Source organism: Salvelinus fontinalis, chromosome 9 (genome assembly GCF_029448725.1).
Source record: "Salvelinus fontinalis isolate EN_2023a chromosome 9, ASM2944872v1, whole genome shotgun sequence".
NCBI classification, from domain to species: domain Eukaryota; kingdom Metazoa; phylum Chordata; class Actinopteri; order Salmoniformes; family Salmonidae; genus Salvelinus; species Salvelinus fontinalis.
Window position 1 is genome coordinate 2,292,538 of NC_074673.1, and position 142,707 is coordinate 2,435,244.

Sequence of the window (142,707 nt, forward strand, 5' to 3'; positions counted from 1 at the left end):
CTGAACACGGGCCAGGCCTAATCGCCCAACATTAGTACCCGACCTCACTAATGCTCTCGTGGCTGAATGGAAGCAAGTCCCCGCTGCAATGTTCCAACATCTAGTGGAAAGCCTTCCCAGAAGAGTGGAGGCTGTTATAGCAGCAATGTTCCAACATCTAGTGGAAAGCCTTCCCAGAAGAGTGGAGGCTGTTATAGCAGCAATGTTCCAACATCTAGTGGAAAGCCTTCCCAGAAGAGTGGAGGCTGTTATAGCAGCAATGTTCCAACATCTAGTGGAAAGCCTTCCCAGAAGAGTGGAGGCTGTTATAGCAGAAATGTTCCATCATCTAGTGGAAAGCCTTCCCGGGGGAGTGGAGGCTGTTATAGCAGCAATGTTCCAACATCTAGTGGAAAGCCTTCCCAGAAGAGTGGAGGCTGTTATAGCAGCAATGTTCCAACATCTAGTGGAAAGCCTTCCCAGAAGAGTGGAGGCTGTTATAGCAGCAATGTTCCATCATCTAGTGGAAAGCCTTCCCGGGGGAGTGGTGGCTGTTATAGCAGCAATGTTCCAACATCTAGTGGAAAGCCTTCCCAGAAGAGTGGAGGCTGTTATAGCAGCAATGTTCCATCATCTAGTGGAAAGCCTTCCCAGAAGAGTGGTGGCTGTTATAGCAGCAATGTTCCAACATCTAGTGGAAAGCCTTCCCAGAAGAGTGGAGGCTGTTATAGCAGCAATGTTCCAACATCTAGTGGAAAGCCTTCCCAGAAGAGTGGAGGATGTTATAGCTGCAATGTTCCAACATCTAGTGGAAAGCCTTCCCAGAAGAGTGGAGGCTGTTACAGCAGCAATGTTCCAACATCTAGTGGAAAGCCTTCCCAGAAGAGTGGAGGCTGTTATAGCAGCAAAGGGGGGACCAACTCCATATTAATGACTTCCCAGAAGAGTGGAGGCTGTTATAGCAGCAAAGGGGGAGGGACCAACTCCATATTAATGCCTTCCCAGAAGAGTGGAGGCTGTTATAGCAGCAAAGGGGGGACCAACTCCATATTAATGCCTTCCCAGAAGAGTGGAGGCTGTTATAGCAGCAAAGGGGGGACCAACTCCATATTAATGACTTCCCAGAAGAGTGGAGGCTGTTATAGCAGCAAAGGGGGGACCAACTCCATATTAATGCCCATCATTGGAGGCTGTTATAGCAGCAAAGGGGGGACCAACTCCATATTAATGTCTTCCCTGAAGAGTGGAGGCTGTTATAGCAGCAAAGGGGGGGGGACCAACTCCATATTAATGCCTTCCCAGAAGAGTGGTGGCTGTTATAGCAGCAAAGGGGGACCAACTCCATACTAATGACTTCCCAGAAGAGTGGAGGCTGTTATAGCAGCAAAGGGGGGGGACCAACTCCATATTAATGACTTCCCGGGGGAGTGGAGGCTGTTATAGCAGCAAAGGAGGGACCAACTCCATATTAATGACTTCCCGGGGGAGTGGAGGCTGTTATAGCAGCAAAGGGGGGACCAACTCCATATTAATGACTTCCCGGGGGAGTGGAGGCTGTTATAGCAGCAAAGGGGGGTCCAACTCCATATTAATGTCTTCCCTGAAGAGTGGAGGCTGTTATAGCAGCAAAGGGGGGACCAACTCCATATTAATGCCTTCCCAGAAGAGTGGTGGCTGTTATAGCAGCAAAGGGGGGGGGTCCAACTCCATATTAATGCCTTCCCAGAAGAGTGGAGGCTGTTATAGCAGCAAAGGGGGGACCAACTCCATATTAATGTCTTCCCTGAAGAGTGGAGGCTGTTATAGCAGCAAAGGGGGGGACCAACTCCATATTAATGACTTCCCAGAAGAGTGGAGGCTGTTATAGCAGCAAAGGGGGGACCAACTCCATACTAATGACTTCCTGGGGGAGTGGAGGCTGCTATAGCAGCAAAGGGGGGACCAACTCCATATTAATGCCTTCCCAGAAGAGTGGAGGCTGTTATAGCAGCAAAGGGGGGACCAACTCCATACTAATGACTTCCCGGGGGAGTGGTGGCTGTTATAGCAGCAAAGGGGGACCAACTCCATATTAATGACTTCCCAGAAGAGTGGAGGCTGTTATAGCAGCAAAGGGGGGGACCAACTCCATATTAATGCCTTCCCAGAAGAGTGGAGGCTGTTATAGCAGCAAAGGGGGACCAACTCCATATTAATGACTTCCCAGAAGAGTGGAGGCTGTTATAGCAGCAAAGGGGGGACCAACTCCATATTAATGCCTTCCCAGAAGAGTGGAGGCTGTTATAGCAGCAAAGGGGGACCAACTCCATATTAATGACTTCCCAGAAGAGTGGAGGCTGTTATAGCAGCAAAGGGGGAACCAACTCCATATTAATGACTTCCCAGAAGAGTGGAGGCTGTTATAGCAGCAAAGGGGGAACCAACTCCATATTAATGACCTCCCAGAAGAGTGGAGGCTGTTATAGCAGCAAAGGGGGGGACCAACTCCATATTAATGCCTTCCCAGAAGAGTGGAGGCTGTTATAGCGGCAAAGGGGGGGGCCAACTCCATATTAATGCCTTCCCAGAAGAGTGGAGGCTGTTATAGCAGCAAAGGGGGAACCAACTCCATATTAATGACTTCCCAGAAGAGTGGAGGCTGTTATAGCAGCAAAGGGGGAACCAACTCCATATTAATGACTTCCCAGAAGAGTGGAGGCTGTTATAGCAGCAAAGGGGGAACCAACTCCATATTAATGACTTCCCAGAAGAGTGGAGGCTGTTATAGCAGCAAAGGGGGGGACCAACTCCATATTAATGACTTCCCTGAAGAGTGGTGGCTGTTATAGCAGCAAAGGGGGAACCAACTCCATATTAATGACTTCCCAGAAGAGTGGAGGCTGTTATAGCAGCAAAGGGGGGGACCAACTCCATATTAATGACTTCCCAGAAGAGTGGAGGCTGTTATAGCAGCAAAGGGGGGACAACTCCATATTAATGACTTCCCAGAAGAGTGGAGGCTGTTATAGCAGCAAAGGGGGGTCCAACTCCATATTAATGACTTCCCAGAAGAGTGAAGGCTGTTATAGCAGCAAAGGGGGACCAACTCCATATTAATGCCTTCCCAGAAGAGTGGAGGCTGTTATAGCAGCAAAGGGGGGGGGACCAACTCCATATTAATGCCTTCCCAGAAGAGTGGAGGCTGTTATAGCAGCAAAGGGGGGACAACTCCATATTAATGACTTCCCAGAAGAGTGGAGGCTGTTATAGCAGCAAAGGGGAGGACCAACTCCATATTAATGCCCATGATTTTGAAATAAGATGATGTGTAGCTACTGTAATTGGTCAAAGCTGTGAGTTGGAAACCCTTGGTAGAGCATGGGTGGAGTAGGCATGGTGGTGCTCATGTGAATTTCCTTTTTCGGCTTCAGACCAATGCCTGTTCTAAGTTTTTGTTTTTTAACTTCCATGTTTTTTTTTACACCGGAAGGTGATTATGCAGCTGTTATGCTGTATTAAATAAAAGTACAGAATAATGACACATGGCAATAGAAGTATTTATTTAATATTAACAGCTGATTTTCCAGAGCGAAGAAACAGAAACCCATTAAAAGATAATATGGATTGGAAAACCTTTTCCTGATCTCTTTTAATGCGTTTGAGCCAATCAGTTGTGTTGACAAGGTAGGGGTGGTTTACAGATGATGGTCTTTTACCAAATAGGGCCAAGTCCGAATTATGGCAAGAACAGCTCAAATAAGCAAAGAGAAACAACAGTCCATCATTACTTTAAGACATGAATTTCAGTCAATCTGGAAAATGTCAAGAACTTTTGAAAGTTTCTTCAAGTGCGGTCGCAAAAACCATCAAGAGCTATGATGAAACTGGTTCTCATGAGGACCGCCACAGGAAAGGAAGACCCAGAGTTACCTCTGCTGCAGAGGATAAATTTATTAGTTACCAGCCTCAGAAACTGCAGCCCAAATAAATGCTTCAGAGTTCAAGTAACAGACACATCTCAACATCAACTGTTCAGAGGAGACTGTGTGAATCAGGCCTTCATGGTCAAATTGTTGCAAAGAAACCACTACTAAAGGACACCAATAAGAAGAGACTTGGTTGGGCCAAGAAACACGAACAATGGACATTAGACCGGTGGAAATCTGTCCTTTGGTCTGATGAGGCCAAATTTGAGATTTTTGGTTCCAACCGCCGTGTCTTTGTGAGACGCAGAGTAGTTGAACGGATGATCTCCACATGTGTGGTTCCAACCGTGAAGCATGGAGGAGGAGGTGTGATGGTGTGGTTCCCACCGTGAAGCATGGAGGAGGAGGTGTGATGGTGTGGTTCCCACCGTGAAGCATGGAGGAAGAGGTGTGAAGGTGTGTTGCTGATGACACTGTCTGTCATTTATTTAGAATTCAAGACACACTTAACCAGCATGGTTACAACAGCATTCTGCAGCGATACGCCGTCCCATCTGTTTTAGGCTTAGTGGAACTATCATTTGTTCTTTAACAGGCAGGAATGCAAACTGGATAGGGCCCAAAAAGGTAACACTTTTTTGTTGTTTTACTGAAACATGCAATAAATCCCTGCTAGGGGGATATGCAGGTTTGAACTAATTAAACAACACAGAATATGATCTACATGATCAGTCTGTGTGTAAAATAAAAAGTGGTTAATGTGAACCTAACCTTACCTAAAAATGTAAAGAAAGCAATCCAAAGTTTTTTGTTGCCTTTCCTGCAAATGAGAAAAAACAATACACTAATATTGCAGTTACCATGACAGCTTTTATAACAACACACATTATTACATAGTACACGTTCTGCCTGTGGACGTTTGTTCTACAATGTGCCAGCAGAGAGGAAGAGGGAGAATGTGTGGTGTTCCTTTCACCTCTATAGTGGCATCCATCTTAAGTCAGGCCTAGTTTAAGCCAGTGTAACGGCTGTCCTCCTCTTCTTCATCAGAAGAGGAGCAGGGATTGAACCAAGGCGCAGTGGAGTTTGAATACATAATGAATTTAATGACAAGACGAAAAAACACGAACTTGACTATACACTAACAAAACAAATAAACGGTGTAGAACAGATCTGAACGACGGACTCACATAACACACGAGAACGCACGAACAGGGAAAAAGCCTACACATAAATGACACTTAACAAACAAACCGAAACCAGTCCCGTGTGGCGCAACGACATACACAAACACAGGAGACAATCACCCACAACGAACACTGTGACAACGCCTACCTAAATATGACTCTTAATTAGAGGAACGCCAAACACCTGCCTCTAATTAAGAGCCTTACCAGGCAACCCAAAACCAACACAGAAACAGAAAACATAGAATGCCCACCCAACCTCACGTCCTGACCAACTAACACACATAACAACTAACATAAATAGGTCAGGAACGTGACAGCCAGGCCCAGTTTAATTAAGTCAGGCCCAGTTTAATTAAGCCAGGCCCAGTTTAATTAAGCCAGGCCCAGTTTAATTAAGCCAGGCCCAGTTTAAGCCAGGCCCAGTTTAATTAAGCCAGACCCAGTTTAAGCCAGGCCCAGTTTAATTAAGCCAGGCCCAGTTTAAGCCAGGCCCAGTTTAATTAAGCCAGGCCCAGTTTAAGCCAGGCCCAGTTTAATTAAGCCAGGCCCAGTTTAAACCAGGCCCAACTCCAGCTACACTTGATCCCTGAATCCACTTGTTTAACAAGCAACACCTCATTTTCACCTAATTCAATTCAATTCAATTCAATTGACTTTATTGACATGGCAAGTTCGTTATTACTTACATTGTCAAAGTATACATATCGAAAAATCAAAATCAAATATATATGTACATATATACAAAATATATATATATTTATATATAAATAAATGGTGGGACCAACAGCAATAATAATTCTCTCATTCTGAAAATGAACCATATATACTGTAGAGGGAAACAGATAGTGGTTAGTTTGTTAGCTAGTTAACATTTCACACAGGTCCAGTAAGCAACTAACTTGAACGGCAAGGAGTCATATACTAGTTAATACTATAGCGAATTGGTTGGGTTACTAATGTTAGCTCATCTGATGTTGTAATGTTAGTTAGCTAATGTTAGCTGTCTGACTTTATTAGCCAGCTATTTTTCACACCATAAACTCAATTATTTGATCAGACGAGTAGGCTAATGTTGCTCAACATTTCTCTGGCTAGCTAACGGAGAATCCGATCCAAAGATCTAAAGTAGTACAGCACCCCATTCCCTATATGGTGCCCTAGCTCTGGTCTAAAGTAGTGCACTACATAAGGGATAGGGTTCCATTTGGGAAGAAGAGCCTGTAGGCTAGAGCACGTTAGCCTTATGGTCAGTCTCATAGACGGCTTGATGGCCACAGACACAGTGCTGCAAGACAGACACAGAGCTACAAGACAGACACAGAGCTACAAGACAGACACAGAGCTACAAGACAGACACAGAGCTGCAAGACAGACACAGAGCTGCAAGACAGACACAGACAGACACAAGACAGACACAGAGCTGCAAGACAGACACAGAGCTACAAGACAGACACAGAGCTACAAGACAGACACAGAGCTACAAGACAGACACAGAGCTACAAGACAGACACAGAGCTACAAGACAGACACAGAGCTACAAGACAGACACAGAGCTGCAAGACAGACACAGACAGACACAAGACAGACACAGAGCTGCAAGACAGACACAGAGCTACAAGACAGACACAGAGCTACAAGACAGACACAGAGCTACAAGACAGACACAGAGCTACAAGACAGACACAGAGCTACAAGACAGACACAGAGCTACAAGACAGACACAGGGCTGCAAGACAGACACAGGGCTACAAGACAGACACAGAGCTACAAGACAGACACAGAGCTGCAAGACAGACACAGGGCTGCAAGACAGACACAGGGCTACAAGACAGACACAGAGCTACAAGACAGACACAGAGCTGCAAGACAGACACAGAGCTGCAAGACAGACACAGACAGACACAGAGCTACAAGACAGACACAGAGCTGCAAGACAGACACAGAGCTGCAAGACAGACACAGAGCTACAAGACAGACACAGAGCTACAAGACAGACACAGAGCTACAAGACAGACACAGAGCTACAAGACAGACACAGACAGACACAGAGCTACAAGACAGACACGGAGCTACAAGACAGACACGGAGCTACAAGACAGACACGGTGCTACAAGACAGACACAGAGCTACAAGACAGACGCAGGGCTACAAGACAGACACAGGGCTGCAAGACAGACACAGTGCTGCAAGACAGACACAGTGCTGCAAGACAGACACAGAGCTACAAGACAGACACAGAGCTACAAGACAGACACAGTGCTGCAAGACAGACACAGAGCTACAAGACAGACACAGAGCTGCAAGACAGACACAGAGCTACAAGACAGACACAGAGCTACAAGACAGACACAGAGCTGCAAGACAGACACAGAGCTGCAAGACAGACACAGTGCTGCAAGACAGACACAGAGCTACAAGACAGACACAGAGCTACAAGACAGACACAGAGCTACAAGACAGACACAGAGCTGCAAGACAGACACAGAGCTGCAAGACAGACACAGAGCTACAAGACAGACACAGAGCTACAAGACAGACAGCCTTAACAAAATGGCACTTCTTAGTGGAGAGAAATCCATTCAAATCCAAACATCACCAGTTTGCCACATGGGAACAAAACAAGCCAAACACCTTACATTCAATTCAAGTCACAACTACACTGAACAAAAATATCCATTATTGCATGTTGAGTTTTATAAGATTTTACTGAGTTACAGTTCATATAAGGATATCAGTCAATTTAAATAAATTCATTAGGCCCCAATCTATTGTAACGATTGTCGTCGGGAGAAGGAGAGGAGGACCAAGGTGCAGCGTGGTAAGTGTTCATTATTTTAATAAAACAACAGAAACGAACAGTCCTGTAAGGTGACGAAAAACACTAAACAGAAAATATTCACCCACAACTCAGTGGGAAAACAGGCTACCTAAATATGGTTCTCAATCAGAGACAACGATAGACAGCTGCCTCTGATTGAGAACCACACACGGCCAAACACAAAGAAATAGACAACATAGACATACAAACATAGAATGCCCACCCACATCACACCCTGACCAAACAAAAAATAGAAACATACAAAGCAATCTATGGTCAGGGCGTGACACTATAGATTTCACATGACTGAGAATACAGATATGCATCTGTTGGTCACAAATACCTTGAAAAAAAAGAAGATAGTGGCGTGGATCAGAAAACCAGTCAGTATCTGGTGTGACCACCACTTAGCCTCATGCAGCGTGACACATCTCCTTCGCATAGAGTTGATCAGGCTGTTGATTGTGGCCTGTGGAATGTTGTCCCACTCCTCTTCAACGGCTGTGCTAAGTTGATGGATATTGGTGGGAACTGGAACACACTATCTTACATGTCGATCCAGAGCATTCCAAACATGTCTGGTGAGTAATGCAGGCCATGGCAGAATTGGCACATTTTCAGCTTGCAGGAACTGTGTACAGATCTCTGCGATATGGGGCTGTGCATTATCATGCTGAAACATGAGTTGATGCTGGTGGATAAATGGCACGACAATGGGCTTCAGGATCTCGTCACGGTACCTCTGTGCATTCAAATTGCCATCGATAAAACGCAATTGTGTTTGTTGCCCTTAGCTTATGCCTGCCCCATACCATAACCCCACCACCACCATAGGGCACTCTGTTCACAACGTTGACATCAGCAAACCACTCGCCCACACAACGCCATACACGTGGTCTGTGGTTGTGAGGCCGGATGGACGTACTGCCAAATTCTCTAAAATGATGTTGGAGGCAACTTATGGTAATGAAATTAATATTAAATGATCTGACAACAGCTCTGGTGGACATTCCTACAGTCAGAATGCCAATTGCTGCTCCCTCAAAACTTGAGACATCTGTGGCATTGTGTTGTGTGACAAAACTGCACATTTTAGAGTGACCATTTATTGTCCCCCAGCACAAGGTGCACCTGTGTAATGATCATGCTGTTTAATCAGCTTCTTGCTATGCCACACCTGTCAGGTGGATGGATTATCTTGTCAAGGAGAAATGATCAACTAATTAGTGCACAACACTTGAGAGAAGGAAGCTTTTTATGTGTATGGATCTTTTATTCTAACTCATGAGACCAATCAAGGGCAGGTTTCACATCTTCATATGCTACACTAGTATTCATTCACTTCTGACTTATTTCAACAAATAAGAAGCATTTTGGGTTGAGGTCCTATCAACTCCAACTGTTTGGGAAAAAAAATCATCAATTTGAAAGATGTCCGCCAAAACATCACTTTGGTGTCTTCTGACTGTTGACTGATCTAGATGTTCTGGCTCTATGTGCAGCAGCTGATCTAGATGTTCTGGCTCTATGTGCAGCAGCTGATCTAGATGTTCTGGCTCTATGTGCAGCAGCTGATCTAGATGTTATGGCTCTATGTGCAGCAGCTGATCTAGATGTTCTTGCTCTATGTGCAGCAGCTGATCTAGATGTTATGGCTCTATGTGCAGCAGCTGATCTAGATGTTCTGGCTCTATGTGCAGCAGCTGATCTAGATGTTATGGCTCTATGTGCAGCAGCTGATCTAGATGTTCTTGCTCTATGTGCAGCAGCTGATCTAGATGTTATGGCTCGATGTGCAGCAGCTGATCTAGATGTTATGGCTCGATGTGCAGCAGCTGATCTAGATGTTATGGCTCGATGTGCAGCAGCTGATCTAGATGTTCTGGCTCTATGTGCAGCAGCTGATCTAGATGTTATGGCTCTATGTGCAGCAGCTGATCTAGATGTTCTGGCTCTATGTGCAGCAGCTGATCTAGATGTTCTGGCTCTATGTGCAGCAGCTGATCTAGATGTTCTGGCTCTATGTGCAGCAGCTGATCTAGATGTTCTGGCTCTATGTGCAGCAGCTGATCTAGATGTTCTGGCTCTATGTGCAGCAGCTGATCTAGATGTTCTGGCTCTATGTGCAGCAGCTGATCTAGATGTTATGGTTCTATGTGCAGCAGCTGATCTAGATGTTCTGGCTCTATGTGCAGCAGCTGATCTAGATGTTCTGGCTCTATGTGCAGCAGCTGATCTAGATGTTATGGCTCGATGTGCAGCAGCTGATCTAGATGTTATGGCTCGATGTGCAGCAGCTGATCTAGATGTTCTGGCTCTATGTGCATCAGCTGATCTAGATGTTCTGGCTCTATGTGCATCAGCTGATCTAGATGTTCTGGCTCTATGTGCAGCAGCTGATCTAGATGTTATGGCTCGATGTGCAGCAGCTGATCTAGATGTTCTGGCTCTATGTGCAGCAGCTGATCTAGATGTTCTGGCTCTATGTGCAGCAGCTGATCTAGATGTTCTGGCTCTATGTGCAGCAGCTGATCTAGATGTTATGGCTCTATGTGCAGCAGCTGATCTAGATGTTCTGGCTCTATGTGCAGCAGCTGATCTAGATGTTATGGCTCTATGTGCAGCAGCTGATCTAGATGTTCTGGCTCTATGTGCAGCAGCTGATCTAGATGTTCTGGCTCTATGTGCAGCAGCTGATCTAGATGTTATGGCTCTATGTGCAGCAGCTGATCTAGATGTTCTTGCTCTATGTGCAGCAGCTGATCTAGATGTTATGGTTCTATGTGCAGCAGCTGATCTAGATGTTCTGGCTCTATGTGCAGCAGCTGATCTAGATGTTCTGGCTCTATGTGCAGCAGCTGATCTAGATGTTATGGCTCGATGTGCAGCAGCTGATCTAGATGTTATGGCTCGATGTGCAGCAGCTGATCTAGATGTTCTGGCTCTATGTGCAGCAGCTGATCTAGATGTTATGGCTCTATGTGCAGCAGCTGATCTAGATGTTCTGGCTCTATGTGCAGCAGCTGATCTAGGTGTTCTGGCTCTATGTGCAGCAGCTGATCTAGATGTTCTGGCTCTATGTTCAGCAGCATGTCTATCAAATCAATATTTGGTGTGACCACCATTTGTCTTCAAAATAGGATCAATTCTTCTAGGAACACTTGCACAATTTTTGAAGGAGCTCGGCAGATAGGTTGGCTCAAACATCTTGGCTAACTAACCACAGTTTCTCTGTGGATTTAGGCAGCCTTAGGTGCTTCTCTCTCTTCGTGTAATCCAAGACAGACTCGATGATGTTGAGATCAGGGCTCTGTGGGGGTCATACCACCACTTCCAGGACTCCTTGTTCTTCTTTATGCTGAAGATAGTTCTTAATGACTTTCACTGTATGGGGTCGTTGTCATGCTGCAGAATACATTTGGGGCCAATCAGATGCCTCCCTGATGGTATTGCATGATGAATAAGTATCTGCATGTTCTTCTCACCATTGAGGAGACCATTCATTCTGACTAAATAACCAACTCCATTTGCAGAAATGCAGCCCTAAACTTGCAAGGAACCTCCGCCATGTTTCACTGTTGCCTGCAGACAGTCATTCGTGTACCGGCGAACACACGGCCTTCTGCTACAGCCAAATATTTCACATTTTGACCCATCAGTCCAGAGCACCTGCTGCCATTTTTCTGCACCCCAGTTCCTGTGTTTTCGTGCATAGTTGAATCGCTTGACCTCGTTTCCACGTCGGAGGCATGGTTTTTTGGCTGCAAGTCTTCCATGAAGGCCACTTCTGACCAGACTTCTCCAGACAGTAGATGTGTGTACCAGGGTCCCACTGTTTTCTGCCAATTCTGAGCAGATGGCACTGATGGACATCTTCTGATTGCAAAGGGAAGTAAGCATGATGGTGTCTTTCATCTGATGCAGTAAGTTTCCTTGGCCGACCACTGCGTCTACGGTCCTCAACGTTGCCCGTTTCTTTGTGCTTCTTCAAAAGAGCTTGAACAGCACATCTGAAAACCCTGTCTGGCTTGACATTTCTGCCTGGGAGAGACCTTGCTGATGCAGTATAACTACCTTGCGTCTTGTTGCTGTGCTCAGTCTTTCCATAGTGTATGTCTTCAGCAACCTCACCTTGTTAGCTGATTTTGGTTGTTCCTCACCCAGTGTTATTCCTCATACACAGCTGTTTCTGTTTCAGTTAATGACTGTGTTTCAACTTACATATTGAAACACAGTCATTAACACCTGTTTGGTATAATTGTTTAATCATACACCTGACTATATGCCTACAAAATCCCTGACTTTGTGCAAGTGTACCTACAAGAATTGATGCTGTTTTGAAGGCGAAGGGTGGTCACACCAAATATGGATTTGATTTTCCTTCTGTTCACTCACTTTGCATTTGATAAATATTGATAAATATAATCTATTAACATGTCTATTTTTGAAAGCATTCTTACACAAAACTTTTGCACAGTACTGTATATCTCTAGATCTGTTTGGCTCAGAGCGATTGAATTTGGCACACATGCTCAGGGAGGTGAGTCTAGCTAGCCTGTAGAGCATGCTTTGCAGGCCATCGACGACACGGGGAGGAGGGGTGGACCTGGAAATAGAAGACAAAAGGGCTGTGAGACACGGGCTTAATTCTAGACACATGGAATATAGGATGAATACGAAGGGTACGGGGCAAAAGAAGGCGGACAGCAGAGGGGCTAATGATCTTGGAGATGGGGAAAGGGCTGATAAACCGGGGGGACAGTTTGCAAGATCCCAAAGGTGGTCTTGAGGAGGGTCAACCGGGCTCTCCTCCAGGTACGACGACAGCGACAGAAAAACATCTGGGCAGAAGGTATGACGACCTCCTCTTTCTGCTCAGGTAAGAGCGGGGGCTGATACCCCAGAGAACACTCAAAGGGAGATAGGCACATGGCAGAGCAGGGAAGGGTATTGCGGGTGTATTCGACCCACACAAGCTGCTGGCTCCAGGTGGTGGGGTTGGCGAGACCAGGCAGCGCAGGGTGGTCTCGAGGTCCTGGTTGGCTCGCTCTGACTGGCCGTTGAACTGGGGTTGGAACCCGGAGGACAGGCTGGCCGACGACCCAATAAGGGTGCAGAACGCCTTCCAGAACTGGGACGAGAACTGAGGACCCCAGTCGGACACCACGTCCACGGGCAGTCCATGGATCCGGAAGACATGCTGCACCATGAGCTGGGCCGTCTTTTGGTAGAGGGTAGTTTGGGGAGAGGAATGAAGTGGGCGGCTTTGGAAAACCAATCCACCACGGTCAGGATGGCAGTGTTGCCATCAGACAGAGAAAGACCCGTGACAAAGTTCAGGGAGATGTGGGGGACAAGCAGAGGTTGGAGGAGACCAGCCGGAGCTTGCCGAGGAGTCTTGTTCTGTGCACACACCTTGCAAGCGGCAACGAATGCGTACACATCAGGAACCATAGTAGTCCACCAGAAGTGCTGTCGCACAAAGCCCGGATCCGACGGGCGCCTGGAGGAGTGGGTCAGAGCGGACGGCGTCAGGAACAAACATCCGATTATCAGGGCCCCCCCGGGGTTTGGCTGGGAGCGCTGCACCTCACGGACCTGTTTCCCGGTTCCCCAGCTGAGTGCCGTCACCAGGCACTAAGGATAAAGGATGGTCTCGGGTTCCGGGGTAGCAGTCGTGGGGCTATAGGGGTGGGATAACGCATCCGGCTTGACATTCTTGGATCCTGGCCGTATGACAGGGAGAAGTTGAACTGTGTGATCCTCAGGGCCCATCTGGCTTGCCTGGAGTTGAGGCACTTGGCGATGCGGATATACTCCAGGTTCTTGTGGTCAGTCCACATGATGAATGGATGTTCCAGCCAGTGCCTCCATTCCTCCAACCCCATCTTCACTGCGAGAAGCTCACGATTCCCCACATCGTAGTTCCTTTACGTGGCGTTGAGGCGATGGGAGAAGGCGCAGGGATGTAGCTTGAGGTCAAGGGCAGAACGCTGGGACAGGATAGCCCCCACTCCGACATCCGAAGCATCAGCCTCCACCACGAACTGACAAGATGGGTCAGGATGAACCAGGATGGGAGCTGTGGTGAAGCGATATTTGAGGTCCCGGAACGCCCGGTCAGCAGCTGGAGACCACGTGAACGGAACCTTCGGCAAGGTGAGTGCTGACAAGGGGGAAGCCAGGGTTCTGTAACCCCGGATAAAGCGGCGATAGAAGTTGACAAACCCCAGGAAACATTGCAGCTGCACCGTGGACGTAGGCTGAGGCCAATCCATCACTGATCTCACCTTCCCGGGATCCATCTGGACACTCCCAGCAGAGATGATGTAACCCAGAAAGGGGATGGTGGAGCGATGTAACTCGTACTTCTCCGCCTTCACAAACAGCTGATTCTCCAGAAGGAATTGAAAGACCTGCTGGACGTGGAGCACGTATTCTTGAGGTGAGTGAGTGAAGACAAGGAAGTCATCAATGTAGACAAAAATAAACCGGTTCAAACATGTCGCGGAGGACATCATTCACCAGAGCCTGGAACATGGCAGGGGCGTTAGTGAGGCCAAAGGGCATGACCAGATACTCGTAGTGGCCACTGGCTGTGTCGTCCCCCTCTTGTATCCACACCAGGTGGTAGGCATTCCGTAAATCCAGCTTGGAAAACACAGTGGCCCCCTGGAGCGGCTCGAAGGCCGAGGAGATGAGTGGTAGCGGGTAAAGGTTCTTAACTGTAATGTCATTGAAAACACAGTGGCCCCCTGGAGCGGCTCGAAGGCCGAGGAGATGAGTGGTAGCGGGTAAAGGTTCTTAACTGTAATGTCATTGAAAACACAGTGGCCCCCTGGAGCGGCTCGAAGGCCGAGGAGATGAGTGGTAGCGGGTAAAGGTTCTTAACTGTAATGTCATTGAAAACACAGTGGCCCCCTGGAGCGGCTCGAAGGCCGAGGAGATGAGTGGTAGCGGGTAAAGGTTCTTAACTGTAATGTCATTGAAAACACAGTGGCCCCCTGGAGCGGCTCGAAGGCCGAGGAGATGAGTGGTAGCGGGTAAAGGTTCTTAACTGTAATGTCATTGAGTCCCCGGTAGTCAATGCACAGGTGCAGCGTCTTCTCCTTTCTCTCCATGAAGAAGAACCCTACGCCGGCGGGAGAGGAAGAGGGACGGATAAACCCAGCAGCTAGGGAGTCCCCAATGTAGGTATCCATAGCCTTGGTCTCCTGTCCCGACAGAGAATACAGACGTCACAGGGCAGCGTGGTGCTAGGGAGAAGATCAATCCCGCAGTCATAGGGTTGGTGTGGTGGAAGCGACTTGGCCCGGGCCTTGCTGAACACCTCCCGGAGGTCCTGGTACTCCGCGGGAATGGCAGAAAGGTCCGGGGCACCTTCCGAGCCCCAGGAAGACGTCCCGGGGCAGGTTGTTCTGACTTCAGGCAATGGGCATGGCCCCAGCCCATGATGGCACCAGTAGACCAGTTAACGAGGGGATTGTGTCGTTGGAGCTAGGAGAATCCCAATACCACGGGAATCAGAGGGGACTTGATGAGCAGGAACTGGATAACCTCGCTGTGTTTCCCCGACACCCGTAGGTTGAGTGGTGTTGTAGGTGTCTCGGCTTATAGAGCGCCCGTCCAGCGCTCTAACGTCCATTGGAATGGAGAGGGGCTGAGTGGGGATGCTCATTTGGTCATTTGCAATATGGAGATCCTCATCAACCATATGGGTAATGCCAACGATGAGACAGCCTGTAGGGAGGAGGTCATAGACATGGCAGTGTCAGAGACCTTCAAGCTCCTCGGTGTCCAAAACCCTAAGGACCTATCATGTTCCAAACACACCAACACAGACGTGAAGAGGACACGACAATGTCTCTTCCCCCTCAGGAGGCTGAAAATATTTGGCATGGACCTGCAGTTCCTCAAGTTCTACTGCTGCACCATCGAGAGCATCTGCTTGGCATCCGACTGCAAGGCACTACTGACATTGGCTTCTCTGAATCCTGAGAAGCGTGGGAGCGGGCGGATTTCCTTGTCCTTCTCATCAACCGTGATTCTGGGCAGCTCCATGGTAAGAGATGTGCCCATTCCAGATACAAAAACAATGTCTTATCTCGGAGCTGGAGTAAATGACATTACTAAGCTGCTCCTTAATGTACTACGCCAGGTCATGGACATCGATTCTATTGTAGTCCATGTTGGTTTTAATGACATTATGAAGGGCAGCTCTAAACAGTTGAAACTGGATTTTAAAGAGCTGATTGACTCTCTGCTAGACACTAACAAAAGACCCATCATATCTGGCCCTGTGCCCTCTCTGATCATATCTGGTCCTGTGCCCTCTCTGATCATATCTGGCCCTGTGTTCTTCTCTGATCATATCTGGCCCTGTCCCCTCTCTGATCATATCTGGCCCTGTGCCCTCTCTGATCATATCTGGCCCTGTGGCCTCTCTGATCATATCTGGCCCTGTGCCCTCTCTGATCATATCTGGCCCTGTGCCCTCTCTGATCATATCTGGCCCTGGGCCCTCTCTGATCATATCTGGCCCTGGGCCCTCTCTGATCATATCTGGCCCTGTGCCCTCTCTGATCATATCTGGCCCTGTGCCCTCTCTGATCATATCTGGCCCTGTGCCCTCTCTGATCATATCTGTCCCTGTGCCCTCTCTGATCATATCTGGCCCTGTGCCCTCTCTGATCATATCTGGCCCTGTGCCCTCTCTGATCATATCTGGCCCTGTGTCCTCTCTGATCATATCTGGCCCTGTCCTCTCTCTGGTCATATCTGGCCCTGTGCCCTCTCTGATCATATCTGGCCCTGTGTCCTCTCTGAATCATGGCATTGAACACTTTAGCAGGATTATTTTCTCTTCACATCTGGCTACGTGATTATTTTAGCTCAATGTGTGTAACTTTTGAAGACAAATTCAATACCTTTTGGAATCAAAACACGTTTTATAAGGAGGATGGGATCCACCCAAATCCTGTGGGATCCTGGATCCTTTCACAGCATTATAAGGCTGCATTGAGACAATGACTTATCACTGACCCAAGCCCAGCTCAGTTAATCCCTTCCATTGTGACACAGAGTTGTCATAATGCTTCAGCAGATGTAAATTATCCCAGGGGACGTCGGTAGACACAATATAAGTCACCTAATCTATGTCCCTTTAACTGCCCTGAATGCCTCTGCTGATCCTACAGCTAGTGTACGCCGTAATCATGTGCCTCTTGACACCTGAAACCCCACCTCTTTAAGGAATACCTAGGATAGGATAAAGTAATCCTTCTGACCCCCCCCCCCCCCCCTTAAAAGATTTAGACGCACTATTGTAAAGTGGCTGTTCCACTGGATATCTTAAGGTGAATGCACCAATTTGTAAGTCGCTCTGGATAAGAGCGTCTGCTAAATGACTTAAATGTAAATGTAACCAGATGTACACTGTTAGCACTGAGACGGTGTGTCCTATGAAGAAGTCCACCGTGAGCAGCTCAGCCTGCACTAACATAACATGAGCACATCTACTGCTGCTAAGCTTCCCAGTAAAGCAAGGAAGCATCCCGGAAGAAAAATGCTCAAAATAGCCCACGTTAACATATGTAGTTTAATAAAACAAGGTTCATGAAATCAATAGTAACAGATGACATTCATATTCTACCTCTCTCAGAAAAGACAGAAATGCCAATGGTGGAGGTGTTGCTGTTTATATTCAGAGCCACATTCCTGTAAAGATTAGAGAGGATCTCATGTTATTAAACCTGTTCAAGTCTTGTGGATTGATGAGGAATTTAAACATTGTATGGTTGAGGTGGATGAGGCAAAAGGAATGGCAAATAAGTCTGGATAAACAACCGATTGGCAGACTTATTGCAAATTGAGAAATCATGTGACTAAATTTAATAAAAAGAGGAAGAAATTACACTATGAAACAAAAAAAACATGAAATAAAGAATGATAGTAAAAAGCTTTGGAGCACATACAATGAAATTCTGGGATAAAAGGCAAACTCAGCTCCATCATTCATTATTCATCATTATACATGTCAGTTACTACAGCGACTGAAATGACTGCAACACTTAACAAAGAGCTGTAGTTAGTTTCAGAATGGGTGGCAAGGAATAAGTTAGTCCTAAATATTTAAAAAAACTAAAAGCATTGTAATTGGGACAAATCATTCACTAAACCCTAATCTTGCAAATAACTAATCTAGAAATTGAGCAAGTTGAGGTGACTAAACTGCTTGGAGTTACCCTGGATTGTAAACTGTCATGGTCCAAACATATTGATACAGTAGATAAGAGGGGGAGAAGTCTGTCCATGATAAGGCATTGCTCTACCTTGACAGCAATGTCAACAGGGCAGGTCCTACGGGCCCTAGTGGCTTTATATGCAAACATAACTTTCCCTGACATCACACTTATACATTGTAACTTTCGATTTGCCTGATATAGTAGGATGGCTAACATGTCTGCGAATGCGTTGTCTTCTAGCCAAGATATGAAATGCAATCATAAGACTGTAGCGCGCACACACACATCACTTCCATGATGACTGAAAACACAATGGTGGGATGAACTAGTGACACATTTGCAGGCAAGAGTTGTCCATTTAAAATTCATTCATTCTTCCCTTGCCCTGCAAGTGTCAACTCGTCAGACGCTATCAGAAGGGAGTGTTTGGAATGCAACCTATGAACCTAGTTTGCAAAACAATCTATATATAGATAACATTGATTTTACTCCCAAGCATATATTATCATTGTCTGTTTGTATACTTCTTGTATGCATACTGGTTTTTCTGCAATACAAAATATGTAATTGGATAAGTATATATAAAAAAAAAATCTATACATCATATGCAATTCAATTGACATATGCAATACAAATGTAATACAATAAAGTGAACGTATTAAACATTTAATTTTAGCGTTGGCAAGTGGGAATGACACTCAAATTGTCGTAGTCTCGTAGTGAGGTGCTATTTTACATTTACATTTAAGTCATTTAGCAGACGCTCTTATCCAGAGCGACTTACAAATTGGTGCATTCACCTAATGACATCCAGTGGAACAACCACTTTACAATAGTGCATCTAAATCTTTTAAGGGGGGGGGGGGGGCAGAAGGATTGCTTTATCCTATCCTAGGTATTCCTTGAAGAGGTGGGGTTTCAGGTGTCTCCGGAAGGTGGTGATTGACTCCGCTATAAAACGTAGCTAGCGCCATAACTAAACATATTTTGGGGGGAATTCTGAATCGGAATACATGAGCGAACTATACAACTAGCTAGCCAGATACGGGTGTCGCTACCTGACAGGAGTGCTAGCTAGCCAGATATGGGTGTCGCTACCTGACAGGAGTGCTAGCTAGCCAGATACGGGTGTCGTTACCTGACAGGAGTGCTAGCTAGCCAGATACGGGTGTCGTTACCTGACAGGAGTGCTAGCTAGCCAGATACGGGTGTCGTTACCTGACAGGAGTGCTAGCTAGCCAGATATGGGTGTCGCTACCTGACAGGAGTGCTAGCTAGCGAGATATGGGTGTCGCTACCTGACAGGAGTGCTAGCTAGCGAGATATGGGTGTCGCTACCTGACAGGAGTGCTAGCTAGCCAGATACGGGTGTCGTTACCTGACAGGAGTGCTAGCTAGCCAGATACGGGTGTCGTTACCTGACAGGAGTGCTAGCTAGCCAGATACGGGTGTCGTTACCTGACAGGAGTGCTAGCTAGCCAGATATGGGTGTCGCTACCTGACAGGAGTGCTAGCTAGCGAGATATGGGTGTCGCTACCTGACAGGAGTGCTAGCTAGCGAGATATGGGTGTCGCTACCTGACAGGAGTGCTAGCCAGCGAGATATGGGTGTCGCTACCTGACAGGAGTGCTAGCTAGCGAGATATGGGTGTCGCTACCTGACAGGAGTGCTAGCTAGCCAGATATGGGTGTCGCTACCTGACAGGAGTGCTAGCTAGCGAGATATGGGTGTCGCTACCTGACAGGAGTGCTAGCTAGCCAGATATGGGTGTCGTTCCCTGACAGGAGTGCTAGCTAGCCAGATACGGGTGTCGTTCCCTGACAGGAGTGCTAGCTAGCCAGATACGGGTGTCGTTACCTGACAGGAGTGCTAGCTAGCCAGATACGGGTGTCGTTACCTGACAGGAGTGCTAGCTAGCCAGATATGGGTGTCGCTACCTGACAGGAGTGCTAGCTAGCGAGATATGGGTGTCGCTACCTGACAGGAGTGCTAGCTAGCGAGATATGGGTGTCGCTACCTGACAGGAGTGCTAGCTAGCGAGATATGGGTGTCGCTACCTGACAGGAGTGCTAGCTAGCCAGATATGGGTGACAGGAGTGTGGGTGACAGATATACCTGACAGGAGTGCTAGCTAGCGAGATATGGGTGTCGCTACCTGACAGGAGTGCTAGCTAGCGAGATATGGGTGTCGCTACCTGACAGGAGTGCTAGCTAGCTACGTTAGCTTGATAAGTACATTCATAGTTTTAGTATGGTTGTTTTTCAACGTCAACATTTCCACCAAGGACGTTGCCTCTCAGATCATCATTCTCCCTCTCTTGGGCAAGGAACATTTGAAGGTAGACTTGGATCTGACGATGTAAAACGTAAAGTGCTGAGGGTTTAGTTTACTTTGCGTTCGGACCGCAAGCCGGTTTTGGGATTCACCCTGATCATGTGATTTGTGTGAGTCTGACGCGTCTGCCTGTATCATGTGACTGTTCACGTGACTGTTCTCCTGTACAGTTCTTCCTCATGTCAACGACAGGACGGTACATCCGTAAGAACACACATTGGACGGTCTAGACTCACTTGATAGAATGGAAGAGAAAACTATGGCCAACTCCAGGCGTTGTTATAATCAATGGCGTTGGTTCGTGGTTTTGATCATGTCCTTCCCGGTATCCTACGTGGACGCGGTGTGGCCGATGCCTCAAATGATCCGCTCTTCCATGGTCCGATACACACTAAATCCACAGGAGTTTCTTTTTCAGTACTCTAGTGGATCTTCCGCTCAATCCGGTTGTTCTCTTCTGGACTCGGCTTTCAAGAGATACTTCCCGCTCATCTTCACGGATTATAGTGCAGGTAATAACAAAACATTTGAAATAAATGGATAAAAGTTTTAAGTTATGTGAATCAGTCCTCATCATTCATTGGTCATGGTCAGTTGTAGGGAGTATTCTGTTTGTGAAAACCATGTTTCCAACCATTGTCGAGCAAAACAAAGGGTACCTTTGGTTTGGGGCCCATTCACTGTGGCATGTGACTTTTAGCTCAATGAGCACCGCAGAGCCCCAGCAACACAGCATAACACCTGTGATTTAAAAGTAATTCATTGAAGAATATGACCTGAACTTTATTAGAGACAGACTTTATTTGGTTATATTTAACATTAACGAATTTGCAAGACTTGCAAAGTTGTTTTCACATATTTTATGAATACCATTTTAGATTTTTTGAGTTGTACAGGTGAGCTATTTCCCATAATTCATCATGTTCATTGATGTGTATGTTCATGTGTTTGTGTTTGATTCAGCAAGAACCAGACAGCAGGATGAGTGGTTTAGGTTCCCTTTCACCGTTGTGGTCCATGTGGAGAGAGCAGAATGTGAGGGATATCCCGATGCAGACTCCTCAGAAAGCTGTAAGTGATGAAACACACTCTGCCCTGAACCTTCCTCTGTGCAGCCCCTGCTGAGTAAATACACATCGTGGTGACTGACTACTGAAATATCCTTCTCCAGTAGAAGTAAAATTACTGGTATTAAAAAAAAGACTCAAGTAAAAAGTAGCTCATGTAAAAAGTATTCAGAGTAAAAGTAATTTGGTTACTTTTAAAGGGTACTTACATAAATCAAATTTTATTTGTCACATACACATGGTTAGCAGATGTTAATGCGAGTGTAGTGAAATGCTTGTGCTACTAGTTTCAACAGTGCAGTAATATCTAACAAATAATCTAACAATTCCAAAACAACTACCTAATACACACAAATCTAAAGGGGTGAATGAGAATATGTACATATAAATATATGGATGAGCGATGGCCAAGCAGCATATGCAAGGTGCAATAGATGGTATAAAATACAGTATATACATTTTATATGAGTAATGTAAAATATTGAAACATTAGTAAAGTGGCATTGTTTAATGTGACTAGTGATCCGTTTATTAAAGTGGCCAGTGATTGGGTCTAAATGTAGGCAGCAGCCTCTCTGAGTTAGTGATGGCTATTTAACAGTCTGATGGTCTTGAGATAGAAGCTGTTTTTCAGTCTCTCTGAGTTAGTGATGGCTGTTTAACAGTCTGATGGTCTTGAGATAGAAGCTGTTTTTCAGTCTCTCTGAGTTAGTGATGGCTATTTAACAGTCTGATGGTCTTGAGATAGAAGCTGTTTTTCAGTCTCTCGGTCCCTGCTTCGATGCACCTGTACTGACCTCGCCTTCTGGATGATAGCGGGGTGAACAGGCAGTGGCTCGGGTGGTTGTTGTCCTTGATGATCTTTTTGGCCTTCCTGTGACATCGGGTGGTGTAGGTGTCCTGGAGGGCAGGTAGTTTGCCCCCGGTGATGCGTTGTGCAGACCTCACTACCCTCTGGAGAGCCCTGTGGTTGAGGGCGGTGCAGTTGCCATACCAGGCTGTGATCCAGCCCAACAGGATGTTCTCGATTGTGCATCTGTACATTTTGTCATGGTTTTGGGTGACAAGCCAAATTTCTTCTGCCTCCTGAGGTTGAAGAGGCGCTGCTGCACCTTCTTCACAACGCTGTCTGTGTGGGTGGACCATTTCAGTTTGTCCGTGATGTGTACACCGAGGAACTTAAAACTTTCCACTTTCTCCTCTGCTGTCCCTTCGATGTGGATAGGGGGGTGCTCCCTCTGCTGTTTCCTGAAGTCCAGGATCATCTCCTTTGTTTTGTTGACGTTGAGTGATAGGTTGTTTTCCTGACATCACTCTCCGAGAGCCCTCACCTCCTCCCTATAGGCCGTCTCGTTGTTGTTGGTAATCAAGCCCACTACTGTTGTGTCGTCTGCAAACTTGATGATTTGAGTTGGAGGCGTGCATGGGAGCGATTGAATATGTCCGTAAACACATCAGCCAGCTGGTCTGCGCATGCTCTGAGGACCCGGCTAGGGTTGCCGTCTGGGCCAGCAGCCTTGTGAGGGTTAACACATTTAAATGTTTTACTCACGTCAGCCACGGAGAAGGAGAGGGAGGGGGGGGGGTCTGAGTCCTGGTTAGCAGGCCGCGACGGTGGCACTGTATTATCCTCAAAGCAGACTCCTATGTTACACGTAACCACGGATTTCTGTTAGTATATATATCAAAAGTCCCAAAGTTACACCTCACTTTTCTGTTTTTGTAGTTATTCCATAAAACCGATTGGAATGCTGAAATAATGACGGCCAGCCCAGAGGCGTCATGCCCACAGGTGCCAGCCCAGAGGCGTCATGCCCACAGGTGCCAGCCCAGAGGCGTCATGCCCACAGGAGCCAGCCCAGAGGCGTCATGCCCACAGGTGCCAGCCCAGAGGCGTCATGCCCACAGGAGCCAGCCCAGAGGCGTCATGCCCACAGGAGCCAGCCCAGAGGCGTCATGCCCACAGGAGCCAGCCCAGAGGCGTCATGCCCACAGGTGCCAGCCCAGAGGCGTCATGCCCACAGGTGCCAGCCCAGAGGCGTCATGCCCACAGGTGCCAGCCCAGAGGCGTCATGCCCACAGGAGCCAGCCCAGAGGCGTCATGCCCACAGGAGCCAGCCCAGAGGCGTCATGCCCACAGGAGCCAGCCCAGAGGCGTCATGCCCACAGGAGCCAGCCCAGAGGCGTCATGCCCACAGGAGCCAGCCCAGAAGCGTCATGCCCACAGGAGCCAGCCCAGAGGCGTCATGCCCACAGGAGCCAGCCCAGAGGCGTCATGCCCACAGGAGCCAGCCCAGAGGCGTCATGCCCACAGGAGCCAGCCCAGAGGCGTCATGCCCACAGGAGCCAGCCCAGAGGCGTCATGCCCACAGGAGCCAGCCCAGAGGCGTCATGCCCACAGGAGCCAGCCCAGAGGCGTCATGCCCACAGGAGCCAGCCCAGAGGCGTCATGCCCACAGGAGCCAGCCCAGAGGCGTCATGCCCACAGGAGCCAGCCCAGAGGCGTCATGCCCACAGGAGCCAGCCCAGAGGCGTCATGCCCACAGGAGCCAGCCCAGAGGCGTCATGCCCACAGGTGCCAGCCCAGAGGCGTCATGCCCACAGGAGCCAGCCCAGAGGCGTCATGCCCACAGGAGCCAGCCCAGAGGCGTCATGCCCACAGGAGCCAGCCCAGAGGCGTCATGCCCACAGGAGCCAGCCCAGAGGCGTCATGCCCACAGGAGCCAGCCCAGAGGCGTCATGCCCACAGGAGCCAGCCCAGAGGCGTCATGCCCACAGGAGCCAGCCCAGAGGCGTCATGCCCACAGGAGCCAGCCCAGAGGCGTCATGCCCACAGGAGCCAGCCCAGAGGCGTCATGCCCACAGGAGCCAGCCCAGAGGCGTCATGCCCACAGGAGCCAGCCCAGAGGCGTCATGCCCACAGGAGCCAGCCCAGAGGCGTCATGCCCACAGGAGCCAGCCCAGAGGCGTCATGCCCACAGGAGCCAGCCCAGAGGCGTCATGCCCACAGGAGCCAGCCCAGAGGCGTCATGCCCACAGGAGCCAGCCCAGAGGCGTCATGCCCACAGGAGCCAGCCCAGAGGCGTCATGCCCACAGGAGCCAGCCCAGAGGCGTCATGCCCACAGGAGCCAGCCCAGAGGCGTCATGCCCACAGGAGCCAGCCCAGAGGCGTCATGCCCACAGGAGCCAGCCCAGAGGCGTCATGCCCACAGGAGCCAGCCCAGAGGCGTCATGCCCACAGGAGCCAGCCCAGAGGCGTCATGCCCACAGGAGCCAGCCCAGAGGCGTCATGCCCACAGGAGCCAGCCCAGAGGCGTCATGCCCACAGGAGCCAGCCCAGAGGCGTCATGCCCACAGGAGCCAGCCCAGAGGCGTCATGCCCACAGGAGCCAGCCCAGAGGCGTCATGCCCACAGGAGCCAGCCCAGAGGCGTCATGCCCACAGGAGCCAGCCCAGAGGCGTCATGCCCACAGGAGCCAGCCCAGAGGCGTCATGCCCACAGGAGCCAGCCCAGAGGCGTCATGCCCACAGGAGCCAGCCCAGAGGCGTCATGCCCACAGGAGCCAGTGCCCTCTCAGATTTGTCCTGAAAAAGAAAACGTGATTTAAAATCTTTTATTGTTGTTGTTTCTCTACTACTAGTCACGTTGCAATTTTATGTAGTTGTCTTTAGCTCGCCCAGATTGGGAACCTATCTCCCATTCTCATAACTAGATACCATTTTAGCCTATCAATCCAGTTAGAGTAGCAAGGTTCCCAACCTATTAACTAGATAACAAGATGCCATTTCAGGTTATCAAATAAGTTAGAGTAGGAAGATTGGTAGATGTCACGTTCCTGACCTGTTTTCCCTTGTTTTTATATTTGTTTTAGTGTTGGTCAGGACGTGAGCTGGGTGGGCATTCTATGTTGTGTGTCTAGTTTGTCTGTTTCTGTGTCCGGCCTAGTATGGTTCTCAATCAGAGACAGCTGTCAATCTTTGTCCCTGATTGGGAATCATATATAGGTGGCTTGTTTTGTGTTGGGGATTTTGGGTGGTTGTTTCCTGTCTTTGTGTTTTGTCTGCACCAGCTAGGACTGTGACGGTTAGTTTGTTTTGTCATTTTGTATAGTGTCGTGTTTTGTGTTAATTAAATAATGGAAAATTACCACGCTGCACATTGGTCCTCAGATCCTTCTCGCCTCTCCTCGTCTGAGGAGGAGGACGACTTAGACTGCCGTTACAGTAGACTTTAGAAAAGAAAGCAATAACTAATTGTACCGAATAAGACTCACTTTCCTTTCAATATTTTACCCAGATTTTTGCAGAGAAGTACAGTACCAGTCAAAGGTTTGGACACATGTACTCATTCCAGGGTTTTTCTTTATTTTTACCACATTCTATATTGCTGAAAAATTGTGAAGAGATAAACTAGAAAATAACACATGGAATCATGTAATAACCAAAAAAGTGTTAAACAAATTTAAATATATTTGAGATTCTTCAAAGTAGCCACCCTTTGCCTTGAGGACAGCTTTGCACACTCTTGGCATTCTCTCAACCAGCTTCATGAGGTAGTCACCTGGAATGCATTTCAATTAACAGGTGTACCTTGTTAAAAGTTAATTTATGGAATTTCTTTCCTTAATGTGTTTGAGCCAATCAGTTGTGTTGTGACAAGGTAGGGGGGGGTATACAGAAGACAGCCCTATTTAATAAAAGACCAAGTCCATATTATGGCAAGAACATCTCAAATAAGCAGAGAAACAACAGTCCATCATTGACTGACCTTCATGTCTTAAAGTAATCTGGAAAATTTGTGCAGTTGCAAAAACCATCAAGCGCTATGATGAAACTGTCTCTCATGAGGACCACCACAGGAAAGGAAGACCCAGAGTTACCTCTGCTGCAGAGGATAAGTTCATTAGAGTTACCAGCATCAGAAATTGGAGCCCAAATAAATGCTTCAGAGTTCAAGTAACAGACACATCTCAACATCAACTGTTTAGAGGAGACTGTGAATCAGGCCTTCATGGTCGAAATTGCTGCAAAGAAACCACTACTAAAGGACACCAATAATAAGAAGAGACTTGCTTGGGCCAAGAAAAATGAGCAATGGACATTAGACCGGTGGAAATCTGTCCTTTTTGAGTCCAAATTTGAGATTTTTGGTTCCAACGGCCGTGTCTTTGTGAGAAGCAGGGTAGGTGAATGGATGATCTCCACATGTGTGGTTCCCACCGTGAAGCATGGAGGAGGAGGTGTGATGGTGTGGTTCCCACCGTGAAGCATGGAGGAGGAGGAGGTGTGATGGTGTGGGGGTGCATTGCTGGTGACACTGATTTATTTAGAATTCAAGGCACGCTTAACCACCACAGCATTCTGCAGCGATACGCCATCCCATCTGATTTGGGCTTAGTGGGACTATCATTTGTTTTTCAACAGGACAATGACCCTACACACCCCCAGGCTGTGTAAGGGCTATTTGACCAAGAAGGAGAGTGATGGAGTGCTGCATCAGATGACCTGGCCTCCACAATCACCCGACCTCAACCAAATTGAGATGGATCGCAGAGTGAAGGAAAAGCAGCCAACAAGTGCTCAGCATATGTGGGAACTCCTTCAAGACTGTTGGAAAAGCATTCCAGGTGAAGCTGGTTGAGAGAATGCCAAGAGTGTGCAAAGCTGTCATCAAAGCAAAGGGTGTCTACTTTGAAGAATCTCAAATATATTTAGATTTCTTAAAAAAATATAATTGGTTACTACATGATTCCATATGAGTTATTTCATTAGTTTTGATGTCTTCACTATTTTTCTACAATGTAGAAAATAGTAAAAAATAAAGAAACTGATCAATGAGTAGGTGTTCGAAGACCTGTGACTGGTAGTGTGTATTAAATTAATCTGCTGACGTTATTACTATGTGCAACGTCTAATTATGTTGCAATATGATAACAATAGCCTAATATATCCAACATTCAGTAAACTATTGTCTTAACAATTTATTGTTTTTATTTCTCATCATCCTAATGACTATGACACACCCCTCACTATTGTCATTGGTTGCATTAATTGCACTGTAATAAACCTGGTTCAAGCATGCGTTCACCCTGAAGAAGGCACAGCGATGGATGGCTTGTATACAGTGTCCAACTCTCCTTATTTATTTTCATAACCTACACTTTCACTGCACCTCTACCAACTGTTTTGGTGCGTGTGCGCCAGCTCATGCTTTTTATTAGTTAAGACCATCATAAATACTATTTCAGACATCCTCCAATTGCTACATTTGCACACAGGCCAGGTGTTCCTCATGCGTGCTCAACTAAAATATATAACATTAAACATTATCTAACAAAGTGAAAACAATTCACACAATGAAACAATGAATGTGCAGAAATTAGCTGCGGACAGAGCGTATTCTGGAGAGATACGTGCCTATACCCCCTCACACCTTCCCTTCTTCTTCAGTGTATGACGTTGAGAAATAGTGCAGATACGTTTTTTTTTGTAGTTATAGGTAACTAGATTGTTACTACAACTAAGTTACTAAGTCTTTGACCGCACTGTGTTACTGTGGTGTGTAAAAACTCATGCTTCTGAAGGATTAAAATTGATTATGGGGCTCTTCTGAAGAACCCACCATTGATTATGTTGTTATTAATTTGCTTACGTGCCATTGTACTACTCACTGTGTAGCTGAATATTGAGGCCTGTGTCTGTGTCTAGCTCTCTACCAAAACACGCAGCCCTGCGTCTGTGAGAGAAGGGGAGAAAAGGTACTGAGGGTGATAGCGAGACACAGAGAGACTGTGTCTGTTTTTCTCTGAAACAAGGGCAGATTTGCATGCCACTGAGACAGGTTCTCAGAAACCTTGTGTTATGAATAACTTGTTCTTTTGACATAGGAGGTCACACCACAGGGTGGAGGTCACACCACAGGGTGGAGGTCACACCACAGGGTGGAGTTCACACCACAGGGTGGGGTTCACACCACAGGGTGGAGGTCACACCACAGGGTGGAGGTCACACCACAGGGTGGAGGTCACACCACAGGGTGGAGGTCACACCACAGGGTGGAGGTCACACCACAGGGTGGAGGTCACACCACAGGGTGGAGGTCACACCACAGGGTGGAGGTCACACCACAGGGTGGAGGTCACACCACAGGGTGGAGGTCACACCGTAAGGTGGAGGTCACACCGTAAGGTGGAGGTCACACCGAAGGGTGGAGGTCACACCGTAAGGTGGAGGTCACGCCGTAAGGTGGAGATCACACCGTAAGGTGGAGGTCACACCACAGGGTGGAGGACACACCACAGGGTGGAGGACACACCGTAAGGTGGAGGTCACACCGTAAGGTGGAGGTCACACCAAAGGGTGGAGGTCACACCGTAAGGTGGAGGTCACACCAAAGGGTGGAGGTCACACCGTAAGGTGGAGGTCACACCGTAAGGTGGAGGTCACACCGTAAGGGGGAGGTCACACCGTAAGGTGGAGGTCACACCACAGGGTGGAGGTCACACCACAGGGTGGAGGTCACACCACAGGGTGGAGGTCACACCACAGGGTGGAGGTCACACCGTAAGGTGGAGGTCACACCGTAAGGTGGAGGTCACACCACAGGGTGGAGGTCACACCACAGGGTGGAGGTCACACCGTAAGGTGGAGGTCACACCGTAAGGTGGAGGTCACACCACAGGGTGGAGGTCACACCGTAAGGTGGAGGTCACACCACAGGGTGGAGGTCACACCGTAAGGGGGTCACACCACAGGGTGGAGATCACACCGTAAGGTGGAGGTCACACCACAGGGTGGAGGACACACCGTAAGGTGGAGGTCACACCACAGGGTGGAGGTCACACCGTAAGGTGGAGGTCACACCAAAGGGTGGAGGTCACACCGTAAGGGGGAGGTCACACCGTAAGGGGGAGGTCACACCACAGGGTGGAGGTCACACCACAGGGTGGAGGTCACACCACAGGGTGGAGGTCACACCACAGGGTGGAGGTCACACCGTAAGGTGGAGGTCACACCACAGGGTGGAGGTCACACCACAGGGTGGAGGTCACACCACAGGGTGGAGGTCACACCACAGGGTGGAGGTCACACCACAGGGTGGAGGTCACACCACAGGGTGGAGATCACACCGTAAGGTCGAGGACACACCACAGGGTGGAGGACACACCACAGGGTGGAGGTCACACCGTAAGGTGGAGGTCACACCGTAAGGTGGAGGTCACACCGTAAGGTGGAGGTCACACCGTAAGGTGGAGGTCACACCGTAAGGTGGAGGTCACACCGTAAGGTGGAGGTCACACCGTAAGGTGGAGGTCACACCGTAAGGTGGAGGTCACACCGTAAGGTGGAGGTCACACCACAGGGTGGAGGTCACACCACAGGGTGGAGGTCACACCACAGGGTGGAGGTCACACCACAGGGTGGAGGTCACACCACAGGGTGGAGGTCACACCACAGGGTGGAGGTCACACCACAGGGTGGAGGTCACACCACAGGGTGGAGGTCACACCACAGGGTGGAGGTCACACCACAGGGTGGAGGTCACACCGTAAGGTGGAGGTCACACCGTAAGATGGAGGTCACACCGTAAGATGGAGGTCACACCGTAGGGTGGAGGTCACACCACAGGCTGGAGGTCACACCACAGGCTGGAGGTCACACCGTAAGGTGGAGGTCACACCGTAAGGTGGAGGTCACACCGTAAGGTGGAGGTCACACCGTAAGGTGGAGATCACACCGTAAGGTGGAGATCACACCGTAAGGTGGAGATCACACCACAGGGTGGAGGTCACACCGTAAGGTGGAGGTCACACCGTAAGGTGGAGGTCACACCGTAAGGTGGAGGTCACACCGTAAGGTGGAGGTCACACCACAGGGTGGAGGTCACACCGTAAGGTGGAGGTCACACCGTAAGGTGGAGGTCACACCGTAAGGTGGAGATCACACCGTAAGGTGGAGTTCACACCACAGGGTGGAGGACACACCGTAAGGTGGAGGTCACACCGTAAGGTGGAGGTCACACCACAGGGTGGAGGTCACACCGTAAGGTGGAGAACACAACACAGGGTGGAGGTCACACCGTAAGGTGGAGGTCACACCGTAAGGTGGAGGTCACACCGTAAGGTGGAGGTCACACCACAGGGTGGAGGTCACACCACAGGGTGGAGGTCACACCACAGGGTGGAGGTCACACCGTAAGGTGGAGGTCACACCGTAAGGCGCAGGTCACACCACAGGGTGGAGGTCACACTGTAAGGTGGATGTCACACCACAGGGTGGAGGTCACACCACAGGGTGGAGGTCACACGGTAAGGTGGAGGTCACACCACAGGGTGGAGGTCACACCGTAAGGTGGAGATCACACCGTAAGGTGGAGGTCACACCGTAAGGTGGAGGTCACACCGTAAGGTGGAGGTCACACCACAGGGTGGAGGTCACACCACAGGGTGGAGGTCACACCGTAAGGTGGAGTTCACACCACAGGGTGGAAGTCACACCACAGGGTGGAGGTCACACCGTAAGGTGGAGATCACACCGTAAGGGGGAGGTCACACCGTAAGGGGGAGGTCACACCGTAAGGTGGAGGTCACACCGTAAGGCGCAGGTCACACCACAGGGTGGAGGTCACACTAAGGTGGATGTCACACCACAGGGTGGAGGTCACACCACAGGGTGGAGGTCACACCGTAAGGTGGAGGTCACACCACAGGGTGGAGGTCACACCGTAAGGTGGAGGTCACACCACAGGGTGGAGGTCACACCGTAAGGTGGAGGACACACCACAGGGTGGAGGTCACACCGTAAGGTGGAGGTCACACCACAGGGTGGAGGTCACACCGTAAGGTGGAGGTCACACCACAGGGTGGAGGTCACACCACAGGGTGGAGGTCACACCGTAAGGTGGAGGTCACACCACAGGGTGGAGGTCACACCACAGGGTGGAGGTCACACCACAGGGTGGAGGTCTATAGGTATCTATAGGTCTGGAGGTATATAAGATCCTGTCTTTTGTTGGGGGCAGAACTCAGGAGAGACATCAGTTGTATGTGTGATGTTTGATCTTTGACTTCTGTCTACAGCTTTATTTTGATTCAAATTGTTGTGATTTACAAGTACACATTTTGAGTGTTCCTTACTTGTTCAGTAAATAACGGGGCCCAGGAAAGTGGAACCAACACGTCCTACCCTTTAAAACAGGGGTGTCAATCTCATTCCATGGAGGGCGGAGTGTTTGTGGGTATTTGTTTAGAGCCAGACAACCAGCTGTGGGGAGTTCCTTACTAATTAGTGACCATAATTAATCAATCAAGGTCAATGGTGAGGAGAAAACCCACAGACACTCAGCCCTCTGTGGAATGAGTTTGACACGCCACCCCCTCACCCCCCCCCCCCCCTCACTCACCCACCCCTTGACTCACCCACCCACCCACCCCCTCACTCACCCACCCACCCACCCACCCCCTCACTCACCCACCCCCTCACCCCCCCCCCTCACTCACCCACCCCTTGACTCACCCACCCCTTGACTCACCCACCCACCCACCCCCTCACTCACCCACCCACCCACCCACCCACCCCCTCACTCACCCACCCCTTGACTCACCCACCCCTTGACTCACCCACCCCTTGACTCACCCACCCCTTGACTCACCCACCCCTTGACTCACTCACTCACTCACCCACCCCCTCACTCACCCACCCCTTGACTCACCCACCCCTTGACTCACCCACCCCTTGACTCACCCACCCCTTGACTCACCCACCCCTTGACTCACCCACCCCTTGACTCACCCACCCCTTGACTCACCCACCCCTTGTCTCACCCACCCCTTGTCTCACCCACCCCTTGACTCACCCACCCCCTCACCCCCCCCTCACTCACCCACCCCCTCACTCACCCACCCCCTCACTCACCCACCCCTTGACTCACCCACCCACCCCCTCACTCACCCACCCCCTCACTCACCCACCCCCTCACTCACCCACCCCCTCACTCACCCACCCCTTGACTCATCCACCCCTTGACTCACCCACCCCTTGACTCACCCACCCCTTGACTCACCCACCCCTTGACTCACCCACCCCTTGACTCACCCACCCCTTGTCTCACCCACCCCTTGACTCACCCACCCCTTGACTCACCCACCCCTTGACTCACCCACCCCTTGACTCACCCACCCCTTGTCTCACCCACCCCTTGACTCACCCACCCCTTGACTCACCCACCCCCATCACTCACCCACCCCTTGACCCCTTCACTCAAACTCCCTTTTTCACTGAAATGAATGTAGAAACTAAGTTCATTCACTCACCCCCTCACTCAAAGTCCCTCTCACTCACATTCTTTGGAAATATCCTACTTCAGTAGAAGTACTGCTTTTTTAATGACACTTTATTCCAGTAGTAGTAAAATGACTGACTTTGAAAAATACAAGTACTCTGAAAAGTTACTCAATTAGAGTAACGTATTTGTAATGAGTTACTTTACACCTCTGAATACACGTATGGCTGATCTGAATCTTCCTTGTGTTATAGACAAGCTGAGTGTGAGTTCGGGCCAGGCAGCACTGAGGGCTGAGACGGTATGGGGAGCACTCAGAGGTAGAAACACAAGTGTTTAGAAATCAGTGATCAATATGATCAATGATGTCCTTTGATGATGTAACCACATGTCCTTTGGTAAATCACAGGTTTGGAGTCATTCAGTCAGCTGGTCTCCCAAGATGCCTTTGGGGAGGTAAGTCATAACTGAACAATCAACATTGTGTGTTTTATTTAACCTTTATTTAACTAGGCAAGTCAGTTAAGAACAAATTCTTATTTTCAATGACGGTCTACCGGTGAACAGTGGGTTAACTGCCATGTTCAGGGGAAGAACGACAGATTTTTACCTTGTCAGCTCGGGGACCTGTCAATTACTGAAACAATGCTCTAACCACTAGGCTACCTGCCCCCCCCCCCCCCCCCCACTCTCTAACCACTAGGCTACCTGCTCCCCCCCCACTCTCTAACCACTAGGCTACCTGCTCCCCCCCCACTCTCTAACCACTAGGCTACCTGCCCCCCCCCCCCCCCCACTCTCTAACCACTAGGCTACCTGCCTCCCCCCACTCTCTAACCACAAAGCTACCTGCCCCCCCCCCCCACTCTCTAACCACAAAGCTACCTGCCCCCCCCCCACTCTCTAACCACTAGGCTACCTGCCCCCCCCCCCCCCCCCCTCTCTAACCACTAGGCTACCTGCCCCCCCCCCCCCCACTCTCTAACCACTAGGCTACCTGCCCCCCCCCCCCACTCTCTAACCATTAGGCTACCTGCACCCCCCCCCCTCTCTAACCATTAGGCTACCTGCCCCCCCCCACTCTCTAACCATTAGGCTACCTGCCCCCCACTCTCTAACCACTAGGCTACCCCCCCCCCCCCCCCACTCTCTAACCACAAGGCTACCTGCCCCCCCCCCCCCCTCTCTAACCACTAGGCTACCTGCCCCCCCCCCCCCCCCCCCCCCCACTCTCTATCCACTAGGCTACCTGCTCCCCTCCCACTCTCTAACCACTAGGCTACCTGCTCCCCCCCCACTCTCTAACCACTAGGCTACCTGCCCCCCCCCCCCCCCACTCTCTAACCACTAGGCTACCTAGGCTACCTGACCCCCCCCCCCCTAGGGTTATAATTAGGGTTATAATTAGGGTTATAATTAGGGTTATAATTAGGGTTATAATTAGGGTTATAATTAGGGTTATAATTAGGGTTATAATTAGGGTTATAATTAGGGTTATAATTAGGGTTGGAATTAGGGTTGGAATTAGGGTTATAATTAGGGTTATAATTAGGGTTATAATTAGGGTTATAATTAGGGTTATAATTAGGGTTATAATTAGGGTTATAATTAGGGTTATAATTAGGGTTAGGGATCTTGGTGTTAAGGTTAGGGGTTACAGGATTTTCAATTTGAATACATTTCTACTCACCAAAAGTTCCGTTTGTGTGTTTGTTTGTGTGTGTGTGCGTGCGTGCGTGCGTGCGTGTGTGTGTGTGTGTGTGTGTGTGTGTGTGTGTGTGTGTGTGTGAACTGTCAACATGCTGCCAACAACATGATTAGCGAACTTGATGTGATCATTTCAGTTCTCTATCAATCTGCCGTTGATTGATTGATTGATTTATTTCCAGTATTTTGTGAATGAGACTGAGATAGAAGACTTTCCCCGCTTCCAGTTCCGAGGGATATTATTGGATACGTCACGTCACTACCTACCTTTACACGCTATTCTGAAGACCCTGGTAAAATATATATATTTACACACACAGTACCAGTCAAAAGTTTGGACACATCTACTCATTCCAGGGTTTTTCTTATTTTTTTTTACTATTTTCTAACTCATATGTATTTCATTATTATTCCAGTATATTTCATAGTTTTGTAGTTTTATTCATAGTTTCATCGTTTTATTTCATAGTTTTGAGGTCTTCAATATAGGTCTTCAATATTATTCTACAATGTGTAAAAATAGTAAAAATAAAGAAAAACCCTTGAATGAGTGAGTGTGTCCAAACGTTTGACTGGTTCTGTACGTACATACATTTCAGTTACAACATTGAGGTCCAGTTTCTCAGCTCACATTAAGCGTACTCCTGGACTACAAAGCACTTTGATTGGTGAATCTCCATTGAGAATGTGTCCGGCCCTGAGTTACAATTTTGACTGACTCGGACATGGTATATATGTAAATAATACTCACTTCAGATCCTTATCCTTGTTTACTAGGATGCGATGTCCTACAACAAGTTCAATGTTTTCCACTGGCACATCGTGGACGACCCCTCCTTCCCCTACCAGAGTAGCACTTTCCCTGACCTCAGCAGCAAGGTAAGAGGAGAGGACCTGTATTGGAGCTAAACATTTATAATGCGTTACGATGCTGTTATTGAACATAATGGCTTATGCATGCTTATAACATGTTACACCAGCAAGGTGAGAGGACTGGAACAGGAGCTCTCTGGCCTGGAATATGGCAGAGCATTAATAATGCATTATGATGTGGTTATAATACAATATAAAGGCACATTATAAACATGCTTATAACAAGTAATAAAGCATTATAATGCATATAACTGCAGGACTTAAGTAAAGTGTTGAAGGAAAATGCCGAGTGCAATGTTAAGCTGTCAGATCTCTCTTTGATGTGTTTTATTTAACTTGGCAAGTGTGGCGGACGAATCAGAATGAGTTGGGTAACATAGATAATTAAGATGTCTTATCTGCATAATATGTTTATGTGATATACTTGTTATTAGAATGTGCCCCTTTGGACTCTGGTGTTGGCAGTTGCACTTCCTCCCTCACCTGGGGCTCAGTCACCTGGGGCTCAGTCACCTGGGGCCCAGTCACCTGGGGCTCAGTCACCTGGGGCTCAGTCACCTGGGGCTCAGTCACCTGGGGCCCAGTCACCTGGGGCCCAGTCACCTGGGGCTCAGTCACCTGGGGCTCAGTCACCTGGGGCTCAGTCACCTGGGGCTCAGTCACCTGGCGGTCAGTCACCTGGGGCTCAGTCACCTGGGGCTCAGTCACCTGGGGCTCAGTCACCTGGGGCCCAGTCACCTGGGGCTCAGTCACCTGGGGCTCAGTCACCTGGGGCTCAGTCACCTGGGGCTCAGTCACCTGGGGCTCAGTGACCTGGGGCTCTGTCACCTGGGGCTCAGTCACCTGGGGCTCAGTCACCTGGGGCTCAGTCACCTGGGGCTCAGTCACCTGGGGCTCAGTCACCTGGGGCTCAGTCACCTGGGGCTCAGTCACCTGGGGCTCAGTCACCTGGGGCTCAGTCACCTGGGGCTCAGTCACCTGGGGCTCTGTCACCTGGGGCTCAGTCACCTGGGGCTCAGTCACCTGGGGCTCAGTCACCTGGGGCTCAGTCACCTGGGGCTCAGTCACCTGGGGCTCAGTCACCTGGGGCCCTGTCACCTGGGGCCCTGTCACCTGGGGCTCAGTCACCTGGGGCTCAGTCACCTGGGGCCCAGTCACCTGGGGCCCAGTCACCTGGGGCTCAGTCACCTGGGGCTCAGTCACCTGGGGCTCAGTCACCTGGGGCTCAGTCACCTGGGGCTCAGTCACCTGGGGCCCAGTCACCTCAGTAACCTGGGGCTCAGTCACCTGGGGCTCTGTCACCTGGCGGTCAGTCACCTGGGGGTCAGTCACCTGGAGCTCAGTCACCTGGGGCTCAGTCACCTGGGGCTCAGTCACCTGGGGCTCAGTCACCTGGGGCTCAGTCACCTGGGGCTCAGTCACCTGGGGCTCAGTCACCTGGGGCTCTGTCACCTGGCGGTCAGTCACCTGGCGGTCAGTCACCTGGCGGTCAGTCACCTGGCGGTCAGTCACCTGGCGGTCAGTCACCTGGGGCTCTGTCACCTGGGGCTCTGTCACCTGGGGCTCTGTCACCTGGGGCTCAGTCACCTGGGGCTCAGTCACCTGGGGCTCTGTCACCTGGGGCTCTGTCACCTGGGGCTCTGTCACCTGGGGCTCTGTCACCTGGGGCTCAGTCACCTGGGGCTCTGTCACCTGGGGCTCTGTCACCTGGGGCTCTGTCACCTGGGGCTCAGTCACCTGGGGCTCAGTCACCTGGGGCTCAGTCACCTGGGGCTCAGTCACCTGGGGCCCAGTCACCTGGGGCCCAGTCACCTGGGGCCCAGTCACCTGGGGCCCAGTCACCTGGGGCCCAGTCACCTGGGGCCCAGTCACCTGGGGCCCAGTCACCTGGGGCTCTGTCACCTGGGGCTCAGTCACCTGGGGCCCAGTCACCTCAGTAACCTGGGGCTCAGTCACCTGGGGCTCAGTCACCTGGGGCTCTGTCACCTGGGGCTCAGTCACCTGGGGCTCAGTCACCTGGGGCCCAGTCACCTCAGTAACCTGGGGCTCAGTCACCTGGGGCTCAGTCACCTGGGGCTTTGTCACCTGGGGCTCAGTCACCTCAGTAACCTGGGGCCCAGTCACCTCAGTAACCTGGGGCTCTGTCACCTGGGGCTCTGTCACCTGGGGCTCTGTCACCTGGGGCTCTGTCACCTGGGGCTCAGTCACCTGGGGCTCAGTCACCTGGGGCCCAGTCACCTCAGTAACCTGGGGCTCAGTCACCTGGGGCTCAGTCACCTGGGGCTTTGTCACCTGGGGCTCAGTCACCTCAGTAACCTGGGGCCCAGTCACCTCAGTAACCTGGGGCTCAGTCACCTGGGGCTCTGTCACCTGGGGCTCTGTCACCTGGGGCTCAGTCACCTGGGGCTCAGTCACCTGGGGCTCAGTCACCTGGGGCCCAGTCACCTCAGTAACCTGGGGCTCAGTCACCTGGGGCTCAGTCACCTGGGGCTCAGTCACCTCAGTAACCTGGGGCCCAGTCACCTCAGTAACCTGGGGCTCAGTCACCTGGGGCTCTGTCACCTGGGGCTCTGTCACCTGGGGCTCAGTCACCTGGGGCTCAGTCACCTGGGGCCCAGTCACCTCAGTAACCTGGGGCTCAGTCACCTGGGGCTCAGTCACCTGGGGCCCAGTCACCTCAGTAACCTGGGGCTTTGTCACCTGGGGCTCAGTCACCTCAGTAACCTGGGGCCCAGTCACCTCAGTAACCTGGGGCTCAGTCACCTGGGGCTCAGTCACCTGGGGCTCTGTCACCTGGCGGTCAGTCACCTGGGGCTCTGTCACCTGGGGCTCTGTCACCTGGGGCTCAGTCACCTGGGGCTCAGTCACCTGGGGCTCAGTCACCTGGGGCTCAGTCACCTGGGGCTCAGTCACCTGGGGCTCAGTCACCTGGGGCTCAGTCACCTGGGGCTCAGTCACCTGGGGCTCTGTCACCTGGGGCTCTGTCACCTGGTGCTCTGTCACCTGGCGGTCTGTCACCTGGCGGTCAGTCACCTGGGGCTCTGTCACCTGGGGCTCAGTCACCTGGGGCTCTGTCACCTGGCGGTCAGTCACCTGGGGCTCAGTCACCTGGGGCTCAGTCACCTGGGGCTCAGTCACCTGGGGCCCAGTCACCTGGGGCCCAGTCACCTGGGGCTCAGTCACCTGGGGCTCAGTCACCTGGGGCTCAGTCACCTGGGGCTCAGTCACCTGGGGCTCAGTCACCTGGGGCCCAGTCACCTGGGGCTCAGTCACCTGGGGCTCAGTCACCTGGGGCTCAGTCACCTGGGGCTCAGTCACCTGGGGCTCAGTCACCTGGGGCTCAGTCACCTGGGGCTCTGTCACCTGGGGCTCTGTCACCTGGGGCTCTGTCACCTGGGGCTCTGTCACCTGGGGCTCAGTCACCTGGGGCTCTGTCACCTGGCGGTCAGTCACCTGGGGCTCTGTCACCTGGCGGTCAGTCACCTGGGGCTCAGTCACCTGGGGCTCTGTCACCTGGCGGTCAGTCACCTGGGGCTCTGTCACCTGGCGGTCAGTCACCTGGGGCTCAGTCACCTGGCGGTCAGTCACCTGGGGCTCAGTCACCTGGGGCTCAGTCACCTGGGGCCCAGTCACCTGGGGCCCAGTCACCTGGGGCTCAGTCACCTGGGGCTCTGTCACCTGGGGCTCAGTCACCTGGGGCTCAGTCACCTGGGGCCCAGTCACCTGGGGCCCAGTCACCTGGGGCTCAGTCACCTGGGGCCCAGTCACCTGGCGGTCAGTCACCTGGCGGTCAGTCACCTGGCGGTCAGTCACCTGGCGGTCAGTCACCTGGCGGTCAGTCACCTGGGGCTCAGTCACCTGGGGCTCAGTCACCTGGGGCTCAGTCACCTGGGGCCCAGTCACCTGGCGGTCAGTCACCTGGGGCTCAGTCACCTGGGGCTTTGACACCTGGGGCTCAGTCACCTGGGGCCCAGTCACCTCAGTAACCTGGGGCTCAGTCACCTGGGGCTCAGTCACCTGGGGCTCTGTCACCTGGCAGTCAGTCACCTGGGGCTCAGTCACCTGGGGCTCTGTCACCTGGGGGTCAGTCACCTGGGGCACAGTCACCTGGGGCTCAGTCACCTGGGGCTCAGTCACCTGGGGCTCAGTCACCTGGGGCTCAGTCACCTGGCGGTCAGTCACCTGGGGCTCAGTCACCTGGGGCTCAGTCACCTGGGGCCCAGTCACCTGGGGCTCAGTCACCTGGGGCTCAGTCACCTGGGGCTCAGTCACCTGGGGCTCAGTCACCTGGGGCTCAGTCACCTGGGGCTCAGTCACCTGGGGCCCAGTCACCTGGGGCTCAGTCACCTGGGGCCCAGTCACCTGGGGCCCAGTCACCTGGGGCCCAGTCACCTGGGGCCCAGTCACCTGGGGCTCTGTCACCTGGGGCTCTGTCACCTGGGGCTCAGTCACCTGGGGCTCAGTCACCTGGGGCTCAGTCACCTGGGGCTCTGTCACCTGGGGCTCTGTCACCTGGGGCCCAGTCACCTGGGGCTCAGTCACCTGGGGCCCAGTCACCTGGGGCCCAGTCACCTGGGGCCCAGTCACCTGGGGCTCAGTCACCTGGGGCCCAGTCACCTGGGGCCCAGTCACCTGGGGCTCAGTCACCTGGGGCTCAGTCACCTGGGGCTCAGTCACCTGGGGCTCAGTCACCTGGGGCTCAGTCACCTGGGGCCCAGTCACCTCAGTAACCTGGGGCTCAGTCACCTGGGGCTCTGTCACCTGGCGGTCAGTCACCTGGGGGTCAGTCACCTGGAGCTCAGTCACCTGGGGCTCAGTCACCTGGGGCTCAGTCACCTGGGGCTCAGTCACCTGGGGCTCAGTCACCTGGGGCTCAGTCACCTGGGGCTCAGTCACCTGGGGCTCTGTCACCTGGCGGTCAGTCACCTGGCGGTCAGTCACCTGGCGGTCAGTCACCTGGCGGTCAGTCACCTGGGGCTCTGTCACCTGGGGCTCTGTCACCTGGGGCTCTGTCACCTGGGGCTCAGTCACCTGGGGCTCAGTCACCTGGGGCTCTGTCACCTGGGGCTCTGTCACCTGGGGCTCTGTCACCTGGGGCTCTGTCACCTGGGGCTCTGTCACCTGGGGCTCTGTCACCTGGGGCTCTGTCACCTGGGGCTCAGTCACCTGGGGCTCAGTCACCTGGGGCTCTGTCACCTGGGGCTCAGTCACCTGGGGCTCAGTCACCTGGGGCTCAGTCACCTGGGGCTCAGTCACCTGGGGCTCAGTCACCTGGGGCTCAGTCACCTGGGGCCCAGTCACCTGGGGCCCAGTCACCTGGGGCTCAGTCACCTGGGGCCCAGTCACCTGGGGCCCAGTCACCTGGGGCCCAGTCACCTGGGGCCCAGTCACCTGGGGCTCTGTCACCTGGGGCTCAGTCACCTGGGGCCCAGTCACCTCAGTAACCTGGGGCTCAGTCACCTGGGGCTCAGTCACCTGGGGCTCAGTCACCTGGGGCTCAGTCACCTGGGGCCCAGTCACCTCAGTAACCTGGGGCTCAGTCACCTGGGGCTCAGTCACCTGGGGCTTTGTCACCTGGGGCTCAGTCACCTCAGTAACCTGGGGCCCAGTCACCTCAGTAACCTGGGGCTCAGTCACCTGGGGCTCTGTCACCTGGGGCTCTGTCACCTGGGGCTCAGTCACCTGGGGCTCAGTCACTTGGGGCCCAGTCACCTCAGTAACCTGGGGCTCAGTCACCTGGGGCTCAGTCACCTGGGGCTTTGTCACCTGGGGCTCAGTCACCTCAGTAACCTGGGGCCCAGTCACCTCAGTAACCTGGGGCTCAGTCACCTGGGGCTCTGTCACCTGGGGCTCAGTCACCTGGGGCTCAGTCACCTGGGGCTCAGTCACCTGGGGCTCAGTCACCTGGGGCCCAGTCACCTCAGTAACCTGGGGCTCAGTCACCTGGGGCTCAGTCACCTGGGGCTTTGTCACCTGGGGCTCAGTCACCTCAGTAACCTGGGGCCCAGTCACCTCAGTAACCTGGGGCTCAGTCACCTGGGGCTCAGTCACCTGGGGCTCAGTCACCTGGGGCTCAGTCACCTGGGGCTCAGTCACCTGGGGCCCAGTCACCTCAGTAACCTGGGGCTCAGTCACCTGGGGCTCAGTCACCTGGGGCTTTGTCACCTGGGTCTCAGTCACCTCAGTAACCTGGGGCCCAGTCACCTCAGTAACCTGGGGCTCAGTCACCTGGGGCTCAGTCACCTGGGGCTCTGTCACCTGGCGGTCAGTCACCTGGGGCTCTGTCACCTGGGGCTCTGTCACCTGGGGCTCAGTCACCTGGGGCTCAGTCACCTGGGGCTCAGTCACCTGGGGCTCTGTCACCTGGGGCTCAGTCACCTGGGGCTCAGTCACCTGGGGCCCAGTCACCTGGGGCCCAGTCACCTGGGGCCCAGTCACCTGGGGCCCAGTCACCTGGGGCTCAGTCACCTGGGGCCCAGTCACCTGGGGCCCAGTCACCTGGCGGTCAGTCACCTGGCGGTCAGTCACCTGGCGGTCAGTCACCTGGCGGTCAGTCACCTGGGGCTCAGTCACCTGGGGCTCAGTCACCTGGGGCTCAGTCACCTGGGGCCCAGTCACCTGGCGGTCAGTCACCTGGGGCTCAGTCACCTGGGGCTTTGACACCTGGGGCTCAGTCACCTGGGGCCCAGTCACCTCAGTAACCTGGGGCTCAGTCACCTGGGGCTCAGTCACCTGGGGCTCTGTCACCTGGCAGTCAGTCACCTGGGGCTCAGTCACCTGGGGCTCTGTCACCTGGGGGTCAGTCACCTGGGGCACAGTCACCTGGGGCTCAGTCACCTGGGGCTCAGTCACCTGGGGCTCAGTCACCTGGGGCTCAGTCACCTGGCGGTCAGTCACCTGGGGCTCAGTCACCTGGGGCTCAGTCACCTGGGGCCCAGTCACCTGGGGCTCAGTCACCTGGGGCTCAGTCACCTGGGGCTCAGTCACCTGGGGCTCAGTCACCTGGGGCTCAGTCACCTGGGGCTCAGTCACCTGGGGCTCAGTCACCTGGGGCCCAGTCACCTGGGGCCCAGTCACCTGGGGCTCTGTCACCTGGGGCTCTGTCACCTGGGGCTCAGTCACCTGGGGCTCAGTCACCTGGGGCTCTGTCACCTGGGGCTCTGTCACCTGGGGCTCAGTCACCTGGGGCCCAGTCACCTGGGGCTCAGTCACCTGGGGCTCAGTCACCTGGGGCCCAGTCACCTGGGGCCCAGTCACCTCGGGCTCAGTCACCTGGGGCTCAGTCACCTGGGGCTCAGTCACCTGGGGCTCAGTCACCTGGGGCCCAGTCACCTGGGGCCCAGTCACCTGGGGCCCAGTCACCTGGGGCTCTGTCACCTGGGGCTCTGTCACCTGGGGCTCAGTCACCTGGGGCTCAGTCACCTGGGGCTCAGTCACCTGGGGCTCAGTCACCTGGGGCTCAGTCACCTGGGGCTCAGTCACCTGGGGCTCAGTCACCTGGGGCTCAGTCACCTGGGGCTCTGTCACCTGGGGCTCTGTCACCTGGGGCTCTGTCACCTGGTGCTCTGTCACCTGGGGCTCAGTCACCTGGGGCTCTGTCACCTGGCGGTCAGTCACCTGGGGCTCTGTCACCTGGCGGTCAGTCACCTGGGGCTCAGTCACCTGGGGCTCTGTCACCTGGCGGTCAGTCACCTGGGGCTCTGTCACCTGGCGGTCAGTCACCTGGGGCTCAGTCACCTGGCGGTCAGTCACCTGGCGGTCAGTCACCTGGGGCTCAGTCACCTGGGGCCCAGTCACCTGGGGCCCAGTCACCTGGGGCTCTGTCACCTGGGGCTCAGTCACCTGGGGCTCAGTCACCTGGGGCCCAGTCACCTGGGGCCCAGTCACCTGGGGCCCAGTCACCTGGGGCTCAGTCACCTGGGGCCCAGTCACCTGGCGGTCAGTCACCTGGCGGTCAGTCACCTGGCGGTCAGTCACCTGGCGGTCAGTCACCTGGGGCTCAGTCACCTGGGGCTCAGTCACCTGGGGCTCAGTCACCTGGGGCCCAGTCACCTGGCGGTCAGTCACCTGGGGCTCAGTCACCTGGGGCTTTGACACCTGGGGCTCAGTCACCTGGGGCCCAGTCACCTCAGTAACCTGGGGCTCAGTCACCTGGGGCTCAGTCACCTGGGGCTCTGTCACCTGGCAGTCAGTCACCTGGGGCTCAGTCACCTGGGGCTCTGTCACCTGGGGGTCAGTCACCTGGGGCACAGTCACCTGGGGCTCAGTCACCTGGGGCTCAGTCACCTGGGGCTCAGTCACCTGGGGCTCAGTCACCTGGCGGTCAGTCACCTGGGGCTCAGTCACCTGGGGCTCAGTCACCTGGGGCCCAGTCACCTGGGGCTCAGTCACCTGGGGCTCAGTCACCTGGGGCTCAGTCACCTGGGGCTCAGTCACCTGGGGCTCAGTCACCTGGGGCCCAGTCACCTGGGGCCCAGTCACCTGGGGCCCAGTCACCTGGGGCTCTGTCACCTGGGGCTCTGTCACCTGGGGCTCAGTCACCTGGGGCTCTGTCACCTGGGGCTCTGTCACCTGGGGCTCAGTCACCTGGGGCCCAGTCACCTGGGGCTCAGTCACCTGGGGCCCAGTCACCTGGGGCCCAGTCACCTGGGGCCCAGTCACCTGGGGCTCAGTAACCTGGGGCTCAGTCACCTGGGGCCCAGTCACCTGGGGCTCAGTCACCTGGGGCTCAGTCACCTGGGGCTCAGTCACCTGGGGCTCAGTCACCTGGGGCTCAGTCACCTGGGGCTCAGTCACCTGGGGCTCAGTCACCTGGGGCCCAGTCACCTCAGTAACCTGGGGCTCAGTCACCTGGGGCTCTGTCACCTGGCGGTCAGTCACCTGGGGGTCAGTCACCTGGGGCTCAGTCACCTGGGGCTCAGTCACCTGGGGCTCTGTCACCTGGGGGTCAGTCACCTGGGGCACAGTCACCTGGGGCTCAGTCACCTGGGGCTCAGTCACCTGGGGCTCAGTCACCTGGGGCTCAGTCACCTGGCGGTCAGTCACCTGGGGCTCAGTCACCTGGGGCTCAGTCACCTGGGGCCCAGTCACCTGGGGCTCAGTCACCTGGGGCTCAGTCACCTGGGGCTCAGTCACCTGGGGCTCAGTCACCTGGGGCTCAGTCACCTGGGGCTCAGTCACCTGGGGCTCAGTCACCTGGGGCCCAGTCACCTGGGGCCCAGTCACCTGGGGCTCTGTCACCTGGGGCTCAGTCACCTGGGGCTCTGTCACCTGGGGCTCTGTCACCTGGGGCTCAGTCACCTGGGGCCCAGTCACCTGGGGCTCAGTCACCTGGGGCTCAGTCACCTGGGGCCCAGTCACCTGGGGCCCAGTCACCTGGGGCTCAGTCACCTGGGGCTCAGTCACCTGGGGCTCAGTCACCTGGGGCTCAGTCACCTGGGGCTCAGTCACCTGGGGCTCAGTCACCTGGGGCCCAGTCACCTGGGGCCCAGTCACCTGGGGCCCAGTCACCTGGGGCTCTGTCACCTGGGGCTCTGTCACCTGGGGCTCTGTCACCTGGGGCTCAGTCACCTGGGGCTCTGTCACCTGGGGCCCAGTCACCTGGGGCTCAGTCACCTGGGGCTCAGTCACCTGGGGCCCAGTCACCTGGGGCCCAGTCACCTGGGGCTCAGTCACCTGGGGCTCAGTCACCTGGGGCTCAGTCACCTGGGGCCCAGTCACCTGGGGCCCAGTCACCTGGCAGTCAGTCACCTGGCGGTCAGTCACCTGGGGCCCAGTCACCTGGGGCCCAGTCACCTGGGGCCCAGTCACCTGGCGGTCAGTCACCTGGGGCTCAGTCACCTGGGGCTTTGTCACCTGGGGCTCAGTCACCTGGGGCATAGTCACCTCAGTAACCTGGGGCTCAGTCACCTGGGGCTCAGTCACCTGGGGCTCAGTCACCTGGGGCTCTGTCACCTGGCGGTCAGTCACCTGGGGCTCAGTCACCTGGGGCTCTGTCACCTGGGGCTCTGTCACCTGGGGCTCTGTCACCTGGGGCTCTGTCACCTGGCGGTCAGTCACCTGGGGCTCTGTCACCTGGGGCTCTGTCACCTGGGGCTCTGTCACCTGGGGCTCTTTCACCTGGCGCTCAGTCACCTGGGGCTCAGTCACCTGGGGCCCAGTCACCTGGGGCCCAGACACCTGGGGCCCAGTCACCTGGGGCTCAGTCACCTGGGGCTCAGTCACCTGGGGCTCAGTCACCTTTGGTCTCAGTCACCTTTGGTCTCAGTCACCTGGGGCTCAGTCACCTGGGGCCCAGTCACCTGGGGCCCAGTCACCTGGGGCCCAGTCACCTGGGGCCCAGTCACCTGGGGCCCAGTCACCTGGGGCTCAGTCACCTGGGGCTCAGTCACCTGGGGCTCAGTCACCTGGGGCTCTGTCACCTGGGGCTCAGTCACCTCAGTAACCTGGGGCCCAGTCACCTCAGTAACCTGGGGCTCAGTCACCTGGGGCTCAGTCACCTGGGGCTCAGTCACCTGGGGCTCTGTCACCTGGCGGTCAGTCACCTGGGGCTCTGTCACCTGGGGCTCAGTCACCTGGGGCTCAGTCACCTGGGGCTCAGTCACCTGGGGCTCTGTCACCTGGGGCTCTGTCACCTGGGGCTCTCTCACCTGGCGGTCAGTCTCCTGGGGCTCTGTCACCTGGGGCTCAGTCACCTGGGGCTCTGTCACCTGGCGGTCAGTCACCTGGCGGTCAGTCACCTGGGGCTCAGTCACCTGGGGCTCAGTCACCTGGGGCCCAGTCACCTGGGGCCCAGTCACCTGGGGCCCAGTCACCTGGGGCTCAGTCACCTGGGGCTCAGTCACCTGGGGCTCAGTCACCTGGGGCTCAGTCACCTGGGGCTCAGTCACCTGGGGCTCAGTCACCTGGGGCTCAGTCACCTGGCGGTCAGTCACCTGGGGCTCAGTCACCTGGGGCTCTGTCACCTGGGGCTCAGTCACCTGGGGCTCAGTCACCTGGGGCTCAGTCACCTGGGGCTCAGTCACCTGGCGGTCAGTCACCTGGCGGTCAGTCACCTGGGGCTCAGTCACCTGGGGCTCTGTCACCTGGGGCTCTGTCACCTGGGGCTCTGTCACCTGGGGCTCAGTCACCTGGGGCTCAGTCACCTGGGGCTCAGTCACCTGGGGCTCAGTCACCTGGCGGTCAGTCACCTGGGGCTCTGTCACCTGGGGCTCTGTCACCTGGGGCTCAGTCACCTGGGGCCCAGTCACCTGGGGCTCAGTCACCTGGGGCCCAGTCACCTGGGGCTCTGTCACCTGGCGGTCAGTCACCTGGGGCTCTGTCAACTGGGGCTCTGTCACCTGGGGCTCAGTCACCTGGGGCTCTGTCACCTGGCGGTCAGTCACCTGGGGCTCAGTCACCTGGGGCTCAGTCACCTGGGGCTCAGTCACCTGGGGCTCAGTCACCTGGGGCTCAGTCACCTGGGGCCCAGTCACCTGGGGCCCAGTCACCTGGGGCCCAGTCACCTGGGGCTCAGTCACCTGGGGCTCAGTCACCTGGGGCTCAGTCACCTGGGGCTCAGTCACCTGGGGCTCAGTCACCTGGGGCTCAGTCACCTGGGGCTCAGTCACCTGGGGCTCAGTCACCTGGCGGTCAGTCACCTGGCGGTCAGTCACCTGGCGGTCAGTCACCTGGGGCTCAGTCACCTGGGGCTCAGTCACCTGGGGCTCTGTCACCTGGCGGTCAGTCACCTGGGGCTCTGTCACCTGGGGCTCAGTCACCTGGGGCTCAGTCACCTGGGGCCCAGTCACCTGGGGCTCAGTCACCTGGGGCCCAGTCACCTGGGGCTCTGTCACCTGGCGGTCAGTCACCTGGGGCTCTGTCAACTGGGGCTCTGTCACCTGGGGCTCAGTCACCTGGGGCTCTGTCACCTGGCGGTCAGTCACCTGGGGCTCAGTCACCTGGGGCTCAGTCACCTGGGGCTCAGTCACCTGGGGCTCAGTCACCTGGGGCTCAGTCACCTGGGGCCCAGTCACCTGGGGCCCAGTCACCTGGGGCCCAGTCACCTGGGGCTCTGTCACCTGGGGCTCTGTCACCTGGGGCTCAGTCACCTGGGGCTCAGTCACCTGGGGCCCAGTCACCTGGGGCCCAGTCACCTGGGGCCCAGTCACCTGGGGCTCAGTCACCTGGGGCTCAGTCACCTGGGGCTCAGTCACCTGGGGCCCAGTCACCTGGGGCTCAGTCACCTGGGGCTCAGTCACCTGGGGCCCAGTCACCTGGGGCCCAGTCACCTGGGGCTCAGTCACCTGGGGCCCAGTCACCTGGGGACCAGTCACCTGGCGGTCAGTCACCTGGGGCTCAGTCACCTGGGGCCCAGTCACCTGGCGGTCAGTCACCTGGGGCTCTGTCACCTGGGGCTCAGTCACCTGGGGCCCAGTCACCTCAGTAACCTGGGGCTCAGTCACCTGGGGCTCTGTCACCTGGCGGTCAGTCACCTGGCGGTCAGTCACCTGGGGCTCAGTCACCTGGGGCTCTGTCACCTGGGGCTCTGTCACCTGGGGCTCTGTCACCTGGCGGTCAGTCACCTGGGGCTCTGTCACCTGGGGCTCTGTCACCTGGGGCTCTTTCACCTGGCGGTCAGTCACCTGGGGCTCAGTCACCTGGGGCTCAGTCACCTGGGGCTCAGTCACCTGGGGCTCAGTCACCTGGGGCTCAGTCACCTGGGGCTCAGTCACCTGGGGCCCAGTCACTTGGGGCTCAGTCACTTGGGGCTCAGTCACCTGGGGCTCAGTCACCTGGGGCTCAGTCACCTGGCGGTCAGTCACCTGGGGCTCTGTCACCTGGGGCTCAGTCACCTGGGGCTCAGTCACCTGGGGCTCAGTCACCTGGGGCTCAGTCACCTGGCGGTCAGTCACCTGGCGGTCAGTCACCTGGCGGTCAGTCACCTGGCGGTCAGTCACCTGGGGCTCAGTCACCTGGGGGTCAGTCACCTGGGGCTCAGTCACCTGGGGCTCTGTCACCTGGGGCTCTGTCACCTGGGGCTCTGTCACCTGGCGGTCAGTCACCTGGGGCTCAGTCACCTGGGGCTCAGTCACCTGGGGCCCAGTCACCTGGGGCTCAGTCACCTGGGGCTCAGTCACCTGGGGCTCAGTCACCTGGGGCTCAGTCACCTGGGGCCCAGTCACCTGGGGCTCAGTCACTTGGGGCTCAGTCACCTGGGGCTCAGTCACCTGGGGCTCTGTCACCTGGGGCTCTGTCACCTGGGGCTCGGTCACCTGGGGCTCGGTCACCTGGGGCCCGGTCACCTGGGGCCCGGTCACCTGGGGCCCGGTCACCTGGGGCCCGGTCACCTGGGGCCCGGTCACCTGGGGCCCGGTCACCTGGGGCCCGGTCACCTGGGGCTCGGTCACCTGGGGCCCGGTCACCTGGGGCCCGGTCACCTGGGGCCCGGTCACCTGGGGCCCGGTCACCTGGGGCTCTGTCACCTGGGGCTCTGTCACCTGGGGCTCTGTCACCTGGGGCTCTGTCACCTGGGGCTCTGTCACCTGGGGCTCTGTCACCTGGGGCTCTGTCACCTGGGGCTCTGTCACCTGGGGCTCAGTCACCTGGGGCTCAGTCACCTGGGGCCCAGTCACCTGGCGGTCAGTCACCTGGCGGTCAGTCACCTGGCGGTCAGTCACCTGGCGGTCAGTCACCTGGCGGTCAGTCACCTGGGGCTCAGTCACCTGGGGCCCAGTCACCTGGGGCTCAGTCACCTGGCGGTCAGTCACCTGGGGCTCAGTCACCTGGCGGTCAGTCACCTGGGGCTCTGTCACCTGGGGCTCAGTCACCTGGGGCCCAGTCACCTCAGTAACCTGGGGCTCAGTCACCTGGGGCTCAGTCACCTGGGGCTCTGTCACCTGGCGGTCAGTCACCTGGGGCTCAGTCACCTGGGGCTCTGTCACCTGGGGCTCTGTCACCTGGCGGTCAGTCACCTGGGGCTCTGTCACCTGGGGCTCAGTCACCTGGGGCTCTGTCACCTGGGGCTCTGTCACCTGGGGCTCGGTCACCTGGGGCTCGGTCACCTGGGGCCCGGTCACCTGGGGCCCGGTCACCTGGGGCCCGGTCACCTGGGGCCCGGTCACCTGGGGCCCGGTCACCTGGGGCCCGGTCACCTGGGGCCCGGTCACCTGGGGCTCGGTCACCTGGGGCCCGGTCACCTGGGGCCCGGTCACCTGGGGCCCGGTCACCTGGGGCCCGGTCACCTGGGGCTCTGTCACCTGGGGCTCTGTCACCTGGGGCTCTGTCACCTGGGGCTCTGTCACCTGGGGCTCTGTCACCTGGGGCTCTGTCACCTGGGGCTCTGTCACCTGGGGCTCTGTCACCTGGGGCTCAGTCACCTGGGGCTCAGTCACCTGGGGCCCAGTCACCTGGGGCTCAGTCACCTGGGGCCCAGTCACCTGGCGGTCAGTCACCTGGCGGTCAGTCACCTGGCGGTCAGTCACCTGGCGGTCAGTCACCTGGCGGTCAGTCACCTGGGGCTCAGTCACCTGGGGCCCAGTCACCTGGGGCTCAGTCACCTGGCGGTCAGTCACCTGGGGCTCAGTCACCTGGCGGTCAGTCACCTGGGGCTCTGTCACCTGGGGCTCAGTCACCTGGGGCCCAGTCACCTCAGTAACCTGGGGCTCAGTCACCTGGGGCTCAGTCACCTGGGGCTCTGTCACCTGGCGGTCAGTCACCTGGGGCTCAGTCACCTGGGGCTCTGTCACCTGGGGCTCTGTCACCTGGCGGTCAGTCACCTGGGGCTCTGTCACCTGGGGCTCAGTCACCTGGGGCTCAGTCACCTGGGGCCCAGTCACCTAGGGCTCAGTCACCTGGGGCCCAGTCACCTGGGGCTCTGTCACCTGGCGGTCAGTCACCTGGGGCTCAGTCACCTGGGGCTCTGTCACCTGGGGCTCAGTCACCTGGGGCTCAGTCACCTGGGGCTCAGTCACCTGGGGCTCTGTCACCTGGGGCTCTGTCACCTGGGGCCCAGTCACCTCAGTAACCTGGGGCTCAGTCACCTGGGGCTCAGTCACCTGGGGCTCAGTCACCTGGGGCTCAGTCACCTGGGGCTCAGTCACCTGGGGCTCTGTCACCTGGCGGTCAGTCACCTGGCGGTCAGTCACCTGGGGCTCAGTCACCTGGGGCTCTGTCACCTGGGGCTCAGTCACCTGGGGCTCTGTCACCTGGCGGTCAGTCACCTGGGGCTCAGTCACCTGGGGCTCTGTCACCTGGGGCTCAGTCACCTGGGGCCCAGTCACCTGGGGCTCAGTCACCTGGGGCTCAGTCACCTGGGGCTCTGTCACCTGGGGCTCTGTCACCTGGGGCTCAGTCACCTGGGGCTCAGTCACCTGGGGCTCAGTCACCTGGGGCTCAGTCACCTGGGGCCCAGTCACCTGGGGCTCAGTCACCTGGGGCTCAGTCACCTGGGGCTCAGTCACCTGGGGCCCAGTCACCTGGGGCCCAGTCACCTGGGGCCCAGTCACCTGGGGCCCAGTCACCTGGGGCCCTGTCACCTGGGGCCCTGTCACCTGGGGCCCTGTCACCTGGGGCTCTGTCACCTGGGGCTCTGTCACCTGGGGCTCAGTCACCTGGGGCTCTGTCACCTGGGGCTCAGTCACCTGGGGCTCTGTCACCTGGGGCTCTGTCACCTGGGGCTCTGTCACCTGGGGCTCAGAGAGGGGAGAGGTCAGGCTTGTCTTTCACATGTCCCTGGTGCAGAATATCAGAAAGGGAAGAGGACAGGAGGGAACATTGTCTTCCCATGTGAATGTGTCTAGTTATTCTTAAACCATGTGAATGGATGGCGTTAATAAATGGGGAACCAATTACTTGTCTCAACAATGTCTGCACCAGTCACCCCCTCCTTCGTCCTGGGGGGAGATAAGGTCTGAGACAGGGTGTGTGTGGTAGTGTCTGGAACCATTGTATGTCATCTCTGATGTTGCACTCTGATGTTGCACAGTTTTATGGCCTAGAGGCTCACTCCCCTCAGTGAGCTTGTCCAGGAGTGGGGTCAAGAGGGGTTTTACTTGAGATGGGAGTATCTAGAGTTGACAATTGATTAATGCCATTGGATGAGTTGGTGTTTTTGTGCTAGGAGTAACAGGAACAAGATAGCAGCCTTGTCTTCGGGACCAAACTGAACGATACTTTATAGCGAATGCTCTCAGGCTACGGGATACTCCTTTCTCATTTAAAAAGTCTCACCTTGTCACCCATTCTATATATCTGTGGTTTGTTATGTCAACAAGGTGGTGGATCTTGACTATAAAAGACCTTTGTACTTTTGTCTCGCCGCTTTTCAACGAATCATCAGAGACAGTGATTCGTCGACCAGCTATTGCAAAGCTCTCACTATTAAAGATTTAGTTTAATACTTTTTACCTTGTCAGCTCGGGGATTCGATCTAGCAACCTTTCGCTTACTGGCCCAACACTCTAACCACTAGGCTACCTGCCGGCCCTGTAGTTTCCCCTTCCACTTGAGGAGACTGGATAGACACAGGTGGTTCTGATAATGAGTTGCTGAAAGATGTTCTGCAGCTGAACTGCTTGGTTAACTGGTCCCAGTTCTGTTTGGCAGGTGAACAGAAACAGATAGGCTGTATGTTTTGTTCTGCTGATGTTGTGCTTGGCTCTTTGTCCCAGAGTGCTTTACTCCTACCTTACCTGCTTGTGCCTCTCAATGTCTGTGTGTGTAAAGTTTGGAGTCAGGATGCCGGTGCAGAAGGTGAGTTTAATAAACCTGAACAAGGCAACAAAACAGGAGACGCGTACTGAACGTAAATAAAACCAATACTGCCTGATGACTGAGGCTACTGAGGGCTAAATAAAGGGAGAGTAATCAAGGTGATGATGAAGTCCAGGTGTGCGTATGTAACGGATGTGAAATGGCTATCTAGTTGCCGCTAGGCTACCTGCCGCCTTCTTACCGCTAGGCTACCTGCCGCCCTCTTACCGCTAGGCTACCTGCCGCCCTCTTACCGCTAGGCTACCTGCCGCCCTCTTACCGCTAGGCTACCTGCCGCCCTCTTACCGCTAGGCTACCTGCCGCCCTCTTACCGCTAGGCTACCTGCCGCCCTCTTACCGCTAGGCTACCTGCCGCCCTCTTACCGCTAGGCTACCTGCCGCCCTCTTACCGCTAGGCTACCTGCCGCCCTCTTACCGCTAGGCTACCTGCCGCCCTCTTACCGCTAGGCTACCTGCCGCCCTCTTACCGCTAGGCTACCTGCCGCCCTCTTACCGCTAGGCTACCTGCCGCCCTCTTACCGCTAGGCTACCTGCCGCCCTCTTACCGCTAGGCTACCTGCCGCCCTCTTACCGCTAGGCTACCTGCCGCCTTCAATATTCTATTGTTATCTGATGTTGTGCTTGGCTGATATTCTGTTTGGCTCTGTTTGTCCTAGGGGGCGTTCCATCCGTTTACCCATGTGTACACCCAGATAGACGTGAAGAGGGTTATCGCCCACGCCAGACTCAGAGGCATCAGGGTCCTGGCTGAATTTGACTCCCCGGGACACACCCAGTCATGGGGCAAAGGTAACACACACACACACAGTCATGTGGTAAAGGTAACACACACACACACACACACGGTCATGGGGCAACGGTAACACACACACCCTCAGTCATGGGCAAAGGTAACACACACACACAGTCATGGGGCAAAGGTAACACACACACACACACACACACACACACACACACACACACACACACACAGTCATGGGGCAAAGGTAACACACACAGTCATGGGGCAACGGTAACACACACACCCTCAGTTATGGGCAAAGGTAACACACACACGGTCATGGGGCAACGGTAACACACACACCCTCAGTCATGGGCAAAGGTAACACACACACCCACCCAGTCATTGGGCAAAGGTAACACACACACAGTCATGGGGCAAAGGTAACACACACACACACACACACAGTCATGGGGCAAAGGTAACACACACAGTCATGGGGCAAAGGTAACACACACAGTCATGGGGCAACGGTAACACACACACCCTCAGTCATGGGCAAAGGTAACACACACACGGTCATGGGGCAACGGTAACACACACACCCTCAGTCATGGGCAACGGTAACACACACACACGGTCATGGGGCAACGGTAACACACACACACAGTCATGGGGCAAAGGTAACACACACACAGTCATGGGGAAAAGGTAACATACACCCAGTCACGGACTCTGCTTCTGATTGCTAACTAGATTCATAACATCTTAGGTTCTATGACAGAGGTTATATATAGCCGTTATAAAGGCTTTATGACCTCACTCCTCAGGACAGCCCGGTCTCCTGACCCCCTGCTATAAGGGCACAGTACCCTCTGGGACTTTCGGACCAGTGAACCCACCCATCCCTCCCCACCCTTAACCCCCTCACCCCTCTCTCCTCAGGACAGTCCGGTCTCCTGACCCCCTGCTATAAGGGCACAGTACCCTCTGGGACGTTTGGTCCAGTGAACCCACCCATCTCTCACCACCTATAACCCCCTCACCCCTCTCTCCTCAGGACAGCCCGGTCTCCTGACCCCCTGCTATAAGGGCACAGTACCCTCTGGGACGTTTGGTCCAGTGAACCCACCCATCCCTCCCCACCTATAACCCCCTCACCCCTCTCTCCTCAGGACAGCCCGGTCTCCTGACCCCCTGCTATAAGGGCACAGTCCCCTCTGGGACTTTCGGACCAGTGAACCCAGCCATCCCTCCCCACCCTTAACCCCCTCACCCCTCTCTCCTCAGGACAGTCCGGTCTCCTGACCCCCTGCTATAAGGGCACAGTCCCCTCTGGGACTTTCGGACCAGTGAACCCAGCCATCCCTCCCCACCCTTAACCCCCTCACCCCTCTCTCCTCAGGACAGCCCGGTCTCCTGACCCCCTGCTATAAGGGCACAGTCCCCTCTGGGACGTTTGGTCCAGTGAACCCAGCCAACTCCGCCAGCTACCAGTTCATGACCCGCCTGTTTAAAGAGGTCACCTCTGTGTTTCCTGACTCTTACATCCACCTGGGAGGGGACGAGGTAGACTTTACCTGCTGGTAGGTTGATTTGATGTTAAGGCTGTACAAACTTGATTAACTGTTTGACTTTTTTTTGAATAGTGAAGAAAGTATATATATCAAAAAGTAGTGTATCTCTTGATGCTGTGAGGACATCATTGTTGCTACTGTTCAGTTTGTTTTGTTGAGACATGTGAAGAGGGCTGTCCGTTACAGTACATCTACTGACTATGCAAAACATTTGTATTGGGGTTTATTATGGATCCCCATTAGTTCCTGCCAAAGCAGCAGCTTCTCCTCCTGGGGTTTATTATGGTTCCCATTAGTTCCTGTCAAGGAAGCAGCTACTCTTCCTGGGGTTTATTATGGATCCCCATTAGTTCCTGCCAAGGCAGCAGCTACTCTTCCTGGGGTTTATTATGGATCCCCATTAGTTCCTGCCAAGGAAGCAGCTACTCTTCCTGGGGTTTATTATGGACCATCATTAGTTCCTGCCAAGGCAGCAGCTACTCTTCCTGGGGTTTATTATGGATCCCCATTAGTTCCTGCCAAGGCAGCAGCTACTCTTCCTGGGGTTTATTATGGATCCCCATTAGTTCCTGCCAAGGCAGCAGCTACTCTTCCTGGGGTTTATTATGGATCCCCATTAGTTCCTGCCAAGACAGCAGCTACTCTTCCTGGGGTTTATTATGGATCCCCATTAGTTCCTGTCAAGGCAGCAGCTACTCTTCCTGGGGTTTATTATGGATCCCCATTAGTTCCTGTCAAGGCAGCAGCTACTCTTCCTGGGGTTTATTATGGATCCCCATTAGTTCCTGCCAAGGCAGCAGCTACTCTTCCTGGGGTTTATTATGGATCCCCATTAGTTCCTGCCAAGGCAGCAGCTACTCTTCCTGGGGTTTATTATGGATCCCCATTAGTTCCTGCCAAGGCAGCAGCTACTCTTCCTGGGGTTTATTATGGATCATCATTAGTTCCTGCCAAGGCACCAGCTACTCTTCCTGGGGTTTATTATGGATCCCCATTAGTTCCTGCCAAGGCAGCAGCTACTCTTCCTGGGGTTTATTATGGATCCCCATTAGTTCCTGCCAAGGCAGCAGCTACTCTTCCTGGGGTTTATTATGGATCATCATTAGTTCCTGCCAAGGCACCAGCTACTCTTCCTGGGGTTTATTATGGATCCCCATTAGTTCCTGCCAAGGCAGCAGCTACTCTTCCTGGGGTTTATTATGGATCATCATTAGTTCCTGCCAAGGCAGCAGCTACTCTTCCTGGGGTTTATTATGGATCCCCATTAGTTCCTGCCAAGGCAGCAGCTACTCTTCCTGGGGTTTATTATGGATCTCCATTAGTTCCTGCCAAGGCAGCAGCTACTCTTCCTGGGGTTTATTATGGATCCCCATTAGTTCCTGCCAAGGCAGCAGCTACTCTTCCTGGGGTTTATTATGGATCACCATTAGTTCCTGCCAAGGCAGCAGCTACTCTTCCTGGGGTTTATTATGGATCATCATTAGTTCCTGCCAAGGCACCAGCTACTCTTCCTGGGGTTTATTATGGATCCCCATTAGTTCCTGCCAAGGCACCAGCTACTCTTCCTGGGGTTTATTATGGATCCCCATTAGTTCCTGCCAAGGCAGCAGCTACTCTTCCTGGGGTTTATTATGGATCATCATTAGTTCCTGCCAAGGCAGCAGCTACTCTTCCTGGGGTTTATTATGGATCCCCATTAGTTCCTGCCAAGGCAGCAGCTACTCTTCCTGGGGTTTATTATGGATACCCATTAGTTCCTGCCAAGACAGCAGCTACTCTTCCTGGGGTTTATTATGGACCATCATTAGTTCCTGCCAAGGCAGCAGCTACTCTTCCTGGGGTTTATTATGGATCTCCATTAGTTCCTGCCAAGGCAGCAGCTACTCTTCCTGGGGTTTATTATGGATCCCCATTAGTTCCTGTCAAGGCAGCAGCTACTCTTCCAGGGGTTTATTATGGATCCCCATTAGTTCCTGCCAAGGAAGCAGCTACTCTTCCTGGGGTTTATTATGGATCCCCATTAGTTCCTGCCAAGGCAGCAGCTACTCTTCCTGGGGTTTATTATGGATCTCCATTAGTTCCTGCCAAGGCAGCAGCTACTCTTCCTGGGTTTTATTATGGATCCCCATTAGTTCCTGTCAAGGCAGCAGCTACTCTTCCTGGGGTTTATTATGGATACCCATTAGTTCCTGCCAAGACAGCAGCTACTCTTCCTGGGGTTTATTATGGATCCCCATTAGTTCCTGCCAAGGCAGCAACTACTCTTCCTGGGGTTTATTATGGATCACCATTAGTTCCTGCCAAGGCAGCAGCTACTCTTCCTGGGGTTTATTATGGATCATCATTAGTTCCTGCCAAGGCAGCAGCTACTCTTCCTGGGGTTTATTATGGATCCCCATTAGTTCCTGCCAAGGCAGCAGCTACTCTTCCTGGGGTTTATTATGGATCATCATTAGTTCCTGCCAAGGCAGCAGCTACTCTTCCTGGGGTTTATTATGGATCCCCATTAGTTCCTGCCAAGGCAGCAGCTACTCTTCCTGGGTTTTATTATGGATCCCCATTAGTTCCTGTCAAGGCAGCAGCTACTCTTCCTGGGGTTTATTATGGATACCCATTAGTTCCTGCCAAGACAGCAGCTACTCTTCCTGGGGTTTATTATGGATCCCCATTAGTTCCTGCCAAGGCAGCAACTACTCTTCCTGGGGTTTATTATGGATCACCATTAGTTCCTGCCAAGGCAGCAGCTACTCTTCCTGGGGTTTATTATGGATCATCATTAGTTCCTGCCAAGGCAGCAGCTACTCTTCCTGGGGTTTATTATGGATCCCCATTAGTTCCTGCCAAGGCAGCAGCTACTCTTCCTGGGGTTTATTATGGATCATCATTAGTTCCTGCCAAGGCAGCAGCTACTCTTCCTGGGGTTTATTATGGATCCCCATTAGTTCCTGCCAAGGCAGCAGCTACTCTTCCTGGGGTTTATTATGGATCTCCATTAGTTCCTGCCAAGGCAGCAGCTACTCTTCCTGGGGTTTATTATGGATCCCCATTAGTTCCTGCCAAGGCAGCAGCTACTCTTCCTGGGGTTTATTATGGATCCCCATTAGTTCCTGTCAAGGCAGCAGCTACTCTTCCTGGGGTTTATTATGGATACCCATTAGTTCCTGTCAAGGCAGCAGCTACTCTTCCTGGGGTTTATTATGGATACCCATTAGTTCCTGCCAAGACAGCAGCTACTCTTCCTGGGGATTATTATGGACCATCATTAGTTCCTGCCAAGGCAGCAGCTACTCTTCCTGGGGTTTATTATGGATCTCCATTAGTTCCTGCCAAGGCAGCAGCTACTCTTCCTGGGGTTTATTATGGATCCCCATTAGTTCCTGTCAAGGCAGCAGCTACTCTTCCTGGGGTTTATTATGGATCCCCATTAGTTCCTGCCAAGGAAGCAGCTACTCTTCCTGGGGTTTATTATGGATCCCCATTAGTTCCTGCCAAGGCAGCAGCTACTCTTCCTGGGGTTTATTATGGATCTCCATTAGTTACTGCCAAGGCAGCAGCTACTCTTCCTGGGGTTTATTATGGATCCCCATTAGTTCCTGTCAAGGCAGCAGCTACTCTTCCTGGGGTTTATTATGGATACCCATTAGTTCCTGCCAAGACAGCAGCTACTCTTCCTGGGGTTTATTATGGATCCCCATTAGTTCCTGTCAAGGCAGCAGCTACTCTTCCTGGGGTTTATTATGGGTCCCCATTAGTTCCTGTCAAGGCAGCAGCTACTCTTCCTGGGGTTTATTATGGATCCCCATTAGTTCCTGTCAAGGCAGCAGCTACTCTTCCTGGGGTTTATTATGGGTCCCCATTAGTTCCTGTCAAGGCAGCAGCTACTCTTCCTGGGGTTTATTATGGATCCCCATTAGTTCTTGCCAAGGCAGCAGCTACTCTTCCTGGGGTCCAAACACATTGAGGCACTTTCTTTACACATAAAACAAAATATAAAACAGTACATCATGTAACATTATTACACCACTACATATCTACAATACTACATGTATTGTACCACCATACAACAATATTACAATGTACATGTGTGTGAGCTAGCGCTTAAGAGCCCCTGCTCTTTCCATGACAGACTGACCAGGTGAATCCAGGTGAAAGGTATGATCCCTTATTGATGTCACTTGTTCAATCCATTTGTCAGTGTAGATGAAAGGGAGGAGACAGGTTAAAGAAGGATTTTTAAGCCTTGTTACATTTGAGACATGAATTGTGTATGTGTGCCATTCAGAGGGTGAATGGGCAAGACAAAATATCCCAGTGCCTTTGAACAGGGTATGGTAGTAGGTAGTAGGTGGTAGGTAGTAGGTGGTTGGTGGTATGTGGTAGGTATTATGTAGTAGGTGGTAGGTATTAGGTGGTAGGTGGTAGGTATTAGGTGGTAGGGGGGAGGTATTAGGTGGTAGGTAGTAGGTGGTAGGTATTAGGTAGTTAGGTGGTAGGTAGTTAGGTGGTAGGTGGTAGATAGTAGGTGGTATTAGGTAGTAGGTGGTATTAGGTAGTAGGTGGTATTAGGTGGTATTAGGTGGTAGGTGGTAGGTGGTAGGTAGTAGGTGGTAGGTAGTAGGTGGTAGGTAGTAGGTGGTAGGTAGTAGGTGGTAGGTAGTAGGTGGTAGTTATTAGGTAGTTAGGTGGTAGGTAGTAGGTAGTTAGGTGGTAGGTGGTAGGTGGTAGGTAGTTAGGTAGTTAGGTGGTAGGTAGTTAGGTGGTAGGTAGTAGATAGTAGGTGGTAGGTAGTAGATGGTAGGTAGTAGGTAGTAGGTAGTAGGTGGTAGATGGTAGGTAGTAGGTAGTTAGTAGGTGGTAGTAGGTGGTAGTAGGTGGTAGGTGGTAGGTAGTAGGTGGTAGGTGGTAGGTAGTAGGTGGTAGGTAGTCGGTGGTCGGTGGTAGGTGGTAGGTGGTAGGTAGTAGGTGGTATGTAGTTAGGTGGTGGTAGGTGGTAGGTGGTATTAGGTGGTAGGTGGTATTAGGTGGTAGGTGGTAGGTAGTTGGTGGTAGGTAGTAGGTGGTAGGTAGTAGGTGGTAGGTATTAGGTAGTTAGGTGGTAGGTAGTTAGGTGGTATTAGGTGGTAGGTGGTAGGTAGTAGGTGGTAGGTGGTAGGTAGTAGGTAGTTAGGTGGTAGGTAGTAGGTGGTAGGTAGTAGGTGGTAGGTAGGTAGTTAGGTGGTAGGTAGTTAGGTGGTATTAGGTGGTAGGTGGTAGGTAGTAGGTGGTAGTTAGTAGGTAATTAGGTGGTAGGTGGTAGGTAGTAGGTGGTAGGTGGTATTAGGTGGTAGGTGTTATTATGTGGTAGGTAGTAGGTGGTAGGTAGTTAGGTAGTAGGTGGTAGGTGGTAGGTAGTTAGGTGGTAGGTAGTAGGTAGTTAGGTGGTAGGTAGTAGGTGGTAGTAGGTAGTTAGTAGGTGGTATTAGGTGGTAGGTGGTAGGTAGTAGGTGGTAGGTGGTAGGTGGTAGGTGGTAGGTGGTATTAGGTGGTAGGTGGTATTAGGTGGTAGGTGGTATTAGGTGGTAGGTATTAGGTGGTAGGTATTAGGTAGTTAGGTGGTAGGTGGTAGATAGTAGGTGGTATTAGGTGGTAGGTAGTAGGTACTAGGTGGTAGGTGGTAGGTAGTTAGGTGGTAGGTAGTTAGGTGGTAGGTAGTAGGTAGTAGGTGGTAGGTAGGTAGGTGGTAGGTAGTTAGGTGGTAGGTGGTAGGTAGTAGGTGGTAGGTAGTAGGTGGTAGGTATTAGGTAGTTAGGTGGTAGGTGGTAGATAGTAGGTGGTATTAGGTGGTAGGTAGTAGGTACTAGGTGGTAGGTGGTAGGTAGTTAGGTGGTAGGTAGTTAGGTAGTTAGGTGGTAGGTAGTTAGGTGGTAGGTAGTAGGTAGTAGGTGGTAGGTAGTTAGGTGGTAGGTAGTTAGGTGGTAGGTGGTAGGTAGTAGGTGGTAGGTAGTAGGTAGTTAGGTGGTAGGTAGTAGGTAGTTAGGTGGTAGGTATTAGGTGGTAGGTGGTAGGTAGTAGGTGGTAGGTAGTAGGTTGTTAGGTAGTAGGTGGTATTAGGTGGTAGGTGGTAGGTGGTAGGTGGTAGGTGGTAGGTAGTAGGTGGTAGGTGGTAGGTAGTTAGGTGGTAGGTGGTAGGTAGTTAGGTGGTAGGTAGTAGGTAGTAGGTGGTAGGTGGTAGGTAGTAGGTAGTTAGGTGGTAGATGGTAGGTGGTAGGTGGTAGGGAGTAGGTAGTTAGGTGGTAGGTAGTTAGGTAGTAGGTAGTTAGGTGGTAGATGGTAGGTAGTTAGGTAGTAGGTAGTAGGTGGTAGGTAGTTAGGTAGTAGGTGGTAGTTAGATAGTAGGTAGTTAGGTGGTAGGTTGTTAGGTGGTAGGTAGTTAGGTGGTAGGTAGTTAGGTGGTAGGTAGTTAGGTAGTAGGTAGATGGTAGGTGGTAGATGGTAGGTGGTAGGTAGTAGGTAGTTAGGTGGTAGGTAGTTAGGTGGTAGGTGGTAGGTAGTAGGTAGTTAGGTGGTAGGTAGTAGGTAGTTAGGTGGTAGATAGTAGGTGGTAGATAGTAGGTGGTAGGTGGTAGGTAGTTAGGTAGTAGATAGTAGGTGGTAGGTTGTTAGGTAGTAGGTAGTTAGGTAGTAGATAGTAGGTGGTAGGTAGTAGGTAGTTAGGTAGTAGGTAGTTAGGTGGTAGATAGTAGGTGGTAGGTGGTACGTGGTAGGTAGTAGGTGGTAGGTAGTAGGTGGTAGGTAGTAGGTAGTTAGGTAGTAGATAGTAGGTGGTAGGTAGTTAGGTAGTAGATAGTAGGTGGTAGGTTGTTAGGTAGTAGGTAGTTAGGTAGTAGATAGTAGGTGGTAGGTAGTAGGTAGTTAGGTAGTAGGTAGTTAGGTGGTAGATAGTAGGTGGTAGGTAGTAGGTAGTTAGGTAGTAGGTAGTTAGGTGGTAGATAGTAGGTGGTAGGTGGTACGTGGTAGGTGGTAGGTAGTAGGTGGTAGGTAGTAGGTGGTAGGTGGTAGGTAGTAGGTGGTATTAGGTGGTAGGTAGTAGGTGGTATTAGGTGGTAGGTGGTATTAGGTGGTAGGTGGTAGGTAGTAGGTGGTAGTTGGTAGGTAGTAGGTAGTTAGGTAGTAGATAGTAGGTGGTAGGTGGTACGTGGTACGTGGTACGTGGTAGGTGGTAGGTAGTAGGTGGTATTAGGTGGTAGGTGGTAGGTAGTAGGTGGTAGGTAGTAGGTGGTAGGTGGTAGGTTGGTAGGTTGGTAGGTAGTAGGTGGTAGGTAGTTAGGTAGTAGGTGGTGGGTAGTTAGGTGGTGGGTAGTTAGGTAATTAGGTGGTAGGTAGTAGGTGGTAGGTAATAGGTGGTAGGTAGTAGGTGGTAGGTAGTAGGTGGTAGGTAGTAGGTGGTAGGTGGTAGGTGGTAGGTAGTGGGTGGTAGGTAGTAGGTGGTGGGTAGTTAGGTGGTAGGTAGTTAGGTGTTAGGTGGTAGGTTGTTAGGTGGTAGGTGTTAGGTGGTAGGTGGTAGGTAGTTAGGTAGTAGGTGGTGGGTAGTTAGGTGGTAGGTAGTTAGGTGTTAGGTGGTAGGTGTTAGGTGGTAGGTAGTTAGGTGGTAAGTAGTTAGGTAGTTAGGTAGTAGGTGGTAGGTAGTAGGTGGTAGGTAGGTAGTTAGGTAGTAGGTGGTAGGTAGTATGTGGTAGGTGGTAGGTGCGCACCGGTTTGGGTGTCAAGAACTTGATTTGCTGGGTTTTTCACGCTCAACAGTCTCCCATGTGTATTAATTTTAGGAATGGTCCACCACCCAAAGGACACCCAGCCAACTTGAGAACAACTGTGGGAAGCATTGGAGTCAGCATGGGCCAGCATCCCTGTTGAACGATTTCAAAACCTTGCTGACACAATGTCCCGAGTTCTGTTCTGTTCTGAGGGCAGGAAGGGGGGGTGTTGGTATTCTATGTCCATAAAATAAAGCGGCACATTGAATACATAACCGTCAGGTGTACTTTAGCTTGAATACATAACCGTCAGATGTACTTTAGCTTGAATACATAACCGTCAGATGTACTTTAGCTTGAATACATAACCGTCAGATGTACTTTAGCTTGAATACATAACCGTCAGATGTACTTTAGCTTGAATACATAACCGTCAGATGTACTTTAGCTTGAATACATAACCGTCAGGTGTACTTTAGCTTGAATACATAACCGTCAGGTGTATTGTACTTTAGCTTGAATACATAACCGTCAGGTGTACTTTAGCTTGAATACATAACCGTCAGATGTACTTTAGCTTGAATACATAACCGTCAGATGTACTTTAGCTTGAATACATAACCGTCAGGTGTACTTTAGCTTGAATACATAACCTTCAGGTGTATTGTACTTTAGCTTGAATACATAACCGTCAGGTGTATTGTACTTTAGCTTGAATACATAACCGTCAGATGTACTTTAGCTTGAATACATAACCGTCAGGTGTATTGTACTTTAGCTTGAATACATAACCGTCAGGTGTACTTTAGCTTGAATACATAACCGTCAGGTGTACTTTAGCTTGAATACATAACCGTCAGATGTACTTTAGCTTGAATACATAACCGTCAGGTGTACTTTAGCTTGAATACATAACCGTCAGATGTACTTTAGCTTGAATACATAACCGTCAGGTGTACTTTAGCTTGAATACATAACCGTCAGATGTACTTTAGCTTGAATACATAACCGTCAGGTGTACTTTAGCTTGAATACATAACCGTCAGATGTACTTTAGCTTGAATACATAACCGTCAGGTGTATTGTACTTTAGCTTGAATACATAACCGTCAGGTGTATTGTACTTTAGCTTGAATACATAACCGTCAGGTGTATTGTACTTTAGCTTGAATACATAACCGTCAGGTGTATTGTACTTTAGCTTGAATACATAACCGTCAGGTGTATTGTACTTTAGCTTGAATACATAACCGTCAGATGTACTTTAGCTTGAATACATAACCGTCAGATGTACTTTAGCTTGCATACATAACCGTCAGATGTACTTTAGCTTGAATACATAACCGTCAGGTGTATTGTACTTTAGCTTGAATACATAACCGTCAGGTGTACTTTAGCTTGAATACATAACCGTCAGGTGTATTGTACTTTAGCTTGAATACATAACCGTCAGGTGTATTGTACTTTAGCTTGAATACATAACCGTCAGATGTACTTTAGCTTGAATACATAACCGTCAGGTGTATTGTACTTTAGCTTGAATACATAACCGTCAGGTGTATTGTACTTTAGCTTGAATACATAACCGTCAGATGTACTTTAGCTTGAATACATAACCGTCAGATGTACTTTAGCTTGAATACATAACCGTCAGGTGTACTTTAGCTTGAATACATAACCGTCAGATGTACTTTAGCTTGAATACATAACCGTCAGGTGTATTGTACTTTAGCTTGAATACATAACCATCAGGTGTATTGTACTTTAGCTTGAATACATAACCGTCAGGTGTATTGTACTTTAGCTTGAATACATAACCGTCAGGTGTATTGTACTTTAGCTTGAATACATAACCGTCAGATGTACTTTAGCTTGAATACATAACCGTCAGGTGTATTGTACTTTAGCTTGAATACATAACCGTCAGGTGTATTGTACTTTAGCTTGAATACATAACTGTCAGATGTACTTTAGCTTGAATACATAACCGTCAGGTGTACTTTAGCTTGAATACATAACCGTCAGGTGTACTTTAGCTTGAATACATAACCGTCAGATGTACTTTAGCTTGAATACATAACCGTCAGGTGTACTTTAGCTTGAATACATAACCGTCAGGTGTATTGTACTTTAGCTTGAATACATAACCGTCAGGTGTATTGTACTTTAGCTTGAATACATAACCGTCAGGTGTATTGTACTTTAGCTTGAATACATAACAGTCAGGTGTATTGTACTTTAGCTTGAATTCATAACCGTCAGGTGTATTGTACTTTAGCTTGAATACATAACCGTCAGGTGTATTGTACTTTAGCTTGAATACATAACCGTCAGGTGTATTGTACTTTAGCTTGAATACATAACCGTCAGGTGTACTTTAGCTTGAATACATAACCGTCAGGTGTATTGTACTTTAGCTTGAATACATAACCGTCAGGTGTATTGTACTTTAGCTTGAATACATAACCGTCAGGTGTACTTTAGCTTGAATACATAACCGTCAGGTGTACTTTAGCTTGAATACATAACCGTCAGGTGTACTTTAGCTTGAATACATAACCGTCAGATGTACTTTAGCTTGAATACATAACCGTCAGGTGTACTTTAGCTTGAATACATGACCGTCAGGTGTACTTTAGCTTGAATACATAACCGTCAGGTGTATTGTACTTTAGCTTGAATACATAACCGTCAGGTGTATTGTACTTTAGCTTGAATACATAACCGTCAGGTGTACTTTAGCTTGAATACATAACCGTCAGGTGTATTGTACTTTAGCTTGCACAAATTTCCAGGCGTTTTTTCATTCTGCCGTGTCTGTTGCAAAATGTTTTGTGAAAACGGAAGGCAAACGGAACAGGGAGGGGCTTACCTAAATTTGTCCAATAGGAACTCTTGTTTTAGTTCCGTTTGCAACAGAATCGTCAGATTAAATACACCCCAGTACTTGACCCGAGAATGATCAGATTGTAATATGTTGTTTCTCACAGGAAGTCCAACCCTGATGTCCGAGGCTTCATGCTGAAGATGGGGTTTGGAACTGACTACACAAAACTGGAATCCTACTACATGGAAAAGTTAGTGGACAATAAAGGACCAATATGGAGACCTGTATGGTGCAGAAATACACCTAAAAAATGGATATGATTTATTTCCAAGATAATGAAATGAAAGTAGTACGTATTGGTGGGCTGCTCTGGGACTGTGGGACCGGCTAGGTTTAAGTTGCGGATGCTACAGGGGTCTGTGTGTTTGTGTCTTCCAGTATGGTGAACATTACGAAGGGACTCAACAAGACAGCCATAGTCTGGCAGGACGTCTTTGACTACCATGAAAAAGTAAGTATAATGTAAACACCAGATCATGTGGTCCGTACCTGTATCTCCCTAATGTAAACACTAATGTAAACACCAGATCATGTGGTCCGTACCTGTATCTCCCTAATGTAAACACTAATGTAAACACCAGATCATATGGTCCGTACCTGTATCTCCCTAATGTAAACACCCAGATCATGTGGTCCGTACCTGTATCTCCCTAATGTAAACACCCAGATCATATGGTCCGTACCTGTATCTCCCTGATGTAAACACCCAGATCATATGGTCCGTACCTGTATCTCCCTAATGTAAACACCCAGATCATATGGTCCGTACCTGTATCTCCCTATTGTAAACACCAGATCATATGGTCCGTACCTGTATCTCCCTAATGTAAACACCCAGATCATATGGTCCGTACCTGTATCTCCCTAATGTAAACACTAATGTAAACACCAGATCATATGGTCCGTACCTGTATCTCCCTAATGTAAACACTAATGTAAACACCCAGATCATATGGTCCGTACCTGTATCTCCCTAATGTAAACACCCAGATCATATGGTCCGTACCTGTATCTCCCTAATGTAAACACCCAGATCATATGGTCCGTACCTGTATCTCCCTATTGTAAACACTAATGTAAACACCCAGATCATATGGTCCGTACCTGTATCTCCCTATTGTAAACACTAATGTAAACACCCAGATCATATGGTCCGTACCTGTATCTCCCTAATGTAAACACTAATGTAAACACCCAGATCATATGGTCTGTACCTGTATCTCCCTATTGTAAACACCAGATCATATGGTCCGTACCTGTATCTCCCTAATGTAAACACCCAGATCATATGGTCCGTACCTGTATCTCCCTATTGTAAACACCAGATCATATGGTCCGTACCTGTATCTCCCTAATGTAAACACCCAGATCATATGGTCCATACCTGTATCTCCCTAATGTAAACACTAATGTAAACACCCAGATCATATGGTCCGTACCTGTATCTCCCTAATGTAAACACTAATGTAAACACCCAGATCATATGGTCCGTACCTGTATCTCCCTAATGTAAACACTAATGTAAACACCCAGATCATATGGTCCGTACCTGTATCTCCCTAATGTAAACACCCAGATCATATGGTCCGTACCTGTATCTCCCTAATGTAAACACCAGATCATATGGTCCGTACCTGTATCTCCCTAATGTAAACACCCAGATCATATGGTCCGTACCTGTATCTCCCTATTGTAAACACTAATGTAAACACCCAGATCATATGGTCCTTACCTGTATCTCCCTAATGTAAACACCAGATCATATGGTCCGTACCTGTATCTCCCTAATGTAAACACCCAGATCATATGGTCCTTACCTGTATCTCCCTAATGTAAACACTAATGTAAACACCCAGATCATATGGTCCTTACCTGTATCTCCCTAATGTAAACACCAGATCATATGGTCCGTACCTGTATCTCCCTAATGTAAACACCCAGATCATATGGTCCGTACCTGTATCTCCCTAATGTAAACACTAATGTAAACACCCAGATCATATGGTCCGTACCTGTATCTCCCTAATGTAAACACTAATGTAAACACCCAGATCATATGGTCCGTACCTGTATCTCCCTAATGTAAACACTAATGTAAACACCCAGATAATATGGTCCGTACCTGTATCTCCCTAATGTAAACACTAATGTAAACACCCAGATCATATGGTCCTTACCTGTATCTCCCTAATGTAAACACCCAGATCATATGGTCCGTACCTGTATCTCCCTAATGTAAACACCCAGATCATATGGTCCGTACCTGTATCTCCCTGATGTAAACACCCAGATCATATGGTCCGTACCTGTATCTCCCTAATGTAAACACCCAGATCATATGGTCCGTACCTGTATCTCCCTAATGTAAACACTAATGTAAACACCCAGATCATATGGTCCGTACCTGTATCTCCCTAATGTAAACACTAATGTAAACACCCAGATCATATGGTCCGTACCTGTATCTCCCTAATGTAAACACCCAGATCATATGGTCAGTACCTGTATCTCCCTAATGTAAACACTAATGTAAACACCCAGATCATATGGTCCGTACCTGTATCTCCCTAATGTAAACACTAATGTAAACACCCAGATCATATGCTCCGTACCTGTATCTCCCTAATGTAAACACTAATGTAAACACCCAGATCATATGGTCCGTACCTGTATCTCCCTAATGTAAACACCCAGATCATGTGGTCCGTACCTGTATCTCACTAATGTAAACACTAATGTAAACACCAGATCATATGGTCCGTACCTGTATCTCACTAATGTAAACACTAATGTAAACACCAGATCATATGGTCCGTACCTGTATCTCCCTAATGTAAACACTAATGTAAACACCCAGATCATATGGTCCGTACCTGTATCTCCCTAATGTAAACACTAATGTAAACACTAATGTAAACACCCAGATCATGTGGTCCGTACCTGTATCGCCCTAATGTAAACACCCAGATCATGTGGTCCGTACCTGTATCTCACTAATGTAAACACTAATGTAAACACCAGATCATATGGTCCGTACCTGTATCTCCCTAATGTAAACACTAATGTAAACACCAGATCATATGGTCCGTACCTGTATCTCCCTAATGTAAACACTAATGTAAACCCCCAGATCATATGGTCCGTACCTGTATCTCCCTAATGTAAACACTAATGTAAACACCAGATCATATGGTCCGTACCTGTATCTCCCTAATGTAAACACCCAGATCATATGGTCCGTACCTGTATCTCACTAATGTAAACACTAATGTAAACACCAGATCATATGGTCTGTACCTGTATCTCACTAATGTAAACACTAATGTAAACACCAGATCATATGGTCCGTACCTGTATCTCCCTAATGTAAACACCCAGATCATATGGTCCGTACCTGTATCTCACTAATGTAAACACTAATGTAAACACCAGATCATATGGTCCGTACCTGTATCTCCCTAATGTAAACACTAATGTAAACACCAGATCATATGGTCCGTACCTGTATCGCCCTAATGTAAACACCCAGATCATATGGTCCGTACCTGTATCTCCCTAATGTAAACACTAATGTAAACCCCCAGATCATATGGTCCGTACCTGTATCTCCCTAATGTAAACACTAATGTAAACACCCAGATCATATGGTCCGTACCTGTATCTCCCTAATGTAAACACCCAGATCATATGGTCCGTACCTGTATCTCCCTAATGTAAACACTAATGTAAACACCCAGATCATATGGTCCGTACCTGTATCTCCCTAATGTAAACACTAATGTAAACACCAGGTCATATGGTCCGTACCTGTATCTCCCTAATGTAAACACTAATGTAAACACCAGATCATATGGTCCGTACCTGTATCTCCCTAATGTAAACACTAATGTAAACCCCCAGATCATATGGTCCGTACCTGTATCGCCCTAATGTAAACACCCAGATCATATGGTCCGTACCTGTATCTCCCTAATGTAAACACTAATGTAAACCCCCAGATCATATGGTCCGTACCTGTATCTCCCTAATGTAAACACTAATGTAAACACCAGATCATATGGTCCGTACCTGTATCTCCCTAATGTAAACACCCAGATCATATGGTCCGTACCTGTATCTCCCTAATGTAAACACTAATGTAAACACCCAGATCATATGGTCCGTACCTGTATCTCCCTAATGTAAACACTAATGTAAACACCCAGATCATATGGTCCGTACCTGTATCTCCCTAATGTAAACACTAATGTAAACACCCAGATCATATGGTCCGTACCTGTATCTCCCTAATGTAAACACCCAGATCATATGGTCCGTACCTGTATCTCCCTAATGTAAACACTAATGTAAACACCCAGATCATATGGTCCGTACCTGTATCTCCCTAATGTAAACACTAATGTAAACACCCAGATCATATGGTCCGTACCTGTATCTCCCTAATGTAAACACTAATGTAAACACCCAGATCATATGGTCCGTACCTGTATCTCCCTAATGTAAACACCCAGATCATATGGTCCGTACCTGTATCTCCCTATTGTAAACACTAATGTAAACACCCAGATCATATGGTCCGTACCTGTATCTCCCTAATGTAAACACCAGATCATATGGTCCGTACCTGTATCTCCCTAATGTAAACACTAATGTAAACACCCAGATCATATGGTCCGTACCTGTATCTCCCTAATGTAAACACCCAGATCATATGGTCCGTACCTGTATCTCCCTAATGTAAACACTAATGTAAACACCCAGATCATATGGTCCGTACCTGTATCTCCCTAATGTAAACACTAATGTAAACACCAGATCATATGGTCCGTACCTGTATCTCCCTAATGTAAACACTAATGTAAACACCCAGATCATATGGTCCGTACCTGTATCTCCCTAATCTAAACACCCAGATCATATGGTCCGTACCTGTATCTCCCTATTGTAAACACTAATGTAAACACCAGATCATATGGTCCGTACCTGTATCTCCCTAATGTAAACACTAATGTAAACACCAGATCATATGGTCCGTACCTGTATCTCCCTAATGTAAACACCCAGATCATATGGTCCGTACCTGTATCTCACTAATGTAAACACTAATGTAAACACCCAGATCATATGGTCCGTACCTGTATCTCCCTAATGTAAACACTAATGTAAACACCCAGATCATATGGTCCGTACCTGTATCTCCCTAATGTAAACACTAATGTAAACACCCAGATCATATGGTCCGTACCTGTATCTCCCTAATGTAAACACCCAGATCATATGGTCCGTACCTGTATCTCCCTAATGTAAACACCCAGATCATATGGTCCGTACCTGTATCTCCCTAATGTAAACACTAATGTAAACACCCAGATCATACGGTCCGTACCTGTATCTCCCTAATGTAAACACTAATGTAAACACCCAGATCATATGGTCCGTACCTGTATCTCCCTAATGTAAACACTAATGTAAACACCCAGATCATACGGTCCGTACCTGTATCTCCCTAATGTAAACACTAATGTAAACACCCAGATCATATGGTCCGTACCTGTATCTCCCTAATGTAAACACTAATGTAAACACCAGATCATATGGTCCGTACCTGTATCTCCCTAATGTAAACACTAATGTAAACACCAGATCATATGGTCCGTACCTGTATCGCCCTAATGTAAACACCCAGATCATATGGTCCGTACCTGTATCTCCCTAATGTAAACACTAATGTAAACCCCCAGATCATATGGTCCGTACCTGTATCTCCCTAATGTAAACACTAATGTAAACACCCAGATCATATGGTCCGTACCTGTATCTCCCTAATGTAAACACCCAGATCATATGGTCCGTACCTGTATCTCCCTAATGTAAACACTAATGTAAACACCCAGATCATATGGTCCGTACCTGTATCTCCCTAATGTAAACACTAATGTAAACACCCAGATCATATGGTCCGTACCTGTATCTCCCTAATGTAAACACTAATGTAAACACCCAGATCATATGGTCCGTACCTGTATCGCCCTAATGTAAACACCCAGATCATATGGTCCGTACCTGTATCTCCCTATTGTAAACACTAATGTAAACACCCAGATCATATGGTCCGTACCTGTATCTCCCTAATGTAAACACCAGATCATATGGTCCGTACCTGTATCTCCCTAATGTAAACACTAATGTAAACACCCAGATCATATGGTCCGTACCTGTATCTCCCTAATGTAAACACCAGCTGTGTTGCAGCTCTCTGTCAGTGGTGGAGGTGTGGAAGGGCGGATGCTACCTGTGTGAGGTCCGCAGGGTGACCAAGGCAGGCCTCAGGGTCGTCCTGGCTTCTCCTTGGTACCTAGACCAGCCTGGACCTACTCATGACTGGGCTAGATACTATACCGTCTGGCCCCTTGCTTTCAAGGGTTAGAACCTCTTAACTAGTGTGGAGTGGAACAGAGTGGAGTGGAATAGAGTGGAGTGGAATGGAGTGGAATAGAGTGGAGTGGAATAGAGTGGAGTGGAATGGAGTGGAATAGAGTGGAGTGGAATAGAGTGGAGTGGAATAGAGTGGAGTGGAATAGAGTGGAGTGGAATAGAGTGGAGTGGAATAGAGTGGAGTGGTGTGGATGGAGTGGAGTGGAGTGGAGTGGAGTGGAGTGGAGTGGAGTGGAGTGGAGTGGTGTGGAGTGGTGTGGAGTGGTGTGGTGTGGAGTGGTGTGGAGTGGAGTGGAGTGGAATGGAGTGGAATGGAGTGGAATGGAGTGGAGTGGTGTGGAGTGGGATAGTGTGGAGTGGGATAGTGTGGAGTGGGATAGTGTGGAGTGGGATAGTGTGGAGTGGGATAGTGTGGAGTGGGATAGTGTGGAGTGGGATAGTGTGGAGTGGGATAGTGTGGAGTGGGATAGTGTGGAGTGGGATAGTGTGGAGTGGATAGTGTGGAGTGGATAGTGTGGAGTGGGATAGTGTGGAGTGGGATAGTGTGGAGTGGGATAGTGTGGAGTGGGATAGTGTGGAGTGGGATAGTGTGGAGTGGGATAGTGTGGAGTGGGATAGTGTGGAGTGGGATAGAGTGGAGTGGAGTGGGATAGTGTGGAGTGGGATAGTGTGGAGTGGGATAGTGTGGAGTGGGATAGTGTGGAGTGGGATAGTGTGGAGTGGGATAGTGTGGAGTGGATAGTGTGGAGTGGGATAGTGTGGAGTGGGATAGTGTGGAGTGGATAGTGTGGAGTGGGATAGTGTGGAGTGGGATAGTGTGGAGTGGGATAGTGTGGAGTGGGATAGTGTGGAGTGGGATAGTGTGGAGTGGGATAGTGTGGAGTGGGATAGTGTGGAGTGGGATAGTGTGGAGTGGGATAGTGTGGAGTGGGACAGTGTGGAGTGGGATAGTGTGGAGTGGGATAGTGTGGAGTGGGATAGTGTGGAGTGGGATAGTGTGGAGTGGGATAGTGTGGAGTGGGATAGTGTGGAGTGGGATAGTGTGGAGTGGGACAGTTTGCAGTGAAGGAAAGTGAATTCTATATTTTCCTTGACAGAGTGATGCTGAATGTAATGAAATGTCTCAACTTACCCCACTCTCCCCTACTTGTGGTTGTCAACCTGATAATGGAATTTATGTGCGGGGGGGGGGGGCTGAAGAAAGATACCGAGAACAGTTAGACTGTGCTTGAACCCACCTGGCAGGAAGTGAGATAACTTAGGAGGACAGGGAGGACTTCTCAAGGTCTCAGGTCAGCTAGGCCTCAGAGACGTGGGTAGTGATACAGTATGTGCGTAGGATACCTACTGTTTGTGTGTGAAGGTATGTGCGTAGGATACCCTACTGTTTGTGTGTGAAGGTATGTGCGTAGGATACCCTACTGTTTGTGTGTGAAGGTATGTGCGTAGGATACCTACTGTTTGTGTGTGAAGGTATGCTGTTTGTGTGTGAAGGTATGTGCGTAGGATATCTACTGTTTGTGTGTGAAGGTATGTGCGTAGGATACCCTACTGTTTGTGTGTGAAGGTATGTGCGTAGGATACCCTACTGTTTGTGTGTGAAGGTATGTGCGTAGGATACCTACTGTTTGTGTGTGAAGGTATGTGCGTAGGATATCTACTGTTTGTGTGTGAAGGTATGTGCGTAGGATACCTACTGTTTGTGTGTGAAGGTATGTGCGTAGGATACCTACTGTTTGTGTGTGAAGGTATGTGCGTAGGATACCCTACTGTTTGTGTGTGAAGGTATGTGCGTAGGATACCTACTGTTTGTGTGTGAAGGTATGTGCGTAGTGGATGGGTTTGTACAACGGGGGGGGGGGGGGCTCTCATGAATAAACATTTGATTATTGTAGGCTGGGCCTCTGTTTTCATTTCAACCAGTATCTTATAAATTCTGGGTTGCAGACTGAGTAGTTAATTGAGGTTCAGTTTATGAACATAGAACATAATTCTCTTAACAGAACCATTGACCAGCACTCAGGCTGATGTAGTTATTGTTCCCACCAGGTGGGATTAAATACTTTTTATTTTGTTGTTACAAGTACTTTCTGAAAAAGAAAGATAAGGGAGACCAGTCTCAACGTCAACAGTGAAGAGGCGACTCCGGGATGCTGACCTTCTAGGCAGAGTTGCAAAGAAAAAGCCATATCTCTGACTGGCCAATAGAAATAAAAGATTAAGATGGGCAAAAGAACACTGACACTTTACAGAGGAACTGCCTCGAAGGCCAGCATCCCGGAGTCGCCTCTTCACTGTTGACGTTGAGACTGGTGTTTTGTGGGTACTATTTAATGAAGCTGCCAGTTGAGGACTTGTAAGGCGACTGTTTCTCAAACTTGACACTCTAATGTACTTGTCCTCTTTCTCAGTTGTGCCCCGGGGCCTCCCACTCCTCTTTCTATTCTGGTTAGAGCCAGTTTGTGCTGTTCTGTGAAGGGAGTAGTACACAGCGTTGAACGAGATCTTCAGTTTCTTGGCAATTTCTCACATGGAATAGCCGTCATTTCTCAGAACAAGAGAATTAGACTCTATTAGACTGATGAGTTTCAGAAGAAAGTCTTTGTTTCTCGCCATTTTGAACCTGTAATCAAACCCCCAAATGCTGATGCTCCAGATACTCTACTAGTCTAAAGAAGGCCAGTTTTATTGCTTCTTTAACCAGAACAACAGTTTTCAGCTGTACTAAAATATTTGCTAAAGGGTTTTCTAATGTTCAATTAGCCTTTTAAAATGATAAACTTAGATTAGCTAACACGACGTGCCATTGTAACACAGGAGTGATGGTTGCTGATAATGGGCCTCTGTACGCCTATGCAGATATTCTATTAAAAACCAGCCGTTTCCAGCTACAATAGTCATTTATAACATTAACAATGTCTACACTGTATTTCTGATCAATTTGATGTTATTTTAATGGATAACATTTTTAGTTTTTCTTTCAAAAACAAGGCCATTTCTAAGTGAGCCCAGACTGTTGAACGGTAGTGTACATGGCACTTTGTTTCTACCCTGCCTCAGATCCCAGTGGACACGGTGCTCCACATCTGGAAGGGTAGCCCAGGTCAGATACAACAGGAGCTGAGTAGCATCACCCTGGCTGGGTACAGGGTCATACTGGCTGCCCCCTGGTACATCAACCACATCAACTACGGACAGGACTGGAAAACATACTACACCATACAGCCACTCAACTTCACTGGTGTGTGCAGAAGCTGGTGTCACTTAAAAATCGGTGAACAGGTTTAATGTAATGGTTTGAATGAAATGAATGGAACGGTATCAAATCGATGTGTTCAAAAGGTAACAAATAAATTAAAAACGCGAAACACATTGATACCTTTCCATTTATTCCATTTCAGCCAATGGGCTCGTCCTCTGATTTGTTCCTCCAGCAGCCTCCACTACTGCAGTATCCTGGGGCTGGGCTGCCCTGGCGCTGGGACTGGGACTGGGGCAGGGCTGGGACTGGGGCTGGGGCAGGGCTGGGACTGGGACTGGGACTGGGGCTGGGACTGGGGCAGGGCTGGGACTGGGGCAGGGCTGGGACTGGGGCTGGGGCAGGGCTGGGACTGGGCTGGGACTGGTGCTGGGGCAGGGCTGGGACTGGGACTGGGACAGGGCTGGGACTGGGGCAGGGCTGGGACTGGGGCTGGGGCAGGGCTGGGACTGGGGCAGGGCTGGGGCAGGGCTGGGACTGGGGCAGGGCTGGGACTGGGGCAGGGCCGCGCTGGGACTGGGGTGGGGCTGGGACTGGGGCGGGGCTGGGACTGGGGCAGGGCCGGGACTGGGGCAGGGCTGGGGCAGGACTGGGACTGGGGCAGGACTAGGACTGGGACTGGGGCAGGGCTGGGACTGGGGCAGGACTGGGACTGGGGCAGGGCTGGGACTGGGGCAGGACTGGGACTGGGGCAGGACTGGGACTGGGGCAGGACTGGGACTGGGGCAGGACTGGGACTGGGACTGGGGCAGGACTGGGACTGGGGCAGGACTGGGGCAGGGCCGGGACTGGGGCAGGGCCGGGACTGGGGCAGGGCCGGGACTGGGGCAGGGCCGGGACTGGGGCAGGACCGGGACTGGGGCAGGGCCGGGACTGGGGCAGGGCCGGGACTGGGGCAGGACTGGGACTGGGACTGGGGCAGGACTGGGACTGGGGCAGGACTGGGACTGGGGCAGGGCTGGGACTGGGGCAGGGCTGGGACTGGGGCAGGGCTGGGACTGGGGCAGGGCTGGGACTGGGGCTGGGACTGGGGCAGGGCCGGGACTGGGGCAGGGCCGGGACTGGGGCAGGGCCGCGCTGGGACTGGGGCAGGGCCGCGCTGGGACTGGGGCAGGGCCGCGCTGGGACTGGGGCAGGGCCGCGCTGGGACTGGGGCAGGGCTGGGACAGGGCTGGGACTGGGGCAGGACTGGGACAGGGCTGGGACTGGGGCAGGACTGGGACTGGGGCAGGACTGGGACTGGGGCAGGGCTGGGACTGGGGTAGGGCTGGGGCAGGGCTGGGACTGGGGTAGGGCTGGGACTGGGGCTGGGCTGGGACTGGGGCAGGGCTGGGACTGGGGCAGGGCTGGGGCCGGACTGGGACTGGGGCAGGACTGGGGCAGGGGCAGGGCTGCCCTGGGACTGTATATAGTCTAGGACTATAGTTATTATTATAGTAGGAGACTGGTCTAAAGGTCTATGGGTTATATAATATAGTTATTAGTAGGAGACTGGTCTAAAGGTCTATGGGTAATATAATATAGCGCAAGTACGCTTTTGGTCATGTAGTATGTGGACACCTGCTGGTCCAACATCTCATTCCAATATCATGGACATTAATATGGAGTTGGTCCCCCCTTTGCTGCTATAACAGCCTCCACTCTTCTGGGAAGGCTTTCCACTAGATGTCGGAACATGGCTGCTATAACAGCCTCCACTCTTCTGGGAAGGCTTTCCACTAGATGTCGGAACATGGCTGCTATAACAGCCTCCACTCTTCTGGGAAGTCTTTCCACTAGATGTTGGAACATTGCTGCTATAACAGCCTCCACTCTTCTGGGAAGGCTTTCCACTAGATGTTGGAACATTGCTGCGGGGACTTGCTTCCATTCAGCCACAAGACCATTAGTGAGGTCGGGCACTGATGTTGGGCGATTAGGCCTAGCTCGCAGTCGGCGTTCCAATTCATCCTAAAGGTTTTCGACGGGGTTCTTTCACACCGACCAACAAACATTTTTTTAATGGACCTTGCTTTGTGCACGAGGGAATTGTCATGCTGAAACAGGAAAGGGCCTTTCCCAACCTGTTGCCACAAAGTTGGAAGCACAGAATCATCTAGAATGTCATTGTATGTTGTAGCATTAAGATTTCCCTTTACTGGAACTAAGGGGCCTAGCCTGAACCTCCTCCCACCAAACTTTACAGTTGGCACTATGCATTCCAGCAGGTAACGTTCTCCTGGCATCCGCCAAACCCAGATTCGTCTGTCGGACTGCCAGATGGTGAAGCGTGATTCATTACTCTAGAGAAAGCATTTCCACTGCGCCAGAGTCCAATGGCGGTGAGCTTTACACCACTCCAGCAGATGCTTGGGCATGGTGATCTTAGGCTTGTGTGCGGCTGCTCTGCCATGGAAACCCATTTCACGAAGCTCCCGAAGAACAGTTATTGTGCTGACGTTGCTTCCAGAGGCAGTTTGGAGCTCGGTAGTTTGGAGCTCGGTAATGAGTCAGTTACAACCGAGGACAGACGATATTTACGCGCTACGCACTTCAGCACTGGGCGGTCCCGTTCTGTGAGCTTGTGTGGTCTACCACTTTGCGGCTGAGCCGGTGTTGCTCCTAGACGTTTCTACTTCACAATAACAACATTTACGTCTTGACTGGGGCAGCTCTAGTAGGGCAGAACTTTGATGAACTGACTCGTTGGAAAGGTGGCATCCTATAACGGTGCCACGTTGAAAGTCACTGAGCTCTTCAGTACGGCCATTCTGCTGTCAATGTTCGTCTATGGAGATTGCATGGCTGTGTGCTCTACTTTCTACACCTGTCCGCAACGGGTGTGGCTGAAATAGCTGAATCCGCTTCTTTGAAGTGGTGTCCACATATGTATGTATGTATGTATGTATATATATATGTATGTATGTCGTGCCGTGTTGCGTCGTGCCGTGTTGCGTCGTGCCGTGTTGCGTCGTGCCGTGTTATGCCGTGTTGCCGTGTTGTTGTGTTGTGCCGTGTTGTTATGCCGTGTTGTTATGCCGTGTTGTCGTGCCGTGTTGTTGTGTCGTGCCGTGTTGTTGTGTCGTGCCGTGTTGTTGTGTCGTGCCGTGTTGTTGTGTCGTGCCGTGTTGTTGTGCCGTGCCGTGTTGTTGTGTCGTGCCGTGTTGTTTTGCCGTGTTGTTGTGCCGTGTTGTTGTGTCGTGCCGTGTTGTTGTGTCGTGTTGTTGTGCCGTGTTGTTGTGTCGTGTTGTTGTGTCGTGCCGTGTTGTTGTGCCGTGTTGTTGTGTCATGCCGTGTTGTCGTGCCGTGTTGTCGTGCCGTGTTGTTGTGCCGTGTTGTTGTGCCGTGTTGTTGTGCCGTGTTGTTGTGTCGTGTTGTCGTGTCGTGTTGTTGTGCCGTGTTGTTGTGTCGTGCCGTGTTGTTGTGTCGTGCCGTTTTGCCGTGTTGTTGTGCCGTGTTGTTGTGTTGTGTCGTGTTGTTGTGCCGTGTTGTTGTGCCGTGTTGTTGTGCCGTGTTGTTGTGCCGTGTTGTTGTGCCGTGTTGTTGTCGTGTTGTTGTGCCGTGTTGTTGTGCCGTGTTGTTGTCGTGTCGTGTTGTTGTCGTGTCGTGTTGTTGTGCCGTGTTGTTGTGTCGTGCCGTGTTGTTGTGTCGTGTTGTTGTGTCGTGCCGTGTTGTTTTGCCGTGTTGTTGTGCCGTGTTGTTGTGTCGTGCCGTGTTGTTGTGTCGTGTTGTTGTGTCGTGCCGTGTTGTTGTGTCGTGTTGTTGTGTCGTGCCGTGGTGTTGTGTCGTGTTGTTGTGCCGTGTTGTTGTGTCGTGCCGTGTTGTTGTGTCGTGCCGTGTTGTCGTGCCGTGTTGTCGTGCCGTGTTGTTGTGCCGTGTTGTTGTGCCGTGTTGTTGTGCCGTGTTGTTGTGTCGTGTTGTTGTGCCGTGTTGTTGTGCCGTGTTGTTGTGTCGTGTTGTCGTGCCGTGTTGTCGTGCCGTGTTGTCGTGCCGTGTTGTCGTGCCGTGTTGTTGTGTCGTGTTGTTGTGCCGTGTTGTTGTGCCGTGTCATGTTGTTGTGTCGTGTTGTTGTGTCGTGTTGTTGTGTCGTGTTGTTGTGCCGTGTTGTTGTGCCGTGTTGTTGTGCCGTGTTGTCGTGCCGTGTTGTCGTGCCGTGTTGTTGTGCCGTGTTGTTGTGTTGTGCCGTGTTGTTTTGCCGTGTTGTTTTGTTGTGTTGTGTCGTGTCGTGTTGTTGTGTCGTGCCGTGTTGTTTTGTCGTGCCGTGTTGTAGTGCCGTGTTGTTGTGTTGTGCCATGTTGTTTTGCCGTGTTGTTGTTGTGTCGTGTTGTTGTGTCGTGTCGTGTTGTCGTGCCGTGTTGTTGTGCCGTGTTGTTGTGTCGTGCCGTGTTGTTTTGCCGTGTTGTTGTGCCGTGTTGTCGTGCCGTGTTGTTGTGTCGTGCCGTGTTGTCGTGCCGTGTTGTTGTGCCGTGTTGTCGTGTCGTGTTGTTGTGCCGTGTTGTTTTGCCGTGTTGTTGTGCTGTGTTGTTGTGCCGTGTTGTTGTGCCGTGTTGTTGTGCCGTGTTGTTGTGCCGTGTTGTTGTGTCGTGTTGTCGTGCCGTGTTGTCGTGTCGTGTTGTCGTGTCGTGTTTTTGTGCCGTGACGTGTCGTGCCGTGTTGTCGTGCCGTGTTGTCGTGCCGTGTTGTCGTGCCGTGTTGTCGTGCCGTGTTGTCGTGCCGTGTTGTCGTGCCGTGTTGTCGTGCCGTGTTGTCGTGCCGTGTTGTCGTGCCGTGTTGTCGTGCCGTGTTGTTGCGCCGTGTCGTGCCGTGTTGTTGTGCCGTGTTGACGTGCCGTGTTGTGTTGTCGTGCCGTGTTGTTGTGCCGTGTTGACGTGCCGTGTTGACGTGCCGTGTTGACGTGCCGTGTTGACGTGCCGTGTTGACGTGCCGTGTTGACGTGCCGTGTTGACGTGCCGTGTTGTGTCGTGTTGTTGTGTTGTCGTGTTGTCGTGCCGTGTTGACGTGCCGTGTTGACGTGCCGTGTTGTGCCGTGTTGTTGTGTCGTGTTGTCGTGCCGTGTTGACGTGCCGTGTTGACGTGCCGTGTTGACGTGCCGTGTTGACGTGCCGTGTTGACGTGCCGTGTTGTGTCGTGTTGTTGTGTTGTCGTGCCGTGTTGACGTGCCGTGTTGTGCCGTGCCGTGCCGTGTTGTCGTGCCGTGTTGTCGTGCCGTGTTGTTGCGCCGTGTCGTGCCGTGTTGTTGCGCCGTGTCGTGCCGTGTTGTTGTGTCGTGTTGTGTCATGTTGTCGTGCCGTGTTGTTGTGTCGTGTTGTCGTGCCGTGTCGTGTTGTCGTGCCGTGTTGTTGTGTTGTCGTGTTGTGTCATGTTGTCGTGCCGTGTTGTTGTGCCGTGTTGTTGTGTTGTTGTGCTGTGTTGTGTTGTCGTGTTGTCGTGCCGTGTTGTCGTGTTGTGTTGTCGTGTCGTGTTGTCGTGTTGTTGTGTCGTGGTGTCGTGTTGTCGTGTCGTGTTGTTGTGTCGTGTTGTCGTGTCGTGTTGTCGTGTCGTGTTGTCGTGTTGTCGTGTCGTGTTGTCGTGTTGTCGTGTCGTGTTGTCGTGTCGTGTTGTCGTGTCGTGTTGTCGTGTTGTCGTGTTGTCGTGTCGTGTTGTCGTGTTGTTGTGTCGTGTTGTTGTGTCGTATTGTTGGCAGGTGCAGTATGTACTATCCTATGTACTTTACCTCCACAGGTACAGAGCAGCAGAAGAAACTGGTGATTGGTGGAGAGGTGTGCATGTGGGGAGAGTATGTTGACGCTACCAACCTCTCTCCTCGTCTCTGGTAAATAGAAAAGAGTCCCAAATAGCACCCTATATAATACACTGCTTTTGACCAGAGCCCTTAGAACCCTATTCCCTATATAGTACACTACTTTAGACCAGGACCCTATAGAACCCTATTCCCTACATAGTGCACTACTTTAGACCAGAGCCCTATGGAACCCTATTCCCTATATAGTACACTACTTTTGACCAGAGCCCTATAGAACCCTATTCCCTATATAGTACACTACTTTTGACCAGAGCCCTATAGAACCCTATTCCCTATATAGTGCACTACTTTTGACCAGGGCCCATAGAGACATTTTTCAAACAGAAATAATAACAGGCAAGAATCTAAATACAGTAACACAAGGTGTGTGTGTGTGTGTGTGTGTGTGTGTGTGTGTGTGTGTGTGTGTGTGTGTGTGTGTGTGTGTGTGTGTGTGTGTGTGTGTGTGTGTGTGTGACTGTGTGACTGTGTGTGTGACTGTGTGTGTGACTGTGTGTGTGTGTGTGTGTGTGTGTGTGTGTGTGTGTGTGTGTGTGTGTGTGTGTGTGAGTGTGTGCAGGCCGAGGGCGAGTGCTGCTGCAGAGCGGTTGTGGAGTGATGAGAAGATGACCTCCAGCGTGATCGATGCCTTCCCTCGCCTCGTGGACTTCCGCTGCAGGCTGCTGAGGTACAGGGTTATGTATATAGGAATATGATGACTCTCCTCTCTAGCCCAGTTAACCTGGATTCGTTTCCCCATTAGACAGCTCTGCGAGCGTTATAATGACAAAAAGTATATTTCTCTCAAATGTTGTGCACTAATTTGTTTACATCACTGTTAGTGAGCATTTCTCCTTTGCCAAGATAATCAATCCACCTGACAGATGTGGCATATCAAGAAGATTATTAAACAGCATGATCATTACACAGGTGCACCTTGTGCTGGGGACAATAAAAGGTCACTCTAAAATGTGCAGTTTTGTCACACAACACAATGCCACAGATGTCTCAAGTTTTGAAGGAGCGTGCAATTGCTGACTGCAGGAATGTCCACCAGAGCTGTTGCTATATAAATTAATATTACTTTCTCTACCATAACCTGCCTCCAATGCCATTTTAGAGAACTTGGCAGTATGTCCAACCGGCCTCAAAGACCACGTGTAACCACGCCAGCCCAGGACCTCCACATCCTGCTTCTTCACCTGTGGGATCGTCTGTAATTAAGCTCTTTTTTGGGGGAAAACTCAGTCTGATTGGCTGGGCCTGGCTCCCCAGTAGGTAGGCCTGGCTTCCAAGTGGGTAGGCCCACCCATGGCTGCGCCCCTGCCCAGTCATGTAAAATCCATGAGCCAAATGCTCTTGGACACCTCCAGAGGCATCATTCCTAAAGGGGGCACGTGCCCCCTCATTTGTCCTGTTTAAAAAATGTATTTCAGTGTTTTTTTTTCTGTAATACTACTATCCACCTGAAGTTGGCTTTAGCTAGCCCAGATTGGGAACCGATCTCCCATTCTCATAACTAGATACCATTTCAGCCTATCAATCCAGTTAGAGTAGCAAGGTTGGTAGACTTTACAAAAGCAATAACTAATGCACTGAATAAGACTTCTATTCCATTCAATCCTTTACACATATTTTAGTATGGATGACGAGAAGCATATGTAGTTTCTTTACAAAAGAACCACCAGTCAGGAGGATACAGTCAGCTCAAGAGGTATGGTTAGATGTCAATATATATATATTGGATTAAGCATAATGGTTACTGCTATAGATTGCTGGAAAAAGCTGTTTCAGGTGTTTGAAAATGCTAAATTCTCCAATTTATGGACCGGGGGGCCTTGCACCCCTCTAGACCACCCCTCTAGACCACCCCTCACGTACTTTGTGAACCCTGATATGTTTGGGTACATAACGTCCTATAGATATCACTCATTACTGCCGCTGCCAGGTGCAGAAGCGGTGGATTTGGGGCATTGGCACTTATTCAAAAACAATAAATTATTTCCAAACAATACATTTTTTGGGTTGCTTGTCCATTTTTATTTAGACCTTTTTTGGAAGTATATACCGGGCGTGACGCATTAAAAAGGTATTTGCGCAACGAAATTTGGTATTTGGTATTTGGTGACTAACCAACGTATTTTGACAATATAATCCTTGCAGAGTTGTCTAATGAGTCGTTATTCATCATGCTAGCTAACTGGGCTAGAGGGGAGAGTCGTTATTCATCATGCTAGCTAACTGGGCTAGAGAGGAGAGTCGTTATTCATCATGCTAGCTAACTGGGCTAGAGAGGAGAGTCGTTATATTCATCATGCTAGCTAACTGGGCTAGAGGGGAGAGTCGTCATATTCATCATGCTAGCTAACTGGGCTAGAGAGGAGAGTCGTTATATTCATCATGCTAGCTAACTGGGCTAGAGAGGAGAGTCGTCATATTCATCATGCTAGCTAACTGGGCGAGAGAGGAGAGTCGTTATTCATCATGCTAGCTAACTGGGCTAGAGAGGAGAGTCGTCATATTCATCATGCTAGCTAACTGGGCGAGAGAGGAGAGTCGTTATTCATCATGCTAGCTAACTGGGCTAGAGAGGAGAGTCGTTATATTCATCATGCTAGCTAACTGGGCTAGAGAGGAGAGTCGTTATTCATCATGCTAGCTAACTGGGCTAGAGAGGAGAGTCGTTATTCATCATGCTAGCTAACTGGGCTAGAGAGGAGAGTCGTTATTCATCATGCTAGCTAACTGGGCTAGAGAGGAGAGTCGTTATTCATCATGCTAGCTAACTGGGCGAGAGAGGAGAGTCGTTATTCATCATGCTAGCTAACTGGGCTAGAGAGGAGAGTCGTTATTCATCATGCTAGCTAACTGGGCTAGAGAGGAGAGTCGTTATTCATCATGCTAGCTAACTGGGCTAGAGAGGAGAGTCGTTATTCATCATGCTAGCTAACTGGGCTAGAGAGGAGAGTCGTTATTCATCATGCTAGCTAACTGGGCGAGAGAGGAGAGTCGTTATTCATCATGCTAGCTAACTGGGCTAGAGAGGAGAGTCGTTATTCATCATGCTAGCTAACTGGGCTAGAGAGGAGAGTCGTTATATTCATCATGCTAGCTAACTGGGCTAGAGAGGAGAGTCGTTATTCATCATGCTAGCTAACTGGGCTAGAGAGGAGAGTCGTTATTCATCATGCTAGCTAACTGGGCTAGAGAGGAGAGTCGTTATTCATCATGCTAGCTAACTGGGCTAGAGAGGAGAGTCGTTATATTCATCATGCTAGAATATATTTTTTTATTTTACTTTTATTTAACTAGGCGCACAGATCCCGATTTAAGGGATCATTTTCGTAAACAACCGCTGAATTGGCAGCGCGCCAAACTCAAAAATAATACTAAAAATATTTATAATCATGGAATCACAAGTGAAATATACCAAAACACAGCTTAGCTTGTTGTTAATCCACCTATCGTGTCAGATTTTGAAAATATGCTTTACAGCGAAAGCAATCCAAGCGTTTGTGAGTTTATCAATCACTAGACACAACAGTAAGAACAGCTAGCCCCAAATTAGAATGGTCACGAAAGTCAGAAAAGCAATAAAATGATTCGCTTACCTTTGATAATCTTCAGATGTTTGCACTCACGAGACTCCCAGTTACACAATAAATGTTATTTTTGTTCGATAAAGATTAGCTTTATAACCAAAAACCGCCATTTGGGTTGCGCGTTATGTTCAGAAAACCGCAAGCTCTTTCTGGTACTGAAGGGCAGACGAAAATTCCAAAAAGTATCCGTAATGTTTGTAGAAACATGTCAAAGGTTTTTTATAATCAATCCTCAGGTTGTTTTTAACATACGTAATCGATCATATTTCAACCAGACGGTAAACTGTTCAATTCTACAGAGATAGAAAATGTCGAGCAAAATCCCTCTTGCGCAGGAACCAATCAAAGGACACCTGGTCATCCACTGATGCGTTTTGATAAATCTCGCTCATTTTTCAAAATAAAAGCTTGAAACTATGTCTAAAGCCTGGTCACAGCCTGAGGAAGCCATTGGAAAAGAAATCTGGTTGATATACCTTTAAATGGAGGACGGGCAAGCAATGTAACAAGGATTCTTTTTTTTTAAAGCACTTCCGGGTTGGAGTTGCTCAGGTTATCGCCTGCAAATTCAGTTCTGTTATACTCACAGACAATATTTTGACAGTTTTGGAAACTTTAGAGTGTTTTCTATCCTAATCTGTCAATTATATGAATATTCTAATATCTGAGCCTGAGAAATAGTCTGTTTACCTTGGGAACGTTCTTTTTCCAAATATAAAAATTCTGCCCCCTAGCTTCAAGAGGTTTTTTAATAAAGAACAAATTCTTATTTTCAATGACAGCCTAGGAACAGTGGGTTAACAGCCTTGTTCAGGGGCAGAACGACAGATCTGCTAGCCAGCTATGGGTAAGTGTATCTAGCTAGCTACATTAGCCTGCTAGGTACATTAATAGCTTTAGGTTGCTTGTTTTTAAGCTCAACTTCAAAATTTTTGCATCTCAGATCATCATCCTCCCTCGCTTGGGAAAGGGACATTTTAAGGTACACTCGGATGTGATGATTTAAAACGTCATTCAAGGGCTGAGGGTTTAGGGCCGTCTACTTTGAGTTGACTGCAGCCGTAGTCTCCTCTGCCCAGACACTGTTTCGGGGTTACGTTACTTTGAGTTGACTGCAGCCGTAGTCTCCTCTGCCCAGACACTGTTTCGGGGTTACGTTACTTTGAGTTGACTGCAGCCGTAGTCTCCTCTGCCCAGACACTGTTTCGGGGTTACGTTACTTTGAGTTGACTGCAGCCGTAGTTTCCTCTGCCCAGACACTGTTTCGGGGTTACGTTACTTTGAGTAAAGTAAGATGTTAATCAAAGTAGGCTCCACAAGATGTTTATCAAATGTGTTTAGCCATGCACACACAATTCAGTTGTTTTGTAATAGTCATTAAGGCAACTAAATCTCCCTTTCCATCTCTCCTCTCTCCCTCTCCTCTCCCTCCCCTCTTCCTCTCCTCTCTCCCTCTCCTCTCTCCCTCTCCTCTCTCCCTCTCCTCTCTCCCTCTCCTCTCTCCCTCTCCTCTCCCTCCCCTCTTCCTCTCCTCTCTCCCTCTCCTCTCTCCCTCTCCTCTCTCCCTCTCCTCTCTCCCTCTCCTCTCTCCCTTTCCCCTCTCTCCCTCTCCTCTCCCTCCCCTCTTCCTCTCCTCTCTCCCTCTCCTCTCTCCCTCTCCTCTCTCCCTCTCCTCTCTCCCTCTCCTCTCTCCCTCTCCTCTCCCTCCCCTCTTCCTCTCCTCTCTCCCTCTCCTCTCTCCCTCTCCTCTCTCCCTCTCCTCTCTCCCTCTCCTCTCTCCCTCTCCTCTCCCTCCCCTCTTCCTCTCCTCTCTCCCTCTCCTCTCTCCCTCTCCTCTCTCCCTCTCCTCTCCTCTCTCCCTCTCCTCTCTCCCTCTCCTCTCCTCTCTCCCTCTCCTCTCTCCCTCTCCTCTCCTCTCTCCCTCTCCTCTCTCCCTCTCCTCTCCTCTCTCCCTCTCCTCTCCCTCCCCTCTTCCTCTCCTCTCCCTCTCCTCTCTCCCTCTCCTCTCCTCTCTCCCTCTCCTCTCCCTCCCCTCTTCCTCTCCTCTCTCCATCTCTTCTCCCTCTCTCTCCAGGCGCGGTATCCAGGCAGAGCCTCTGTCTGTGGGTCACTGCAGACATGAGTATCAGGGTATCTGAAACATGGCTGGTTGTGTGTCACTGCAGACCAGTCAGGGCTTTAAATGAACTTTTCTTCATTGGTAGCACTGGTGCTCCTAACTTCAGAAAGTAAGGAGCACAAGACAGAGTTTTGGAGCACCAGATTATATATTTTTTACTGCGTTAATGAATAACAGTTTTGCAGTTGTATTTTTAAATAAAAAAGGGTTGTTTTAATCACCTGTATAATTATGTTTGTTGCACTTTCAAATATAAAAGTTGTTTTTATTTTAATGTCTGACTCTCTAGTTATGTGTTCTACATCATCAAGGAAACACCTGATGATAATTAACAATGATTGGACAGCCATTAGCATTCAGCTAACAGACTATAATAATGTAACCAGGTAACATGATGACAAATAACAATGATTAGACAGCCATTTGCATTCAGCTAACAGACTATAATAATAATAATGTAACCAGGTAACATGATGACAAATAACAATGATTGGACAGCCATTTGCATTCAGCTAACAGACTATAATAATAATAATAATGTAACCAGGTAACATGATGACAAATAACAATGATTGGACAGCCATTTTCATTCAGCTAACAGACTATAATAATAATAATGTAACCAGGCAACATGATGACAAATAACAATGATCGGACTGTCACGTTTCTGACCTTATTTCCTTTATTTTCCTTTTGTTTTGTCTTTAGTTCGTATGGTCAGGGCGTGAGTTGGGGTGGGCAGTCTATGTTCTGTGTTTCTATGTTTAGGTTTGTCATTTGGCCTGATATGGTTCTCAATCAGAGGCAGGTGTTTTTCATTGTCTCTGATTGGGAACCATATTTAGGTAGCCTGTTTTCACTGTTGGTTTGTGGGTGTTTGTTTCCTGTGTCAGTGTTTGTGCCACACGGGACTGTTTCGGTTATTTCACTTTGTTATTTTGTATTTGTTTTGTAGTGTTCAGTTATTTCTATTAAAACATGGACACTTACCACGCTGCGTCTTGGTCCGATCCCTGCTACACCTCCTCTTCAGACGAAGAGGATGAAATCTGCCGTTACACGGACAGCCATTTGCATTCAGCTAACAGACAATAATAATGTAACCAGGCAACATGATGACAATTAACAATGCTAGAACAGTCATCAGCTAACAGACAATAGGACTGTTGTAACATGTGCCTGTCAACTGATACGTGGGTTATGTAATACATGTTTAGTCGCCTCTCACAACTACTAATCAATTTCTTAATCTACAATCTAGCTAATAAATCAACTTGCTTTTAGGTGAGGGACATCCCAAGGATCCCTTATAGCACTGTCTTCCTGATACTGTCCGTGATAGGACACAACATTTCCATATGTCGGGTTGATTTGTAATCCATTATTTTTCTGGGTGAGTAAAATGGGTTTGAATTTGGTAAAAGCCATCTCCTCTTTGCCAATGCAGTAAGTGGTGTTGGATTTCATCTGTAGCTCAGTTAGCTATGCCTGTTGGCCGGCAGGGGCTGCCACCTGTTGCCTGTCTAATACGTCTGGTAGTCAGTAGACCTAGTGGTGTTGCTGTAGCCAGTAGACCTAGTGGTGTTGCTGTAGTCTAGTGGTGTTGCTGTAGTCAGTAGGTCTAGTGGTGTTGCTGTAGTCAGTAGGTCTAGTGGTGTTGCTGTAGTCTAGTGGTGTTGCTGTAGTCAGTAGGTCTAGTGGTGTTGCTGTAGTCAGTAGGTCTAGTGGTGTTGCTGTAGTCTAGTGGTGTTGCTGTAGTCTAGTGGTGTTGCTGTAGTCAGTAGGTCTAGTGGTGTTGCTGTAGTCAGTAGGTCTAGTGGTGTTGCTGTAGTCAGTAGGTCTAGTGGTGTTGCTCTAGTCAGTAGGTCTAGTGGTGTTGCTCTAGTCAGTAGGTCTAGTGGTGTTGCTGTAGTCAGTAGGTCTAGTGGTGTTGCTGTAGTCAGTAGGTCTAGTGGTGTTGCTGTAGTCTAGTGGTGTTGCTGTAGTCAGCAGGTCTAGTGGTGTTGCTGTAGTCTAGTGGTGTTGCTGTAGTCTAGTGGTGTTGCTGTAGTCAGTAGGTCTAGTGGTGTTGCTGTAGTCAGTAGGTCTAGTGGTGTTGCTGTAGTCAGCAGGTCTAGTGGTGTTGCTGTAGTCAGCAGGTCTAGTGGTGTTGCTGTAGTCAGTAGGTCTAGTGGTGTTGCTGTAGTCAGTAGGTCTAGTGGTGTTGCTGTAGTCAGTAGGTCTAGTGGTGTTGCTGTAGTCAGTAGGTCTAGTGGTGTTGCTGTAGTCTAGTGGTGTTGCTGTAGTCTAGTGGTGTTGCTGTAGCCAGTAGGTCTAGTGGTGTTGCTGTAGTCTAGTGGTGTTGCTGTAGTCAGTAGGTCTAGTGGTGTTGCTGTAGTCAGTAGGTCTAGTGGTGTTGCTGTAGTCAGTAGGTCTAGTGGTGTTGCTGTAGTCAGTAGACCTAGTGGTGTTGCTGTAGTCAGTAGGTCTAGTGGTGTTGCTATAGTCTAGTGGTGTTGCTGTAGTCAGTAGGTCTAGTGGTGTTGCTGTAGTCAGCAGGTCTAGTGGCGTTGCTGTAGTCAGTAGGTCTAGTGGTGTTGCTGTAGTCAGTAGGTCTAGTGGTGTTGCTGTAGTCTAGTGGTGTTGCTGTAGTCTAGTGGTGTTGCTGTAGTCAGTAGGTCTAGTGGTGTTGCTGTAGTCAGTAGGTCTAGTGGTGTTGCTGTAGTCAGTAGGTCTAGTGGTGTTGCTGTAGTCAGTAGGTCTAGTGGTGTTGCTGTAGTCAGTAGGTCTAGTGGCGTTGCTGTAGTCAGCAGGTCTAGTGGCGTTGCTGTAGTCAGTAGGTCTAGTGGCGTTGCTGTAGTCAGTAGGTCTAGTGGTGTTGCTGTAGTCAGTAGGTCTAGTGGTGTTGCTGTAGTCAGTAGGTCTAGTGGTGTTGCTGTAGTCAGTAGACCTAGTGGTGTTGCTGTAGTCAGTAGGTCTAGTGGTGTTGCTGTAGTCAGTAGGTCTAGTGGTGTTGCTGTAGTCAGTAGGTCTAGTGGTGTTGCTGTAGTCAGTAGGTCTAGTGGTGTTGCTGTAGTCAGCAGGTCTAGTGGTGTTGCTGTAGTCAGTAAGTCTAGTGGTGTTGCTGTAGTCTAGTGGTGTTGCTGTAGTCAGTAGGTCTGGTGGTGTTGCTGTAGTCTAGTGGTGTTGCTGTAGTCAGTAGGTCTAGTGGTGTTGCTGTAGTCAGTAGGTCTAGTGGTGTTGCTGTAGTCTAGTGGTGTTGCTGTAGTCAGTAGGTCTAGTGGTGTTGCTGTAGTCAGTAGGTCTAGTGGTGTTGCTGTAGTCTAGTGGTGTTGCTGTAGTCAGTAGGTCTAGTGGTGTTGCTGTAGTCAGTAGGTCTAGTGGTGTTGCTGTAGTCAGTAGGTCTAGTGGTGTTGCTGTAGTCAGTAGACCTAGTGGTGTTGCTGTAGTCAGTAGGTCTAGTGGTGTTGCTGTAGTCAGTAGGTCTAGTGGTGTTGCTGTAGTCAGTAGGTCTAGTGGTGTTGCTGTAGTCAGTAGGTCTAGTGGTGTTGCTGTAGTCAGTAGGTCTAGTGGTGTTGCTGTAGTCAGTAGGTCTAGTGGTGTTGCTGTAGTCAGTAGGTCTAGTGGTGTTGCTGTAGTCAGTAGGTCTAGTGGTGTTGCTGTAGTCAGTAGGTCTAGTGGTGTTGCTGTAGTCAGTAGGTCTAGTGGTGTTGCTGTAGTCAGTAGGTCTAGTGGTGTTGCTGTAGTCAGTAGGTCTAGTGGTGTTGCTGTAGTCTAGTGGTGTTGCTGTAGTCTAGTGGTGTTGCTGTAGTCTAGTGGTGTTGCTGTAGTCAGTAGGTCTAGTGGTGTTGCTGTAGTCAGTAGGTCTAGTGGTGTTGCTGTAGTCAGTAGGTCTAGTGGTGTTGTTGTAGTCAGTAGGTCTAGTGGTGTTGCTGTAGTCAGTAGGTCTAGTGGTGTTGCTGTAGTCAGTAGGTCTAGTGGTGTTGCTGTAGTCAGTAGGTCTAGTGGTGTTGCTGTAGTCAGCTTGTCTAGTGGTGTTGCTGTAGTCAGTAGGTCTAGTGGTGTTGCTGTAGTCAGTAGGTCTAGTGGCGTTGCTGTAGTCAGTAGGTCTAGTGGCGTTGCTGTAGTCAGCAGGTCTAGTGGCGTTGCTGTAGTCAGTAGGTCTAGTGGCGTTGCTGTAGTCAGTAGGTCTAGTGGTGTTGCTGTAGTCAGTAGGTCTAGTGGTGTTGCTGTAGTCAGTAGGTCTAGTGGCGTTGCTGTAGTCAGTAGGTCTAGTGGTGTTGCTGTAGTCAGCAGGTCTAGTGGTGTTGCTGTAGTCTAGTGGTGTTGCTGTAGTCAGTAGGTCTAGTGGTGTTGCTGTAGTCAGTAGGTCTAGTGGTGTTGCTGTAGTCAGTAGGTCTAGTGGTGTTGCTGTAGTCAGTAGGTCTAGTGGTGTTGCTGTAGTCAATAGGTCTAGTGGCGTTGCTGTAGTCTAGTGGTGTTGCTGTAGTCTAGTGGTGTTGCTGTAGTCAGTAGGTCTAGTGGCGTTGCTGTAGTCTAGTGGTGTTGCTGTAGTCAGTAGGTCTAGTGGTGTTGCTGTAGTCAGTAGGTCTAGTGGTGTTGCTGTAGTCAGTAGGTCTAGTGGTGTTGCTGTAGTCAGTAGGTCTAGTGGTGTTACTGTAGTCTAGTGGTGTTGCTGTAGTCAGTAGGTCTAGTGGTGTTGCTGTAGTCAGTAGGTCTAGTGGTGTTGCTGTAGTCAGTAGGTCTGGTGGTGTTGCTGTAGTCAGCAGGTCTAGTGGTGTTGCTGTAGTCAGTAGGTCTAGTGGTGTTGCTGTAGTCAGTAGGTCTAGTGGTGTTGCTGTAGTCAGTAGGTCTAGTGGTGTTGCTGTAGTCAGTAGGTCTAGTGGTGTTGCTGTAGTCAGTAGGTCTAGTGGTGTTGCTGTAGTCAGTAGGTCTAGTGGTGTTGCTGTAGTCAGCAGGTCTAGTGGTGTTGCTGTAGTCTAGTGGTGTTGCTGTAGTCAGTAGGTCTAGTGGTGTTGCTGTAGTCAGTAGGTCTAGTGGTGTTGCTGTAGTCTAGTGGTGTTGCTGTAGTCAGCAGGTCTAGTGGTGTTGCTGTAGTCTAGTGGTGTTGCTGTAGTCAGTAGGTCTAGTGGTGTTGCTGTAGTCAGTTGGTCTAGTGGTGTTGCTCTAGTCAGTAGATCTAGTGGTGTTGCTCTAGTCAGTTGGTCTAGTGGTGTTGCTCTAGTCAGTAGATCTAGTGGTGTTGCTGTAGTCAGTAGGTCTAGTGGTGTTGCTGTAGTCTAGTGGTGTTGCTGTAGTCTAGTGGTGTTGCTGTAGTCAGTAGGTCTAGTGGTGTTGCTGTAGTCAGCAGGTCTAGTGGTGTTGCTGTAGTCAGTAGGTCTAGTGGTGTTGCTGTAGTCTAGTGGTGTTGCTGTAGTCTAGTGGTGTTGCTGTAGTCAGTAGGTCTAGTGGTGTTGCTGTAGTCAGCAGGTCTAGTGGTGTTGCTGTAGTCAGTAGGTCTAGTGGTGTTGCTGTAGTCAGTAGGTCTAGTGGTGTTGCTGTAGTCAGTAGGTCTAGTGGTGTTGCTGTAGTCAGTAGGTCTAGTGGTGTTGCTGTAGTCTAGTGGTGTTGCTGTAGTCAGTAGGTCTAGTGGTGTTGCTGTAGTCAGCAGGTCTAGTGGTGTTGCTGTAGTCAGTAGGTCTAGTGGTGTTGCTGTAGTCAGTAGGTCTAGTTGTGTTGCTGTAGTCAGTAGATCTAGTGGTGTTGCTGTAGTCAGCAGGTCTAGTGGCGTTGCTGTAGTCAGTAGGTCTAGTGGTGTTGCTGTAGTCAGTAGGTCTAGTGGTGTTGCTGTAGTCAGTAGGTCTAGTGGTGTTGCTGTAGTCAGTAGGTCTAGTGGTGTTGCTGTAGTCAGTAGGTCTAGTGGTGTTGCTGTAGTCAGTAGGTCTAGTGGTGTTGCTGTAGTCAGTAGGTCTAGTGGTGTTGCTGTAGTCAGTAGTTCTAGTGGCGTTGCTGTAGTCAGTAGGTCTAGTGGTGTTGCTGTAGTCAGTAGGTCTAGTGGTGTTGCTGTAGTCAGTAGGTCTAGTGGTGTTGCTGTAGTCAGTAGGTCTAGTGGTGTTGCTGTAGTCAGTAGGTCTAGTGGTGTTGCTGTAGTCAGTAGGTCTAGTGGTGTTGCTGTAGTCAGTAGGTCTAGTGTTGTTGCTGTAGTCAGTAGGTCTAGTGGTGTTGCTGTAGTCAGTAGGTCTAGTGGTGTTGCTGTAGTCAGTAGGTCTAGTGTTGTTGCTGTAGTCAGTAGGTCTAGTGGTGTTGCTGTAGTCAGTAGGTCTAGTGGTGTTGCTGTAGTCAGTAGGTCTAGTGGTGTTGCTGTAGTCAGTAGGTCTAGTGGTGTTGCTGTAGTCAGTAGGTCTAGTGGTGTTGCTGTAGTCTAGTGGTGTTGCTGTAGTCTAGTGGTGTTGCTGTAGCCAGTAGGTCTAGTGGTGTTGCTGTAGTCAGTAGGTCTAGTGGTGTTGCTGTAGTCAGTAGGTCTAGTGGTGTTGCTGTAGTCAGTAGGTCTAGTGGTGTTGCTGTAGTCAGTAGGTCTAGTGGTGTTGCTGTAGTCAGTAGGTCTAGTGGTGTTGCTGTAGTCAGTAGGTCTAGTGGTGTTGCTGTAGTCAGTAGGTCTAGTGGTGTTGCTGTAGTCAGTAGGTCTAGTGGTGTTGCTGTAGTCAGTAGTTCTAGTGGCGTTGCTGTAGTCAGTAGGTCTAGTGGTGTTGCTGTAGTCAGTAGGTCTAGTGGTGTTGCTGTAGTCAGTAGGTCTAGTGGTGTTGCTGTAGTCAGTAGGTCTAGTGGTGTTGCTGTAGTCAGTAGGTCTAGTGGTGTTGCTGTAGTCAGTAGGTCTAGTGGTGTTGCTGTAGTCAGTAGGTCTAGTGTTGTTGCTGTAGTCAGTAGGTCTAGTGGTGTTGCTGTAGTCAGTAGGTCTAGTGGTGTTGCTGTAGTCAGTAGGTCTAGTGTTGTTGCTGTAGTCAGTAGGTCTAGTGGTGTTGCTGTAGTCAGTAGGTCTAGTGGTGTTGCTGTAGTCAGTAGGTCTAGTGGTGTTGCTGTAGTCAGTAGGTCTAGTGGTGTTGCTGTAGTCAGTAGGTCTAGTGGTGTTGCTGTAGTCTAGTGGTGTTGCTGTAGTCTAGTGGTGTTGCTGTAGCCAGTAGGTCTAGTGGTGTTGCTGTAGTCAGTAGGTCTAGTGGTGTTGCTGTAGTCAGTAGGTCTAGTGGTGTTGCTGTAGTCAGTAGGTCTAGTGGTGTTGCTGTAGTCAGTAGGTCTAGTGGTGTTGCTGTAGTCAGTAGGTCTAGTGGTGTTGCTGTAGTCAGTAGGTCTAGTGTTGTTGCTGTAGTCAGCTGGTCTAGTGGTGTTGCTGTAGCCAGTAGGTCTAGTTGTGTTGCTGTAGTCAGTAGATCTAGTGGTGTTGCTGTAGTCAGTAGGTCTAGTGGTGTTGCTGTAGCCAGTAGGTCTAGTGGCGTTGCTGTAGTCAGTAGGTCTAGTGGTGTTGCTGTAGTCAGTAGGTCTAGTGGTGTTGCTGTAGTCAGTAGGTCTAGTGGTGTTGCTGTAGTCAGTAGGTCTAGTGGTGTTGCTGTAGTCAGTAGGTCTAGTGGTGTTGCTGTAGTCTAGTGGTGTTGATGTAGTCAGCAGGTCTAGTGGTGTTGCTGTAGTCAGCAGGTCTAGTGGTGTTGCTGTAGTCAGTAGGTCTAGTGGTGTTGCTGTAGTCTAGTGGTGTTGCTGTAGTCTAGTGGTGTTGCTGTAGTCTAGTGGTGTTGCTGTAGTCAGTAGGTCTAGTGGTGTTGCTGTAGTCTAGTGGTGTTGCTGTAGTCTAGTGGTGTTGCTGTAGTCAGTAGGTCTAGTGGTGTTGCTGTAGTCAGCAGGTCTAGTGGTGTTGCTGTAGTCAGTAGGTCTAGTGGTGTTGCTGTAGTCAGTAGGTCTAGCGGTGTTGCTGTAGTCAGTAGGTCTAGCGGTGTTGCTGTAGTCAATAGGTCTAGTGGTGTTGCTGTAGTCAGCAGGTCTAGTGGTGTTGCTGTAGTCAGCAGGTCTAGTGGTGTTGCTGTAGTCAGTAGACCTAGTGGTGTTGCTGTAGTCAGTAGGTCTAGTGGTGTTGCTGTAGTCAGTAGGTCTAGTGGTGTTGCTGTAGTCAGTAGGTCTAGTGGTGTTGCTGTAGTCAGTAGGTCTAGTGGCGTTGCTGTAGTCTAGTGGTGTTGCTGTAGTCAGTAGGTCTAGTGGTGTTGCTGTAGTCAGTAGGTCTAGTGGTGTTGCTGTAGTCAGTAGGTCTAGTGGTGTTGCTGTAGTCAGTAGGTCTAGTGGCGTTGCTGTAGTCTAGTGGTGTTGCTGTAGTCAGTAGGTCTAGTGGTGTTGCTGTAGTCAGTAGGTCTAGTGGTGTTGCTGTAGTCAGCAGGTCTAGTGGTGTTGCTGTAGTCAGTAGGTCTAGTGGTGTTGCTGTAGTCTAGTGGTGTTGCTGTAGTCTAGTGGTGTTGCTGTAGTCAGTAGGTCTAGTGGTGTTGCTGTAGTCAGTAGGTCTAGTGGTGTTGCTGTAGTCAGTAGGTCTAGTGGTGTTGCTGTAGTCAGTAGGTCTAGTGGTGTTGCTGTAGTCAGTAGGTCTAGTGGTGTTGCTGTAGTCAGCAGGTCTAGTGGCGTTGCTGTAGTCAGTAGGTCTAGTGGTGTTGCTGTAGTCAGTAGGTCTAGTGGTGTTGCTGTAGTCAGTAGGTCTAGTGGTGTTGCTGTAGTCAGTAGGTCTAGTGGTGTTGCTGTAGTCAGTAGGTCTAGTGGTGTTGCTGTAGTCAGTAGGTCTAGTGGTGTTGCTGTAGTCAGTAGGTCTAGTGGTGTTGCTGTAGTCAGTAGGTCTAGTGGTGTTGCTGTAGTCTAGTGGTGTTGCTGTAGTCAGCAGGTCTAGTGGTGTTGCTCTAGTCAGCAGGTCTAGTGGTGTTGCTGTAGTCAGTAGGTCTAGTGGTGTTGCTGTAGTCAGTAGGTCTAGTGGTGTTGCTGTAGTCAGTAGGTCTAGTGGTGTTGCTGTAGTCAGCAGGTCTAGTGGTGTTGCTGTAGTCTAGTGGTGTTGCTGTAGTCTAGTGGTGTTGCTGTAGTCAGTAGGTCTAGTGGTGTTGCTGTAGTCAGTAGGTCTAGCGGTGTTGCTGTAGTCAATAGGTCTAGTGGTGTTGCTGTAGTCAGCAGGTCTAGTGGTGTTGCTGTAGTCAATAGGTCTAGTGGCGTTGCTGTTGTCTAGTGGTGTTGCTGTAGTCTAGTGGTGTTGCTGTAGTCAGCAGGTCTAGTGGTGTTGCTGTAGTCAGTAGGTCTAGCGGTGTTGCTGTAGTCAATAGGTCTAGTGGTGTTGCTGTAGTCAGCAGGTCTAGTGGTGTTGCTGTAGTCAGCAGGTCTAGTGGTGTTGCTGTAGTCAGTAGGTCTAGTTGTGTTGCTGTAGTCTAGTGGTGTTGCTGTAGTCTAGTGGTGTTGCTGTAGTCAGCAGGTCTAGTGGTGTTGCTGTAGTCAGTAGGTCTAGCGGTGTTGCTGTAGTCAATAGGTCTAGTGGTGTTGCTGTAGTCAGCAGGTCTAGTGGTGTTGCTCTAGTCAGTTGGTCTAGTGGTGTTGCTGTAGTCAGTAGGTCTAGTGGTGTTGCTGTAGCCAGTAGGTCTAGTGGCGTTGCTGTAGTCAGTAGGTCTAGTGGTGTTGCTGTAGTCAGTAGGTCTAGTGGTGTTGCTGTAGTCAGTAGGTCTAGTGGTGTTGCTGTAGTCAGTAGGTCTAGTGGTGTTGCTGTAGTCTAGTGGTGTTGCTGTAGTCTAGTGGTGTTGCTGTAGTCTAGTGGTGTTGCTGTAGTCAGTAGGTCTAGTGGTGTTGCTGTAGTCAGCAGGTCTAGTGGTGTTGCTGTAGTCAGTAGGTCTAGTGGTGTTGCTGTAGTCAGTAGGTCTAGTGGTGTTGCTGTAGTCAGTAGGTCTAGTGGTGTTGCTGTAGTCAGTAGGTCTAGTGGTGTTGCTGTAGTCAGTAGGTCTAGTGGTGTTGCTGTAGTCTAGTGGTGTTGCTGTAGTCAGTAGGTCTAGTGGTGTTGCTGTAGTCAGTAGGTCTAGTGGTGTTGCTGTAGTCAGTAGGTCTAGTGGTGTTGCTGTAGTCAGCTTGTCTAGTGGTGTTGCTGTAGTCAGTAGGTCTAGTGGTGTTGCTGTAGTCAGTAGGTCTAGTGGTGTTGCTGTAGTCAGTAGGTCTAGTGGTGTTGCTGTAGTCAGTAGGTCTAGTGGTGTTGCTGTAGTCTAGTGGTGTTGCTGTAGTCAGCAGGTCTAGTGGTGTTGCTGTAGTCAGTAGGTCTAGTGGTGTTGCTGTAGTCAGTAGGTCTAGTGGTGTTGCTGTAGTCTAGTGGTGTTGCTGTAGTCTAGTGGTGTTGCTGTAGTCAGTAGGTCTAGTGGTGTTGCTCTAGTCAGCAGGTCTAGTGGTGTTGCTGTAGTCAGTAGGTCTAGTGGTGTTGCTGTAGTCAGTAGGTCTAGTGGTGTTGCTGTAGTCAGCAGGTCTAGTGGTGTTGCTGTAGTCAGTAGGTCTAGTGGTGTTGCTGTAGTCAGCAGGTCTAGTGGTGTTGCTGTAGTCAGTAGGTCTAGTGGTGTTGCTGTAGTCAGTAGGTCTAGTGGTGTTGCTGTAGTCAGTAGGTCTAGTGGTGTTGCTGTAGTCAGTAGGTCTAGTGGTGTTGCTGTAGTCAGTAGGTCTAGTGGTGTTGCTGTAGTCAGTAGGTCTAGTGGTGTTGCTGTAGTCAGTAGGTCTAGTGGTGTTGCTGTAGTCAGTAGGTCTAGTGGTGTTGCTGTAGTCAGTAGGTCTAGTGGTGTTGCTGTAGTCAGTAGGTCTAGTGGTGTTGCTGTAGTCAGCAGGTCTAGTGGTGTTGCTGTAGTCAGTAGGCCTAGTGGTGTTGCTGTAGTCAGCAGGTCTAGTGGCGTTGCTGTAGTCAGTAGGTCTAGTGGTGTTGCTGTAGTCAGTAGGTCTAGTGGTGTTGCTGTAGTCAGTAGGTCTAGTGGTGTTGCTGTAGTCAGCAGGTCTAGTGGTGTTGCTGTAGTCAGTAGGTCTAGTGGTGTTGCTGTAGTCAGTAGGTCTAGTGGTGTTGCTGTAGTCAGTAGGTCTAGTGGTGTTGCTGTAGTCAGTAGGTCTAGTGGTGTTGCTGTAGTCAGCAGGTCTAGTTGTGTTGCTGTAGTCTAGTGGTGTTGCTGTAGTCAGTAGGTCTAGTGATGTTGCTGTAGTCAGTAGGTCTAGTGGTGTTGCTGTAGTCAGTAGGTCTAGTGGTGTTGCTGTAGTCAGTAGGTCTAGTGGTGTTGCTGTAGTCTAGTGGTGTTGCTGTAGTCAGTAGGTCTAGTGGTGTTGCTGTAGTCAGTAGGTCTAGTGGTGTTGCTGTAGTCTAGTGGTGTTGCTGTAGTCAGTAGGTCTAGTGGTGTTGCTGTAGTCAGTAGGTCTAGTGGTGTTGCTGTAGTCAGTAGGTCTAGTGGTGTTGCTGTAGTCAGTAGGTCTAGTGGTGTTGCTGTAGTCAGTAGGTCTAGTGGTGTTGCTGTAGTCTAGTGGTGTTGCTGTAGTCAGTAGGTCTAGTGGTGTTGCTGTAGTCAGTAGGTCTAGTGGTGTTGCTGTAGTCAATAGGTCTAGTGGTGTTGCTGTAGTCTAGTGGTGTTGCTGTAGTCTAGTGGTGTTGCTGTAGTCAGTAGGTCTAGTGGTGTTGCTGTAGTCAGTAGTTCTAGTGGTGTTGCTGTAGCCAGTAGGTCTAGTGGTGTTGCTGTAGTCAGTAGGTCTAGTGGTGTTGCTGTAGTCAGTAGGTCTAGTGGTGTTGCTGTAGTCAGTAGTTCTAGTGGTGTTGCTGTAGTCAGTAGGTCTAGTGGTGTTGCTGTAGTCAGTAGGTCTAGTGGTGTTGCTGTAGTCAGTAGGTCTAGTGGTGTTGCTGTAGTCAGTAGGTCTAGTGGTGTTGCTGTAGTCAGTAGGTCTAGTGGTGTTGCTGTAGTCAGTAGGTCTAGTGGTGTTGCTGTAGTCAGTAGGTCTAGTGGTGTTGCTGTAGTCAGCAGGTCTAGTGGTGTTGCTGTAGTCAGTAGGTCTAGTGGTGTTGCTGTAGCCAGTAGTTCTAGTGGTGTTGCTGTAGTCAGTAGGTCTAGTGGTGTTGCTGTAGTCAGTAGGTCTAGTGGTGTTGCTGTAGTCAGTAGGTCTAGTGGCGTTGCTGTAGTCAGCAGGTCTAGTGGTGTTGCTGTAGTCAGCAGGTCTAGTGGTGTTGCTGTAGTCAGTAGGTCTAGTGGTGTTGCTGTAGTCAGTAGGTCTAGTGGTGTTGCTGTAGTCAGTAGGTCTAGTGGTGTTGCTGTAGTCAGCAGGTCTAGTGGTGTTGCTGTAGTCAGTAGGTCTAGTGGTGTTGCTGTAGTCAGTAGGTCTAGTGGTGTTGCTGTAGTCAGTAGGTCTAGTGGTGTTGCTGTAGTCAGTAGGTCTAGTGGTGTTGCTGTAGTCTAGTGGTGTTGCTGTAGTCAGCAGGTCTAGTGGTGTTGCTGTAGTCAGTAGATCTAGTGGTGTTGCTGTAGTCAGCAGGTCTAGTGGTGTTGCTGTAGTCAGCAGGTCTAGTGGTGTTGCTGTAGTCAGCAGGTCTAGTGGTGTTGCTGTAGTCAGCAGGTCTAGTGGTGTTGCTGTAGTCAGTAGGTCTAGTGGTGTTGCTGTAGTCAGTAGGTCTAGTGGTGTTGCTGTAGTCAGTAGGTCTAGTGGTGTTGCTGTAGTCAGTAGGTCTAGTGGTGTTGCTGTAGTCAGTAGGTCTAGTGGTGTTGCTGTAGTCAGTAGGTCTAGTGGTGTTGCTGTAGTCTAGTGGTGTTGCTGTAGTCAGTAGGTCTAGTGGTGTTGCTGTAGTCAGCAGGTCTAGTGGTGTTGCTGTAGTCAGTAGGTCTAGTGGTGTTGCTGTAGTCAGTAGGTCTAGTGGCGTTGCTGTAGTCAGTAGGTCTAGTGGTGTTGCTGTAGTCAGTAGGTCTAGTGGTGTTGCTGTAGTCAGTAAGTCTAGTGGTGTTGCTGTAGTCTAGTGGTGTTGCTGTAGTCAGTAGGTCTAGTGGTGTTGCTGTAGTCAGTAGGTCTAGTGGTGTTGCTGTAGTCTAGTGGTGTTGCTGTAGTCAGTAGGTCTAGTGGTGTTGCTGTAGTCAGTAGGTCTAGTGGTGTTGCTGTAGTCAGTAGGTCTAGTGGTGCTGCTGTAGTCTAGTGGTGTTGCTGTAGTCAGTAGGTCTAGTGGTGTTGCTGTAGTCAGTAGGTCTAGTGGTGTTGCTGTAGTCAGTAGGTCTAGTGGTGTTGCTGTAGTCAGTAGGTCTAGTGGTGTTGCTGTAGTCAGTAGGTCTAGTGGTGTTGCTGTAGTCAGTAGGTCTAGTGGTGTTGCTGTAGTCAGCAGGTCTAGTGGTGTTGCTGTAGTCAGTAGGTCTAGTGGTGTTGCTGTAGTCTAGTGGTGTTGCGTTAGTCAGTAGGTCTAGTGGTGTTGCTGTAGTCTAGTGGTGTTGCTGTAGTCAGTAGGTCTAGTGGTGTTGCTGTAGTCAGTAGGTCTAGTGGTGTTGCTGTAGTCAGTAAGTCTAGTGGTGTTGCTGTAGTCTAGTGGTGTTGCTGTACTCAGTAGGTCTAGTGGTGTTGCTGTAGTCTGGCTCTGCTCTCTCTTCTTAACACTATCAACAAGGCAGGTCCTACAGGCCCTAGTTATGTCACATCTAGACTACTGTTCAGTCGTGTGGTCAGATGCCACAGAGGGACTTCAGGAAAATTATAATTGTATTAGAACAGAGCAGCACGACTGGCACTTTGATGTTCACAGAGAGCTAACATTAATAATATGCCTGTCAATCTCTCCTGGCTCAAAGTGGAGGAGAGATTGATTTCGTCACTACTTGTATTTATGAGAGGTGTTGACATGTTGAATGCACTGAGCTTAGTTCCTAACTAACCAATTAAGACCTAGACAACCAGGTGAGGGGAGTTCCTAGCTAACCAATTAAGACCTAGACAACCAGGTGAGGGGAGTTCCTAGCTAACCAATTAAGACCTAGACAACCAGGTGAGGGGAGTTCCTAGCTAACCAATTAAGACCTAGACAACCAGGTGAGGGGAGTTCCTAGCTAACCAATTAAGACCTAGACAACCAGGTGAGGGGAGTTCCTAGCTAACCAATTAAGACCTAGACAACCAGGTGAGGGGAGTTCCTAGCTAACCAATTAAGACCTAGACAACCAGGTGAGGGGAGTTCCTAGCTAACCAATTAAGACCTAGACAACCAGGTGAGGGGAGTTCCTAGCTAACCAATTAAGACCTAGACAACCAGGTGAGGGGAGTTCCTAGCTAACCAATTAAGACCTAGACAACCAGGTGAGGGGAGTTCCTAACTAACCAATTAAGACCTAGACAACCAGGTGAGGGGAGTTCCTAGCTAACCAATTAAGACCTAGACAACCAGGTGAGGGGAGTTCCTAACTAACCAATTAAGACCTAGACAACCAGGTGAGGGGAGTTCCTAGCTAACCAATTAAGACCTAGACAACCAGGTGAGGGGAGTTCCTAGCTAACCAATTAAGACCTAGACAACCAGGTGAGGGGAGTTCCTAGCTAACCAATTAAGACCTAGACAACCAGGTGAGGGGAGTTCCTAGCTAACCAATTAAGACCTAGACAACCAGGTGAGGGGAGTTCCTAACTAACCAATTAAGACCTAGACAACCAGGTGAGGGGAATTCCTAGCTAACCAATTAAGACCTAGACAACCAGGTGAGGGGAGTTCCTAACTAACCAATTAAGACCTAGACAACCAGGTGAGGGGAGTTCCTAGCTAACCAATTAAGACCTAGACAACCAGGTGAGGAGAGTTCCTAGCTAACCAATTAAGACCTAGACAACCAGGTGAGGGGAGTTCCTAGCTAACCAATTAAGACCTAGACAACCAGGTGAGGGGAGTTCCTAGCTAACCAATCAAGACCTAGACAACCAGGTGAGGGGAGTTCCTAGCTAACCAATTAAGACCTAGACAACCAGGTGAGGGGAGTTCCTAGCTAACCAATTAAGACCTAGACAACCAGGTGAGGGGAGTTCCTAGCTAACCAATTAAGACCTAGACAACCAGGTGAGGGGAGTTCCTAGCTAACCAATTAAGACCTAGACAACCAGGTGAGGGGAGTTCCTAGCTAACCAATTAAGACCTAGACAACCAGGTGAGGGGAGTTCCTAGCTAACCAATTAAGACCTAGACAACCAGGTGAGGGGAGTTCCTAGCTAACCAATTAAGACCTAGACAACCAGGTGAGGGGAGTTCCTAGCTAACCAATTAAGACCTAGACAACCAGGTGAGGGGAGTTCCTAGCTAACCAATTAAGACCGAGACAACCAGGTGAGGGGAGTTCCTAGCTAACCAATTAAGACCTAGACAACCAGGTGAGGGGAGTTCCTAGCTAACCAATTAAGACCTAGACAACCAGGTGAGGGGAGTTCCTAGCTAACCAATTAAGACCTAGACAACCAGGTGAGGGGAGTTCCTAGCTAACCAATTAAGACCTAGACAACCAGGTGAGGGGAGTTCCTAGCTAACCAATTAAGACCTAGACAACCAGGTGAGGGGAGTTCCTAGCTAACCAATTAAGACCTAGACAACCAGGTGAGGGGAGTTCCTAGCTAACCAATTAAGACCTAGACAACCAGGTGAGGGGAGTTCCTAGCTAACCAATTAAGACCTAGACAACCAGGTGAGGGGAGTTCCTAGCTAACCAATTAAGACCTAGACAACCAGGTGAGGGGAGTTCCTAGCTAACCAATTAAGACCTAGACAACCAGGTGAGGGGAGTTCCTAGCTAACCAATTAAGACCTAGACAACCAGGTGAGGGGAGTTCCTAGCTAACCAATTAAGACCTAGACAACCAGGTGAGGGGAGTTCCTAGCTAACCAATTAAGACCTAGACAACCAGGTGAGGGGAGTTCCTAACTAACCAATTAAGACCTAGACAACCAGGTGAGGGGAGTTCCTAGCTAACCAATTAAGACCTAGACAACCAGGTGAGGGGAGTTCCTAGCTAACCAATTAAGACCTAGACAACCAGGTGAGGGGAGTTCCTAGCTAACCAATTAAGACCTAGACAACCAGGTGAGGGGAGTTCCTAACTAACCAATTAAGACCTAGACAACCAGGTGAGGGGAGTTCCTAGCTAACCAATTAAGACCTAGACAACCAGGTGAGGGGAGTTCCTAGCTAACCAATTAAGACCTAGACAACCAGGTGAGGGGAGTTCCTAGCTAACCAATTAAGACCTAGACAACCAGGTGAGGGGAGTTCCTAACTAACCAATTAAGACCTAGACAACCAGGTGAGGGGAGTTCCTAACTAACCAATTAAGACCTAGACAACCAGGTGAGGGGAGTTCCTAGCTAACCAATTAAGACCTAGACAACCAGGTGAGGGGAGTTCCTAACTAACCAATTAAGACCTAGACAACCAGGTGAGGGGAGTTCCTAACTAACCAATTAAGACCTAGACAACCAGGTGAGGGTAGTTCCTAACTAATCAGTGACCTTAATTATTCAATCAAGTAAAAGGGAGGAGCGAAAACCCGCATATACTCATGGAATGAGTTTGAAAGCTGATCCTGCCTTCCATTGACACGCGACGCAAGGCCAAGCTGATCCTGCCTTCCAGTGACACGCGACGCAAGGCCAAGCTGATCCTGCCTTCCATTGACACGTGACGCAAGGCCAAGCTGATCCTGCCTTCCATTGACACGTGACGCAAGGCCAAGCTGATCCTGCCTTCCATTGACACGTGACGCAAAGCCAAGCTGATCCTGCCTTCCATTGACACGCGACGCAAGGCCAAGCTGATCCTGCCTTCCAGTGACACGTGACGCAAAGCCAAGCTGATCCTGCCTTCCATTGACACGTGACGCAAGGCCAAGCTGATCTTGCCTTCCATTGACACGTGACGCAAGGCCAAGCTGATCTTGCCTTCCATTGACACGTGACACAAGGCCAAGCTGGTCCTGCCCGTTCTGTTTTGTACGTTTAATTTATTTCAGTCCAACGGTGACTATGATGTGGTCTTCTGTCTTATGTTGACATTTCAATTATTTATTGATGTGTTGTGTATGTTTTATGATATAAAAGTAACATTTCTGGGTTATAATCATGTCAAATGTATTGAATGTTGACATGTTCTTCTTAAAAGTGAATAGATTTTTTACCTTAGTGATTATGTGAGGAAGATGTGTTCCTGTAGCCTCCCTCCTCTACATCTGTTTAGAGAGAGAACACTCCCAAGGTCTCACGGCAAGGGCACGAGGTCTCAGGGCAAGGACACGAGGTCTCAGGGCAAGGACACGAGGATCTAACAATGGACTTATTTTAAAGATTACACTCAGATGAGATGTAGAGCAGTGTGAGAATTCAAACATTTTTGACTTGGCATTTGGGTTATTCTTGAATTGCGTTTGTAAATGTTGTCTCTTGACATTGGCACCATATAAAAATACATTAAAATGACAACAACATGACAAATAATACATTTTCTATTTTATTGAACTATTATTTAATAGGAAAACATATGAGAGTCCTTTATACTGCATCTGTAAGCATTGCAGAAAGTACTGGGGTCAAATTGGCTTGTCCCACTGGTGATGTTTAGAGGTGTACTGAGGGGGTATCTGTATAGAAATATCTATTTATTATTTTGAATGCTAGATGGTGAACAAAAGTTTTTAATATATTGCATCGGTCAAATAAAACAAGGAAGGGAATAAAAATACAATTTTTGTTTTAACAGTATAATGTGTGTCCCTCAGTTTGTCATTGGTGTTACCGCCTTGAAAAATCACTGATTACAAAGATCTACAAGGACCTTGAGCATTCCCTCCAGTGGCTTGTATCTGGGGAGAGGTCTGTATTAAATCACATTATTAGCTATTAACAACCTTTTAGTAGGTCATACATTCAAGGATTTATTGTTCATTTGGACATTCAAAATGTCAATTGGTGTTAGTCAATTTAATTGACAGGAAATAACATTGTAAGCACTTTTTTTCAATGATTGATGACCTTAGATTTGAGAATCTGTGGTCTCCTATTCAAAAACTCCTCATTTACCTAAAATGTGTCATTAGTGTAAACATCATTAACGTTATTGCTTTTACTGATGGCTCACCGTTATCATAATGGTAAAAAGGATGTAAAGTCATTAAGCTACCGTATTATTTACAATGGGAAGATATACCCACATCCATTTCAATCAATACAAATCTAGAAAAATTATTACATTTTTTCCCCAAAATGCTATGCCCAAATGCAACCGTAATTCAAGTACAACCAACCTAGTACTTTGTGGGTATTTTCTCAGAAACAAGATTAAACAAGAGTATTCAACTAACACACAGTCCAACAATTAAATCCCCAGCTATAACATATGATGTTAGGAGGATGGATATTTCAGCATTCTAAGAAAGTCCCACGGTAAACAGAAGACTAACCCAAAGTGTGTGTCTGGATGAGCGGGGGCCTTGACTTGCCATAGGCTGACACTATCACAACACACAAGCTGTCCCTGAAAGAAACATTCAAGGATACAGGGGAGGAGAGACAGTGGAGAGGTAGACGGAGAGAGCATAGAGCCGGATGAGAAAAAGAAAACAGACAGAAGAAGAGTTAGAAGAAGTAAGGTAGGAGAGAGACACTGTGCTATGATGGTGAGGTGGAGTGTGTGTCGCAGTTCCCTGCGTCTGCCAGCATGTGGACTACCCAGTGCCCGCCACAACTCCAGTATGCCTGTGGTGCGCCAAGCTCTGTCCCCAGACAACAGCAGTACGGTCCAGGCCTTCAGTGAGATCCCAGGTCTCTGGAGAAACGGACTCGCCAACCTCTACAGTTTCTGGAAACTAGACGGATTCAGGAACATCCACAGAGTCATGGTGCACAACTTTAACACCTTCGGTCCAATATACAGGTATGATACAGTCAGATCTATTAACAGGTAAGAGATTGTACAACTAACACCTTCGGTCCAATATACAGGTATGATACAGTCAGATCTATTAACAGGTAAGAGATTGTACAACTAACACCTTCGGTCCAATATACAGATATGATACAGGTATAAGACAGTACAACTCTAACACCTTCGGTCCAATATACAGGTATGATACAGTCAGATCTATTAACAGGTAAGAGATTGTACAACTAACACCTTCGGTCCAATATACAGGTATGATACAGGTATAAGACAGTTCAACTCTAACACCGTCAGTCACAGTCAGACCCATAGACAGATTAGGAGGTTAGTAATGATACGATCTACAACTGTAATATAATGTTGTATTTAACTAGGCAAGTCAGTTTAAGAACAAATTCTTATTTTCAATGACGGCCTACCGGGGAACAGTGGGTTAACTGCCTGTTCAGGGGAAGAACGACAGATTTTTAACTTGTCAGCTCGAGCTTGTCAGCTCGGGGACCTGTCGATTACTGAAACAATGCTCTAACCACAAAGCTACCTGCCCCCCCCCCCCCCCACTCTCTAACCACTAGGCTACCTGCCCCCCCCCCCTCTCTAACCACTAGGCTACCTGCCCCCCCCACTCTCTAACCACTAGGCTACCTGCCCCCCCCACTCTCTAACCACAAAGCTACCTGCCCCCCCCCCCACTCTCTAACCACTAGGCTACCTGCCCCCCCCCCTCTCTAACCACTAGGCTACCTGCCCCCCCCACTCTCTAACCACTAGGCTACCTGCCCCCCCCCCACTCTCTAACCACAAAGCTACCTGCCCCCCCCCACTCTCTAACCACTAGGCTACCTGCCCCCCCCACTCTCTAACCACTAGGCTACCTGCCCCCCCCCACTCTCTAACCACTAGGCTACCTGCCCCCCCCCCCCCCCCACTCTCTAACCACAAAGCTACCTGCCTCCCCATTGTTATAGGTATAGGTGGCATGGTCCTCTGTTGTTCAGTTAGTAGAACATGGTCCTCTGTAGATCAGTTAGTAGAACATGGTCCTCTGTAGCTCAGTTAGTAGAACATGGTCCTCTGTAGATCAGTTAGTAGAACATGGTTCTCTGTAGTTCAGTTAGTAGAACATGGTCCTCTGTAGAACATGGTCCTCTGTAGCTCAGTTAGTAGAACATGGTCCTCTGTAGCTCAGTTAGTAGAACATGGTCCTCTGTAGATCAGTTAGTAGAACATGGTCCTCTGTAGCTCAGTTAGTAGAACATGGTCCTCTGTAGATCAGTTAGTAGAACATGGTTCTCTGTAGTTCAGTTAGTAGAACATGGTCCTCTGTAGTTCAGTTAGTAGAACATGGTCCTCTGTAGAACATGGTCCTCTGTTGTTCAGTTAGTAGAACATGGTCCTCTGTAGATCAGTTAGAGAACATGGTTCTCTGTAGTTCAGTTAGTAGAACATGATTCTCTGTAGTTCAGATAGTAGAACATGGTCCTCTGTAGAACATGGTCCTCTGTTGTTCAGTTAGTAGAACATGGTCCTCTGTAGATCAGTTAGTAGAACATGGTTCTCTGTAGCTCAGTTAGTAGAACATGGTTCTCTGTAGCTCAGTTAGTAGAACATGGTCCTCTGTAGCTCAGTTAGTAGAACATGGTCCTCTGTAGTTCAGTTAGTAGAACATGGTCCTCTGTAGTTCAGTTAGTAGAACATAGTCCTCTGTAGTTCAGTTAGTAGAACAAGGTTCTCTGTAGTTCAGTTAGTAGAACATGGTCCTCTGTAGCTCAGTTAGTAGAACATGGTCCTCTGTAGATCAGTTAGTAGAACATGGTTCTCTGTAGTTCAGTTAGTAGAACATGGTTCTCTGTAGTTCAGTTAGTAGAACATGGTCCTCTGTAGAACATGGTCCTCTGTTGTTCAGTTAGTAGAACATGGTCCTCTGTAGATCAGTTAGAGAACATGGTTCTCTGTAGTTCAGTTAGTAGAACATGATTCTCTGTAGTTCAGATAGTAGAACATGGTCCTCTGTAGAACATGGTCCTCTGTTGTTCAGTTAGTAGAACATGGTCCTCTGTAGATCAGTTAGTAGAACATGGTTCTCTGTAGCTCAGTTAGTAGAACATGGTTCTCTGTAGCTCAGTTAGTAGAACATGGTCCTCTGTAGCTCAGTTAGTAGAACATGGTCCTCTGTAGTTCAGTTAGTAGAACATGGTCCTCTGTAGTTCAGTTAGTAGAACATAGTCCTCTGTAGTTCAGTTAGTAGAACAAGGTTCTCTGTAGTTCAGTTAGTAGAACATGGTCCTCTGTAGCTCAGTTAGTAGAACATGGTCCTCTGTAGATCAGTTAGTAGAACATGGTTCTCTGTAGTTCAGTTAGTAGAACATGGTTCTCTGTAGTTCAGTTAGTAGAACATGGTCCTCTGTAGAACATGGTCCTCTGTTGTTCAGTTAGTAGAACATGGTCCTCTGTAGATCAGTTAGAGAACATGGTTCTCTGTAGTTCAGTTAGTAGAACATGATTCTCTGTAGTTCAGATAGTAGAACATGGTCCTCTGTAGAACATGGTCCTCTGTTGTTCAGTTAGTAGAACATGGTCCTCTGTAGATCAGTTAGTAGAACATGGTTCTCTGTAGCTCAGTTAGTAGAACATGGTTCTCTGTAGCTCAGTTAGTAGAACATGGTCCTCTGTAGCTCAGTTAGTAGAACATGGTCCTCTGTAGTTCAGTTAGTAGAACATGGTCCTCTGTAGTTCAGTTAGTAGAACATGGTCCTCTGTAGTTCAGTTAGTAGAACAAGGTTCTCTGTAGTTCAGTTAGTAGAACATGGTCCTCTGTTGTTCAGTTAGTAGAACATGGTCCTCTGTAGCTCAGTTAGTAGAACATGGTCCTCTGTAGATCAGTTAGAGAACATGGTTCTCTGTAGTTCAGTTAGTAGAACATGGTCCTCTGTAGATCAGTTAGTAGAACATGGTTCTCTGTAGTTCAGATAGTAGAACATGGTCCTCTGTAGAACATGGTCCTCTGTAGTTTAGTTAGTAGAACATGGTCCTCTGTTGTTCATATAGTAGAACATGGTCCTCTGTAGATCAGTTAGAGAACATGGTTCTCTGTAGTTCAGTTAGTAGAACATGGTCCTCTGTATTTCAGTTAGTAGAACATGGTCCTCTGTAGAACATGGTCCTCTGTATTTCAGTTAGTAGAACATGGTTCTCTGTAGTTCAGTTAGTAGAACATGGTCCTCTGTAGAACATGGTCCTCTGTTGTTCAGTTTGTAGAACATGGTCCTCTGTTGTTCAGTTAGTAGAACATGGTCCTCTGTAGTTCAGTTAGTAGAACATGATCCTCTGTAGAACATGGTTCTCTGTAGTTCAGTTAGTAGAACATGGTCCTCTGTAGATCAGTTAGAGAACATGGTTCTCTGTAGTTCAGTTTGTAGAACATGGTCCTCTGTAGAACATGGTCCTCTGTAGATCAGTTAGAGAACATGGTTCTCTGTAGTTCAGTTAGTAGAACATGGTCCTCTTTAGAACATGGTCCTCTGTTGTTCAGTTAGTAGAACATGGTCCTCTGTAGTTCAGTTAGTAGAACATGGTCCTCTGTAGTTCAGATAGTAGAACATGGTCCCCTGTAGAACATGGTCCTCTGTTGTTCAGTTAGTAGAACATGGTCCTCTGTAGATCAGTTAGAGAACATGGTTCTCTGTAGTTCAGTTAGTAGAACATGGTCCTCTGTTGTTCAGTTAGTAGAACATGGTCCTATGTAGATCAGTTAGAGAACATGGTTCTCTGTAGTTCAGTTAGTAGAACATGATTCTCTGTAGTTCAGATAGTAGAACATGGTCCTCTGTAGAACATGGTCCTCTGTAGATCAGTTAGAGAACATGGTTCTCTGTAGTTCAGTTAGTAGAACATGGTCCTCTGTAGAACATGGTCCTCTGTTGTTCAGTTAGTAGAACATGGTCCTCTGTAGATCAGTTAGAGAACATGGTTCTCTGTAGTTCAGTTAGTAGAACATGGTCCTCTGTTGTTCAGTTAGTAGAACATGGTCCTCTGTAGATCAGTTAGAGAACATGGTCCTCTGTAGATCAGTTAGAGAACATGGTTCTCTGTAGTTCAGTTAGTAGAACATGATTCTCTGTAGTTCAGATAGTAGAACATGGTCCTCTGTAGAACATGGTCCTCTGTTGTTCAGTTAGTAGAACATGGTTCTCTGTAGATCAGTTAGTAGAACATGGTTCTCTGTAGCTCAGTTAGTAGAACATGGTCCTCTGTAGCTCAGTTAGTAGAACATGGTCCTCTGTAGTTCAGTTAGTAGAACATGGTCCTCTGTAGTTCAGTTAGTAGAACATGGTCCTCTGTTGTTCAGTTAGTAGAACATGGTCCTCTGTTGTTCAGTTAGTAGAACATGGTCCTCTGTAGTTCAGTTAGTAGAATATGGTCCTCTGTAGAACATGGTCCTCTGTTGTTCAGTTAGTAGAACATGGTCCTCTGTAGATCAGTTAGAGAACATGGTTCTCTGTAGTTCAGTTAGTAGAACATGGTCCTCTGTAGAACATGGTCCTCTGTTGTTCAGTTAGTAAAACATGGTCCTCTGTAGTTCAGTTAGTAGAACATGGTTCTCTGTAGTTCAGATAGTAGAACATGGTCCCCTGTAGAACATGGTCCTCTGTTGTTCAGTTAGTAGAACATGGTCCTCTGTAGATCAGTTAGAGAACATGGTTCTCTGTAGTTCAGTTAGTAGAACATGGTCCTCTGTTGTTCAGTTAGTAGAACATGGTCCTATGTAGATCAGTTAGAGAACATGGTTCTCTGTAGTTCAGTTAGTAGAACATGATTCTCTGTAGTTCAGATAGTAGAACATGGTCCTCTGTAGAACATGGTCCTCTGTAGATCAGTTAGAGAACATGGTTCTCTGTAGTTCAGTTAGTAGAACATGGTCCTCTGTAGAACATGGTCCTCTGTTGTTCAGTTAGTAGAACATGGTCCTCTGTAGATCAGTTAGAGAACATGGTTCTCTGTAGTTCAGTTAGTAGAACATTGTCCTCTGTTGTTCAGTTAGTAGAACATGGTCCTCTGTAGATCAGTTAGAGAACATGGTCCTCTGTAGATCAGTTAGAGAACATGGTTCTCTGTAGTTCAGTTAGTAGAACATGATTCTCTGTAGTTCAGATAGTAGAACATGGTCCTCTGTAGAACATGGTCCTCTGTTGTTCAGTTAGTAGAACATGGTTCTCTGTAGATCAGTTAGTAGAACATGGTTCTCTGTAGCTCAGTTAGTAGAACATGGTCCTCTGTAGCTCAGTTAGTAGAACATGGTCCTCTGTAGTTCAGTTAGTAGAACATGGTCCTCTGTAGTTCAGTTAGTAGAACATGGTCCTCTGTAGTTCAGTTAGTAGAACATGGTCCTCTGTAGTTCAGTTAGTAGAACATGGTCCTCTGTAGTTCAGTTAGTAGAACATGGTCCTCTGTAGTTCAGTTAGTAGAACATGGTCCTCTGTTGTTCAGTTAGTAGAACATGGTCCTCTGTATTTCAGTTAGTAGAACATGGTCCTCTGTAGAACATGGTCCTCTGTATTTCAGTTAGTAGAACATGGTCCTCTGTATTTCAGTTAGTAGAACACGGTCCCCTGTAGCTCAGTTAGTAGAACATGGTCCTCTGTAGATCAGTTAGTAGAACATGGTTCTCTGTAGTTCAGTTAGTAGAACATGGTTCTCTGTAGTTCAGTTAGTAGAACATGGTCCTCTGTAGAACATGGTCCTCTGTTGTTCAGTTAGTAGAACATGGTCCTCTGTAGATCAGTTAGTAGAACATGGTTCTCTGTAGCTCAGTTAGTAGAACATGGTTCTCTGTAGCTCAGTTAGTAGAACATGGTCCTCTGTAGCTCAGTTAGTAGAACATGGTCCTCTGTAGTTCAGTTAGTAGAACATGGTCCTCTGTAGTTCAGTTAGTAGAACATGGTCCTCTGTAGTTCAGTTAGTAGAACAAGGTTCTCTGTAGTTCAGTTAGTAGAACATGGTCCTCTGTAGCTCAGTTAGTAGAACATGGTCCTCTGTAGATCAGTTAGTAGAACATGGTTCTCTGTAGTTCAGTTAGTAGAACATGGTTCTCTGTAGTTAAGTTAGTAGAACATGGTCCTCTGTAGAACATGGTCCTCTGTTGTTCAGTTAGTAGAACATGGTCCTCTATAGATCAGTTAGAGAACATGGTTCTCTGTAGTTCAGTTAGTAGAACATGATTCTCTGTAGTTCAGATAGTAGAACATGGTCCTCTGTAGAACATGGTCCTCTGTTGTTCAGTTAGTAGAACATGGTCCTCTGTAGATCAGTTAGTAGAACATGGTTCTCTGTAGCTCAGTTAGTAGAACATGGTTCTCTGTAGCTCAGTTAGTAGAACATGGTCCTCTGTAGCTCAGTTAGTAGAACATGGTCCTCTGTAGTTCAGTTAGTAGAACATGGTCCTCTGTAGTTCAGTTAGTAGAACATGGTCCTCTGTAGTTCAGTTAGTAGAACAAGGTTCTCTGTAGTTCAGTTAGTAGAACATGGTCCTCTGTTGTTCAGTTAGTAGAACATGGTCCTCTGTAGCTCAGTTAGTAGAACATGGTCCTCTGTAGATCAGTTAGAGAACATGGTTCTCTGTAGTTCAGTTAGTAGAACATTGTCCTCTGTAGATCAGTTAGTAGAACATGGTTCTCTGTAGTTCAGATAGTAGAACATGGTCCTCTGTAGAACATGGTCCTCTGTAGTTTAGTTAGTAGAACATGGTCCTCTGTTGTTCATATAGTAGAACATGGTCCTCTGTAGATCAGTTAGAGAACATGGTTCTCTGTAGTTCAGTTAGTAGAACATGGTCCTCTGTATTTCAGTTAGTAGAACATGGTCCTCTGTAGAACATGGTCCTCTGTATTTCAGTTAGTAGAACATGGTTCTCTGTAGTTCAGTTAGTAGAACATGGTCCTCTGTAGAACATGGTCCTCTGTTGTTCAGTTTGTAGAACATGGTCCTCTGTTGTTCAGTTAGTAGAACATGGTCCTCTGTAGTTCAGTTAGTAGAACATGGTCCTCTGTAGAACATGGTCCTCTGTTGTTCAGTTAGTAGAACATGGTCCTCTGTAGATCAGTTAGAGAACATGGTTCTCTGTAGTTCAGTTAGTAGAACATGGTCCTCTGTAGAACATGGTCCTCTGTAGATCAGTTAGAGAACATGGTTCTCTGTAGTTCAGTTAGTAGAACATGGTCCTCTTTAGAACATGGTCCTCTGTTGTTCAGTTAGTAGAACATGGTCCTCTGTAGTTCAGTTAGTAGAACATGGTCCTCTGTAGTTCAGATAGTAGAACATGGTCCCCTGTAGAACATGGTCCTCTGTTGTTCAGTTAGTAGAACATGGTCCTCTGTAGATCAGTTAGAGAACATGGTTCTCTGTAGTTCAGTTAGTAGAACATGGTCCTCTGTTGTTCAGTTAGTAGAACATGGTCCTCTGTAGATCAGTTAGAGAACATGGTTCTCTGTAGTTCAGTTAGTAGAACATGATTCTCTGTAGTTCAGATAGTAGAACATGGTCCTCTGTAGAACATGGTCCTATGTAGATCAGTTAGAGAACATGGTTCTCTGTAGTTCAGTTAGTAGAACATGGTCCTCTGTAGAACATGGTCCTCTGTTGTTCAGTTAGTAGAACATGGTCCTCTGTTGATCAGTTAGAGAACATGGTTCTCTGTAGTTCAGTTAGTAGAACATGGTCCTCTGTTGTTCAGTTAGTAGAACATGGTCCTCTGTAGATCAGTTAGAGAACATGGTCCTCTGTAGATCAGTTAGAGAACATGGTTCTCTGTAGTTCAGTTAGTAGAACATGATTCTCTGTAGTTCAGATAGTAGAACATGGTCCTCTGTAGAACATGGTCCTCTGTTGTTCAGTTAGTAGAACATGGTTCTCTGTAGATCAGTTAGTAGAACATGGTTCTCTGTAGCTCAGTTAGTAGAACATGGTCCTCTGTAGCTCAGTTAGTAGAATATGGTCCTCTGTAGTTCAGTTAGTAGAACATGGTCCTCTGTAGTTCAGTTAGTAGAACATGGTCCTCTGTTGTTCAGTTAGAGAACATGGTTCTCTGTAGTTCAGTTAGTAGAACATGGTCCTCTGTAGAACATGGTCCTCTGTTGTTCAGTTAGTAAAACATGGTCCTCTGTAGTTCAGTTAGTAGAACATGGTCCTCTGTAGTTCAGATAGTAGAACATGGTCCCCTGTAGAACATGGTCCTCTGTTGTTCAGTTAGTAGAACATGGTCCTCTGTAGATCAGTTAGAGAACATGGTTCTCTGTAGTTCAGTTAGTAGAACATGGTCCTCTGTTGTTCAGTTAGTAGAACATGGTCCTCTGTAGATCAGTTAGAGAACATGGTTCTCTGTAGTTCAGTTAGTAGAACATGGTCCTCTGTAGAACATGGTCCTCTGTTGTTCAGTTAGTAGAACATGGTCCTCTGTAGATCAGTTAGAGAACATGGTTCTCTGTAGTTCAGTTAGTAGAACATGGTCCTCTGTTGTTCAGTTAGTAGAACATGGTCCTCTGTAGATCAGTTAGAGAACATGGTCCTCTGTAGATCAGTTAGAGAACATGGTTCTCTGTAGTTCAGTTAGTAGAACATGATTCTCTGTAGTTCAGATAGTAGAACATGGTCCTCTGTAGAACATGGTCCTCTGTTGTTCAGTTAGTAGAACATGGTTCTCTGTAGATCAGTTAGTAGAACATGGTTCTCTGTAGCTCAGTTAGTAGAACATGGTCCTCTGTAGCTCAGTTAGTAGAACATGGTCCTCTGTAGTTCAGTTAGTAGAACATGGTCCTCTGTAGTTCAGTTAGTAGAACATGGTCCTCTGTAGTTCAGTTAGTAGAACATGGTCCTCTGTAGTTCAGTTAATAGAACATGGTCCTCTGTAGTTCAGTTAGTAGAACATGGTCCTCTGTAGTTCAGTTAGTAGAACATGGTCCTCTGTTGTTCAGTTAGTAGAACATGGTCCTCTGTATTTCAGTTAGTAGAACATGGTCCTCTGTAGAACATGGTCCTCTGTATTTCAGTTAGTAGAACATGGTCCTCTGTAGAACATGGTCCTCTGTAGATCAGTTTGTAGAACATGGTCCTCTGTATTTCAGTTAGTAGAACACGGTCCCCTGTATTTCAGTTAGTAGAACATGGTTCTCTGTAGTTCAGTTTGTAGAACATGGGCCTTGAAACGCTAGGATAGTGGGTTCAATACTCAAGACCACATATATGTAAACATGTATGCACTAAATACTAAGGGGCTTTGGCTAAAAGCATCTGCCAAATTGCATAAAATAGGACAGGCCTACGGTAAGAATCAATATGTCATTCAGTTATGATGTCAAAGGGGACAATGTTATAATAAAGTATTAACCTTTGTCTACCCCAGGACGAGTAGCTGCTGCTTTTGCAACAGCTAATAGGGATACTAATAAAATACCGAACTACTGAAGCAGTGAATACAAGTTCTGTATTATTCACAACTCAAAGTGTCAGCTAAGCAGTGAACCGTAGTTGTAGCCGGAGCTCACTTCAACATAACGCTATAACACAGTTTGTGTTGTTGCTGCAGACAAAACAATCTGGAATTAGCTTTGTTGAGGGGAGCAATCTTTTCTATCAATACAGCATTTAATGAATGTGCAATGTGAATTGCTGTGGACAGCAATGTGAATCTAGCCATATAGAATCATTAAAACAATTTTCAACAGGATTTCTACTAGCAAAATATGTTTCATTTTAACAAAGGTACAGTCTGCTATATTTACTGCTGTCCACGTGGTTTATAAATGCTGTATTGTCCTGACAGGGAGAAGATGGACTATATTTACTGTTTACCTGGTTTATAAATGCTGTATTGTACCTGACAGGGAGAAGATGGACTATATTTACTGTTTACCTGGTTTATAAATGCTGTATTGTCCTGCAGGGAGAAGATGGACTATATTTACTGCTGCCCACGTGGTTTATAAATGCTGTATTGTCCTGCAGGGAGAAGATGGACTATATTTACTGCTGTCCACGTGGTTTATAAATGCTGTATTGTCCTGCAGGGAGAAGATGGACTATATTTACTGCTGTCCACGTGGTTTATAAATGCTGTATTGTCCTGCAGGGAGAAGATGGACTATTATGAGTGTGAACAAAACAAAAAGAAGTGCATTTTACCAACAAAACCTTTGAACATAAATGACATGATCTGCTGTGCTCTGTCATTGTACCTGCCAGGGAGAAGATAGGCTACTACAATAGTGTAAACATTATAAAGCCGGAGGATGCAGCAATCCTGTTCAAGGCAGAAGGACACTACCCCAAGAGGTTAACAGTGGAGGCATGGACCTCATACAGAGACTACAGGAACAGGAAATATGGAGTCCTGCTCAAGTACGTCCAGTGTTCTGTCATATCTGTCAAACCGTTGTTTAAATAAGGACTTTCAAATCAATGTCATCATAAGCTTTCCTTTTTGTGATGTTTTGACTGTTCACACTACAGTATTGTAGCCTGGGAAAGTCTCTTTACCCATCATTCCACTCCTTGCCACTCCTTGTCATGCATTTGGCAATGACAAGAAGTAGAATGTTAGCTAAAAAGACAGGTACCCTGGCTAACAGTTTAGGGTTTATCCAAACTCGACTATGTTATCTCAGATATCTTTTCACATTGCCATATCTACAGGCCAGCCCAGTACAGCTTGGCTTGGTATGGCCCTATAGCGTGGTAGATGGTAACCAGGCCAGGTGTGGTCCTATAGCGTGGTAGATGGTAACCAGGCCAGGTGTGGCCCTATAGCGTGGTAGATGGTAACCAGGCCAGGTGTGGCCATATAGGGTGGTAGATGGTAACCAGGCCAGGTATGGCCCTATAGCGTGGTAGATGGTAACCAGGCCAGGTGTGGCCCTATAGCGTGGTAGATGGTAACCAGGCCAGGTGTGGCCCTATAGCGTGGTAGATGGTAACCAGGCCAGGTGTGGCCCTATAGCGTGGTAGATGGTAACCAGGCCAGGTGTGGCCCTATAGCGTGGTAGATGGTAACCAGGCCAGGTGTGGTCCTATAGCGTGGTAGATGGTAACCAGGCCAGGTGTGGCCCTATAGCGTGGTAGATGGTAACCAGGCCAGGTGTGGCCCTATAGCGTGGTAGATGGTAACCAGGCCAGGTGTGGCCCTATAGCGTGGTAGATGGTAACCAGGCCAGGTGTGGCCCTATAGCGTGGTAGATGGTAACCAGGCCAGGTGTGGTCCTATAGCATGGTAGATGGTAACCAGGCCAGGTGTGGTCCTATAGCGTGGTAGATGGTAACCAGGCCAGGTGTGGCCCTATAGCGTGGTAGATGGTAACCAGGCCAGGTGTGGCCCTATAGCGTGGTAGATGGTAACCAGGCCAGGTGTGGTCCTATAGCGTGGTAGATGGTAACCAGGCCAGGTATGGCCCTATAGCGTGGTAGATGGTAACCAGGCCAGGTGTGGCCCTATAGCGTGGTAGATGGTAACCAGGCCAGGTGTGGCCCTATGGCGTGGTAGATGGTAACCAGGCCAGGTGTGGCCCTATAGCGTGGTAGATGGTAACCAGGCCAGGTGTGGCCCTATAGCGTGGTAGATGGTAACCAGGCCAGGTGTGGCCCTATAGCGTGGTAGATGGTAACCAGGCCAGGTGTGGTCCTATAGCGTGGTAGATGGTAACCAGGCCAGGTGTGGCCCTATAGCGTGGTAGATGGTAACCAGGCCAGGTGTGGCCCTATAGCGTGGTAGATGGTAACCAGGCCAGGTGTGGCCCTATAGCGTGGTAGATGGTAACCAGGCCAGGTGTGGCCCTATAGCGTGGTAGATGGTAACCAGGCCAGGTGTGGCCCTATAGCGTGGTAGATGGTAACCAGGCCAGGTGTGGCCCTATAGCGTGGTAGATGGTAACCAGGCCAGGTGTGGCCCTATAGCGTGGTAGATGGTAACCAGGCCAGGTGTGGCCCTATAGCGTGGTAGATGGTAACCAGGCCAGGTGTGGTCCTATAGCGTGGTAGATGGTAACCAGGCCAGGTGTGGTCCTATAGCGTGGTAGATGGTAACCAGGCCAGGTGTGGTCCTATAGCGTGGTAGATGGCCCTATAGCGTGGTAGATGGTAACCAGGCCAGGTGTGGCCCTATAGCGTGGTAGATGGTAACCAGGCCAGGTGTGGCCCTATAGCGTGGTAGATGGTAACCAGGCCAGGTGTGGTCCTATAGCGTGGTAGATGGTAACCAGGCCAGGTGTGGTCCTATAGCATGGTAGATGGTAACCAGGCCAGGTGTGGCCCTATAGCGTGGTAGATGGTAACCAGGCCAGGTGTGGCCCTATAGCGTGGTAGATGGTAACCAGGCCAGGTGTGGCCCTATAGCGTGGTAGATGGTAACCAGGCCAGGTGTGGTCCTATAGCGTGGTAGATGGTAACCAGGCCAGGTGTGGCCCTATAGCGTGGTAGATGGTAACCAGGCCAGGTATGGCCCTATAGCGTGGTAGATGGTAACCAGGCCAGGTGTGGCCCTATAGCGTGGCAGATGGTAACCAGGCCAGGTATGGCCCTATAGCGTGGTAGATGGTAACCAGGCCAGGTGTTGCCCTATAGCGTGGTAGATGGTAACCAGGCCAGGTGTGGTCCTATGGCGTGGTAGATGGTAACCAGGCCAGGTGTGGTCCTATAGCGTGGTAGATGATAACCAGGCCAGGTGTGGTCCTATAGCGTGGTAGATGGTAACCAGGCCAGGTGTGGTCCTATAGCGTGGTAGATGGTAACCAGGCCAGGTGTGGCCCTATAGCGTGGTAGATGGTAACCAGGCCAGGTGTGGTCCTATAGCGTGGTAGATGGTAACCAGGCCAGGTATGGCCCTATAGCGTGGTAGATGGTAACCAGGCCAGGTGTGGCCCTATAGCGTGGTAGATGGTAACCAGGCCAGGTGTGGTCCTATAGCTTGGTAGATGGTAACCAGGCCAGGTATGGCCCTATAGCGTGGTAGATGGTAACCAGGCCAGGTGTGGCCCTATAGCGTGGTAGATGGTAACCAGGCCAGGTGTGGCCCTATGGCGTGGTAGATGGTAACCAGGCCAGGTGTGGTCCTATAGCGTGGTAGATGGTAACCAGGCCAGGTGTGGCCCTATAGCGTGGTAGATGGTAACCAGGCCAGGTGTGGCCCTATAGCGTGGTAGATGGTAACCAGGCCAGGTGTGGTCCTATAGCGTGGTAGATGGTAACCAGGCCAGGTGTGGCCCTATAGCATGGTAGATGGTAACCAGGCCAGGTGTGGCCCTATAGCGTGGTAGATGGTAACCAGGCCAGGTGTGGCCCTATAGCGTGGTAGATGGTAACCAGGCCAGGTGTGTTCCTATAGCGTGGTAGATGGTAACCAGGCCAGGTGTGTTCCTATAGCGTGGTAGATGGTAACCAGGCCAGGTGTGGCCCTATAGCGTGGTAGATGGTAACCAGGCCAGGTGTGGCCCTATAGCGTGGTAGATGGTAACCAGGCCAGGTGTGGCCCTATAGCGTGGTAGATGGTAACCAGGCCAGGTGTGGCCCTATAGCGTGGTAGATGGTAACCAGGCCAGGTGTGGTCCTATAGCGTGGTAGATGGTAACCAGGCCAGGTGTGGTCCTATAGCGTGGTAGATGGTAACCAGGCCAGGTGTGGTCCTATAGCGTGGTAGATGGCCCTATAGCGTGGTAGATGGTAACCAGGCCAGGTGTGGCCCTATAGCGTGGTAGATGGTAACCAGGCCAGGTGTGGCCCTATAGCGTGGTAGATGGTAACCAGGCCAGGTGTGGTCCTATAGCGTGGTAGATGGTAACCAGGCCAGGTGTGGCCCTATAGCGTGGTAGATGGTAACCAGGCCAGGTGTGGCCCTATAGCGTGGTAGATGGTAACCAGGCCAGGTGTGGCCCTATAGCGTGGTAGATGGTAACCAGGCCAGGTGTGGCCCTATAGCGTGGTAGATGGTAACCAGGCCAGGTGTGGCCCTATAGCGTGGTAGATGATAACCAGGCCAGGTGTGGCCCTATAGCGTGGTAGATGGTAACCAGGCCAGGTGTGGCCCTATAGCGTGGTAGATGGTAACCAGGCCAGGTGTGGCCCTATAGCGTGGTAGATGGTAACCAGGCCAGGTGTGGTCCTATAGCGTGGTAGATGGTAACCAGGCCAGGTGTGGCCCTATAGCGTGGTAGATGGTAACCAGGCCAGGTATGGCCCTATAGCGTGGTAGATGGTAACCAGGCCAGGTGTGGCCCTATAGCGTGGTAGATGGTAACCAGGCCAGGTGTGGTCCTATGGCGTGGTAGATGGTAACCAGGCCAGGTGTGGTCCTATAGCGTGGTAGATGATAACCAGGCCAGGTGTGGTCCTATAGCGTGGTAGATGGTAACCAGGCCAGGTGTGGCCCTATAGCATGGTAGATGGTAACCAGGCCAGGTGTGGCTCTATAGCGTGGTAGATGGTAACCAGGCCAGGTATGGCCCTATAGCGTGGTAGATGGTAACCAGGCCAGGTGTGGTCCTATAGCGTGGTAGATGGTAACCAGGCCAGGTGTGGCCCTATAGCGTGGTAGATGGTAACCAGGCCAGGTATGGCCCTATAGCGTGGTAGATGGTAACCAGGCCAGGTGTGGCCCTATAGCGTGGTAGATGGTAACCAGGCCAGGTGTGGTCCTATAGCATGGTAGATGGTAACCAGGCCAGGTGTGGTCCTATAGCGTGGTAGATGGTAACCAGGCCAGGTGTGGCCCTATAGCGTGGTAGATGGTAACCAGGCCAGGTATGGCCCTATAGCATGGTAGATGGTAACCAGGCCAGGTGTGGTCCTATAGCGTGGTAGATGGTAACCAGGCCAGTTGTGGTCCTATAGCGTGGTAGATGGTAACCAGGCCAGGTGTTGCCCTATAGCGTGGTAGATGGTAACCAGGCCAGGTGTGGCCCTATAGCGTGGTAGATGGTGACCAGGCCAGGTGTGGCCCTATAGCGTGGTAGATGGTAACCAGGCCAGGTGTGGTCCTATAGCGTGGTAGATGGTAACCAGGCCAGGTGTGGTCCTATAGGGTGGTAGATGGTAACCAGGCCAGGTGTGGTACTATAGCGTGGTAGATGGTAACCAGGCCAGGTGTGGTCCTATAGGGTGGTAGATGGTAACCAGGCCAGGTGTGGCCCTATAGTGTGGTAGATGGTAACCAGGCCAGGTGTGGTCCTATAGCGTGGTAGATGGTAACCAGGCCAGGTGTGGCCCTATAGCGTGGTAGATGGTAACCAGGCCAGGTGTGGCCCTATGGCGTGGTAGATGGTAACCAGGCCAGGTGTGGCCCTATAGCGTGGTAGATGGTAACCAGGCCAGGTGTGGCCCTATAGCGTGGTAGATGGTAACCAGGCCAGGTATGGCCCTATAGCGTGGTAGATGGTAACCAGGCCAGGTGTGGCCCTATAGCGTGGTAGATGGTAACCAGGCCAGGTGTGGTCCTATGGCGTGGTAGATGGTAACCAGGCCAGGTGTGGTCCTATAGCGTGGTAGATGATAACCAGGCCAGGTGTGGTCCTATAGCGTGGTAGATGGTAACCAGGCCAGGTGTGGCCCTATAGCATGGTAGATGGTAACCAGGCCAGGTGTGGCTCTATAGCGTGGTAGATGGTAACCAGGCCAGGTATGGCCCTATAGCGTGGTAGATGGTAACCAGGCCAGGTGTGGTCCTATAGCGTGGTAGATGGTAACCAGGCCAGGTGTGGCCCTATAGCGTGGTAGATGGTAACCAGGCCAGGTATGGCCCTATAGCGTGGTAGATGGTAACCAGGCCAGGTGTGGCCCTATAGCGTGGTAGATGGTAACCAGGCCAGGTGTGGTCCTATAGCATGGTAGATGGTAACCAGGCCAGGTGTGGTCCTATAGCGTGGTAGATGGTAACCAGGCCAGGTGTGGCCCTATAGCGTGGTAGATGGTAACCAGGCCAGGTATGGCCCTATAGCATGGTAGATGGTAACCAGGCCAGGTGTTGCCCTATAGTGTGGTAGATGGTAACCAGGCCAGGTGTGGTCCTATAGCGTGGTAGATGGTAACCAGGCCAGGTGTGGCCCTATAGCGTGGTAGATGGTAACCAGGCCAGGTATGGCCCTATAGCGTGGTAGATGGTAACCAGGCCAGGTGTGGCCCTATAGCGTGGTAGATGATAACCAGGCCAGGTGTGGTCCTATAGCTTGGTAGATGGTAACCAGGCCAGGTGTGGCCCTATAGCGTGGTAGATGGTAACCAGGCCAGGTGTGGCCCTCTAGCGTGGTAGATGGTAACCAGGCCAGGTATGGCCCTATAGCGTGGTAAATGGTAACCAGGCCAGGTGTGGCCCTATAGCGTGGTACATGGTAACCAGGCCAGGTATGGCCCTATAGCGTGGTAGATGGTAACCAGGCCAGGTGTGGCCCTATAGCGTGGTAGATGGTAACCAGGCCAGGTGTGGCCCTATAGCGTGGTAGATGGTAACCAGGCCAGGTGTGGCCCTATAGCGTGGTAGATGGTAACCAGGCCAGGTGTGGCCCTATAGCGTGGTAGATGGTAACCAGGCCAGGTGTGGTCCTATAGCGTGGTAGATGGTAACCAGGCCAGGTGTGGCCCTATAGCGTGGTAGATGGTAACCAGGCCAGGTGTGGTCCTATAGCGTGGTAGATGGTAACCAGGCCAGGTGTGGCCCTATAGCGTGGTAGATGGTAACCAGGCCAGGTGTGGCCCTATAGCGTGGTAGATGGTAACCAGGCCAGGTGTGGCCCTATAGCGTGGTAGATGGTAACCAGGCCAGGTGTGGTCCTATAGCGTGGTAGATGGTAACCAGGCCAGGTGTGGTCCTATAGCGTGGTAGATGGTAACCAGGCCAGGTGTGGCCCTATAGCGTGGTAGATGGTAACCAGGCCAGGTGTGGCCCTATAGCGTGGTAGATGGTAACCAGGCCAGGTGTGGTCCTATAGCGTGGTAGATGGTAACCAGGCCAGGTGTGGCCCTATAGCGTGGTAGATGGTAACAAGGCCAGGTGTGGTCCTATAGCGTGGTAGATGGTAACCAGGCCAGGTATGGTCCTATGGCGTGGTAGATGGTAACCAGGCCAGGTGTGGTCCTATAGCGTTGTAGATGGTAACCAGGCCAGGTGTGGTCCTATAGCGTGGTAGATGGTAACCAGGCCAGGTGTGGCCCTATAGCGTGGTAGATGGTAACCAGGCCAGGTGTGGCCCTATAGCGTGGTAGATGGTAACCAGGCCAGGTGTGGCCCTATAGCGTGGTAGATGGCCCTATAGTGTGAATCAGGCATTATTGACAGATTTAGTTATTGAGATTTAGTTATTGACAGTTAGTTATTGAGATTTAGTTAATGAGATTTAGTTATTGAGATTTAGTTAATGAGATTTAGTTATTGACACTTAGTTAATGAGATTTAGATTTGCTGGTTCTGAGATGTTCCAAAACAAAGTTTGGTCCTTTTCTCTCCCTGTAGGAATGGGGAAGACTGGCGTTCCAACAGGGTGGTTCTGAATAGAGAGGTGATCTCTCCCAAGGTGTTGGGGAACTTTGTTCCTCTGTTGGATGAAGTTGGACAGGACTTTGTGGCCCGGGTACATAAGAAGATAGAAAGGAGTGGACAGGACAAATGGACCACCGATCTTTCTCAAGAACTCTTCAAATATGCTCTGGAATGTAAGTCCGTTTCACCTAATATTTACTTGTGGCTGTCTTGAAACCTGTGATGACCATGTTTTATACACTGACTCATACCAGTACAGTGCCTTGCAAAGTATTCATCCCCCTTGGCGATTTTCCTATTTTATTGCATTTTAACCTGCAATTTAAATTGATTTTTATTTGGATTTCATGTAATGGACATACACAAAATAGTCCAAATTGGTGAAGTGAAATGAAACAAATTACTTGTTTCAAAAGATTTAAAAAAATTAAACGGAAAAGTGCTGCGTGCATATGTATTCACCCCCTTTGCTATAAAGCCCCTAAATAAGATCTGGTGCAACCAATTACCTCCAGAAGTCACACAATTAGTTAAATAAAGTCCACCCGTGTGCAATCTAAGTGTCACATGATCTGTCAGATGATCTCGGTATATACACACCTGTTCTGAAAGGCCCCAGAGTCTGCAACACCACTAAGCAAGGGGCACCACCAAGCAAGTGGCACAATGAAGACCAAGGAGCTCTCCAAACAGGTCAGGGACACAGTTGTGGAGAAGTACAGATCAGGGTTGGAATATAAAAAAATATCTGAAACTTTGAACATCCCACTGAGCACCATTAAATCAATTATTAAATGGAAAGAATATGGCACCACAACAAACCTGCCAAGAGAGGGCCGCCCACCAAAACTCACGGACCAGGCAAGGAGGGCATTAATCAGAGAGGCTACAAAGAGACCAAAGACAACCCTGAAGGAGCTGCAAAGCTCCACATTGGAGATTGGAGTATCTGTCCATAGGACCACTTTAAGCCGTAGACTCCACAGAGTTGGGTTTTACGGAAGAGTGTCCAGAAAGAGCCATTGCTTAATAAGGGGCGCTGTTTAGACTATTTATGCTAATGTGGCTAATTTTTTAAACGGCTTCCCACAAAATCCTTGATCGTACAATATGCATATTATTATTATTATTGGATAGAAAACAGTCTATAGTTTCTATAGGAGTTGAAATTTTGTCTCTAAGTGGAACAGAGCCCATTCTACAGCAATTTCCCTGACATGGAGTCAGATTTGAGAAACGTTGGCCACTTTTCTGAAGTCATTTAAAAGGGCTCTGTCGTTGCTATGACTACACGGACACTTCTTACGTCTTCCCCTGGATGCCTTTACGTGATGACGATTCCAACGGGCTCGATTGCTCGTTCACAGGCCCTACAAATGAAAAAAACCTTTAGCTAGCAAGTCTTTTCTTGCTGCGTAACGCGCGTGGAAGACACCGACCCTCTCCTGTTCCAAGCGTTAGTTTAGCCTGTTATATTTCTCCGGTCATCTTTTCACTCGTTATAGGAGTTACAAACATCACAAAGTAGTTAATTTAAAGCGTTTTATAGCAATTTATATCCGTTTAGTGCGATTTTGGGACATTTATTTTTGCAACGATGTGAAAAGTTGGGAACGCTTTTCAGTTCATCCCGAACGTAGTTGACATTTCCACATGGCAAGAGGACAGCTTTCCACCAAAAGACGATTTCTCCCAAGAAAGGATCCTTTGCCCAAGATACTGATGGAAGAACAGCTCAAGGTAGGACATTTTTATTATGATAAATCGTGTTTCTGTCGAAACATTTTAGTGGCTTAGGACGCCATGTTTTTTGACGTAGCTTCGCTTGGCGCAAACTGTATTGAAAAGTAAGGATAAATTAAAAAATGTAATAACGCAATTGTATTAAGAATTAAATTGTCTATCAATCCCTGTCCACCCTATATTTTTTAGTCACGTTTATGAGTATTTATGTATAAGAGTAGATCACTGTCTAAGTGGCGCAAGGACGTTTTCTTTACCAGCTTGTCTACATTTCACATTGTCTAACCATGATTTTGGTGGCTAAATATAAACATTTTCGATCAAACTGTATATGCATGTTGTAATGTGATGTTACAGGAGTGTCATCGGAAGAATTCTGAGAAGGTTAGTGAAAAAATTAATATCTTTTGGCGATGTTGACTTTTATCGCTCACTTTGGCTAGAATCAATGCTGGGCTGCTAATTGCTATGTGCTAAGCTAATATAACGATTTATTGTGTTTTCGCTGTAAGACACTTAGAAAATCTGAAATATTGTCTGTATTCACAGGATCTGTGTCTTTCGATTCGTGTATGCTGTGTATTTTTACGAAATGTTTGATGATTAGTAGTTAGGTAAACACGTTGCTCATTGTAATTATTCTAGTCCATTTGTGATGGTGGGTGCAATTGTAAACTATGAAGTCTACCTGAAATATGCACTTTTTTCTAACAAAACCTATCCCATACCATAAATATGTTATCAGACTGTCATCTAATGAGTTTTTTTGTTGGTTAGGGGCTATAAATATCTTAGTTTAGCCGAATTGGTGATGGCTACTGGTGTTGGTGGACAAATAAAAGATGGTGGAATATGCTAATGTGTTTTTAGGTAATAGATGTACATCTTTACATATTGTGTCTTCCCTGTAAAACATTTTAAAAATCGGAAATGTTGACTGGATTCATAAGATCTGTGTCTTTCATTAGCTGTATTGGACTTTAATGTGTGAAAGTTAAATATTTTAAAAAAATATTTTTTTTGAATTTCGCGGCACTGGTTTTTCAGTGGGGGGGGGGGGGGTGTGCCGCTAGCGCCACGCTGATCCTAGACAGGTTAAAGAAAAAAATAAGAAAACACGTTTGGTGATCACCAAAAGGTATGTGGGAGACTCCCGAAATCATATGGAAGAAGGTACTCTGGTCAGATGATACTAAAATTGAGCATTTTGGCCACCAAGGAAAATGTCTGGCGCAAACACAACATCTCTCATCACCCCATGAACATCATCCCCATAGTGAAGCATGGTGGTGGCAGCATCATGCTGTGGGGATGTTTTTCCATCGGCGGAGACTGGGAAATTGAAGGAATGATGGATGTCACTAAATACAGGGAAATTCTTGAGGAAACCTGTTTCAGTCTTCCAGAGATTTGAGACTGGGACGGGGGTTCACCATCCAGCAGGACAATGATCCTAAACATACTGCTAAAGCAACACTCGAGTGCTTTAAGGAGAAACATTTAAATGTCTTGGAATGGCCTAGTCAAAAACCAGACCTCAATCCAATTGAGAATCTGTGGTATGACTTAAAGATTGCTGTACACCAGCATAACCCATCCAACTTGAAGGAGCTGGAGCCTCTTTGCCTTGAAGAATGGGCAAAAATCCCAGTGGCTAGATGTGCCAAGCTTATAGAGACATACCCCAAGAGACTTGCACCTGTAACTGCTGCAAAAGGTGGCTCTACAAAGTATTGACTTTGAGGGGTGAATCGTTACACACGCTCAAGTTCTGTTTTTTGTGTTATTTCTTGTTTGTTTCACAATAAAACATATTTTTGCATCTTCAAAGTGGTAGGCATGTTGTGTAAATCAAATAATACAACCCCCCCACAAATCTATTTTATAAAATAGGAAAATGCCAAAGGGGGGTGAATACTTTCGCAAGCCACTGTACCAGATTGTCTCAAATACTGTAAGGTTAACATCTTATATTTCTGCTAATATCTTACTTAGGTCCATCGCTCCTTAGGGGTCATAGGCCATCGACGATGGCAACTAATATCTTACTTAGGTCCATCACTCCTTAGGGGTCATAGTACATCGACAACTGGTGTCTTAGGCTGGCAGAATGTACTGTCCTCTACTGTATATTATACTATATTTACCTGATATTATTGTATGTACACTAAGTTCAGTATTGTACAATGTCTCACATGTGCTGTGCTGTAATGTGGTAGGTTCTGTTCTGTATGGAAGGCGTCTGTGTCTAACCTGTGTTCTCTCCTCTCCAGCAGTGGGTTTGATGCTGTATGTGAGTCTGGGTCTAACCTGTGTTCTTTTCGCTTCAGCGGTGGGTTCAGTTCTGTATGGGGAGCGTCTGGGCCTGATGTTGGACTACATCAACCCTGAGGCCCAACACTTCATTGACTGCATCTCTCTGATGTTCAAGACTACCTCTCCCATGCTGTACATCCCCCCGGCCATGCTGAGGAGGGTAGGAGCCAAGATCTGGAGAGATCACGTGGAGGCCTGGGATGGCATCTTCAACCAGGGTAGGACAATGCTCATAACATATCCCTGTGATATCTGCAAACATTGAAGGGTCGGGGCCAGGGGGAAGGATCAGTGCCAGGGGGAAGGATCAGTGCCAGGGGGAAGGGTAAGGGCCAGGGGGAAGGGTCAGGGCCAGGGGGAAGGGTCAGGGCCAGGGGGAAGGGTCAGGGCCAAGGCCAAGGGGAAGGGTCAGGGCCAGGGGGAAGGATCAGGGCCAAGGGGGAAGGATCAGGGCCAGGGGGAAGGATCAGGGCCATGGGGAAGGGTCAGGGCCAGGGGGAAGGATCAGGGCCAGGGGGAAGGATCAGGGCCAGGGGGAAGGATCAGGGCCAGGGGGAAGGGTCAGGGCCAGGGGGAAGGGTCAGGGCCAGGGGGAAGGATCAGGGCCAAGGGGAAGGGTCAGGGCCAGGGGGAAGGATCAGGGCCAGGGGGAAGGATCAGGGCCAAGGGGAAGGATAGGGTCAAGGGGAAGACTTAAGGTCAAGGGGAAGGGCCCCAGGGAAGGGTTTGGGCCAATGGGAAGGGTTAGGGCGAAGGGGAAGGGTTAGGGAGGAAACATTGAAAGTTTAGGGCCAAGGGGTAGGGCCAAACATTGAACGGTTAGGGCCTAAGGGAAAGGTTAGGGCAAAACATGGAATGTTTACGGCTGAGGGGAAGAGTTAGGGAGAAAACATTGAAGGGTTAAGGACAAGGTTTAGGGCCATGTGGAAGTGTTAGGTCTGTAATCTATTTAGGGAAACAAAAAAAGTAAAGCCAGGAAGAAGACAGTTGTCTGTGATCCGTATAATGCATTTAAGATCACAGATAACACTGTGCTGTGTCTGTATCAGGAGCTATGTTGGTTCACTGTTAAACTGTCCTGAATACATGTGCCCCTAGCGGACCGCTGCATCCAGAACATCTACAGGACGATGCGTCAGGACACCAACACCCACAGGAAGTATCCAGGAGTCCTGGCCAGCCTTCTGATGTTAGACAAGCTGTCTATAGAGGACATCAAGGCCAGCGTCACCGAACTGATGGCTGGAGGGGTAGACACGGTAATAATGTGTATATAACTTCTCTATAAAACATCTATAACCAGCTGTCTATAGAGGACATCAAAGCCAGCGTCGCCAAACTGATGGCTGGAGGGGTAGACACGGTAACAAACGTGATAATGACTTCCAACAGTAATCACCGTATCCTGTTGTTTAGACCTGGTTCTGTGAGGCTGTATGAGAGATATCCAAGTCAACTGATTAGTTAACTACCAGATAGGCAACCAGCCGTATTTCAACCCTCTGGAATCAGTTCATCAACTGTTGTCTCTAGTAGTTAACATTCTACTCTGTAATGTATTTCAGACGTCTATCACCCTGCTGTGGACTCTATATGAGCTGGCCAGACATCCTGATCTCCAGGAAGAGTTGAGGGCTGAGGTGGCTGTAGCCAGACAGTCTAGCCAGGGAGACATGCTACAGATGCTGAAGATGATACCGCTGGTCAAAGGAGCGCTGAAGGAAACGCTGAGGTCGGACAGACAAGATGATTGACCAACGATAGCTGATGTTAACTACAATGACTACCTAAACAAGACAATAACTACAATACCAATTATTATAAACCCACAACAACTGTATACAATTTATTTTAATTGTATTTAAACTTAAATTTAACCAGGTAGGTCAGTTGAGAACAAGTTCTCATTTACAACTGCGACCTGGACAAGATAAAGCAAAGCAGTTCGACACATACAACAACACAGAGTTACACATGGAGTAAAACAAACATACAGTCAATAGTACAGTAGAAAAAGTCTATATACAATGTGAGCAAATGAGGTGAGATAAGGGAGGTAAGGCCAATAGGCCATAGTTGCAAAAATAATTACAAATAATTACAATATACCAATACAATATACCAATACCAATTTAACACTGGAATGATTGATGTGCAGAAGATTAATGTGCAAGTAGAGATACTGGGGTGCAAAGGTGCAAGATACATAAATAAATACAGTATGGGGATGAGGTAGTTGGATGGGCTATTTACAGATGGGCTATGTACAGCTGCAGTGATCTGTGAGCTGCTCTGACAGTTGGTGCTTAAAACTAGTGAGGGAGATATGAGTCTCCAGCTTCAATGATTTTTGCAGTTCGTTCCAGTCATTGGCAGCAGAGAACTGGAAGGAAAGGCGGCCAAAGGAGGAATTGGCTTTGGGGGTGACCAGTGAAATATACCTGCTTGAGCGCGGGCTACGGGTGGGTGCTGCTATGGTGACCAGTGAGCTGAGATAAGGTGGGGCTTTACCTAGCAAACACTTATAGATAACCTGGAGCCAGTGGGTTTGGCGACGAATATGAAGCGAGGGCCAGCCAACCAGAGCATACAGGTCGCAGTGGTGGGTGGCATATGGGGCTTTGGTGACAAAACGGATGGCACTGTGATAGACTGCATCCAGTTTGCGGAGTAGAGTGTTGGAGGCTATTTTGTAAATGACATCGCCGAAGTCAAGGATTGGCAGGATAGTCAGTTTTACAAGGGTATGTTTGGCAGCATGAGTGAAGGAGGCTTTGTTGCGAAATAGGAAGCAGATTCTATATTTAATTTTGGATTGGAGATGCTTAATGTGAGTTTGGAAGGAGAGTTTACAGTCTAACCAGACACCTAGGTATTTGTAGTTGTCCACATATTCTAAGTCAGAACAGTCCAGAGTAGTGATGGGCAGCGATCGGTGGAAGAGCATGCATTTAGTTTTGCTTGCATTTAAGAGCAGCTGGAGGCAACGGAAGGAGAGTTGTATGGCATTGAAGCTCGTCTGGCGGTTTTTTAACACAGTGTCCAAAGAAGGGCCAGAAGTATACAGAAGGGTGTTGTCTGCATAGAGGTGTATCAGAGAATCACCAGCAGCAAGAGCGACATCATTGATGTTTACAGAGAAGAGAGTCGGCCCAATAATTGAACCTTGTGGCACCCCCCTAGAGACTGCCAGAGGTCCGGACAACAGGCCCTCCGATTTGACATTGAACTCTCTCTGAGAAGTAGTTGGTGAACCAGGCGAGGCAGTCATTTGAGAAACCAAGGCTGTTGAATCTGCCAATAAGAATGTGGTGATTGACAGAGTCGAAAGCCTTGGCCAGGTCGATGAATACAGCTGCACAGCAATGTCTCTTATCGATGGCGGTTATGATATTGTTTATGACCTTGAGCGTGGCTGAGGTGCACCCATGACGAGCTCGGAAACCAGATTGCATAGCGGAGAAGGTACGGTGGGATTCAAAATGGTCGGTGATCTGTTTGTGATATGATCTGCTTGGCTTTCGAAGACCTTATATATATATATATATATATATATATATATATATATATATATATATATATATATATATATATATATAGGTCTGTAGCAGTTTGGGTCTAGAGTGTCACACCCTTTGAAGAGGGGGATGACCGCGGCAGCTTTCCAATCTTTGGGAATCTCAGACGATATGAAAGAGAGGTTGAACAGGCTAGTAATAGGGGTTGCAACAATTGCGGCGGATAATTTTAGAAAGAGAGGGTACAGATTGTCTAGCCGGGCTGATTTGTAGGGATCCAGATTTTGCAGCTCTTTCAGAACATCAGCTATCTAGATTTGGGTGAAGGAGAAATGGGAGAGGCTTGGGCAAGTTGCTGTGGGGGGTGCAGGGCTGTTGACCGGGGTAGGGGTAGCCAGGTGGAAAGTATGGCCAGACGTAGAAAAATGCTTATTGAAATTCTTATCTATCGTGGATTTATCAGTGGTGACAGTGTTTCCTTGCCTCAGTGCAGTGGGCAGCTGGGAGGAGGTGCTCTTATTCTCCATGGACTCTACAGTGTCCCAGAACATTTTGGAGTTTGTCCTGCAGGATGCAAATTTCTCTTTGAAAAAGCTAGCCTTTGTTTTCTTAACTGCCTGTGTATATTGGGTCCTATCTTCCCTGAAAATGTGCATATCGCGGGGGCTATTTGATGCTAATGGAGAACGCCACAGGATGTTTTTGTGCTGGTCAAGACTGAAACCAAGGCTTTTACGGTTACAGAAGTCAACAAATGAGAGCGCCTGGGGAGTGGAGCTAGGCACTGCAGGGACTGGATTAACCTCTACATCACCAGAGGAACAGAGGAGGAGTAGGATTAGGGTACGGCTAAAGGCTATAAGAACTGGTCGTCTAGTACATTCGGAACAGAGAGTAAAAGGAGCAGGTTTCTGGGCACGGTAGAATAGATTCAAGGCATAATGTACAGACAAAAATATGGTAGGATGTGAATACAGTGGAGGTAAACCTAGGCATTGAGAGATGATGGTAGGATGTGAATACAGTGGAGGTAAACCTAGGCATTGAGTGACGATGAGAGAGATATTGTCTCTAGACTCATCATTTAAATCAGGTGAGGTCACCACATGTGTGGGAGGTGGAACTGAAGGGTTAACTAAGGCATATTGAGCAGGGCTAGAGGCTCTACAGTGAAATAAGGCAATAATCACTAACCAAAACAGCAGTGGACAAGGCATATTGACATTAGTCACAGTATATATCATGTCATTACTGAATATGTTTTTACGTCATTGCAATGGTGCAACCACCTAATGGTGGTTAGGCAGAAGTCAAGTAACAATGATCACTTTTAGAGATGAATTTCAGATTAACATCTATACTCTTCATCTGTTGAGATGTCTGGGCCACCTACTGGTTAAGCATTAAGAATGTCACCATCTTCTTCTGTCTGTCAGGCTTCATCCGGTTGCAGTCAGCTTACAGAGATACATTACAGAGGATATCGTCATTCAGAACTATCACATACCTTGTGGGGTAAGAGGAGACAACCTATGACATACGGTAGCTACTGTCTTTCCAGTTGATCAGAGACTTGATGGTTTGGGAGGGCAGTATGTTATATGGTGTGTTCTCACTCTCTCTAGACTCTGGTCCAGTTGGGTCTTTATGCGATGGGTAGAGACCCAGATGTGTTCCCCAGACCTGAGAAGTACCTCCCGTCCCGCTGGCTGCGGACAGAGAACCAGTACTTCAGGAGCTTGGGCTTCGGGTTTGGACCCAGACAGTGTCTCGGACGGCGCATTGCTGAGACGGAGATGCAGCTCTTTCTTATTCATGTGAGGATCAACGTTCGACTGATTCAAATCCTTAAGAGTCAATCTAATATATATATATACATATTACAAATAATTATATCAAAATCTGTCAGTTTAAGCTAGAGATATCAGGTTTTTTTTGCATCTTAATCCACGTCGGCCGTCCGCATCTGTGGCGGAAAGTGGCCGAGCTACCGAGCTACAGAGCTACAGAGCTACCGAGCTACCGAGCTACAGAGCTACAGAGCTACAGAGCTACCGAGCTACCGAGCTACCGAGCTACAGCGATGTCTGTCAGACCATGAGACATCGCGAAAATCTGTCTTCTCACGAAAATGTTTGTAGCGTCCAAATACTAATATGACCCATCTATGGAAAGGGGAGACTCTCACAAACACAGTTGTGCTCTCTACGACCCCCACAAGTGCCAGGGGACTCGTCTGAAGGTTATACAAACACATGGACATGTGAAGGTCGCTTTGAAACAACAGAAGTAAGGGGTTAAATATGTGACTGGCCACCTGGATTTGGTCTTATGTAGCAAAATTAGATTTTTTTTTTTTTTTTATTGGATAAAAGTAGAAACCTAGAGCAAGAAAATGGCATATCACACACTGCAGTTGAAGAACGATGGGAAAGTAATTCTGCTTTGAAAGTTGATAAACTTGTAACCCCACTTTTGAGAAAATGGCCCTTGAATCTTTTGGTACCTACTGGAGAGCTCGTCTTTGTCTACACCCATTCAGCATCATTTAGACCCTCTTAAACCTTAGCCCCATCCATCTCTTTAAGATATTTGCTAAACAGAGTGATTAGTTTAGTAATCAACCAAAGATTTCAAAACTAAACGTGGTAAAAGTAGTAGCCTACAATAAGGAAAAACTGCAGGTAAAAAAAACTGCAGGTAAAAATATACTTGATCTAGTCCCTACATCCTAATCAGGTCATGTTGTTCTTCACATTACCGTCTCCGGTAAACACACACAATACCAAATAAAATAAAAAGTTGATTTGTCACATGCACAGGATACAGAAGATGTAAACAGTACAGTGAAATGGTTACTATAGTAGCAATATCAAAAGCAGAACGTGTCCAGATAAATATATGTTATAATTATTAGATGATGCTTATCCAGACACACTTATCTAAATCGATGGGTCATGTGAAAGAAATGCTAAAACCCCCAGACACATCTAGATAAGTGGACGGGTCTCTATTATCTAGACATGTTGATGAAATACAATAGATGGCTGTAATCACCCCCAGACACATCTAGATAAGTGGACGGGTCTCTATTATCTAGACATGTATGATGTAATACAATAGATGGCTGTAATCACCCCCAGACACATCTAGATAAGTGGATGGGTCTCTATTATCTAGACATGTTCATGAAATACAATAGATGGCTGTAATCACCCCCCAGACACATCTAGCTAAGTGGATGGGTCTCTATTGTCTAGACATGTATGATGTAATACAATAGATGGCTGTAATCACCCCCCAGACACATCTAGATAAGTGGACGGGTCTCTATTATCTAGACATGTTCATGAAATACAATAGATGGCTGTAATCACCCCCCAGACACATCTAGCTAAGTGGATGGGTCTCTATTGTCTAGACATGTATGATGTAATACAATAGATGGCTGTAATCACCCCCAGACACATCTAGCTAAGTGGACGGGTCTCTATTATCTAGACATGTTGATGTAATACTATAGATGGCTGTAACCCCCCCCCCCCCCCACCCCCCCACCCCCCCCCCCACCCCCAGACACATCTAGCTAAGTGGACGGGTCTCTATTGTCTAGACATGTATGATGTAATACTATAGATGGCTGTAACCCCCCCCCCACCCCCAGACACATCTATCTAAGTGGACGGGTCTCTATTATCTAGACATGTTCATGAAATACAATAGATGGCTGTAATCACCCCCAGACACATCTAGCTAAGTGGACGGGTCTCTATTGTCTAGACATGTATGATGTAATACAATAGATGGCTGTAATCACCCCCAGACACATCTAGATAAGTGGATGGGTCTCTATTGTCTAGACATGTATGATGTAATACAATAGATGGCTGTAATCACCCCCCAGACACATCTAGATAAGTGGATGGGTCTCTATTATCTAGACATGTTCATGAAATACAATAGACACACCTGGCTAACTTGATGGGTCATCTGGCAAAGTGTTTTGTTTAGACATGTCGCTAGCTAGCTAAACAATAAAACGGTATAGTCATACTACTACCAACCAATACAAACATTGTCATAGCTATAGTCTAAATGTCCAGGTAGCTAAAGCTAATCTACCAGGTTCAATGTTAGCTAGATAACATTAGGCTCTAATGAAGAATGCAAATTAATATCTGATTTGAATAATATTACTTCACAGATCAAACACGTAACGTTAGCTAGCGAGCTGGCAAGCTAACGTTCGCTAGCTAGCTAACAGTACACTTTAACTTGCAATGAAAACGATTTTCTGACAAACTTAGAAACGTATAATATCTGAAAATGTAGCTGGACTCTTACATGGATAAATGCTTCATGGCAGACTGGAACCATTTAACTCCGTTCTGTTTGTAGCTACGTCTTGTTCCGCCAGCGTTGTCTCAAATCACTTTTTTCAATTGATCTGTCGACAGCACCTGCTAAATTCATGACGTAAATGTTGTTTAGAAAAGTATAAAAACTTTTGTAGTGTACCGTGCTGCTTCCACTGCCTCTCCCTCTTCTGTGCTGCTTCCTCTGCCTCTCCCTCTGCTGTGCTGCTTCCTCTGCCTCTCTGCCTCTCCCTCTGCTGTGCTGCTTCCTCTGCCTCTCCCTCTGCTGTGCTGCTTCCTCTGCCTCTCTGCCTCTCCCTCTGCTGTGCTGCTTCCTCTGCCTCTCTGCCTCTCCCTCTGCTGTGCTGCTTCCTCTGCCTCTCCCTCTGCTGTGCTGCTTCCTCTGCCTCTCTGCCTCTCCCTCTGCTGTGCTGCTTCCTCTGCCTCTCTGCCTCTCTCTCTGCTGTGCTGCTTCCTCTGCCTCTCTGCCTCTCTCTCTGCTGTGCTGTTTCCTCTGCCTCTCTCTCTGCTGTGCTGCTTCCTCTGCCTCTCTCTCTGCTGTGCTGCTTCCTCTGCCTCTCTGCCTCTCCCTCTGCTGTGCTGCTTCCTCTGCCTCTCTCTCTGCTGTGCTGCTTCCTCTGCCTCTCTGCCTCTCTCTCTGCTGTGCTGCTTCCTCTGCCTCTCTCTCTGCTGTGCTGCTTCCTCTGCCTCTCTGCCTCTCTCTCTGCTGTGCTGCTTCCTCTGCCTCTCTGCCTCTCCCTCTGCTGTGCTGCTTCCTCTGCCTCTCTCTCTGCTGTGCTGCTTCCTCTGCCTCTCTGCCTCTCTCTCTGCTGTGCTGCTTCCTCTGCCTCTCTGCCTCTCTCTCTGCTGTGCTGCTTCCTCTGCCTCTCTGCCTCTCTCTCTGCTGTGCTGCTTCCTCTGCCTCTCTGCCTCTCCCTCTCCTGTGCTGCTTCCTCTGCCTCTCTGCCTCTCCCTCTCCTGTGCTGTTTCCTCTGCCTCTCTGCCTCTCTCTCTGCTGTGCTGCTTCCTCTGCCTCTCTCTCTGCTGTGCTGCTTCCTCTGCCTCTCTCTCTGCTGTGCTGCTTCCTCTGCCTCTCTGCCTCTCCCTCTGCTGTGCTGCTTCCTCTGCCTCTCCCTCTGCTGTGCTGCTTCCTCTGCCTCTCCCTCTGCTGTGCTGCTTCCTCTGCCTCTCTGCCTCTCCCTCTGCTGTGCTGCTTCCTCTGCCTCTCTGCCTCTCTCTCTGCTGTGCTGCTTCCTCTGCCTCTCTCTCTGCTGTGCTGCTTCCTCTGCCTCTCTGCCTCTCTCTCTGCTGTGCTGCTTCCTCTGCCTCTCTGCCTCTCTCTCTGCTGTGCTGCTTCCTCTGCCTCTCTGCCTCTCCCTCTCCTGTGCTGCTTCCTCTGCCTCTCTGCCTCTCCCTCTCCTGTGCTGTTTCCTCTACCTCTCTGCCTCTCCCTCTGCTGTGCTGCTTCCTCTGCCTCTCTGCCTCTCCCTCTGCTGTGCTGCTTCCTCTGCCTCTCTGCCTCTCCCTCTGCTGTGCTGCTTCCTCTGCCTCTCTGCTTCTCTCTCTGCTGTGCTGCTTCCTCTGCCTCTCTCTCTGCTGTGCTGCTTCCTCTGCCTCTCTCTCTGCTGTGCTGCTTCCTCTGCCTCTCCCTCTCCTGTGCTGTTTCCTCTGCCTCTCTCTCTCCTGTGCTGCTTCCTCTGCCTCTCTGCCTCTCCCTCTGCTGTGCTGCTTCCTCTGCCTCTCTGCCTCTCTCTCTGCTGTGCTGCTTCCTCTGCCTCTCTCTCTGCTGTGCTGCTTCCTCTGCCTCTCTCTCTGCTGTGCTGCTTCCTCTGCCTCTCTGCCTCTCCCTCTCCTGTGCTGTTTCCTCTGCCTCTCTCTCTCCTGTGCTGCTTCCTCTGCCTCTCTGCCTCTCCCTCTCCTGTGCTGTTTCCTCTGCCTCTCTCTCTGCTGTGCTGCTTCCTCTGCCTCTCTCTCTCCTGTGCTGCTTCCTCTGCCTCTCTGCCTCTCCCTCTCCTGTGCTGTTTCCTCTGCCTCTCTCTCTGCTGTGCTGCTTCCTCTGCCTCTCTCTCTGCTGTGCTGCTTCCTCTGCCTCTCTCTCTGCTGTGCTGCTTCCTCTGCCTCTCTCTCTGCTGTGCTGCTTCCTCTGCCTCTCTGCCTCTCCCTCTGCTGTGCTGCTTCCTATGCCTCTCCTGTGCTGTTTCCACTGCCTCTCCCTCTGCTGTGCTGCTTCCTCTGCCCCTCCCCCGCTGTGCTGCTTCCTCTGCCTCTCTGCCTCTCCCTCTGCTGTGCTGCTTCCTCTGCCTCTCTGCCTCTCCCTCTGCTGTGCTGCTTCCTTTGCCTCTTCTCTGTTGAGGCCTTGATTCCTGCACCTCCAGATGAACTGGCAGAGGGGGAGTGGTGCCAGGGCCTGCAGACAGGGTGATTGACATAGCAGAGGGGGAGTGGTGCCAGGGCCTGCAGACAGGGTGATTGACATAGCAGAGGGGGGGTGGTGCCAGGGCCTGCAGACAGGGTGATTGACATAGCAGAGGGGGGGTGGTGCCAGGGCCTGCAGACAGGGTGATTGACATAGCAGAGGGGGAGTGGTGCCAGGGCCTGCAGACAGGGTGATTGACATAGCAGAGGGGGAGTGGTGCCAGGGCCTGCAGACAGGGTGATTGACATAGCAGAGGGGGGGTGGTGCCAGGGCCTGCAGACAGGGTGATTGACATAGCAGAGGGGGAGTGGTGCTAGGGCCTGCAGACAGGGTGATTGACATAGCAGAGGGGGAGTGGTGCCAGGGCCTGCAGACAGGGTGATTGACATAGCAGAGGGGGGGTGGTGCCAGGGCCTGCAGACAGGGTGATTGACATAGCAGAGGGGAGTGGTGCCCCAGACAGGGTGATTGACATAGCAGAGGGGGAGTGGTGCCCCAGACAGGGTGATTGACATAGCAGAGGGGGAGTGGTGCCCCAGACGGGGTGATTGACATAGCAGAGGGGGAGTGGTGCCCCAGACAGGGTGATTGACATAGCAGAGGGGGAGTGGTGCCCCAGACGGGGTGATTGACATAGCAGAGGGGGAGTGGTGCCCCAGACAGGGTGATTGACATAGCAGAGGGGGGTGGTGCCCCAGACAGGGTGATTGACATAGCAGAGGGGGGGTGGTGCCAGGGCCTGCAGACAGGGTGATTGACATAGCAGAGGGGAGTGGTGCCCCAGACAGGGTGATTGACATAGCAGAGGGGGAGTGGTGCCCCAGACAGGGTGATTGACATAGCAGAGGGGGAGTGGTGCCCCAGACGGGGTGATTGACATAGCAGAGGGGGAGTGGTGCCCCAGACAGGGTGATTGACATAGCAGAGGGGGGTGGTGCCCCAGACAGGGTGATTGACATAGCAGAGGGGGAGTGGTGCCAGGGCCTGCAGACGGGGTGATTGACATAGCAGAGGGGAGTGGTGCCAGGGCCTGCAGACAGGGTGATTGACATAGCAGAGGGGAGTGGTGCCAGGGCCTGCAGACGGGGTGATTGACATAGCAGAGGGGGAGTGGTGCCAGGGCCTGCAGACAGGGTGATTGACATAGCAGAGGGGGGGTGGTGCCAGGGCCTGCAGACAGGGTGATTGACATAGCAGAGGGGGAGTGGTGCCAGGGCCTGCAGACAGGGTGATTGACATAGCAGAGGGGGGGTGGTGCCAGGGCCTGCAGACAGGGTGATTGACATAGCAGAGGGGAGTGGTGCCAGGGCCTGCAGACGGGGTGATTGACATAGCAGAGGGGGAGTGGTGCCAGGGCCTGCAGACAGGGTGATTGACATAGCAGAGGGGGGGTGGTGCCAGGGCCTGCAGACAGGGTGATTGACATAGCAGAGGGGGAGTGGTGCCAGGGCCTGCAGACAGGGTGATTGACATAGCAGAGGGGGGGTGGTGCCAGGGCCTGCAGACAGGGTGATTGACATAGCAGAGGGGGGGTGGTGCCAGGGCCTGCAGACAGGGTGATTGACATAGCAGAGGGGGGGTGGTGCCAGGGCCTGCAGACAGGGTGATTGACATAGCAGAGGGGGGGTGGTGCCAGGGCCTGCAGACGGGGTGATTGACATAGCAGAAGGGGGGTGGTGCCAGGGCCTGCAGACAGGGTGATAGACATAGCAGAGGGGAGTGGTGCCAGGGCCTGCAGACCGGGTGATTGACATAGCAGAGGGGAGGAAGACCTTGACCTGGTAGGGGGCGCTTGCTGGGGAGGGGAGGAAGACCTTGACCTGGTAGGGGGCGCTTGCTGGGGAGGGGAGGAAGACCTTGACCTGGTAGGGGGCGCTTGCTGGGGAGGGGAGGAAGACCTTGACCTGGTAGGGGGCGCTTGCTGGGGAGGGGAGGAAGACCTTGACCTGGTAGGGGGCGCTTGCTGGGGAGCGGTGTTTCCCAAACGTCTTCATCCAAATCCTCTGCATCCTCAACTCTGTGGGGAATAAAGGGATATATTGTTGTAAGACACAGAATTACAGTTGACTACATTCACTAAACGACATTACTGTAAAGTAAAAACACCAAGCCTGAACTTTATCTGTACAGTGACTCACATAGAAGGTGTGAAGCACACACACCATGCAAACAGTAACACTTTGTAGACGAAGGCAGAGGTGACAACCACAAATAAACAATGGCCATGAGACTTAGTGTCCTGGAACTTAGAACAGCAACCAGGGAACTAATATGAAACATAGACAATAACTACTTTGGAATGATATATCATTGAAATGACTTTGTTACATAGGCTTATATAAACTAAATCCAAAGCACTAAAAGCAGACAACTGATGAAAAATGAAATACATATAGTAAATGAGCTATATAAAGTCATGAAAACAATTTATTTACAGACCTTAAAGTAGATCCAGTCCTTCTAGAAAGCAAAATCCTCGTTGTCCATATCAAAATCCTCATTGTCCATATCAAAATCCTCGTTGTCCATATCAAAATCCTCGTTGTCCATATCAAAATCCTCGTTGTCCATATCAAAATCCTCATTGTCCATATCAAAATCCTCGTTGTCCATATCAAAATTCTCGTTGTCCATATCAAAATCCTCGTTGTCCATATCAAAATCCTCATTGTCCATATCAAAATTCTCGTTGTCCATATCAAAATCCTCATTGTCCATATCAAAATTCTCGTTGTCCATATCAAAATCCTCGTTGTCCATATCAAAATTCTCGTTGTCCATATCAAAATTCTCGTTGTCCATATCAAAATCCTCGTTGTCCATATCGTTCCCCAGATCCGAATTCAACTCAAGTATTTTATTCAAAGCTTCTATGTCGGTATGCTTATTCATAGCTGCCTTCTAAGAATTTTTATACTTAAATGGGTTCTAAAATTCAAAATCAAATAGCTAAATGATCTATGGTATGACCATCTTAAAACAATTCAACTAGACTACTCTAGTTGGACTACTCTAGTCGGACTACTCTAGTTGGACTACTCTAGTTGGACTACTTTAGTTGGACTACTCTAGTCGGACTACTCTAGTTGGACTACTCTAGTTGGGCTACTCTAGTTGGACTACTCTAGCTGGACTACTCTAGCTGGACTACTCTAGTTGGACTACTCTAGTTGGACTACTCTAGTTGGACTACTCTAGTTGGACTGCTCTAGTTGGACTACTCTAGTTGGACTGCTCTAGTTGGACTACTCTAGTTGGACTACTCTAGTTGGGCTACTCTAGTTGGACTACTCTAGTTGGGCTACTCTAGTTGGACTACTCTAGTTGGACTACTCTAGCTGGACTACTCTAGCTGGACTACTCTAACTGGACTACTCTAGTTGGACTACTCTAGTTGGACTACTCTAGCTGGACTACTCTAGTTGGACTACTCTAGTTGGACTACTCTAGCTGGACTACTCTAGTTGGACTACTCTAGTTGGACTGCTCTAATTGGACTGCTCTAGTTGGACTACTCTAGTTGGACTACTCTAGTTGGGCTACTCTAGTTGGACTACTTTAGTTGGACTACTATAGTTGGACTACTCTAGTTGGACTACTCTAGCTGGACTACTCTAGCTGGACTACTCTAGCTGGACTACTCTAGGTGGACTACTCTAGTTGGACTACTCTAGGTGGACTACTCTAGGTGGACTACTCTAGTTGGACTACTCTAGTTGGACTACTCTAGTTGGACTACTCTAGCTGGACTACTCTAGCTGGACTACTCTAGCTGGACTACTCTAACTGGACTACTCTAGTTGGACTACTCTAGTTGGACTACTCTAGCTGGACTACTCTAGTTGGACTACTCTAGTTGGACTACTCTAGCTGGACTACTCTAGCTGGACTACTCTAGTTGGACTACTCTAGTTGGACTACTCTAGTCGGACTACTCTAGTCGGACTACTCTAGTCGGACTACTCTAGTCGGGCTACTCTAGTCGGGCTACTCTAGTCGGGCTACTCTAGTCGGACTACTCTAGTCGGACTACTCTAGTCGGACTACCCTAGTCGGACTACTCTAGCTGGACTACTCTAGCTGGACTACTCTAGTTGGACTACTCTAGTTGGACTACTCTAGCTGGACTACTCTAGCTGGACTACTCTAGCTGGACTACTCTAGCTGGACTACTCTAGTTGGACTACTCTAGTTGGACTACTCTAGTTGGACTACTCTAGTTGGACTACTCTAGTTGGACTACTCTAGTTGGACTACTTTAGTTGGACTACTCTAGCTGGACTACTCTAGTTGGACTACTCTAGTTGGACTACTCTAGCTGGACTACTCTAGTTGGACTACTCTAGTTGGACTGCTCTAATTGGACTGCTCTAGTTGGACTACTCTAGTTGGACTACTCTAGTTGGGCTACTCTAGTTGGACTACTCTAGTTGGACTACTCTAGTTGGACTACTCTAGTTGGACTACTCTAGTTGGACTACTCTAGCTGGACTACTCTAGCTGGACTACTCTAGCTGGACTACTCTAGGTGGACTACTCTAGTTGGACTACTCTAGGTGGACTACTCTAGGTGGACTACTCTAGTTGGACTACTCTAGTTGGACTACTCTAGTTGGACTACTCTAGTTGGACTACTCTAGCTGGACTACTCTAGCTGGACTACTCTAGCTGGACTACTCTAACTGGACTACTCTAGTTGGACTACTCTAGTTGGACTACTCTAGTTGGACTACTCTAGTTGGACTACTCTAGCTGGACTACTCTAGCTGGACTACTCTAGTTGGACTACTCTAGTTGGACTACTCTAGTCGGACTACTCTAGTCGGACTACTCTAGTCGGACTACTCTAGTCGGGCTACTCTAGTCGGGCTACTCTAGTCGGGCTACTCTAGTCGGACTACTCTAGTCGGACTACTCTAGTCGGACTACTCTAGTCGGACTACTCTAGTCGGACTACTCTAGTCGGACTACTCTAGTCGGACTACTCTAGTTGGACTACTCTAGTTGGGCTACTCTAGTTGGACTACTCTAGCTGGACTACTCTAGCTGGACTACTCTAGTTGGACTACTCTAGTTGGACTACTCTAGTTGGACTACTCTAGTTGGACTGCTCTAGTTGGACTACTCTAGTTGGACTGCTCTAGTTGGACTACTCTAGTTGGACTACTCTAGTTGGGCTACTCTAGTTGGACTACTCTAGTTGGGCTACTCTAGTTGGACTACTCTAGTTGGACTACTCTAGCTGGACTACTCTAGCTGGACTACTCTAACTGGACTACTCTAGTTGGACTACTCTAGTTGGACTACTCTAGCTGGACTACTCTAGTTGGACTACTCTAGTTGGACTACTCTAGCTGGACTACTCTAGTTGGACTACTCTAGTTGGACTGCTCTAATTGGACTGCTCTAGTTGGACTACTCTAGTTGGACTACTCTAGTTGGGCTACTCTAGTTGGACTACTTTAGTTGGACTACTATAGTTGGACTACTCTAGTTGGACTACTCTAGCTGGACTACTCTAGCTGGACTACTCTAGCTGGACTACTCTAGGTGGACTACTCTAGTTGGACTACTCTAGGTGGACTACTCTAGGTGGACTACTCTAGTTGGACTACTCTAGTTGGACTACTCTAGTTGGACTACTCTAGCTGGACTACTCTAGCTGGACTACTCTAGCTGGACTACTCTAACTGGACTACTCTAGTTGGACTACTCTAGTTGGACTACTCTAGCTGGA

The 142,707-nt window shown here is 49.5% G+C and overlaps 2 protein-coding genes across 2 annotated transcripts in view; both read left to right on the top strand.

The window, feature by feature from the left end:
- Positions 1–20,622: 20,622 nt before the first annotated feature.
- hexa (hexosaminidase A (alpha polypeptide)) lies at positions 20,623–87,233 on the top strand. Its single transcript, XM_055933070.1, has 14 exons — positions 20,623–20,984; positions 21,436–21,543; positions 33,076–33,141; positions 33,231–33,277; positions 34,711–34,821; positions 35,306–35,407; positions 52,810–52,942; positions 54,280–54,460; positions 65,172–65,258; positions 65,447–65,519; positions 74,564–74,744; positions 80,463–80,553; positions 81,104–81,211; positions 86,200–87,233. Exons 1-14 carry the CDS (start codon positions 20,717–20,719, stop codon positions 86,261–86,263), a joined length of 1,620 nt encoding a protein of 539 aa, XP_055789045.1. The 5' UTR covers positions 20,623–20,716; the 3' UTR covers positions 86,264–87,233.
- A 17,528-nt stretch (positions 87,234–104,761) lies between these two features.
- The window catches only part of LOC129861891 (cholesterol side-chain cleavage enzyme, mitochondrial), a 47,684-nt gene continuing 9,738 nt past the window's right edge, over positions 104,762–142,707 (top strand). The window contains exons 1-8 of the mRNA XM_055933071.1: positions 104,762–105,113; positions 115,353–115,508; positions 122,596–122,795; positions 126,696–126,899; positions 127,780–127,940; positions 128,247–128,413; positions 131,636–131,714; positions 131,825–132,016. Coding sequence (XP_055789046.1) covers positions 104,851–105,113; positions 115,353–115,508; positions 122,596–122,795; positions 126,696–126,899; positions 127,780–127,940; positions 128,247–128,413; positions 131,636–131,714; positions 131,825–132,016 — 1,422 coding nt within the window. The 5' untranslated portion in view covers positions 104,762–104,850. The remainder of the gene's footprint in view (positions 105,114–115,352; positions 115,509–122,595; positions 122,796–126,695; positions 126,900–127,779; positions 127,941–128,246; positions 128,414–131,635; positions 131,715–131,824; positions 132,017–142,707) is intronic.

Bases quoted from the DNA above. Each gene is read 5' to 3' on its own strand.
- hexa (XM_055933070.1), top strand. From the start codon at position 20,717: ATGGAAGAGAAAACTATGGCCAACTCCAGGCGTTGTTATAATCAATGG. The intron at 20,985-21,435 runs GTAATAACAAAA...TGTTTGATTCAG, and splicing joins CTTCACGGATTATAGTGCAG to CAAGAACCAGACAGCAGGAT. The intron at 74,745-80,462 runs GTGTGTGCAGAA...TTACCTCCACAG, and splicing joins ACAGCCACTCAACTTCACTG to GTACAGAGCAGCAGAAGAAA.